This window comes from Halichoerus grypus, chromosome 7 (genome assembly GCF_964656455.1).
Source record: "Halichoerus grypus chromosome 7, mHalGry1.hap1.1, whole genome shotgun sequence".
Lineage (NCBI taxonomy): Eukaryota > Metazoa > Chordata > Mammalia > Carnivora > Phocidae > Halichoerus > Halichoerus grypus.
The window spans coordinates 7,837,177-7,979,851 of NC_135718.1; the positions used below are offsets into that span (position 1 = coordinate 7,837,177).

General features: G+C 49.2%; 4 long non-coding RNA genes and 1 pseudogene across 14 annotated transcripts; 4 read left to right on the top strand and 1 right to left on the bottom strand.

Annotated features, from left to right (window-relative positions):
* The first annotated feature begins 11,158 nt into the window (after positions 1–11,158).
* On the top strand, positions 11,159–16,585 carry LOC118519602 (protein argonaute-2 pseudogene; annotated as a pseudogene). The gene is made up of 2 exons (XR_013449426.1): positions 11,159–11,296; positions 15,099–16,585. The product of XR_013449426.1 is annotated as a protein argonaute-2 pseudogene (transcript).
* Positions 16,586–46,284: 29,699 nt separating this feature from the next.
* LOC144382528 (uncharacterized) lies at positions 46,285–76,560 on the top strand. Its single transcript, XR_013449575.1, has 4 exons — positions 46,285–46,392; positions 51,977–52,329; positions 74,615–74,908; positions 75,957–76,560. It is a non-coding gene; the product is annotated as an uncharacterized LOC144382528 (long non-coding RNA).
* Positions 56,694–68,251, top strand: LOC118519604 (uncharacterized). 7 transcript variants are annotated; one of them, XR_013449574.1, is made up of 5 exons: positions 56,694–58,326; positions 58,414–58,988; positions 59,620–59,820; positions 60,115–60,229; positions 66,259–68,251. It is a non-coding gene; the product is annotated as an uncharacterized LOC118519604 (long non-coding RNA). The 7 variants fall into 7 exon arrangements; XR_013449572.1 differs by having other exon boundaries at positions 56,695–57,368; positions 58,180–58,988; XR_013449573.1 differs by having other exon boundaries at positions 56,695–57,291; positions 58,180–58,988.
* Positions 76,561–76,609: 49 nt separating the features above from the next.
* On the bottom strand, positions 76,610–83,618 carry LOC118519605 (uncharacterized). 2 transcript variants are annotated; one of them, XR_013449568.1, is made up of 4 exons: positions 81,693–83,613; positions 81,271–81,520; positions 78,349–80,302; positions 76,610–76,896 (listed from the first exon to the last, which is right to left on the bottom strand). It is a non-coding gene; the product is annotated as an uncharacterized LOC118519605 (long non-coding RNA). The 2 variants fall into 2 exon arrangements; XR_013449567.1 differs by lacking the exon at positions 76,610–76,896 and having other exon boundaries at positions 78,662–80,302; positions 81,693–83,618.
* Positions 83,619–96,373: 12,755 nt separating this feature from the next.
* On the top strand, positions 96,374–103,041 carry LOC118519600 (uncharacterized). 3 transcript variants are annotated; one of them, XR_004909237.2, is made up of 4 exons: positions 96,374–96,650; positions 97,157–97,279; positions 97,680–97,845; positions 101,506–103,041. It is a non-coding gene; the product is annotated as an uncharacterized LOC118519600 (long non-coding RNA). The 3 variants fall into 3 exon arrangements; XR_004909235.2 differs by having other exon boundaries at positions 97,680–103,041; XR_004909236.2 differs by having other exon boundaries at positions 96,374–96,612; positions 97,680–103,041.
* The last annotated feature ends 39,634 nt before the right edge of the window (positions 103,042–142,675 follow it).

Below are 142,675 nucleotides of genomic sequence, written 5' to 3' on the forward strand. Positions count from 1 at the left end.
GGCATCAAATGGTCGAGGAAGCCGATTTCTTTACAACCAAACAACCAAAAAATAACATTTAGGAGCCATTTTTCTCAGGCACTCTGCTGAATTCTTTACATTCATTGTGTCAACAGGATCGTTCCTTTCCTCTTCTAAAGAATAACCTTTAACTTATTACAAAATAATGCATGTTTTTTTTGGATATTCCTTAGAAAACACAGTTCAACAAATTCAGCCATGTTTTTACTCCTGGAGGCTTCCATTCCTAGTGCTCAGTCTGGGGGCCTTTGGAAGCTGCAGCCTCTAGCCTGGTGGATGGTATGCCATGGGCAATTTTTCCGAAAGTTTCCCTTTTCCTTACAAAGACCCCCAAAAGGTGGGGGAGGTGGTTTGCTTGGAGAGAATCTTTTATACTTCCCCCTTGCCTAAGAGCTTGAGTAAAGTATAGGACTTAGAAATGGCCCAATTTAAAAAGTCATATTTCATGAAAAATCCCCTAAAGCGTGGTCAGTTCAGATGCAGTTGTGGGAAAGAGAAATGATCTTTCCCTAACTCCGAGCAGCATGAGTTTAGGCCTCTGCTTGCACACCGCACATGCTCAGGAGCTGATGATCAACCACCGGAAAGATAATTGGAAAAAAGGATCCCCGAACGCAGTTTCCCCTGATTGACGTTTCATCAATGCTGTCAACCCTGACAGAGCACCAGCCACATGCCAGGCCCTGGGAGGAAGCTGGTGGGGATGGGGTGTGTGTGTGTGTGTGTGTGTGTGTGTGTGTGTGTGAGTGCATGTGTGGTAATGTGTGGGTGTGTGCTGTGGATGTGTATGACCCTGAGGGAGCCAGGGTGTACGATCTGTGTATTGAGTGTGTATGTGTATGTGATGGTGTATGTGTGAATACATGTGTGCTTACATGTGTGTGAACACGTGTGCATTGCCTGAGATTGTGACTGTGTATGAGGATGTGTGCCTGTGTGTGGGTTGTGTCTATGTGTGTGTGGTGTGTGTGGGTGTGTGTGTGTGGTGTGGTGTGTGTATGTGGTGTGGTGTGTGTATCTGTGTGTATATGTGGGGAGTGTGTGTTGTATTGTGTGTGTGTATGTGTGTGTGTTGTGTGTGTTGTGTTGTGTGTGTCTATGTATGTATGTGGTATATGTGTGTGTGTTGTGGTATGTGGTGTATGTGTGTGGTGTGGTGTGTGAGTCTATGTGTGTGTGTGTTGTGTGTCTATGTATGTATGTGGTGTATGTGTGTGGTGTCTGTGTGTGTCTGTGTGTGTGGTGTCTGTGTGCGGTGTGGTGTGTGTGTATTTGTGTGCAGTGTGGTGTGTGAGTCTATGTGTGTGTGTTGTGTGTCTATGTATGTATGTGGTATATGTGTGTGTGTTTTGGTATGTGGTGTCTGTGTGTGGTGTGGTGTGTGTGTATTTGTGTGTGTGTGCGCACATGTGTATGCGTGCGTGTGGTAGGAGAGGGGAGCATGCAGAGTGAATAGGGCGCTGTGTCCTGCCCCCCAGCCCTTGGCCTTGTCAGGGAGGGAATACAAGATCTGCACACAGCATGGTCCTCCTTTGCTGTCCAGTGACCCCTTTCCCTCCCTCCTCCCTCCCTCCTCCCTCCCTCCCTCCTCCCTCCCCCCCTCCCCCTCTACTGCCTTCAGCTCCTGCCGCCCTGGGCTGCTGGGCTTCCTCCCGCCAGCTCCCAGCTCCCCATCCGCGATGTTTTTGCTTTGCTGGGCCCTTCGTCCAGAACACCTTCTCCATTTCGCACGTCTCAGCCCTGCCTGTCAGGCGGTGGGTGGGAGGCAACAGTCCTGAAATTGGCTCAGGCTCCGTGCTTTCTACCTCCTGTCACTTCACAGCGACTTTGGAATGAGTGCACCCGGTAGGCAGCCGTGTGCTGTGAGTGTGGGGTGTGGTGTGGACACGATGAGGGAGGAGCGTGTCGTATGCCAGCGTCTAAGATGATAGAGAAGCGTGCTTTCTAAAACCGCTAAGTATAAATCAGAGGTACATCAGGTGGTGGAGGAAAAAAGAATCTGGACAACAAATGAAAACCGTCTGCTGAGTCAGGGTTCAGAGTATGGAAGCTGAGTGGGGACACACCACCGTGAGGTGGGACCCCACAGCCCGGGGGCGGGGTGCACAGCTGGGGACCTTGGTTAGACTCCTGGTTATGGCTTCATGCAGTAGAGGGGAGAGAGCCTCAAGTTTGCCACCTTGAGATGAATCAGCCCACTGGACAACTTCTACTTTGGAATTTGGTGAGGAGACACCTGGCCTGCTGCTCCTCTTCTGAGGAACCCAGCGAGGTGTGTGGACAAGCCTGCTGTTTGTGGGGGCCTTGATCTTTTGGTCATCCCGGGCAGCCTGACACACAGTCTAGTGTGTTCTCTGGCTGGTCTTGGAAGGAAAAACTGTCTTTCCAAAGCTGGTTATTTCTACTCTCAGTCTAGGTCCCTCCCTCCTGTTTGGAGCAAATCGGTTGTGGAGGGCAGCCTCCAAGATGGCAGCCTTCTGATATTCGTGCTTCGTGTAGTCTCCTCCTTTGCTGGACTTACTGATTCTCTTCGAGCAGGAAAGATGAGCTGTGACTGCTGAGATTAAATTATAAAGGATGGTAGCTTCTGCCTTGGTGTTTGGGATCTCTTTTTTTTCTCTCTCTCTCCCCCTAATCTTGAATCGCAAGCTGCCATGTCATGAGGACACTCAGATGGAGAGACCCAGATGTAGACTGAAGTGCATCTTCCCAAAACTCGTATGTCGAAGTCAAAATACCCCCGACCTCAGAATGTGACTGTATTTGGAGATCAAGTGTTTTAAAGGGGTAATTAAATTAAAGCAAGGCCATGGGGTGGCCCCTAATCCAATATGACTGGTGTCTTTATAAGAAGAGGAGATTATGACACAGACATACACAAAGGGATGATCATGTGAGGACACGGGGGAAAGTGGCCATTTGCAAGCCAAGCAGAGAGGCTCTAGGAGAACAATCTGCCGACAACTTGATCTCAGACTTCCGGCCTCCAGAATTGTAAGGAAATAAACGTCTGTTGTTTAAGTGTTCAGTCTATACTACTTGTTACGGCAGCCCGAGCTGACTAATACAGGCCTATAACCATGTCAGGGAACCTGGAGGCACATTACCTGAAGCTTGCTGACAGCCACCTGAGTGGGCTTAGAAGTGGACTTCTCAGCCCCAGGTAAGACTTAGATTAAACTGTAGCCCTTTACTACTGCCTCATGGGAGACCCTGACCCAGAGGCTAAGCCACATCTGGATTCTTGAGCTACATGGTATCTCGTCTACATTGTACAATAATAACTGTTGGCTGTTTTAAGCTGTTAAGTTTTGGGATAATTTATTATACAGCAATGTAGACTAATATGCCTCCTCATCCATCATGGCTGGAGCGACAATATATTTCTTCTTTCTTTTTCTTTTTTAAAAGATTTTATTTTTAAGCAATCTCTACACCCAATATGGGGCTCAAACTCACAACCCCGAAATCAAGAGTCACATGCTCCACTGACTGAGCCAGCCGGGCACCCCTAGAATGACCTTATATTTTGTTGATGACTCCAAGTCACTTTTGAGAGTAAACAAAGATTCTAAAACAATTACAATTTTGTGTATTTTGAAAATGTTTATTTCTTGACTGACAGATTGGTTTTATTATACTGGCACTATAAACGGTTCTGTTAGAAACAAGTTTCAATAATAACATTCTTTCTAAAGCAAAAAATTAACCTATATTCATGTACAATAAAGTAAAATTTAAAAACACTGTTTATATTGATTATCTGAATATAAAAAATAACAAAAACAGAATAGTGTACTTGAATCAGTATCTTAAGCCATGTCTGTCTTTTTTTTGAAATTGAATTTAAAAAAATTTTTTTATTGTTATGTTAATCACCATACATTACATCATTAGTTTTTGATGTAGTGTTCCATGATTCATTGTTTGTGCATAACACCCAGTGCTCCATGCAGAACGTGCCCTCTTTAATACCCATCACCAGGCTAACACATCCTCCCATCCCCCTCCCCTCTAGAACCCTCAGTTTGTTTTTCAGAGTCCATCGTCTCTCATGGTTCGTCTCCCCCTCCGATTTCCCCCCCTTCATTCTTCCCCTCCTGCTATCTTCTTTTTTTTTTCTTAACATATATGCGTTATTTGTTTCAGAGGTACAGATCTGTGATTCAACAGTCTTGCACAATTCACAGCGCTCATCATAGCACATACCCTCCCCAGTGTCTATCACCCAGCCACCCCATCCCTCCCACCCCCACCACTCCAACAACCCTCCGTTTGTTTCCTGAGATTAAGAATTCCTCATATCAGTGAGGTCATATGATACATGTCTTTCTCTGATTGACTTATTTCGCTCAGCATAACACCCTCCAGTTCCATCCACGTCGTTGCAAATGGCAAGATCTCATTCCTTTTGATGGCTGCATAATATTCCATTGTATATATATACTACATCTTCTTTATCCATTCATCTGTTGATGGACATCTTGGCTCTTTCCACAGTTTGGCTATTGTGGACATTGCTGCTATAAACATCGGGGTGCACGTACCCCTTTGGATCCCTACATTTGTATCTTTGGGGTAAGTACCCAGTAGCACAATTGCTGGATTGTTTGAGATTGAATTTTTAATTTTAATTCTAGTATAGTTAAAATAAGTGTTACATTAGTTTCAGGTGTACAATATAGTGAATCAACAATTCTATGTAATTCTCAGTGCTCATCATGATAAGTGTACTCTTGATCCCCATCACCTATCCCACCCATCCCCCCACCCACCCCTTCTCTGGCAATCATCAGTTTGTTCTCTATAGTTAAGAGTTTGTTTCTTGGGCGCCTGGGTGGCTCAGTTGGTTAGGCGACTGCCTTCGGCTCAGGTCATGATCCTGGAGTCCCAGGATCGAGTCCCGCATCGGGCTCCCTGCTCGGCAGGGAGTCTGCTTCTCCCTCTGACCCTCCCCCCTCTCATGCTCTCTCTCTCATTCTCTCTCTCAAATAAATAAATAAAATCTTTAAAAAAAAAAAAGAGTTTGTTTCTTGGTTTGTCTCTTTTTTCCCCCTTTGTTCATTTGTTTGTTTTTTAAATTCTACATATGAGTGAAATCATATGGTATTTGTCTTTCTGTGATGGACTTATTTCACTTAGCATTGTACTCTCTAGCTCCATCCATGTTGTTGCAAATGGCAGGATTTTATTCTTTTTTATGGCTGAGTAATATTCCTGTGTGTATATGTGTGTGTGTGTGTACATACACACACCACCTCTCTTTATCCATTCATCAGTTGATAGACATTTGGGCTGCTTCCATAATTTGGCTATTGTAAGACATGTCTGTCTTTATTATGTCAATGGGATGGATTGTTTTTTCCTTCAATATGGTATCTCAGCATTTTATTTTTTCACAAAATTTCCTATAATCTTCAAAGTAACATTTTGTGGTTAGTAAATTTGAAATTATTGACACCTTCAATCTACTCTTCATTGTAGGCCATAATATTTTTAATTGGGAAAATATCCTGTCTACAGGTGTTGAGCTACCTAGTCAGCTCAGGACAAATGAGGGATACTCTCAATGCTGATTTTTTGGTATTAAAATATGAAAATCTTACAGCCCCCAAATTTTACCAGGGACTTCCTTTTTGCCTCCTTTCAGAGTAACTTTTTCAATAAATATTTTCATAAAACTAAAATCATCAAGTAAATTGTCTTTATGATTCTTTTGAATGCTTCACTAAACTTAGATGCTGCAAAATTATAGGCTTTTCCAGTTTCCTGCTCTTCTGGGACACAATGTAATTTTTTCTAATTAAAAATAGGGACTCCATCAAAAGAGTCTTTTTACAAGTCAAGATATTCTGAAGTACCCTTACAGAATTTCAATATTGAGCTCTCATTGATTAATGTGTTCCATTTCTCTCTTATTTTTTAAGGATAAATTCCAATGTGTTTTCACTTGCAAACTTGGTTTTCAATTAATGTAGTTCTTTCAAAGCCTCCACAACTGAAAGTTTATATGTTGAATAATTTGATCAAGGTGCTCCTATTTTTGAACAACATGCATCTAAAATTAAGAGGACTCATCTATGAAAAGATCAATATCATTGTAGAGCACTTAGATTGACTTCAAAAGGTCCAAGTATTCTAAAATCTGATAGATGGCAGGCAGCAAAGAGAGAAAGCACAGCAAGCCATGCTGAAGCATGTTTTTTTGTTTTTTGTTTTTCATTTTTATCAGCTTTGTCACAAAATGTTGACAACTATAGCTTCTACTTAAATTGGTAGAAAATCACACCTTATTTGGATCCAATTATGAATTATATATGCATCATTACCAATTCCAAGTAAATTTCTGCTTCATAGGTTTCTTAAATTAGTAAGAATGTTGTTTTTGCCATGACACTGCGTTCCACCAAAAAATATATTTGATTATCATTGTAAAGACAAGCAGCTTCAATGTCATCACAAAAGTGTCCATAATAGTCTCAGATGATGCACAATTAATAAGGAAAACTTCCAAGAGCTTTATTCTGAGTCTATGACTTGGATGAAAAAAATGGACACATTATTGTAATTAACTGATGCTCTATTTGAAGAATCTGATGACACCAAAATAAAACCTGCATTATATTACAATTTGTATAGTTTTTCTGATGGAGACAACATATAAACAGTGATTGCCTCACATGAATGAGTCTCACTCTTAATTAGGTTGTAGAAAATGGTAAAAGACTGCTTCTTTTGAGGAAACACTAAGAAAACACTGGATAAAAAATTATATATTTAAAAAAAAAAAGCTATTGAAGAGCTATGGGTGCAGAGAAGTTTATATACCAGGGAGAGAGACCAATCGTTTCTAGAGGAGCACCGACTGATGGCTGATTTTACACCTGGGAGATGTTAGCTAGACAGCATATGGGTGGGCAGAGGAGTCAGTTTGCCATAGATAAAGATATTTTCCTGGAATAAAATAAGCCAAACTTTTAATTACTGTGTGGGCTGGCATGAAGGATTGGAATTTTTAAGAGTCTCAAATGCAAAACTAATTTTTGTCTGCTTATAAGCTGAGTAAGCTATGGCTAAGGGCGTGGCCATGAGAGAGATCTCATGGTAGCATGATGCCTGGTCCCAAAGATGTGCTGGAAGCGGAGGCCCGATTTCAGCCACAAACGTTTTGGAGCCAGAGGTAAACCGAAATGAATTCAACTTGCAATCTGGCTCCAACCAATCTCAATTCCTAATGGATCAAAGTGATCAACTTTTTAGCTTAGCTGCTTGATAGAGGAAAGGATGTAAATTACCCACCCTCGTCTCTAATTTTCTTTAATACAGGATGTCTAGATTTCAATTTAAGAAAGATAGGACATGTAAAGAAGCAGGAAAATGAGCCTCATAATCAAGAGAGAAAATAGTAAAGAGAAACAGTCCCACGAATTATCCAGATGTTGAAATGAACAGACAAGATAATATAAATTTGTTTTAAAAATTAGGGGAAAAAATAGGCAATATGGTTGGACAGATGGAGAATTTTAGTACAGAAGTGGAAACTCTAAAGTAAAATCAAATGGAGATTTTAGAATTAAAAAAAAAAAACCCAATGTGAAATGAAGAATTAATTGGTTGGGCTTAATAGACTAAACTGAGCAGAATAAAGGATTAATGTGCTCAAGGACAGTCAGTAGAAATTATTCTAACCGAAGCACAGAGAGTAAAAAGAAAAAATGAAAGAGAGCAGGGTTTTAGAAGCTATGTTATTTGGTGCACATATTTCACATATATTTTACTTATTATCTCTCATGTAACCCACTGACCCCACTGACTGGGTGGCCTGCCTGGCAGCTTTGTGTCTCTCACAGGCTAAAGCACAGGTCACAAATGGCCAGAAAGAGTAGCAGACTAAGAAACTTCTTCTACCACCTGATGTGGAAGGCTATTCCTAGCTGCTCATGTAAATATTTTTATACCTGCAGCTGCTTAATTTTGTCCTTATATCAATTTAATAGTTTTTCAAAAGAAAACATAGAATTGTAAGTTTAGAATTTTATATCTTTAATGAGAACTTTGGAGCATTGCTCTATTGTTTTCTAGTTTTCAGTGTTGCTGGTGAGAAGTCACATGTCAATGTGATTGCAATTCCTTTGCAGATTATCTTTTTTTTTTCTTTCCCCGTCTAGAACCTTTTACAATCTTCTCCTTACACTTAGAATTCCAGTTTTCAGGAGAATGTGTTTGGGGGTGGGTCTTTTTTCACTCATTCTATTTTACTTTTTTCTAGGATTCTTAGTAAATGGATATAAGACTTCTTAGATTAATCATGTATGTCTCATGTTTTCCTTCATATTTTCTTCTGTCTTCTTGATATACATTCTGAGAGATTTCCTGAGCTTTAACTTTTTTTCCATGGAATTTTTATTTTAGCATTAACACTTATAAGAACTCATTCTTGTTCTCTAATTGCTCCATTTTAAACATAGCTTGTTCTCTTTTAAGGAACACATACCTTCTTGAATTCCACTCAAGACACTAATTCTTTAATAATTCCTTTCTGTTCTTTGAATTTTGTTAGTTTGTTCATCCTGGTTCTTACCTTTTGTGCTATTGGTGTTCTTCAGTGCCTTGTTTGGTAGTCCGTATTTATTTATTTAAGACTGATTTATTTGAGAGAAAGAGAGAGAGGGAGGGAGCGAGAAAGTGGGGGGGGAGGGGCAAAGGGAGAGGGAGAGAAGCAGACTCCCCATGAACATGGTGCCCACTGCGGGGCTTGATCTCACAACCCTGAGATCATGACCTGAGCAAGAGTCTGACGCTCAACCGACTGAACCACCCAGATGCTCCAGTGGTCCATATTTATGAAGGAAGATGAGAGTGATGCACATTTGCAGTTAGTGAGATTCATTAAGACAGCTTCATTTTGCTGGGATTTCTGCTTGAACAGTTGGTTCCACTAACCTGAATATGTATATATTCCTTTAGAACTTGGGAATGCGAGTTTATTTTTCATATAATTTATACATTTTCTTCATATATATATATATATATATATATTTTTTTTTTTTTTTCTAGAATTTCCAGTAAATGCTGGCATTTCTGTCAGAGATTTCTCCTCAGAGTGGGAGTGTTCCTGAGAGCTCCCAGCATGTTGACTGGTTGCTTTTACATTGGTGTGAATAGGCTAGGAGTGGTCAGGCCAGGGGGCCCCAGCATGCCAAGCACTCATACACACCCCACCACCCTCTGATATAGGGAGGGGCAACATCATCAGATGAGGGGCTGGGGCATAATGCCTGCGCTGGAATTAAGACCCTTGTGATTCTGAAGCCCAGGCTACAACATTGTGAGCAACAAGAACATGGAGGCTTGAGAATGTGGGGATGGGAGGATGGACAAGACTTGTGGGCTGGAGGGAGAGGGAGGCATAAAGTTGGCAGAATGGTCCTCACAGAAATGGAGACATGCGTGCTGGGGTCGGGGAGAGCTGAGCTGGGGTTGGGGGATGTCTCCTGCATGTGTGGAGGCTGACGTGAGGCATGGCGAGTACACAGGGAACAACCAGCCTCCAGAAAGAAGGGAGGAGTGAGGAGTGGAGTCTGAGCACTGCCCTCTTGGGGGCTGGGAAGGAAGAGGGAGAGCACAGGAGTGTGGGTCTTTGCTTGTTCGTTCATTCATTCATTTATCACGCTGACTGAATGTCTCTGATGTCTCAGTCTGGGCTGGGCTCTGAGGGGCACTGGAGGTGGACAGGCTGAACTCTCACCTAACACTGCCCCTTTCTTCATAACAATGGCCCATGAGACACCCTCTGTGTTTAAACGAACGGTAGTCACCCACATTGTCCTGCAGTAAAGGTTACGATGCCCTGTCACATGTGTGAGCTCATTTGTTCCTGGCATTTACGTCTGAGTTGGAGCGTGGACTTAGGTGTTGCCCAGACTTGGGCATGACCTCAGCTCCGCTGAGTGACCTCAAGCCAGTTTCCTCATGTATAAAGTTGGGACAGTAATGATTTTGTTACATAATTTTTCTAAGCCTCAGGTGCACCCACATGAAGTAGGATCGGGCCACCCCCTCTTGAGGTAGCTGTGAGGATTTGTGCAGTGCCCTGTGGCCACTGTCAGTCCCGCTTACAGTTGAGGAAATGTACAAGGGTTACGTGGCTTCCCTCCGTGTCACTGACAGACCCAGGTCCCATGGCTCTGGGTGGAGAAACTGGGACCTCCTGGATCTCAGTCTGGTGCTCCTTCCGTCTTGCCGGGTGAGCTGACAGAGCCCCACAGAACAGCCCAGACTCCCTGTGCCGTGTGACCTGAGTCCCTCCCTGTTCCTGTGCCCACAGGGCCCGCCTGCTTCCTGGTCGGAAGAGAAGGGAGTGTGAAATCACCTTCTGAGGCAGGAGTGTGACCAATGCCAGAACCTTCAGCAGACCCGGGGAAAGGCTTTCTGCTGCGTCCTCACACCACGGCTGAGCCCTGATCGGTGGGGATGGGCTTGTTCAAGGGAAATGGGTGACCGAGGAAAGAACAGCTGAGTAGAAAAGCTGTCACCCGAGACATCCATCGTCGACTTCCAGTTCCAAGATCTGCAGCCACGGGACGGCCGGTGGTCCCAGCACACTTGGCCAAACCCACCTTCCATGGGCAGAAGCTCTGAGCAGCCCAGCTGGCCTTGACCTCCCCACCCCACGGAGCTGGACTGCAGACACAGGCGTCCAGTCTACAGCCTCCCAGCTCCCCAGAGGAACGCGTGACACGGAGCTTGCTGGCTTATCGAGCATAGTTCTGAGCCTGAACAGAAATGGATTTTGTGTCGCTCAGGCTCATCTGGAATCAGATCAGCTCCCTGCTGTCCCAGCCCTGCTGGCTGTTCTTTCAGCACCTGCTGGACTCAGGGCGCAGGCCTGCTCTCTCCTGGGAGCTGTGGCTCACGAGCATTTCCAGCACCTTGCTTGCACGTGGTGTGCCCCCCGCGCCCCCCCAAGCCCCTAGGTAGGCAAGCCAAGGGCACGTTGTGTTCATTTTACAGTAGAGCCAGGGCTCAGAAGGGCGGGAGCTTGACTTAATGCTCTTCTGCTGCCATCTTGAAATTTTAATAATCCTGTCTTTGAACTTGTGTTTTGCAAGTGAAATCTGATGGGATTGTGGAGCCTGCGCAGGAGCGGAGGAGGTCCGTCAACGCACGTGTCAGTTATTCCTTGCTGTCCTACCTGCCTACAGCGTTCTCGAAGCCCCGTGAGCACAGAACTCCAGGGGGTCCCCCGAGGCACAGGAGCTCTGTGAGACTCAAAGTGAGTACAAGACACGTGTGTTACACCAAGGACGGGGTGAGCAAGGGCATTGACACCCCGAAAGGCCACACTTTGCAATCAAACCAGAACTTGCTTGGAATGCAGAAAGAAGGCAGTGGGGTTCTAGGGAGCGTGAGTGACCAAGGAACCCTGTCTCTTATTCTTACTCAGGTTATTTCCCTGTGTCAGCCAATTGCTTACAGGGAAAGTGAGGGCACAGAAGGAAGTGGAGACACAGGGCACCCACGGTTCCCTTTCCTCCCGTCCTCCTCACTCAGAAGGAGGGCAAAGGCACAGTGTGTGGGTGGAATGTCAAGGAGCGACATAAAAACTGTTGAGTTTAGTGCAGTGTTTCTACTGTTCTGGAAAGGACGAAAATACTTTTGCGTACAAACTGCAAAATATGAAGAGTGTGATTTCGATGATTCCATATACGAGTTAAATGGCCTTATATTTGCATTTAAAACTGCCACTGCACAATACGATGTTGAATGGTGTAGTTAGAATGGCATTAAATAGCAAATAAAAACACCATGACAAGTGGAGACGGAGGGTATCGTGGAAGAAAGAAGCAAGTTTGGTATTTTAGCAATTTTTTTTTTAAGATTTTATTTATTTATTTGACAGAGAGAGACATAGCAACAGAGGGAATACAAGCAGGGGGAGTGGGGGAGGGAGAAGCAGGCTTCCTGCTGAGCAGGGTGCCCGATGCGGGGCTCGATCCCAGGACCCCGGGATCATGACCTGAGCCGAAGGCAGACACCCAACGACTGAGCCACCCAGGCGCCCTGGTATTTTAGCAAATTTAATGGCACTTGCCTCCTGGTTTTTGCACAAACATCCCACATTTTCATGTTGAACAAGGGGCCTTGCAATCACGAAGACAGTCCTGGGTGGGGGGTGAGGAAGGGAGACAGAGAGGATGAGAAGCCCATTGAGATCTCAGAGTTATTTAGGGGCGACCCAGGACGCTGGTCTCTGATGGAGTCTGGGGACAGGATCCACCATGATGATGATGATGATGGTGAGAAGCCCACCGTATTGCACCACGCACGAGGCACACAGTGGCCCACTCATCTCCATGGCAACCTGGAGGCAGGGACAATTACTTTCTACCCTGCAGAGGAAGAAACCAAAGCTCTGAGGGCCTTTGCAGCCTGCCCGCATCCCTAGCTGGCAAACGGCTCAGCCAGGAACCTGCGCCGTCAAACCTTGGTCACCAATATCTCCGTTCTCCCACCTGCCGGGGAGAGCACACCTGATCCCTTGGCCTCTGTCTGATGACCTCAGGCTCTTCTTGGTAAGAAACAGGGTCATTCATTTTATTTCTTTATAAAAATTGAATGAGAGTAATACATGATGACTAATAAACCATTTGAAGTACACAAAAGTATTTTCAAAGTACTGATAGAGAAAACCCAGCAGCCCCTCCCTGGCCCCACTCCTGTTCAGTGAATATCCTTCTAGAACTTTCTCCATGCAAGCTGGCGTTTGTTAACAGCTTTCGGGGTGCAGGGCCCAGAGTAGAAGATGCTGGATAGAGAGAACAAAGAACCCAGGCATGTGTTTTGAAAGCCAGGAAGTCAGGAGCTGTGGGGCTATGTCCCACAGTGGTGGGCTTCTAAAAGTAGACCATGAACCAGCCTGGGTCAGGGTTTGTAAATAGCGGTCCCCCTTCCCACACATCTCCCGGAGTAGCCATGGAAGGGCATGGCTGTCTGGGGGCCCCACAGAGCTGGATCACGCATGTCCAGGGGCCCCCTGCTCAGGCGTGGCATGGAGACAGCAGACTTGCCCACCTTCACACAACCACAGGGGCTGGATGCCCAGGCCCCAGGGAGGGCTGCTGGGGCCTGAAAACCCGAAACCCCCTCTGTGAATTTCCCAGAGCTCTTGTTTGACCACCCAACACAATAGCATTGGATTGCTTCCCCTCCTCTTGGGTGAGGGTTCCAAGACAGGTTTGTGTTGATTTAGGACAAATTAACAAACATGACATCTTAACGTCCAAGTGAAATAGTGATATTGAGCTGAATGACCCTGAGGTCCCAGCCAACCCTGGCTTCTTGGCAGGCCACATCTGGGGTCAGCTCTTGCCCTGGGGACCCAAAGGTGCCTCCTTCTCATGGCCCCATGTGTGCTCTCTGCCTAAGGCCCTACCCCGATGGGAGGGGGGCTGGCCCCACTGCTCATGAGGATGCACATGGCTGTCTCATTGGGATTCCACAAGGGGAGGAGGGAGATCTGCTAGCAGGTTCTTAGAGACATGTGATTCCCTCTTGTCCCAGAGAAGACCCCCCTCTTTGGTAACAAGTGGGCTACCTGCAGCTCTCTGAGGTGCTTACTTGGTGGTGGCTATGGGATCCAATCCAGGGAGCTGGTAATTTCCCAGAGCTCTGCCCAGAGACCCCAATGGCCAAGCCAATGGCTCCATGCTGGGCTCTGAACCCAGGCTCATCTGGCTCCTGGATCTAAGCTCTTGAGAGACAGGAGACAGGTGTATGCAGGCAGATATTCTGGGAAACTGGGCCCTCTGGGACTTCTTCTGGCAGCCCAGAAGGGAGCTTTTGCCACCACTGTGGTGGGCCAGCTTTGCTCTTAGGGTGCATTTGGGCCTGGGACGTGGGCGGGCGAGCACTCCTCACAACCTGAGGCCAGCCCCCCCTTTCTTGTAACTTCATACAAGACCAGCCCCTCTTGGGCTCCCAGCTACACTGTGACTCAGACTTAATGGGATCACCACGGGGTGGCAGAAATGGCTTGGTTCTGGCTGACCTCAGTTTCTTTTTTTTTGGAGAATGGTAGCTAGACTTGATTGTCCCCCGACTCTATGTCCAGATGACTCTCACAAAGCTCTTTCCCCCAGGCCAAGCCGAGAGGCCTGGTTTCCATGTTAATCCGGGGAAGAAGTCATTCAGAGAGTTTCACCAAAACACATCCCAGATCCACTTGGGCTGGGAGGGGCCACTGTACTTGCCTGCTGGGAGGCATGTTGAAATTTTTCACCTCTCGTGGCTGGAAGCAGCCTTCACTGGCAGCACCGAGGGGCTGACTCCCTGGTCAACTTTCTCGAGCATCGATTTACCAGATGCATCAATCTCCCAGATGGTAACTAATTCAAAACAACATTTTATTAAAATAAACTAAGATATTATGAATTAAATATAAAGTCTGCAGGAACCCTGAAGATCAAACAAGAGATACTGCAAAAATTTCACATTTGTAGAGAGTTGCTCTGAGTTACTGCTCCCAGGAGCCCAGATTGAAGTTTACCCTCCTCTGCCTGGGATGCCCTGAGAACCAGAGAGAGGGCTGGGAATGATGACTAGCTCCTGCCCAGCACTCCAGAGTTTGCAGAGTGAGGGCACATTTTGATCTCCCTGTACCCGAAGTACCCAGGGTGGTGAATAAGCAATATGAATGACCTTTATCCACTTTCCACAGGCAAAAGAGGGTAAGCCCAGGGTCACAGCTGGCCATGCTCATGCCTCTCGACACGCTACCAACCTTTCTCCTCCACTTTCTCCTTTCTGGGTCTATACTCTGGGATGCTACAGGGCTGCCTGGGGGACAGGGATGGTTGGTCCTGACTTCTTGAGGAAAGTTGTGATTTGCTGGACGGCTGCATCCCTGGCTGGGGATGAAGGCTGATTTTTGTCCCTACAGCAGAATGGGAGAAGATGGTCAGCTGACCTTTCTTCAAGGACATTGCTGCCTGAGTGCATATGGGGTGGTAGAGGATGCCACAGTGCTTCTCTTTGCCAAAGGAATGTTCTGACTTCCTTTCTCTTATCTGTACCAGGGCTCATGTGTGCATTTGGGAAGGAGTCTTGGGAACAGCCAGGTCGAGCCTTTGTCCCTCTGACCCAGCATCTTGTTCCTGTCCCATGTTCCCACCTGCTCCACACGTTGCTCCAGGGGTATGGAGGAGAAGGCAGTGGCTGGGATGGTTCTAGAAGAAGGCCACCTGTGGACTCTTGCTTTTCTTCTGGGGGTCAGGGCAAGGAGGTGTTTGGTTGGTGTTTGGTCGGCTCAGGTTATATGTGGGTGCTGGGGATGGCCACGCAGTGTGTGCAGATGAAGAATGTGCAGAGGACCACGCCACAGACCCTGTCCAACCTCTGCTTGAAGATCAATGTCAAACTGGGAGGCATGAACAACATCCTACTGCCCCAGGGGAGGCCGCCCGTGTTCCAGCAACCCATCATCTTTCTGGGGGCCGAAGTCACTCACCCACCCGCTGGGGACAGGAAGGAGCCTTCCATCGCTGCCGTCATGGGCAGCATGGATGCACACCCCAACCGCTACTGTGCCACCGTGTGGGTTCAGCAGCACCGGCAGGAGATCATCCAGGACCTGGCCACCATGGTCCATGAGCTCCTCATCCAGCTCTACAAGTCCACGCGCTTCAAGCCCACGTGCATCATCTTCTACCATGACGGCGTCTCCGAGGGCCAGTTCCAGCGGGTTCTCCACCATGAGTTGCTGGCCTTCCGCGAGGCATGTATCAAGTTAGAAAAGGACTACCAGCCAGGGATCACTTTCATAGTGGTACAGAAAAGGCACCACACGCGGCTCTTCTGCACCGACAAGAATGAGAGGGTTGGGAAAAGTGGAAACAGTCCAGCAGGCACAACTGTGGACATGAACATCACCCACCCGACCGAGTTTGACTTCTACCTGTGTAGTCACGCTGGCATCCAGGGAACAAGCAGGCCTTCCCACTATCACATGCTTTGGGATGACAATCGTTTCTCTTCCAACGAGCTGCAGATTCTCACCTACTAGCTGTGTCACACCTACGTGCGCCGCATGCGATCTGTGTCCATCCCAGTGCCAGCATACTATGCCCACCTGGTGGCTTTCCGGGCGGGGTACCACCTGGTGGACAAAGAACATGACAGTGCTGAAGGAAGCCATACCTCCAGGCAGAGTAATGGATGAGACCACCAAGCGTTGGCAAAGGCAGTCCAGGTTCATCAGGACACCTGGGCACCATGTACGTTGCTTGACATGTTTTAGTGTTTACGATTGTGTACCGAGTTGGATTCACATGAGACCAGTTACACTCAGACCAACAGATGCCCAGCCCTTCCGTGACAGCCAGCATCGAACATGAGATGTCATTGATTTTAGTAGATTCTCCATTTTCCAGAATGCCTTCCGTCCCAGATTTCAAACTTGGATTTTGAACTGCAGACCTGTATGAGACCCCATTGTCGTAGGAAATATGGTTTGCCAAAATCTCTAAGCTGCTTATTAAAATAGAGTCCCATGTTTCCTAAAAAAAAAAAAAAAAAAAAAAAGGTTATATGTGGGAAAATGGCCCTTCATTCCACATGGGGACCTGAATTTGTTCTTCCCTCCAGCCTTGGTAGCAGCAGGTCGAGGGGATGGGCAGCTCCCCTCTCTGTCCTGTCTCATGCTTTTCTATCCATTAGAACACAGTTGCAGCAGACTTCTGGTGGGGCCTGTGGTGGTGGGAGGAGAGCTTTCCAAGCCTCTGGGAAGTTGTCGGCACACAAACCATGAGCACACCCTTGCTGGGAGAAGCATCAGCTCCTTATCCTTATAAGTGGCAGCTATTAAAAACCATGATCTTAGAAAGGTGAAATTAATGCTGGCAGCTAATAGGGAGGGCCCAGTGTAAGCCAGTCATGATGGCTGGCCCTTCTCAGCATTGGTACATCGCAATGGTTTTATGATGAGTTGTAATCAGTCCCATTTTACCGGTGCAAAAACCAAGGCTTACCAAGGCCTCTGCACTGTCACCTGTCAAACTCTGAGCCCTTTTCCATGAAGCTCTGCAGGCATCATTCCATTTTCATCTCCTAATGACCTTCCGGGCAAGTACTACAGTAATGTCATCCTATAGGTGGGGACACTGGGGCTCAGAGAGGCTCAGTGGTTTGCCCTAGTTATACAGCCAGGTGGTGGATCAGGCCCTAGAACTCTGCTCTGTCTGACCCCAGAGCCATTGCTCTTTACCACTGGGCGGGTGGGGTGCTCTGGGGAAAGAATATTCTTGCAATCAAGGGGCCAAAGCAGCTGAGATCACAAGACAGGGGTGATGCACAGGCCATGATTCCATCGTGCACCCTCTACTGGTCATGGAGTAGAGGTCATATCCCCACTGCTTAGGAAAGGCTGAGCCACCACATTGTGGTGGGCAGCGCATGAAGCAGTGCTGGGCACTTGATCAGCCTGTCCATGCATGGCCAGGGGCTGGCTGTGAGCCTGTGGCTTCCTGTTGAATTGAAAAGCCATGTCTAGGCTTCTCCCCAGGCCTCCAAAGAAGCACAATAACCTAGGCAAGGTGATTTTTCTATCATTAAATTGCTACATTGTCATCTTTTCAATAAAAATGACATACTAGCATTTCTCTGTTCTCTTAGAAATTCATCACACACCTAGGAAATACAGAGATAGCCAAGAGCATTCAGAGCCCTTTTGCTTTGCGTGTCAATTCATTGCTTCATTCACCAAATGTCCTTGCTTGGGGGCTGGGGTCCTCAGGCCTGTCCTCAGGGAACTCACAGTCTACCGGGGAGATGTAGAAGTATCTTGGGCAGCTCTAAAACTACACCTGTATTGATTGATTGACTTATTAACTGGTTCAATGAATATTTATTGAGGATCTATTATGTGTAGGAAATTGATTTTTAAATTATTCATATTTTGCATTCCTTTATTGGTTTTAGAATTGTAAAGTGCCTTGTGATATGTTCTATAAAAACCCAACAGACTTGTGACCTTGTTCACTTCTAGAATAAAGATCATCTTCTACAAATTGAAATTTAGACTGAGGGTTTGAGCATGCTCTATATGTCATGTTTTGAGTGTAAGCGAGAAGTATCCTGGTGTTTCTCCATCCTGGCTGTGAATTAGAATCATCTGGGGTGGGAGGTTTATAAAGGGTCCATGCCGTTGTCTGGGCCTTACACCTATCGCTTCTGATTTCATAGGTCTGAGGTGGGGCTCTGGGAGAAAGCTGTCTTGTAAGACTCCCCAGGTGACTTTCCTGTGCAGCCATACCGTGAACCATTGGTCTATGCCAGTAGTTCTTAACCTTAGCTGCACATTAGAATCTCCTGGAGAGTATTGAAAGGTCCCATGCCAAGGCTGCACCCAGTCTGCTAAATCAGAACATCTGGGGGGTGGCACCCCACCACCAATGTATGTTAAAGCTCCCCAGATGATTCCAATGTGCAGCCAAGATTGAGAGGCTTTGGTCTGCTCCAATTTTATTTTTTAAAAATTTATTTATTTATTTATTTTATTTATTTGAGAGAGGGAGAGTGAGTGAGACAGAGGGGGCGGGGAGAGAATCTGAAACAGACTCTGCACTGCGCACAGAGCCCGATGTGGAACTTGATCTCCCAACTGCAAGATCATGACCTGAGCTGAAACCAAGAGTTGGATGCTCAACTGCTTGAGCCACCCAGGTGCCCCAGTCTGCTCCTATTTTCTGTTCACAAACGAGTTGAGGATGGCATCACAGAGGCTGTGAGATTGGAGCTGGGTTTTGAAGGATGAATAGGAGTTTGCTAGGATACTCTAGAAGAAGATGGGGCATTTGCGGGTGGAGAAACCAGCGTGTGCAAAGGCAGCAGAACAGGAAGGAGAGAGGAGGATTTGAGATGCAATGTGACTAGAGCAGCATCAGGGAGGCTACACAGGCAGGAGGAAAGCAAGCTGCAAGCCAGACTCGTGACCCCATGGCTCTGGCTCTGCCTGAGGAGTCCAGGTAGGAAGTGACTGGACCTGTTTGTGTTATGAACATCCTTGTTGGTGATGGAAGGCCTGGAGGGAAGGCTGGAGGTGGGGAGACCAAAAAAGAATTTGTTTCAAAAGCCTCAATGGGAGTTAGAGAGGCCCCAGACCAAGGTGGTGGCCAGGGGGTGAAGGAGAACATGCATTCTGGAGACACTTCCAAGGGGCTGGGTGGGTTTGAAATGTGTCTGCAAATTCTATAATATGCTTCCCATGGAGAGGTAGCATTGATATCCCCTCCCCCTTGAAGTGGGAGGACAATATTTTAATGAGGATTTGCTGCAAAATGTCAAGGGGGCATGCAGAGCTCTTTGATGAAGGGGCAGAGGTGCACTTGTCTAACTTGATGATTTGGGGAGGGACATGGATATTGGCCACCATGGAGCTCCCATACCCTTTGGACACCTCCAGCCAGTGACCCATAGGCACCTCTGATCCCACAGGTCTGAAGTGAGCTAGAAGCATGGGGTTATCTCTCACTCCCCCTTCCTCAGCCCTATATCTGGCTGGTCACCAAGTCCCAGGGTCCATCTCTTCCAGTGACCATAGCGATAGTCATTTAATTTCATCCATGGATTAGATTCTGTAAGACAGGAGTCCAGGTGAGACAGCTTGTCTCTGCTCCACAGCATCTGGGGCCCCAGCTGTGGAGACTCAAGGCTGAAGTGTAGAACCATCTAGAAGGCATCTTCAATTACATGTCTGGTAAGTGATGCTAAAGTCATCTGGGACCTCAACTACATCTGTTGGATGGAGCATGTTTGTATACATGGCCTCTTCCGTGGCCTGCGCTTTTTTCCGGCATGGCAGCCTCAGGGTGGTCAGATTTTTCTCAGTGGATATTCAGGGCTCCAGAGGTGAGTGTCCTAAGAGAACCAGGACCTAGCTTCAGAAGTAATGCACTGTCACATCCACTGCATTCTGGTACCTAGGAGTTTGGCCTGAATTCACATAAAGTGAGGCAGCAGATCCTATGTGGCTGGGTCCCGTGGTTCCCATGATCCTTGTGGTTCCTTTGGTCCCCGTGGCCTCTGTAGTCCCTGAGGTCCCCATGGTTCCCATGGTCCCTGTGCTTCCTGTGGTTCCCATGGTCTCTGTGGTCTTATGGTTCCTGTGGTCTCTCTGGTCTCCATAGTTCCTAGGGTTCCCATGGTCCTTGCGGTTCCTATGGTTCCCATGGCTTCCATTGTCCCTGTGGTTCCTGTGGTGCCATGGTTCCCATGGTCCCCATGGTTCCCGTGGTCTCTGTGTGCCATGGTTCCCGTGGTCTCTGTGGTTCCTGTGACTGAGGCCCAACCAGACCCAGGGTGGGAAGGGCTTCTGGTTGCTGGTTGTGTTTAAGGGCCAGCCATAGAGCTTTGGGGAAACTTTCCAGGTAGGTTCAGCTCAGAGCAGGGAGGGGCCTGGTGCGGCTAGATGCTGGGAAGGAGACCAGGCCCAGGACCAGACCCTTAGCCTCTCCATCCAACTTTGTGGCCCAAGGGCATTTTGAAGAGGCCTAAAAACCAAGCCCTTAAATCACTCAACTTTCTTTTTATTACCAAGTATGATGAAAGGTAAAATCCTCACCTGACCCGATGGCTTACCTTGGGGTGGTGTCTGGGCACAGAGTGGGGGTCAAAGAGGGGGCCGGCGTCCGTGTGGACTGGTGGCCACAGAGCTGGATGCAGTGGCTCACTGGCCACATCCAACCAGCCTATCCAAGCCTTGCTTTGCCTATCAGGGGTGTGCTGTGTGTGGGTCTGTGTGACGGGATGTGTGTGTACGTATGTATGTGTGTCCGTGTGTGTATATGTTTATGTGAATGTCTGTGTGTCCTTGTGTCTGTGTGTGTGTATCTGAATCGATGGGTCAGTGTATTGTGTCTGCATGTGGGTGTAGGACATGTGTGTGCATGTGTGTCCGATTCTGAGTGTGTGTGTGTGTGTGGGTGTCAGCGTGTATACATGTGTGTGCGTGCATGTGTGTAGTTGCTCTGAACTCCCCCAGGCGTCCTGACTAGTGGGAAGAGGCGTTCTCTCCCTGCTGGGCCGAGCGGACCGCCGTGCGTGGTGATGGCTGACAGGTGCTGTATCATCCTCCTGGCAGCTTCGGTGTGCATACCTGTCTCATCCCCCCTGCCCGGGTGGGCCCGCGGGGGTCCAGAGGAGCTCAGGAGCTCCCCCGCTTTCCTGAACGCTGAGGGGCTGATCTGGGCTGTTTGACTCCAGAGCCCGATGCTCGGCCGTGCTAACTCATAGAGCCAGGCGTATCCTGCTACCCAGGAAGGAAGCCTGGACAGCTGCTCCAGGCCAGAGAGCAGGACCTTTGATCACATTCCAGTGCTGGAGTCCCGCCTCGGCTGGCATCTCTGCCCGAAGCCTCCCTGTGCCCCTACAGGACCCTCCACACAGACCCACAAACTCAACACCGCGAGGGCCTCCTTGGGCGCCCAGCAACCGCCGAGGAGCTGAGTAAGGCAAAGCCCCCCGCCGGCCTCGTGCGGGGGAGATTGACTGCCCGCCGCACCGGGGGTTTAAGCGGTGGGTGGTAGATGGTCCTTCTGCTTGCAGAGTCTGGCAGCCTGGCCCTGGGCCAGGCCTCGGTGTCCCTTCACGGTGGACACACCTGGGTCAATAGAGCGAGATGGAGAGGACAGCCGATTCCAAGATGTCACTTTGCTGCTGAAATATGCTGATTTAAAAGAATCAAAGAGAGTGGTTTATTTATTGCCCAAGTCATTTGAAATGGAATTAGGTACCTAAATCAAATTTGCTATGGCTTCTTTTTTAGCGGCCTCCAGAACACGGAGTTTGCATTAACTCTGTGTACACGCAGAAACCTAAGCTCGTAGAGGAAGCTAGGTCCAGACGGGCCTCCGAGTCAAGCAAGGAATTCAACCTGTTCATTTATTACTATCAAATGGCCTGAATATATCATAATACAGTAGGACTTGATAGCACCTCACCTTTACCGGAGAACTTCTAATTGTAACGTGGGGGTTGATCCTCCCAGTGGTTCTGGGATCAGGAAGGGCAGGTTCCTCAGCCCCAAGCTGCAGGGAAGGAAGCGGGGGCTCAGACATTAGGGGACCTGGCTGGTTTGCGCAGTCGAGGATGGGGGCTGCCATCCCCCCAGGTCAGCCTGCCCCATATCCAGGACACCTTCTCCAATCGGATGATACTATTCATGATCATGCAGATCATTCTAGGTGGTTATATTCGGTCACCAGGATCAAGAGTGGGAGGGGCTGTGAGTTTGGGAACCAAACCCCACCCTGAACTCCCCCGACCCCCCAGTACTATTGCGAGTATTGGGGGATGAGGGGTAGGGTTGCTAGAGAGAAGAGGGGACAACCAGCTTAAAGCTGCATTTCAGATGAACTGGGAAATATTGCATGCACCATAAATAAAAATTTATTTGTTGTTTATCTAAAATGAAAATTTCACTAGGCATCTTGTGTTTGCTCATGTTTGCTGACTCCAGCACCCTGAGGTGGGGAGGAGTCCCCTCTTGCTACTCATTCCCTCTCAATCTCTGGAACCTTTTTCTGTCCTGGCCACTGGGCCCCATTTTCCAGGTCAGCTCTCGAAGGGGAGGCGTGGATCCCCCCTTCTCAAGGAGGATGACTTGATCACAGAGGGGAAGTTGGGGGGCTCTGCAGATGGACATGGATTCAGCTCTTGTGGCCACGGCTGGCCGACCCCCTCTTTGCCACCCGTCGGCAGCCCAACCCCTCTGGAGAGAAGTCAGGTAAGGCCTGGCTTAGTTTGGGCAGGTCCCTTCACTTCTCCGTGTCTGGTTTCCTCATCTGCAAGAGGGGTGATGACGGCACCTGCCCTCCCAGGGTTGTGCTGGGGAACAGATGTGCCCGTATTAGAAACGCTCTTGGCAGGTGCCTGGAAAGCTTGTTAAGTAGCACGAACCACATGGGACCAGGCCGGATGCCCTGACTGTGGAGCTGGGAGAGGAGCGGAACCCGGGGAACAGAACCCAGAGTCCCAGCCAGCCCAGGGGAGGGGTGACAGATGACAGATGATGCAGGATTACTGGGAATGCATACTTGTCTTTGCTCCGGAGACGTTGTTTATATGTATTTTAAAAGAACTGCGATACTGGCCGTTCACCTGCTTCCTGGAATTCTGGGTTTGGAGGGGTCTCCTTAGGGCTGGTGGCAGTCTCTCCACTGAGGAAGCACTTGCTGGGTAGGAACAGACTTAAAGCCTCTGAGATGCTGACCATCATTCCAGCCCCGGTACCTGTCCCAACATCTGGCACCCAGTAGGGTGTGAGCCTCTGGGGCAGGGGACAGGTCGAAGTCGCCCCAGGGCCCTGCGTGGTGTCTGGCTGCCCTGTGAACCCCCCGACGTTTGCTGGCAGAGTGGAGGGAAAATGGGTGGTCTGAATGGACTCTGCATGGCTTGGAATAAAGTCCAGGACAAAGAGCTCTCCTGGAGGGAGTGGGGGAGGCAAGTGTCCTCCGTGGCGGCCCCCTCGTGGCATGACTGTCCCCACTAGCTCCGCGTCGCTTTCCCTGACAGCCTGAGATGCCACACAACCAACTCCCTGGCCGGGGATTACTGGCCCTCAGCCACAGGTACTTTTTTTCCTTTAAGTAGAAGGGCTGTCAGCAGAGACGACGGAGGTGAGATGAGACAGTGGCTTTATGATAACAAACCAGGCACAAAAAATGGCACTTTCTCACCATTTAGTGTATAATTCCTCATCGAATCCCCACAACAGTATTGCAAGGTTGGTTTTATTATTATCTTTTTTAATTAAAAAAATTTTTTTTGAGAGAGAGCGAGAGCGTGAGCGGGAGGGGCAGAGGGAGAGGGAGAGAGAGAATCTCAAGCAGGCCGTATGCTCGGCACGGAGCCCGACATGGGGCTCGATCTCACGACCTTGAGCTCATGACCTGAGCCAAAATCAAGAGTCGGAGGCCTCACTGACTGAGCCACCCAGGCGCCCCAGTTCGGTTTTATTATTATTCCCTGTTCCACGTCAGAGAGGGTAAGTGACTTCTTCAAGGTCATAGTCAGCACGTGGTGGAAATAAAACTCGAAGTCAGGCCATCTTGCTCTAAGGAGGGAGCCCACCCATAAGCCACAAATATCAACCTTCTGGTTTTGCACCAGGGGCCTCCTAAGGACAGATCCTTCCAATCCCAAACCAATAATTATTCCAGTCAACAGCCTTCTCTGGGCATCTCCTCCGTACCGGGTTCTGGGATGGGCATAGGAGAGAGAGAGACAGAATTCAGATTCGGATCCTGCCTGTAAGTTAGGAGGGAGACAGAGAGGTATGAGCAGAGCGGTGGGTGGTGGGCACCATGGGCACCCAGGGGGTGAGTGGCCCCGGTCACAGATGCCCTCCCGCCCCCAGCCAGACTAGCAAGGGGACATTACCACCTGCCCCTGGTCTAATGTCCACCCCCGCTTTCCAGGCCTCTCCTTAGCCCCGAACACCAGGGCAGACTCGCTCACCCCCGTCTCCGGTCCCGCTCACGCCCCAGCAGCTGCCCCGAGCAGCCCCATCCGGGGTGGGCAGCTGTGCCCCCTGGTGGCACATGAACTTTTGCTTTCTGACACCCAAATCACCCAGGAGCCTGTCCTCCAGGGACACCAACCTTAAGTGTGTGGTGTGTGTCCTTCCTCCTTCTTTCTCTGTTCATGTCTGTCTCTCGGCCAAGGCCGTTAGATGATTTTGAATAAGATGTTTAATCCCTGGCCCAGAAGCCCACACCCACAGTAGCAGAACCGTCAATAATCATGAGGTTTATTGCATCACTTCTGGGGCTACGGGAAAGAATGATCGGCTCCTGGGGAAGCCCGAGCCCCAGGTGAGCAGCTCAAGCTCCACGGGCCCAGACGACAGAAGCCTCCGCCTCCCGTCCTGACCTCCTCCCTGGGGGCTGGCGGGGCCATCGGGTCGCCTGACGTACTTTTGAATGTCTTAGGAGCTCCTCTCCTTCTGGCTGTCAGAATTCGACATGTTCCATCTTGAAGCTGAAGTCTGCAATCGTGTAAGTTCTCTGGAGCCAGACACGATGGGGAATTTGGGGGAACATATTTCTATTTCAAGATGGATTCTGAGCATGCAAATACTGGGAGAGCTTCATTTTGTCTTTTAACATGGATTAGGGAGGAGAGCCGGTTACCATGGAGTATTTCGCTCAGTCACAAACAGCCACTTGCCGTGTGTTTATTCAGCGGTGGTTTGCTGAACACCTACTATGTGCCAGGCTCCGGGCCAGGCCACGGAGACTGAGACAGGCTGATATCAGTGCCTCCCCGGAGGGCCTGTCCCCGGGAGGCCCACGCAGCCAGCGCCAGCCGGGCCCTTCCTGGGGCTCTAACGCAGCACGCAGTGGGGTCAGCGGGAGGAAATGATTCAGCAGCAGCATCAGAGGACAGCTCACAGCCCACATGCTGAGCATCTTCTTTTTCCCCCAGGAAGAGGTTAAGAGAGGTCAAGAGCCTGGATTCAAACCCCTTCCCTTGCCACTTCCTGGCAGGGTGGCCCTGGACCTGTTGCTTAACATCAGCTTCTTGAGGAAAGCAGGGCTAACTGTCACACATGCCAGCGGGCGTCCCGTGACATGATGCTGTCCTTTCCTGGAGCTGGGACGCGGGCACCGGCCCTGGGTGCAGCAGGGAGTGATGAGCGGGGCAGTGAGGGGCCGCGATGCCTTGCGGGCTGAGGCTGGAGGAAGGGGAGCTGCTCCCGCTTGCCTGGGCTTTACCAGCTCCGTGGCCCAGGGCCGGGAGACGCAGGACCGAGGCCCTGGGTGGGCAAGCCATGCAGGGGGCACAGAGCTGGTGTCTCAGTCTGCTGGCCTGTTTGTTGATTTAAAAGAGCAATGACTCATGTGTGCAGGGCGCTCTCGGTGCATGTTTCCGGTTTGCAACACTCCCTGGGCAGAAAGGCTGACCCTGAGCTCTAAGCTTCATCCTATTGGGCTCTGCTTTTTTTTTTTTTTTAAGATTTTATTTATTTATTTGAGAGAGAGAACGAGAGAGAGAGAGAGAGCACGAGAGGGGAGAGGGTCAGAGGGAGAAGCAGGCTCCCTGCCGAGCAGGGAGCCCGATGCGGCACTTGATCCCAGGACTCCAGGATCATGACCTGAGCCGAAGGCAGTTGCTTAACCAACTGAGCCACCCAGGGCTCTGCTTGTGGTCATTTTCCAAATGGGCGGCCTTTACTCTGCTGCCTGGGGCTGCATTTTCCTGCTGGCTACGCTGAGTGGGGCTGAAGTCTGGGGGGACAGAGACTGAGGTGTCCTTGAGATCATGGTTAGGGGCAGCAGGATGGATGAATATGCAGTTGGGAACCTCAGGACCCTCCTCTTCATTACCCAGACTGGGGTAACTCACTGGCCAACCTCCCCCCCCCCCCCAGCTCCAGGATGCCCTGCTCAGACCACAGCAGGGTCCGTGTGGCCAGTGCTGCTCCGGCCAGAGAAGAGAGATGCCCAGGGAAGAGAGCTTTGCCATCTAATGAAATCCCTTGTGTGGAGAGTCACATTGTCCAAACATAATACTCCAAAGGCTCCTAAGAAGTCCTGCAGGAAAGAAACTTGTTTGACTTGATTTAAACCAGGGATCAGCAAATTTTTTCTGTAAAGGACCAGATAGTGAATACTGGAGGCTTTGCAGGCCACGGCCCCTTTTATGGTTGTGTCAAAGCAGCTGCAGCTAATACCTAAATCGATGTTCCAGTAGAGCTTTATTCACAGGCAGGAGGGGGGCTGGATTTGGCCTGTGGGTTGTAATTAGCTGGTCCCTGATTGAAGCCAGCATCTCCCTTCGCCCTCCCATCCCCCAGTGTTTCATGGGGTGCTGGTTACGTGCTGAGAGCCCGTCTGAGCACGGCTGCCTGTTTTCACATCAGGGTGGTTGTGTTTCACACATAGGACCCATTCTTTAAGCTCCTGTGACATCCACGACGTGAATAATTCAAGACCGATTTCCCGCAGCACGGACAAAGGGCAGGGTATGATTATTCACCAGCTACGGTGGCACAGAAAGCCCAGTTTACAACGCCTTCAGCTGGTGGGTTTGCGATTATACAATTCTAGACACATTTGAATACTTGAAAGGGGAGATTTGCATTATTTTAAATTTTGCACAAAGGGAGGCTTTCTTAACAGTTTGCTGCCGCATTTTCTCCAGAGTTCAAATCACCTGGAATGTACCACACAGTTGTCAGCTCCCTAAGGGCTGCGGGTCCCATGGTGCCCTCTTTGGAAACCACTGGTGTGGCATTTCCCAGTGATAAGGCGGTTCGGCAGTCGCCGCTGAGTTGGACCCCTGCTCCCGGGAGCTCCCAGCTGAGCTCGGCTGGAGCACTGAGTCCAGAGTTGGAGGAGAACCTCATGCTGGTTTTGCGAGCAGCTTTCTCTGTCCTGCTCTTCTCCTGACTGGAGCCCTGACATCCCAGAGTAGCCTCAGCATCACCCTGGAGCAGGAGCACCTCCCGGACTCTGGGGCCCTAGGATCCTCCAGCTAATCTTTGTTATTGATTGGCCTGGCGGGACGGGCTCTCCTCGAATTTTCACCATTGCTGAGTCAAGTGGCTTGGAAGGATCTAAGAAAGTCCCAGTATTGGCTTTTATTTAATTTCTTTTCGTTAACGTCTGCCAACAGCTGAAGCAAAGAGAAATTGCTTTCTTGAAAGTCCTCTCGCCTACAGTTCAGATGCCCGAGGGGGTTTCTGGGAGCACAGGCACCAGCCAGCAGGTGGTCTCTTAAAAATGATTGACTGAGCCCCTGGCGTGTGCAAGGCTGGTGCCAGGCATTCAGGTCGTCTTCTCTTTCAACCCCTACTGCAATCTCACAAGCCAGGTTTGTTGTACCCATTTCCCAGATGAGGGAACCAAGGGCAAGCATAGTTAGATCACATTCCCGAAGTCACATGGCCAGGGAGTGCCAGAGCCAGGGCCCCGGAGCCACGCTTCTTCCTGGTTCCTTCTGAGACCAGCGAGAGTGTGTGGTGATGTTGGACCAAACAGTGATGTCCTGCCAACCCCTCTGTGGAACTGGGTCCCTCAGCCTGGCTTTGTAGCAGGTGCATTGCACACGGCGGTCTCCTACACTGATCATTTCTCTGTCTGAGCCTGCCTGGCAGAATTCTAAGCACTTCCACACTGGAGGGGGACCGCTGATGTTTCTGCCTGGCCAGTAGCTATTATCCGTTCTTCAGGAGTAGCCCCTCAATTCTTCTTTGGGGAACCCCAAACTCTCAATCCCAAGCCTCCCTCAAATCACAGGGATTGGTCCAGGAATGGGGATGTGGCTCAAGCCTGACCAGTGAGACTCAATCTTGGAAGCTTTGCTGGAAACAGTCACTCGCTTGGTGGGGGTTGCCAGACTGGGAGAGTCTAAGCTGAAAGTTCTGGGACCACCTTTGCCACCTGCTGGAGACAATCCGATTGAGAGTAGAGCTTACCTAGGGGAAAGCAGAGTGAGAGGCGGAGAGAGGCCAAGCCCACACATCTCTTGAACATCTGGAGCCAGCTGTGCCTGAAGCTCAACCCTGGATTTTTTCATTTCATTAGTCAATATATTTCTTTTTAAGCTGGAGCTTGTTTGTTTGGGTTTCTCTCACTTGTCTCATATGGGCACATCTAGATCTGCCTCATGGTTCATCTTAGTTTCCGTGTATGGGTGTGTGTGTTAAGAACCTTTAAAAAATTGTGGCAAAACCCACATAACACAAAAATTACCATCTTAACCGTTTTTAAGGGTCCAGTTCCGTGGCATTCAGTACGCTCGCACTCATGTGCAACCCTTACCGCCCTCCAGCTCCAGAACTTTTTCTTTTTTTTTTTTTTTAAAGATTTTATTTATTTATTTGAGACAGAGAGAATGAGAGAGAGAGAGCACATGAGATGGGGGAGGGTCAGAGGGAGAAGCAGGCTCCCTGCCGAGCAGGGAGCCCGATGCGGGACTCGATCCAGGGACTCCAGGATCATGACCTGAGCCGAAGGCAGTCGCCCAACCAACTGAGCCACCCAGGCGCCCTCCAGAACTTTTTCATCACTCTATCCATTAAACAACCCTCCCGTTCCTTCTTCCCGGGCACCCACCATTCCACTTTGTGTCTCTATGCATCTGACCACTCTGGGTATCTCATATAAACAGAGTCATATGATGTTTGTCTCTTGGCAACTGGCTTCCATCGCTGAGCATAATGTCCTCAAGGTTCCTTCACATTGTAGCAGGTGTCAGAATGTCCTTGCTTTGGAGGCTGGACAATATTTCACTGTAGGTATACACCACATTGAGTTGGACCCCTCATCTGTAGATGGACACTTGGGTGGCTTCCACGTTTTAGTTATGGTGAATAACACTGCCCTGAACACGGCATACAGATGTCTCTTTGAGAACTTGCTTTCAAATCTTCCGGATATTTCGCAGAAGTGGGATTGCCGTATCATCCAGTAATTCCACTTTAAATTTTTTGAGGAAACTCCGTACTGCTTCTCACAGTGGCTGTACCATTTTTCGTGCCTGCCAGCAGCGTGCAAGGGTTTGGATTTTCCCACCTTCTTGCCAACACTTGATATTTTCTGTTTTTAAAAAAGTGTTTTTTAATAGTAGCCCTCCCGATGTGTGAGGTGGTATCTCATTGGGGTTTTGATTTGCATTTCCCTGATGATTAATGATGTTCCATGTGTTTGAAAATGTATAATTGTGAATATTTTCAAACATACTCCAAAGTCGAGAAAATTGTACTATGAGCCCGAATAGTCATCACTCAGAGTCAATAATTAGTCAGATTTTTGCCCTATTTGCTTTCTCTGTCTCCTGAAGGATTTCACAGCAAGTCCCTGACACTGTGTTTTAATATTTCTACATAATCCAGTGGGCATTTCTCCAAACCTGGACATTCCCTTTTTTTTTTTTTTTAAAGATTTTATTTATTTATTTGACAGAGAGAGACACAGCGAAAGAAGGAACACAAGCAGGGGGAGTGGGAGAGGGAGAAGCAGGCTTCCCATGAGCAGGGAGCCCGATGTGGGGCTCGATCCCAGGACCCTGGGATCATGACCTGAGCCGAAGGCAGACGCTTAACGACTGAGCCACCCAGGCGCCCCTGGACATTCCCTTTTACAACCATGTCGATAGCATCTTAAACTTTTCCTTGGTATTGCCTAGCACCCAGTCCATCATCAAATCTCCTTGATTGTTTAAAAAACACGTTGGTTCATTTTTCCCAGGGGCCTTCTAGGGGCTCTATGTCTGAGCCCAGAGACTCCTAACTGCACTTCTCTCCAGAAAGAGTGTAGGGTTAGGAGCAGGTGCATCAGAGGTAGACCAGGTTGAAAGCTCGGTGTGCTCTTGAGTAGCCAGGAGGTCTTAGATACTCATCCTTGCTGGGCCTTGGTTTGCTCATCTGTACAATGGAGATGCATTGCGGGGCATTAAACGAGATGCTGCGTGGGCAACACTGAACGCTGTGTGGGGCACATAGTGAGTGCTCAAGACACGAGAGCTGCCCCTGCTGTTGCTGTATCAGTCGTAATTTCCAGAAAGACTCACTCTGATAGTGGGTGTCAAGCATCGAGGAGGACAGGTAGGAAGCAAAGTTGGGGGCTCTGTACTTGTGTCCCATCATCCTGGGGGCACCCTGGGTCAGGGCCCCAGTACGCTCTATCTCCAGCAGAAAAGCAAGCTCCTGTCCACATGCCTGGCTGCACTGGACTTAAATAAAAAACGGTAAAATTGGCCAGTGGGAAGGGATGAAATTTTATCTGCAGCTCAAATATATTTTGTTAGGATTGGTTTTTTGCCATTTCCCTTCTCCTGATTTGATGGGCTTCTCCTTGGTAATTCAGTGAGTGGCTCCTTCAGATGATCACAGGCAATGGGGGGTGGAGGCGGGAGGACCGAGCCGGTGGGACGAGCATCGTCTGAGACTGATTGATCTGAGTCGGGTTCAGAGCCAACAACCTTTCAGACTGAAGGGGAATTGTGGCGTGTTAAAGCTCAAGGCTGCAGCAATATCTAGTTTGATCTGCACGACTGACAGACAGGGCAATGGAGGCGGGGAGAGAGACCGAGAGAGGGAGAAAGAGGCTGCCCTGAGGTCCTGTAGGTTCGCGGACAGGGGTGGGCCATGTCCCAACCAGCTGTGTGATGCTGGACACTCGGGACTCAGCTCCCCCCCGGGTCAGGAGATGGGACAGAGAGGATCCAGGCGGCTGAGAACACCCTCTGTTTCCCTGCAGTGAGACGAGTTGCTGATAGGACCTTTTCCCTGCAAATCGCCACCTTAACCACTAAGCCACGGTGTGCCAGCTCGGAGCTTCCCGGGGCCCTTGCTGGCAGTTTTGGGGTCCTCCGCCAGGTAGAGAACGAGCATCCAGAAATGGGATATCGCGTTCGTTTCCAGGTCGGTGTTGTCGGTATTCTTGAGCCCTCATCCCACTCTTTCTTTTTTAATCCCCCCAGACCTTCTTCCAGAGGGAACACAGTCCTGGGGCCAGCTGGCTGGGGGATGCAGGGCAAGCCAGTGGCTTTCGAAGCTTCTAGGGTATAGCAGGGACCCCAGCACAGGCCCTAAGTCCACAGCCCCTGACTGCCGGGGGCCCAGTCGCGGACAACTGAGTTCCTTGGGCAAGTTACTCCACCCCTATGCCTTGGTTTCCTCATTTATAAAACAGGAATCATAATAGCACCTACCTCATACGGTTGCTGTGGGATTTACGGCCACCCTGCTACACAAGCCCAGCACCAGCGTGTGGTGAGCGCCCCGAGGGAAGGACTGCTTTTCTTGGAGAGCAGAAGCCTGATCTTCACTGCGGCTTACGGGCAGAAATCCCCGAGCCCCACGTGCCACCACAGCGCCCTTCCCAGCTCACCGAGAGGGGCCACGCAGATGTGGCTCACGTGGACTGTTCTTGCCTTCCGTTAGCAAGTCAGATTTCATCAAATACGGCTCCCGTCTCTTTAACTGCTCTCACCAAGTCCTCAGAGATACAAAATTACCGTAATTGGCACCCAACAGTTGCTTAAAAAAGGGACTTGAGGTTGCCTTTCAAAATCTTGAAGGTGTGAGAATTATCAACAGTAGCCAAATTATGGAAAGAGCCCAAGTGTCCGTCGACTGATGAATGGATAAAGAAGATGTGGTGTATGTATACAATGGGATATTACTCAGCCATCAAAAAGAATGAAATCTTGCCATTTGTGACGACGTGATGGAACTGGAGAGTATAATGCTAAGTGAAATAAGCCAGTCAGAGAAAGACAAATACCATATGATCTCACTCATATGCGGAATTTAGGAAACAAAACAGATGAACAGATAGGAAGGGGAAAAAGAAGAGAGGGAAGCAAACCATAAGAGACTCTTAACAACAGAGAACAAACAGAGCTGTTGGAGGGACGTGGGTGGGGGATGGGCTAGATGGGCAAAGGGTATTAAGGAGGGCACTTGTTATGATGAGCACTGGGTGTTATGTGTAAGTGATGAATCCCTAAATTCGACACCTGAAGCCAATATTACACTATATGTAAACTAACTAGAATTTAAATAAAAATTTGTAAGAAGAAAGAGAGAGAAAAAAAATCTTGAGGGCATGAGAGCACGCAGGGGTTGGCAGGAGTGGCCGTCCAGGGTCTGTGCAGAGGTGCTGGGCACCCTTTGGCTGAGGGCATGGGATGCTGCAGGGGCTGGCCTAACTCAGACTCTGGCCTTCTTTCCGCAACTGTAAAATGGGCTTAAAGCAATTGCCTTTCTCCTGCGCTCGGCACCCTATAAGCTGAGTCCCTGGAAGGGCTGCCCCTGCGGGTCTCTTCAGGGTCAGCTACAGGAGACAGGAGCTGAGAAAGGGGACTTGGGGGTGCTCGGACAGGTAGGGCAGTGAGGATGGGGTTGCATATTTCAAGGGCAAGTTCAGCTTAGCTTCTTTGAGGATCCTCCCTGAGGGAATTTGGAAACCGCCCTTTGGCCTGGGCTGGGGGCGACAAGTTTGCAGGGAACAGAGCATGCCCCTCACAGACCGGTATGGAAGCCCAGTTCTCACTGGCCATGTGACCCCTGGCAAGCTGCTTCCTGTCTGCAAGCTGCAGTCCCCTGTTCTAGAAACTGGGAAGAAGCTTCATGCCTACTTTCCAGTGGGAAGGTAAATGGGATAATGTAAACACACACACCGCACACGGTATGGACTTAAAAAATCTGCTCCTTTCTTCTCCCATGCCGCCCTCTTTATCTTCCTCAGAACAGCCAGGCTGTGTGCGGGGGGCATCTGCTGAGCCCCGAGGGGGCCGGCCGGCCAAGATGGTGCCCCGTGGGAGGCAGTCCCTAAGGCTGCCACGTGGTGGAAGCTGCCCCTCTTCTCTCCGTGCTGGAGCGTCAGGCGTTGTTTGTCGCCCTGAAACGGGGGGCCCTGCCTCCTGCATGCAGCCCCTGCGCACGCCTGCCAGCCTGCGGGCTGCCTGCCAGGAGGGGAGGGATGAGGCCCTCTGTTCAGCTGCCCGGGCCTGTGCCCCAGGGGGTTGGGAAGCCTCCCGTGACCAGGGCAAGGCTGGGGTAGCCCCGCGGGTGGCCTGGTCATACCCGGGCTGCTCTGGGTCCCCAGAGCCACACCCTCTGTGGACGTGACCTTTCCCGTGTCCCTTCCCTAAGAATCCACAGAGGGCTCTGTGTGGCAGTTTCCTGCGGCTGTGGCAGGATCAGCCTCAGGTCTCTGCGCCCCGTTGGTCAGGCTAGTCCCCGGACTCTCCCTGGAAACTCAGCCAGCGGGGACTTTCCATCTCCCAGGCTTGCTTTTGAACCATGACGTGTCCTTAACGAGGCCACTGTATGGGTTTCTGACACACAGCTGTGTTTTTCTGCTTCTTCTCCTCCCTGTGGGACACACATGAAGAGGCATCGTGGACAAACACGAATGAGGTTTGGGTCCCAGCCCTGTCCTTCCCTTAACGGCCGTGTCACCTCTGAAGTCATGGTCATTCCCGAGCCTCAGGTGTCTCGTTGGCGAGTCAGGGCTGATAATGTCTGCTGAGGCTGGAAGCCTCACGCTGCCCCTGGGCACAGAGCAAATCCTCAGGACACGTGAGCCCCTTCTCTGAACGGTTCACAGGCCTGCCCGTTTGCGTCTCGTCCTCCTCCTCGGATGGAGGAGGTCAGAGGTAGGAGAGGAAGTTGGGGCCAGGGGCGGAGTCAGAGGGCCCTGCTGACAGGGACGTGGCTGTGCCCGTGAGGCCCCAGGTGGGCACGTGGACCGGGAGGAGGAAATCGGGATTGTCTGGAAAATGAGTCCAGTTCAGAGGGGAGAGAACACTGGAGCAGGACGTGAGAAACTGGTCTTCCAGGGCTGGCTCCTCTCCTTCCTTTCTCCCTGGCCTCACAGAAGGGGCAGTCACTTAACCGGTGCGCCCTTGTCTGTGAAGGGGTGACACTTCTAAGAGCTGCCCTCGGGGTGGGAGCAGGGCAAGGGGAGCCGTGAGAAGGTGCTGTGTGAGCTTGCAGGGCCAGATGTGGGGCTTTGGCTCAGCTGAGCCTCACAGTCAGGGTCTGAGGCCTTTCTAGCTTGGGGTCTCTCAGAGGTAGGTGAGGACCCCCAGGGCAGGAACAAGGGTCTGGGCTGAGCAGGGACGTAGGGCTGAAATCCAGCCCACTCTCCAGGCCATGCTGTGCATCCTGCTTTGGGGCTGTTGTCTGTTCAGAGGTGTGGGCACCTTTTTCTAAATTCCCCCAAGGCACGTCTGCTCGCCCAGCTGTGCATGCATGGGGCTGTGTCTTCCCAGAGGGGGGCTTTTTCCACGAGCACAGAGGCAGACATGGGTTACCAGTGCCAGAGGCCTGATCCTCCTCTCCCCCAGTGTCCTGCTCTGTCATTTCTTCTTCTGTCGTGGAGGTCTGCAGAGGACAGCAGATGTGGGACGTGTGACTGTTCCCAGGCAGTGAATGTAAATCTTACAAAAGCGTTCTCTTTTCAGATGATCAAACTACAGTGGATCCTTGAACAATGCAGGGGTTGGGAGTGCTGATCCCTTGCATAGTTGGAAATCCACATACAGCTTTTGACTCTGCCAAAACTTAACTAGCCCACTTTACAATAGCCCACTGTTGACTGGAAGCCTTACTGATAATTTGAACAGTTGGTTGAAATGTATTTTGTATGTTATATCTATTATATACTGTATTTTTATAATAAAATAAGCTAGAGAAGAGAAAATGTTACTGAGAAAATCATAAGAAAGAAAACATTTATAGTACTGCACTATATCAAAAAAATCCACATATGATTGGACCCACGCAGTTCAAACCTGTGTTGTATCAACTATAATATATATTGTAGAAAATCATGAAAACACAGGAAGTAATAAAGAAGGAAGTGAAAATGATGCATAGTCCTGTCCTCACCCAGAATACTCCAAAATGTTCAAAAGTGGTTTCTTTTAATTTTTTCCCTACATATTTGAATATTGGAATCATATTGCATATGGTTTTCTGTTCTACTTTTTAAAGAATTTCACTTATTTATTTGAGAGAGAGAGTGTGCGTGCACGTGTAAGCATGGGGGAGGGGTAGAGGGAGGAAGAGGAAGCAGACTCCCTGCTGAGCAGTAAGCCTGGTGTGGGGCTTGATCCTGGGATTCTGGGATCATGACCTGAGCCCAAGGCAGACGCTTCACTGACTGAGCCACCCAGGTGCCTTTGTGTTCTGCTTTTTTTTAAGTTAATATTTCATCACAAACGTTTTCTCATGTACATAAATATTCTTCTATGTCATGTTTTAGTGATTGCATAGTATTCTGTCATATGAATGTGTTGAAATCAAATCAGCTGGACCAGATGGGTTCCAATTGTACACTGTTTTATTTTATTTTAATTTTTAAGATTTTATTTATTTATGTATTTATGTATTTATTTATTTATTTAGAGAAAGGTGGAGGGGCAGAGGGAGAGGGAGGGAGAGCCTCTCCTGCAGACTCCGTGCTGAGCAAGGAGCTCAGCTGACATGGGGCTCTATCTCATGACCCTGAGATCATGACATGAGCCGAAATCAAGAGTTGGATGCTTAACCAACTGAGCCACTCAGGGACCCCCTCATTTGTACACTGTTTTATTTCATTATTTTATTTCTTTTTTTAAAAAGATTTTATTTGTCATAGAGAGAGAGCGAGCACAAGCAGGGGAGCTGCAGGAGAAGCAGACTCCTTGCTGAGCAGGGAGCCCAATGTGGGACTCGATCCCAGGACCCTGGGATCATGACCTGAGCCGAAGGCAGATGCTTAACCGACTGAGCCACCCAGGTGTCCCAACTGTACACCATTTTATTTTATTTTATTTTTTAAAGATTTTATTTATTTTTGACAGAGAGAGAGCGAGCACGAGCAGGGGAAGCAGCAGGCAGAGAGAGGGGGAGAAGCTGATGTGGGGCTCGATCCCAGGACCCTGGGATCGTGACCTGAGCCCAAGGCAGACGCTTAACCATTTGAGCCACCCAGGCGCCCCTGTGCACCATTTTAAACAGCAGTGTTGGCTGTACAACTTCGTACTTGTTTGATTATTAATTTAAGGATAACTTCCAGTAAGTGGAGTTATAGGGCTCAAAGGTATGTAGGCAACCTGTAAATTGGCCCTCAATAAATCCCACTCCCGACATTCCTATGCTTGAATAACACCCTTCCCTTGAGTGTGGACTGAGATTAGGGACTTGGTTCTAATGAATAGAATACAGTGAAAGTAAGGAGACGTTGTTTTCAAGATTCACGTACAGAAAGACTGTGATCCGTCTTACCCATGCACCTTGTTTGTTTGCTTTGGGCAAAGCAGGCTGCCCTGTGGTGAGGCCTCACCCTGTGGTGAGGCCCATGTGGTAAGGAACTGAAGGCCAAAGAGCCAGTGAGGAACTGAGACCCTTAGCCCCATGTCTGGTGAGGAAATGAATCCTTCCCACCACCAGGCAAGTGAGCTTGGAAGAGGATTCTCCTGCAGCTGAGCTTTCAGATGAGACTGGGTCTTGGCTGACACCTTCCCTGCAGCCTTGTGGGAGACCCTGGGGCACAGGCGCCTCTCCAAGCCGTGGCTGGACTCCTGACCGCGGGAGCTGTGAGATAATGTTTGCTGTTTGAGCCTGCTAAGTCTCAGGATGATTTGTTACAGAGCAGTAGATAACTAATACAAAGGGTATGCACATCCCTTTTGATGCGTATTTCCATCGTGCCTTCCAGGAAAATTACTTCAATTCCCACCTACCACCCTAGCAGAAAGGAGTGCTAACAAATCAACTTTCAGCAGGGGACACCACTGATGGCCAAGGCCACTGACTGTACCCATTGTTCTGAATAGCATCTGTCTCTAGAGAAGCCAGTCCAGGGAGTGTGGACAGTTTCCTGACAGCCAGCCTACTCTCAGGGAACCATGTCAACTCATGTGTCCTGACATCTTACCAGAGATTCTGGCAGGCTTGGTAAAGGTAAGGAGGTCAAGTGGGGCACCTTTTCACTCTAATGGACTTCCAGGGCATCTGTGCACATCCCACCAAGCCATTTATTTGTCTCCATGGTACATGGCTTTTATTTTAATTGCGAGAGAAGACAGATTGTTTCTTCAGACTGAATTGATGTGTCCACATTTTGAATTCCTCTCAGAGCCCAGTGTATTTCTTACAGGCTCAATAATTTTGAAATTTAATGGACATTAAGGAAATTCCATGACCTTCCAGAAACAAACTGTCCCCTTTGGTGAAGACCAGAAAGAATGTGTACCCTAGTTGGGTGCCTCTTTCCCTTCCTCACTCCCCTTCCTCTGCTGTGACATCCTATGGGGACACAAGCAGCCCCTGGCTCCCACCCCATGCGTCCGGGAAGGGGAGACCACTGGGGGCCAGACTGCTCTGAAGGGAACAAATGGTTGTCTCCAGGCTCAGTCCCTTCCTCGGAGGAACCCGGTGTCCTTCTCACTGGCCGGGCTGTGGGGAGGATTAATGGTACTCTGCAAGGCTCTAATGGATCCATAATCAGTTTGCTTCATTAAGGTCCGCTGCCTGCGGAAGTTAATTGTGCACTTAGAGATGCGATAAATGTAACTGTGCTGTGGGGCTCAGAAATCGGGAGATCTCTTGTGTAGACATCTAGGCTGTCCTGAGAGCCTGACCCATCCTTATAAGCCAGAAACTTGGCCATGGGAAGCAAATTAATATTATGTTCTTCATTCATCAGCATGTCTGAAGGCTTTAAGGAAATGGCTCCTAATCTTTTCTGAGTCATGGAACCCACTGAGACTTTAAAAGCTGCACATATCTCCACTTGCACACTGTTTTTTATGGGAGGGGGAAGGGTGGGTATTGTAGGATGTTCATGGATTGACTCCCCCCCGCCTGACCCCCACGGGACATCTTTAAGTTGAACCTTCTGTTTATTCACTCATTTATTGATTCTCTAATTTATTTAATATATTTTTTATTGAGCACCTACTATGTGCCAGGGAGATTATTTTTCTTTTGCCAAGATTTGAGTCAGCCCTAAAGCAAGAATAAATGAGAAACATCTTTTGAGGATACAGCAACTATAACTGTATGTTTGTTTTCTCTTCGTCTCTAGGTAAAGCCAGGGAGTGAAGGATGGGGGTAGATGTTAGTGAACATTTTTATCCCTTCAAACCATTGTACCTTGGTCGCAGGAGAGGAGTCATTACTAGGGGCATGAGTTCACTCTGAGGCCAAGAGACATGGAGACATCACAGGGCATTTGAAGTTATCTTCCTTCTATTATGAAGCAATATATACTTATTTCAATCTAAATTCTATGTCTCCAAATTCCACCAGCCTACAAGAATGTTAGAATAGCTCCCTGATGCTACCCTGGCAGAAAGGGTCACCTCCTTTCTCCACTTGGACCAAAGGATTAAAACAGAACAAGTTCTGATGGTTCTTCCAGGTTCAGTCTTTTCAGGATGAAGAGTCCTGTTCTGCTATGAACTTGCTCTTATAAAATCTCAATCTGCCATGTCCTAGGAGCCTGCCCATCATCATCTTACATCACCACTATGGTACTTCAAGGCAGACCTTAGCAAATATGAAGGCTGTGGAGTTGGAGGTGAATGTCTATTAGAGCAATGATGGATAAAAGTAAATACACTGGGGACTTCCATTTCTGGTCAAAATGGAGTAACCCACAACCAATAATTACATCAAATAAATTCTACCAAATATTTAAGGAAAAATTTATACCAATTCTACACAAGCTCTCTCAGGAAATTGAAGAGGAGGACATAATTTTCAACTCTTTCTATGATGCCAGTATTACCCTCATACCAAACCAAACAAAGATATTGGAAGAAAAGAAAACCATAGACCAATCCTCCTCATACATACAAAATCTGTTAGCAACATTTTGTTGAATTAATTCCAACGATGTATTAAAAAGATAATATACCATGACCTAAAGTAGTTTATCCCAGAAATGCAAGGTTTTTAAAAATTGAAAATCTACAATCATAATTCATTCTTTTTTTTAAAGATCTATCCGTTTATTTTAGAGAGAGAGAGAGAGAGAGAGTGGGGGAGGGGCTGAGGGAAAGGGTGAGAGAGAATGCCAAGCAGACTCCCCACTGAGCATAGAACCCAATGTGGAGCTCAATCTCATGACCCTGAGATCACGACCTAAGCTGAGATCAAGAGCTGGATGCTCAATCAATTGAGCCCCCCAGGTGCCCCTGCAATTCATCCTATTAATAGATTAAATGGATTAAGAAAAAACATAATCCAAGATCCTGTATTCCTGATTAAAACTCTCAGAAATCTAGGAAAAAAGGAAATTTCCTCACCCAATAAGGCCACCTATGGTAAATCCACTGCTGACATCATATTCAATGGTGAAGGAGAAAATGTTGCCTTCTAATTTCTAGAACAAAACAAGGATTTCCACTCTCACCACTTCCATTTCACACTGCAGCCAGTAAGTAGTTAGTTCTAGCCAGTGCAATAAAGCAAGATAAAGAATAAATGGCATCCTGATCGGAAAGGAAGCTAAATGGTGTTCTTTCTTACACAGCATCCTTGTGTCTGTGCAAAGTCTTATGGAGTGTACAAAAAAAGCTACTGGAACTAACAGTTGTGGTTAGTAAGGTTACAGGATATAAGATCAATACATATAAATCTTTTATTTCTATGTACTAGAAATAAACAAATGGAAATTGAACTTTAAAAGTTTCCATTTACAATACAATTAAAATATGAAACATTTAGGGGCTGTATTAGCTTCGTATTGCTGGTGTAACAAATTACCACAAGCTAACTTAGTGCTTTAACACAAGACAAATTTGTTATCTTACAGTTATATAGCTTAGAAGTTCAAAATTTGCCTCAGTGGGCTAAAATCAGGATATCACTGGGGCTGCATTCTTTCTGGAGGCTCTAGAGAAGAATCCATTTCCTTGTCTTTCCAGCTTGTAGAGGTGGCTCAATTCCTTGGCTATTGGCCTACTGTATACTGACCTCTGCTCCTATCTTCACATCTCCGTATTACCTCTTAGAAGGATCCCTGTGATCACACTGGGCCCATGTGAATAATACAGGATATCTCCCCATCACAACATCCTTAACTAAAATCACAGTTGGAGAATCCCATTTACCATGTAAGGTAAAATATTCACAGGTTTCAAAGATTAGGACATGGGCATCTTTGGTGGCCATTATTTTGCCTTCCACAATCTGCTCTTTGACCCCCAAAGATTCACATTCCAACCTCTGGGCTTCAAGCTCTGTTCAGAGTCATTCTTCCTTTTTCATGAAGGACAGCATGTGTTTGAAGCTGGGTACAGGTTTCTCCCATTATACTGTTAGAAAGTTTGTGTTGCGCCATTTTGTGTTTATGAAAGACCACATCAGTACCTGTTTTGCTAACCAAAAGAAATCTGAAGAGGACTTTCCTTTTTATGAAATGGTAATTGCTTCTTTGCTTTGTCTTCGGCTTATGAAAGGTGTCATAGGAACACCCCACTTTCAGATAGTGGGGGAGACCTGGAGGGATTAGCACCCCCAGGAGAATCACATCCAGTGTCTAGCCCCACCTTCCCTTCTACTTCCAAAGGCAGTTGTTACCCCCTGTTTGGGAATCTTTTGAGGGTTCTGAGGTGTAAAATTGGTTCTTCGTGTCTTTTTTCCTCGTGAGCATAGGATTCAGACCTTTGGATCTGCTAAGTTACTTACTATTCATCCATTTGCTTTCTGGCTTCTAAAATTTGTGGCTGTTTTCTCTTCTCCCTTTAAAGAGTGAGAACAAGTAAATATGTGTATTTCATTTGCTGCCTCATCTCTGATATGTCTCTACTCCCTTCTGAGCAATTATCCCTCCAGTGTTTGGAAAGAGCTCTTGACTGTAAATAGTCAGAGGCAGGAGGACAGGAAGGAGAGGAGAGGGGAGGGGTGGTGGAGGGTCTTGCAAACCTTGGGAGAGAGGCAAGCAGTAGATGAGCCCACTGGTTCATGTGGTGAGGAGAGCTGAGGGTCCGCCATATTCTAATGTGGCTCTCCCAGGGATCAGTAAGCACAGCTGGGCTGGGCTGAGAGGTGAAGTTACTGGAGTTTCTTCCCTCACAGATCTCCAGTTTACTCTAGGTCTCCAGCACTGGAGTGACCCTGGGAGAGGGAGTTAGTCCTGCTTTCCCCCACAACAGAGTCTTCTCTGGAGGGGACAGTCCTGGGTCCTTCAGCTACCACTGGTCCTCTTGCCATCATCTTGCTGTCTCAACCCAACCACATTCAGAATGGCGTTTCCAGGCCAGGCTCAGGCTTCTCTCACTGCTTGTATACCCACAGCAGACATGTAAGGTGCAGCCTCCTCATTCCACCTGATGTATTGTGCGTGCCCACGTGGGGCCCACCATGCATCTACTCTGGCCTCAAAGCTTTTCAAGGTCCAGGAACCACCCGTTACATTTGCAGCTGTCCTGACACCCAGTCTTAGCTCCCTTAGGATTCCCTACCTCCAACAGAGAGGATGGAAAATCTTCATCTACTTTCCCAGCTTCCCTTGCTGCTTGGGCTGGCGTGCTGCTCCCTTTCCTCTTGCTTTGGGTATGCCATTGGTTTCCGGGCCTACAAGAGCCATCTTGTAACTATGAGCAGGAGGCTAAGAAGCCATGATGGTTGAGCCACTGAACCAGTGTCAGGGGCCACCTCCCTTCAGATTTCTTGTTAGCGTGAGGAAGTAAATCCTTGTGTCTTTAAGCCGCTATCAGTCAGACTTTCTGTTATTTGCAGCTAGACCATTCCTAACAGGTAGACTGCCTTGTAGATGTGGGTCTTAACTAGCAATCCCTGGATGATCCCCTTCCCCAAGATGAAACCCACTTGTTCTTCTAGGCTCCCGGGGATGCTCTGACCAGCATGGTTCCTGTGTCAACCTGCTCTCACAACCCGCAGGGACTCCTGGGCCTGCCCTAGTGGGAACGGTGTAGACATGTTTGATCCCTATCCCCAGGAGCGACCTGGCAGGGGCAGGTTAGCTAGCCAGTCATTCAAGGACAAGGCAGGGAGTTGCACTTGCTCACCATCATCCATGCTCATAGCCTGAGTTTCCAGAAACAAATAGAAGGCTCTTGTGCGCCACAAACGAGCCCCCTGGCCAGGAGGAGACATAGGCCACAGTGGGTCAGAGGTGGGAGGTCTGCATGATTGTGGGCAGGTAGGGTTTTGGCATTCCTGCTTGTAGCTCCCAGGCAGGCTGGGGCTCTCACTGGTCTGAGATAGAAGGGGCAGGAATACCAGTCTGCAGCACATTTCCTGGAAATCATAGACTCCTCTGTGCTTCCGGGGCTGACTGTGGGGCCGCCTTGGAAAGGGCCCTGGGAGACCAGGGGGCTCACGCCCCGCCTTGCTTGTGCCCAGCTCCTGGTGGGGCAGCCTCCCAGGCAGGGGTCCCCCTGGGTGAGGCTGCTAGTGGAGCACACCCCCGGGAGCAGGTGACGTGTCATGAGCGGGGGGTGTTTAAGACGCCCTGGGCCCTCTGGGCTGTGGGGAAGCTGGGCTGGAGCATTGCTTAGTGACAGCCTGTCCTGCAGCCCGTCCCTGTGCGGGGGGTGGAATATTGTCCTTCGTGGGGAGACCCCAGCCCTGGCGTCTCTTTGTGCCTCAGCAGAGAAGGTGTGCTGGGGCATGTTTGGGCAGAGGTTCGGGGGGCCCCGGCAGTGCATTCAAGGCTTCTGTGTCTTAATTTCTCCTGTTAGGCAGGTGGTGGGGGGCCTCAAAGATGAAATATTGCATAGGGAATGTGGGGGGACGATTCTCATGCTGCTGGATAGGTAGAACCAACAGGCCTGCAGACTGGGCGTGGTAACGTGAAGGGTGGTGGGGGGCGGGGTAGGAGAACGCTGTCTGTATTTCTGTCTGTGCAGCTGGGGAGATGGTGGTGGCCTTCCCTGAGCTGGGGACACCTGAGGAGGAGCGGGTTTGAATAAACAAGATTTATTCTGGACATGTTGGATTCGACATCTATCTCTATCCCTCTATCCTCCTGGGGTCACAGGTTGGGGAAGAAATCGCAGAGCTGGGCTGGCTCCTGGAGGTCTTCTCTGGGCCCCGGATTTTCATCCTTGGACAAAGGGAGGCCAGGACTTGCCTCTCTGACTTGCCTTTCTCCCGAAATGATTTGCTGTCCGAGCACCAGCCAGCTGGAGGCGCCCGTTACCTCCACCTCTGGCCACCCTCAGGTCAGTAACAAATGCAGACAAATAGCCTTTCAAGGGATCAGGTGTTTCCTTTCTTTGTTCCTTTGAGTACTGTTCTGGATGCGACATCTGGAGGTACCTGGCTTTCTGTGCCAGGGCCTTTGTTATCAGAGTGAAACTTCTGACCTGATTCTGTCCCAAGAAGACAGAATCCTTAGAGGAACCTTGATAACAGCCAATCAAATGCCTGGATCATCGGCAGGAAATACGTGTTTTAGAACTAGCAGATGTCCTTAGGAAACAGTTTCTCGTGATCACGTAAGTCAGGGAAACTCTGGGCTCCACATGATGGACAGGACTCTGCCCTGCAGGACTCCTCAGGGCCTTTAGTAAGTGCCAAGCCAGTCCCCCACGAGGGGGCTCCCGTGTGCCAGGCTTCCCAAGGGTCCTGGACCAACGAACATCTCCGTGGGACATCTATCCCCGTCTTCCAGACCTGCTGCTCTGGGGTCATGGTTCAGGGAACTATGGTCAGAGCTGGGCTGCCTCTGGGGTCCTCGCCGAACCCCTCAGGTTTTCACTGGACACACTGAGGCCTGGAGAGAGCAGGGAATCGCTCGGCACAGCCAGCAGGGGACTCTGGCCTCTGGCCCCCTGGCCAGGATCTCTTCCCTTGTGCGGGCCTCCTGCTTCCTGCCCAGGGACACAAGACTTCCAGTTTCCTGGGTCCCCGCAGGGGCCTACTGTTTCTTTCCAATAGAGCCTTCTGGAAGGGGTTTGGGAGGGTGACTGCAAGTTGATTGCCCCCATCGGTGTCCAGGCATCTCATGTGGACGTGTGTGAACATGCCCTTCCCTCCCCCGGCGTCAGAGAGAGCCGTGTCTGAGCATGGAGTTGGACTCTGGGTAAAAAAGCAATTACAACTCTGAGACTCGGGTGAAGCGGGAATGTCTGGCTGGGGGGTGACAGCAGGAAGAGCAGTTCTGTGGGCCCAGAGACAGGGCCAGCTTTGGCTTCTCTGATCCTCCCAGTGGGCTCTGCAGACAGGACCATGGAGGGCTGCCCGTGCTGTGGGCACCGCGGGTGCCAGGGGCCCTGGGCGGCTGTGCTTGGCTAAGGTGCAGCTCGGGACAGGCAGGGAGGGGCCCAGGTGTCAGGAAACCCAGTTTATATCGTAGTTTCACCGTGTGACCCTTCTGGAAGGGACTTCATGTCTCCGTGCACAAAACAGGTGCTTCCTTAATTCATCCTGCAGACATTTATCAGGGGTCTACTCCATACCAAGCCTCGCGTGGGCCCCTGGGTGTGGGAGAAGGATGGTGCATTAGCTTGTGTTCTCAGCATGCAAGAGCCGAGATGGGGGCCTGGTGGAGCTGACCCCAGGAAGCAGGAATGAGGGGCGGGGGGAGGGGGAGAACAGAACAGGAGGAAGCACTAACACAAAGATCCTGGAGGACACTGAATCCGCTGGGCCTCCAGCCATAAGGAGGACTGTCCATAGGAAAGATGGAGGCAGGCCCAGTCCACCCACTGGTTCAGCCCCCACGGCCTGAGCTTTGACCTGGGGATTAACCCCTGCACTCCCAGCTGTGTGTGCTGGCCCAGGCAGGCCCCCAGGTGCTTGGAGACGGGCACAGAGCAGGTGTGAGGCAGGTGTTGTTGGGGCCAAGTGAGTGTGAGTTCCCCCGACACCTGTCCCAAAGGCACAGCAGAGTCAGAGATGGGTCCAGGGATGCCATGGGGGGCAGGAGGGGTATCTGCTGCCTGCTGCCTGTCTGCGGGGCATGGTAAGTTTAGATGGTTTCAGGTGGGGGGACAAGAGAAGAGAGTGATCCCTGACCGTCCTGTCCTATGGTCTTGCTCCACGTGGCTTTCTCTGCAGGCTGGTCCTTGCCATCTAACAACTGGCCTCCCAGCACTCTACCTCTGAAGAAAGAGCCGTAAGGTGGCCACTTTTGGAAAATGTGGTCGGGGGTGCCTAGATCCCTGCCATCTCCCTTCCTGAGCAGGGAGCCTGCCACACTACCAGAACATTCCTAAGAAGGGCCCGAGTAATGATTTACTCGCTGCCTTCAGATTCAGGAAGTCTTATCTGGTTTCTTCAGAAACCACAAGTGAGAAAATCAAGTTGGATTTTTTTCCCCCGTAGAAACTGAATTAGTAATGCAATTTTTAAAAACGTGGTCATGAGAATGCAAATCTGCACCTCAAGATGAGCCCTGCCAAGGCTGCTGAGATGGCTCTTAAAATCTGGGGGCTGCCCAGGTTAGTGGGAGGATTTTCTCCCTATTCGGTGTATCTGGATTGTGCGTTCGTGGGATGCTCCCCATCTTCGGGAAGCTGTGTTGCAGACAATGTGTGTCCTCAGAATCAGCAAATTCCCTGTGTCCCCATGGCCAGCCACACATCCTTGATGAGAGGTTCCTGTCAGAGCGGCACTAATTCTCAGCCTGTCACACAGGGCTGCTTCCTGGCTGAAGAAGCCCAGGCTGCCTGCTCAGCAGTGTTTGGCGTCAAAATAATTCAAGTGGAAATGTGTGTCCTTTCTGCCACATAGGGAAAAACTTCTTCTGGAGCTTCCTGCCACAGGCTGGGTGGGCTTGGGCCAGGAGCCTCCCTGTTCCTGCAGTTGAAGGATGGGTGTTGCAGGACATGCAAGAATGGAGTTGATGGCCTGGATTGGACAGCCATGAAGAGCATCTTCACCCGCAGGTAGGACCTGGTCCCAGGGAAAGGACAGCCTCCAGCCATAACCATGACCACATAAAGAACATCTTCATGGTGGTACAGCACCTAGTCCCACCCAGGGCAGGGATAGCCCCCAAGCCATGATCTTGAAGATGACCATGACCAGTGACTAGGACCAGAGAAGATATCTTCTTCATCTGAAGGGCAATACCCGGTCCCAGGGCAGAGACAACCCAAGCCATGACTTGTGAACATGAGCATAGTATAGCATCTGATGGGCTCTGGGACTTGTGGAATAGACAGGTGAGGCCTCTGGTCCATAGACCTTTGGGAAGGATGAGGAGCTCGTCCCAGGGGCAAGCTTGAGAAACCACAGCTGGATACGATGCCATTGGATGTCTGTATTTGCTGGCTCTTCTCCTGCTGGGGGGCATCTGTGGCTGAGGGGATCTGGAGGGGTGGTGGTGGGGGCTGTTCTGTGGGAGCAGAGCAGAGCCAGTGAGTCTGCTGTGAGGAGAGAGATGTGTCTCAGGGACACAGGCAGATGCAGTGGGAATGAAACTTGGGGAATAAACAGAGATATTAACATGGGATTTTGAAGAAGTTTTGCATTGAGAGCTCAGCGTCATCTCCTCCTTTACCTCTCCATGAAAATTTCAGTAAAATCTGCGAGACTTGACAATGCATTTGAGGTTGGGCTGCTCAAACTCCTTGGTCCGGTGAGCAGTGTTCCCTTAGGGCCGCCTTGCCGTCAACCTCCGCGTGCCCCACTCCCTTCCCAGACAGCTCAGGGCTGAGCCCCTTCATCAAGGCTGGCCCCAGAATGGTGCCTCCAGAGCAGATGGCCCCCTGCCTCCTGTCTGCTCTTTGGAGATAAAGAAGGGAAACAGGCCATCTGAGAAGCCGGGTTAAAGTCACTGTGGTGTCTCCCCAGGGAGACAGGTTCGAACCCCCAGGGAGCTTTCCAGGGATGGCAGATGCAGACAACAGCCCAGGAGGGAGCAGGAAGAGAGTGCCATGGAAATTCTTGCCTGGTGTCCTTCCCAGAAAGTGACTTGGGCAGAATTTCTCTGTGGAATCAGCCTATTTACTTAAGCTTGGCGAAGTAGATGGGGCTGTAGCCATGTCTGGGGCAGCTGCGATGGGCCGCTTTTCGTAATTATCCGTTAGTAATTATCTATTAATAATTATCCGTTAGCAATTATCTGCTAAGACTTTGATAAACAGCAGCCTGTTTAGCCACCCCTGAAGGATTAAATCAGTACGTTTATTGCTCTATTCACTGCTATTAACCTCCTAAGAGGCTTTTGCACCCTGGACCTGGCGTTTTCATCTGATGAACTCCAAGGAGAACATCTGTGGTGGAAGGCAGTGGGGGCGGGGTGAAGCTCATCAGGGCGGCTGCTGGGGGGACGTTTGTTGACTGCCACTCTCCATCAGGGCATCTGCGGCGGGCGTCCTCTTGTGCCTGGCATCCCTGACAATGTGCATGCTCTGCAGGAATGCAGAAGCTTCTCTTAGGGAGTGTATCTCAAGAAGCAAAGGGCCCAGCCTGGCAGGGCCTGGAGAGTTCTGGAGAGAGACGTGGGCAGACAGGCGGGCTGGGCCTTTCCTGGGAGGGATGGGTGGATGCGGCTGGCACGCTTTGGGGTCACGGTCTGTAGGGTCAGGTAGAGGTCTTTGTCTCTCTTGAAGTGCGCAGTGAGCTTGGCTGATTGGATGAAGGTCAGATTAAGATGAAGAACATATTTTCAGCAAGGATCTGCCCTGACTTTCCCTTTGGGTTAAGGTTGCCTTTTCCTTTCTGGGCATTTCAGGGACAGCCCCAAGCCACGACCGTGAAGATGAACCCACTGCAGAATGGATGGGCCTCCAACTGGTGGGTGAAGCCTCTGGTCCAAAGGCGCTTGGCAGGGATGGGATGCTCCTCCCAGGGGCAAGCTTGAGAAACCATAGCTAGTCATGACATCTTTGGCCACGACGTATTTGCTGGCCATTGTCCTGCTGGCTGACATCTGTGAGCTGAGATCTGGAGCGAATGATGGTGGGGATGTTCTGTGCTCTGAGCCGCCTCAAGGGGCATGGTGGGACCGTGTTCTTGGGGGGTAGAGGGCATGGCACAGCTGGGACACAGGGCAGCTCCCAGGGCTTACTGTCGGGAGGCCCGGGCTACTACTGACTAGCTTTTTCCTCTGAGGGCCTCATGCCTCGGCAGGTGTGAGACACTGCCGGGCCCACGGTGGGCAGGCAGCAGGTGTCTAGGAGGCCCCGGGCAGGGGCCAAGCAGAGTTGCATAATGCTAAGGAAACCTAGACTCGGCCCTTGCTCTTGTGCAGATGCTGGTCTAGAGCAGAAACCGTAAGAGCTCTTCAGCCATGACCGAGACCAGCCAGGACGCCGGACACAGCCAGGCCTCCGGGCTCAGGCTGTTGGATCTAATAGGAGATCGGATGTTCAGGCCTAATTCTTTAGCTTGTCCCTTAGACTCCAAAGCCATTAAACATGAGGAAAAATGAGAGGAAACGAATGAATAGGATCAATGTAAATCCATTTTGGAAGAGGCCATTCTAATGGTTCGTTTTGGAAATCCTTTCGAAGCCGGCTTTCTCCATCTTTTTTTTTTTAATTTAATTTTATTTATTTATTTGACAGAGAGAGAGACAGCGAGAGAGGGAACACAAGCAGGGGGAGTGGGAGAGGGAGAAGCAGGCTTCCCACGGAGCAGGGAGCCTGAGGCGGGGCTCAATCCCAGGACCCTGGGATCATGACCTGAGCTGAAGGCAGATGCTTAACAACTGAGCCACCCAGGCGCCCCTTCCATCTTCTTTTCAATAATCAAGAAACCCTTGGTGTAGAGTGAGGAGATGTTGCAAAACCCCAAACTGGATGACAGGATTAGTCAACAGATTTTTATTTTTATTTTTATTTTTTTTTAAGATTTTATTTATTTATTTGAGAGAGAGAATGAGATAGAGAGAGAGAGAGAGAGCATGAGACAGGGGAGGGTCAGAGGGAGAAGCAGACTCCCCGCCGAGCAGGGAGCCCGATGTGGGACTCGATCCTGGGACTCCAGGATCATGACCTGAGCCGAAGGCAGTCACTTAACCAACTGAGCCACCCAGGCGCCCCAGATTTTTATTTTTTTATTTTTATTTTTTAAAGATTTTATTTATTTAGTTGAAAGAGACAGAGATAGCGAGAGCAGGAACACAAGCAGGGGGAGTGGGAGAGGGAGAAGCAGGCTTCCCGCGGAGCAGGGAGCCTGAGGCGGGGCTCGATCCCAGGACCCTGGGATCATGACCTGAGCCGAAGGCAGACACTTAACAACTGAGCCACCCAGGCGCCCGGTCAACAGTTTTTAATATGTAAATTAATTTACATCAAGGACTGAATAGGTAGAACAACAGAACGATCCCCATTTTAGTATAAATGGTCCTCATTGCTAAGTTTAGGGTGTAGAGATTGTATCAGAAGATCGGGGTTGGACAGTTGCTTTACTTTCTGAGTCAGGGCTTTCAAAACCGGTTTGCATCGAAATGACTGGCAAGGGTTTATTTTTATTTTTATTTTTTAAAAAGTTTTTTTTTTTATTCATTTGAGAGAGAGCACCAGCAGGGGGAGCGGCAGGCAGAGGGAGAAGCAGATTCCCAGCTGAGCAGGGAGCCCCATGTGGGGCTCGATCCCAGGACCCTGAGATCATGACCTGAGCCAAAGGCAGACGCTTAATGACTGAGCCACCCAGGTGCCCCATGGCAAGGGTTTAAAACAAAAATGACATTCGGCCAAATCTCAGGTCTCTGGGGCTGAGGACCCCAAATCAGGCACACCGCCAAGGTGTTTCATGGGGAAACCGAAAACGCCAACGCCATGAAAGAACCACTGGCAGAAAACAGACCAGAACCTGCTGCTTGCTGACCATAGCGGGCTGCCTTTGGGAGTCCCTTGGGTCCAGCCCAGACCCTCTTTCCCTTTCAGCCCGCAGCTCCTCCCCATCCTGTTCTGGCTCCATCTTGCCTGTCCCTTGGGCTACCCCGTGTCCCAGCCTGGGACGTATTGGTTCTCTGGGGGGAGCACCCTCCAGACAAGCCCTTGGAGATGGGCTCCAGTTTAACTGCTGTGTTATTGGGCCGAAGGCCTCCTGTCCATCAGGTGAAGAAGGGGAGGAGGGGAGGACAGCAGGGGCCCAAGCCTCCTGCCCCGTCCTGGTTACGGAGCTGCTCAGGTGATGGATGCCCACCCAGGTGCATCGCACCCTTCAGCGCACCTGTGCGGTCCGTAGGCTGTGGCCTCCCTGAGGGGGCGGGTAGCCCTCTCCCCCGGGCAGCAGGAAGGCTTCCGTCCGTCACGCAGTCAGGCCTGTCTTGCACCTCTCACCTGTCCCTGTGAGGACCTTCCACTGGGTCAGGGCCTGTGCTGAGCTTCAGTGGAGTGTTGGTGGCAAAGTTTACGAGGGACCCAGCAGCGGGGAGAGAGGCTGCTGGGGATCAGGCGCCGTGCATTGAATCTGTGGATGAAGAGCGGGGTGGAACCGTTCTACCTCCCGGAGCTGGGATGGCAGCCCCGGGCTATCTCCAGCAGTGGGTGAGGGATGTTTCCAGGTGTCCTGTGGGAGGGTCTCCACAGGATGGGGCCTGAGGGAGGGCTCTGGGAAGGCGCTCACCTCTGGGCATGTGTGTAAAAGTCCTTACTGCTAACTGTAGGAAAGGGCCGAGGGGGCAGGGGACAATAGAGGGGTGTAAGAAGCTGTGTGGGGGCCCACAGAGGGAGACAGTCATGTTGTGGGTGTGGTGGGTGAGGGGAGCAGGGCCAAGAATAAAGAAGACTTCGTGGAGGAGGTAACATCTGAATTGGGCTTTGGAGGTTGAGTAGGAGCTCCCAGCGGGAGAAGAGCATGACAAGGAGGGGGAGGGTCACAAAGGCATGGGCCCAAAAGGGCCAGTCACATTCAGGGGTGCTACGGAGTGTGATGTGCCTGGGCTGTGGGTTCAGTGTTCCCCTCAGCGCGGCTCCACTGCTGAGATTCCATCCTATGGCAGGCTTGCCTAGTTGGTGTGGTGGTTGACCCAAGATGGTGCCCAGAGAATCTTGCATCCTGGTATTCTTGCCTTGGACACTGAGCAGGGTTGACCTATGTGGCTGGGAGAATACTGCTGAAGCAACGCTCTGTGGCTTCCGAGGCTGGGCTGTAAAAGCATTCTGCAGCTTCTGCGTGGTCTCCTGGATTTACACCATCGGCAAGCCAGCCGCCATACTGTGAGGACTCTCAGACAGCCCCCATGGAGGCCCACGTGGGGAGGAACTGATGAGCCCACCAACCGCTGGCACCAACTTACTTGCCAGCCACATGGGTTGGCTATGTGGAAGTAGATCCTCCTGCCCCAGTTAGGCTTTGAGAGGACTGTGGCCCTTGCTGCCGTCCACCTGCAGTCCCCTGAGAAACCCCAAGACAGAACTGCCCAGCCATGCTGCTCCTGCATTCCTGACAATTCCTCATAGAAACTGTGAGAAATAGGAAGTGATTATTGCTCTTTTAAGCCGCTAAGCTTCAGGGTAATTTGTTACGCAACACTAAATGACTAATACAGTTGATTACTGTGGTTCTCCTAAGTTTCTAAGATGGCTGCCCAGGATCCCGGCCGCCAGCTTATTCATGCCTCATGTGATGCGCTCCCCTTGAGTGTGGACTGGACACAGTGACTTGCCTCTAATGAAAGAACAAGACACACCTGATGGGGTGTCACTTTGAGCTTATATTTCCAAAAGACCCTGGCTTCCATTATGTTTGCCTCTCTTGCTCTCTCACTGGCTCTGAGGAAAGCAAGCTGCCATGTTGCGAGCTGCCCTGTGGAGAAGCCCACATCGCCAAGAACTGAGGGACGTCTCCAGCCAACAGCCGGTGAGGAACCCAGACCAAGGGTCCAGCAGCTTGTGAGGAGCAGAATCTCGCCAGCAACCATGTGGGTGAGTTGAACCCCAGCAGATGCCTTGGTTCCAGACTTGGGAGAGACTCTGAACCCCAGGGCTCAGTAGCTGCCCCCAAAGTCCTACTGCACAGAAACTGTGGGGTAGTTAATGCTTGTTGTTTGGAGCTGCTGAGTATGGGGGTCAACACAGTTCTGATGATTGGTGTCGACCTCCCCTACCCTGTCCCCAGGAGAGCTGCGTGGCTGTGGTCTACACTTGGGTCTCAGCCTGCCATCCTAACCTTGGTCATAGAAGGTGGGGGGGGGGCCGTTGAGGGCATGAGAATAGGAGGGGGCACAACTTATTACCTGCCACTTTCTGCAACACCAAGTTAGCCTCCGTAGGAGCAGAGGAGGTGAATAAGCAGGTGGGTGAGACGTACGTTCAAGGCCGGGCTCTGCCACCTTGTACCCGTGTGGCCTTTAACAGAGGTGCAAGAACTCCCCAGGCTCCAGTTCCCAAGAAGCCCTCCTGGCAGAGAGGGGAGCCGCAGAGTGATCAGACTGCCCAGGCAGCACCAGCCAGAGAGCCGACACGCAGACTGAGCAAGAGGATCTTGGGTGCTGGCACATGGCGGGTGCTTGATGCAACCTTAACCCTGGAGCTGTCGGGATTCTCAGCCTCATCGGCTTCATGGCAGCCACTGTTGTAACGATGTCCTCACAGCACCTCCGGGTGCCCTGACCTGGGAGGACCTCGGGAGGATGCCCGCTCTTCAGAGACCTCGAAGCCTCAGTTTGTGCAATCACCCCTGCTTTGCTGGGGGCTTCCCGAAGGAATGTTCCCTGGATCTGGTCACCCCTCGTCCAGTGAGTCTGAGCCTGAGCTCTGCACGGCATCCTGCCCAGAATAGCAACGGCTCGCTCAACTTTCTGGAAGTCTCCCGCTCTCCTCCTGCGTGCTGAGGGTCTCTGCCTTGCTTGGGTGTTTATTTCTTGCTCTACAAAGCGATGATTTAATTCTTGCCTGGGATATCATTCAGCCCAAGTTCATGCTGAAGTGAAACATATTTCAGCACCCACCAATTTCCATATAGATAAAAAAAGAAAAAAACAAGAAAGAAGGGAAACAGCCTCCACCAGCATCTTCACAAAACTATGCATTTGAAACCTGTTTCTTGAAGATGGATTGCTCCATCAGGCTGCTAAGAGGTTTTTCTTGACTTGTCAACAGTTTTATACCCCCACAAACATTCATGGCTATAAATTATTCATTGCCCAGTTAGTGGTTAAAAAAAAAAGGATGCCTGGGGCCGAGGTACATTCTTAATTCTCCCTCTGCTTTTCAGATCCAAGTTGTTTTTTTCCTTCCTGCTGCTGGAAAAATAGAAATAACTGCAAGTCTCTTGACTCAGAGGTTCATGGCTATGGCCTAACGAGAAGGTCCTACCGAGCCCAATATGAGCTTGGCTGGGAGGGTGGGGGTAGTCAGTCATCTATGGGTCACCTGAGTTCTCAAATACATGTGGAGGTGGGAAATAGGTGTGTTGGGGGCTTTCTTCTTCTTCTTCTTTTTTTCTCCTGTTGGCAGGAACTCCAGGGTTTTCAAAAAAGCAGAGAGGAGACTTGATTCTATTCTAGGCCCAACCATTTCAGAGACCATGGCTGGAGAGGGTCTGAGACTTCCTCTGCTCACCGGCTTCCACCCTCCCTGGACCTCTCCCAGGGCGGGGATCCTATCAGGAGATAGCACGTCCCTTGTCTTTCTCCTTTTGCCTACCCTCTCTTGTCCAGCACACCCTTGGACGTCCCCCTGAACCCAACTGGCCTCCTCTTCCAGCAGGGCTTTTTAAGTCTACCGCCACCTGTGGGATGTGGTTAGAGGTAGTGGGGGAGCGAGGTTTCAGAGCTTGGGGCCTGTATGGGCCATGACAAAGCTGCCCAAACTGGGCGGCTTAAAACAACAGAAATCCATTCTCTACAGTCCTGGAGGTTAGGAGTCAGGAATGAAGATGTCTGCAGGGCTATGCTCGCCCCAGCCTCTGCCGCCAGGTAGAACCTTCCTCGCCTCTCCCTAGTTCCTGGGGATGGCCCTCCATCCCTGGCCTGCAGCTGGAGTTTCTACTTCATCGTCATATGGTATCCTCCCTGTGTGTCTCTGTGTCCCCCTCTCTTCTTCTAGGGACACCAATCACATGGGATGATGGGCCTACCCTACTCTTCATCTTAATGTCCCCTGTTATATCTGCAAAGACCCTATTTCCAAGTAAGGCCACATTCACAGAGACCAAGAGTTGGGATTTCAACATATCTTTTTGAGGAACACAACTCAGCCCATGACAGGGTCACAGGAGGGAGGCATCTCCAGCGATCGGGCCCGGAGCAGAGATCAGAAGCTTCAGAAGGTCAAAGAGTTGGCACCTACTGAGAGTTCGCCTTCCCTCACAACACTCTGGCATGTTATTACCCCGAACGAGTGTCTGTTGCCCCAGCCCTGAGGCACAGTACCAAAGGCCTCTTCTCCGACTGGCTGCGGATGGGCCAGGCTCTGGTGTGGGCCTGAACACCTGTCCTTTTCACATGGGCTTAGAGAAAAAATTGGGTTGACGGTAGGACTGACCCATCTCGAATGGGAACTGGATGTCCCTGGAGAGTAGCTGCCTTGGACCTTGTCCAGTGGCCTGGTTTGAGAACCCAGTGTCCACCTGCCACAGCAGGACATGTGGCCTCTTGTGTGGCCCCTTACTCCACCTTGACCCCCAGTTCCTCCCCCCTCCTCATGTTGTCCCCAGGCATTGGGGGCTTTGCTGGGCAGCATCTCTGGGTGGGCTCTGGGAAGGCCTCTGGGGTCCCCTGTTCAATCTGGAGAGAATTGGCTGGTGGCAGCTCAGCAGTCTCATGCCTGTGCCCTGCTGAGTTAGGCGGTGTCGTGTGGGGAGTGACAATGGGACTGGACATGGGGTTGTTTTCCCCCAACCCTATTCCCTAATGTGGGGAAAAGGATTAATCATTTCATTTCCAAATATTTTGTATGTGGAATGCTGAGGAAGAGAAGTGGCCGAGAGTTTGGGCTTCCAGAGAAGACTTCCAGATGCTGCATTTGAAAACACCAGGGGACATTAGGTTTTGTCAAGGACATCTGGTGCCCAACTTCTGTCACCTTTCACCAGCCCAGCTATGGGGAAGGGGAAAGCAATGGGGAAAGGGACAGCAGACCAAAGAGGCAGGGGCCCAATGGTCCTGACTCAACTCATTGGATGTGGTTGTTACTTTCTGGGTTACCCACCTTTGATTCAATTTAAGTTTAAGTCAGATCAAGAACCGCTGGAGCTCCTCTGAGACAGGCCACCCCTAGGTATGGCAGTGAGGCAGTTTGGAGCGTAGGCAGCTGAGGGAATGAAGAGGAGCTCGGTGGGAGCCCTTGGCCCATGACGGTTGAGGGAGACAGAAACGAAATGCCAAGCACCCCACATATGATATTTTATGTACTCCTTATACCCCCATTGCACAGGTGAGGTGACCTTGGCTCTGAGAGACCAAGTGATCTACTCAGGTCACCTGGCTAGTAAGTGGCAGAGCCTCACAGGCCCAAAGTTCCTGAATGGGAGGACTTCTTCTTCAGGCCAGTAGTTTACCCGTCCCTCTGGTCACATAGTAGTGGGTGGTGGCTGAGTCCAAATGATCTTTGGGCAAATGAGATTCCTTCCCAAGGCTGAGGATCTGAGTAGAAGCTTTTGGATCGGAGTGCTGCCCCCTCCCTGGTTGTCTGGGGAGCTGCACGTGTGATGCATCTAGGTGCTAGCCATATTGATGGAGGAACTGCAAACCCCAGGATGGGCAGCCCACCATTGGGGCACCTGCTGGGGAATTACTCAGAGGAAGAAGCCATAGCAGGGGATTGAGGGAACGCGCTCTCCTGGGAGCAGCGGGTGAAAATTCTCTTTTCATTCAAAGGCCAAAGAGTCAAATAAAAGGAGATCTTCTGAAATGGGGCTTTTTCAGGGAGTACTTGGAAGCATTTTGCAGAAATCCAGCCTGCTGTAAAGAGAAACAAGAGTAGCAAGATGTCCCCAAAATAAATGTATTAATTAATTCCATCATCTTTTCTATCATCCAGGTCATTTAGTTTCTTTTTTTATTATTATTATTATTTCTTTCTTAAGACTGGATTCTTTGAAGTAATCTGGAAATGACTATGTAGGTCATTTGTTTTCTGTATCTTTTAAAAATTTATTTTATTAAAAAATTTTAAAATTCAAGTATAATTAAGATACAGTGTTATATTCATTTCAGGTGTACAACATAATGATTCAACAATTCTATACATTTTTTGGTGCTCATCACAATAAGTGTACTCTCTTTTTTTTATTAATAATTTTGTTGAGATGTAATTCACCTATCACATAGTTCATTCATTCAAAGTGTACAACTCAGTGGTTTTTAGTATATTCATCAAGCTCTGCATCCACCACCATGATAAATTTTGGAACATTCTTTATCCTCCAAGAGTACAGCCTTGGGCAGAGCTCCACCAGCCTGGGATGGCAGTGGTCTCAGGAGGGCCCTCTTTGTCTGTTTTTGATCTCTTTGTTGTCTACTTCATTTGGTAATAGACCCAGTCCCTTTCCACTAATCACTGGCTGATTGCTCAATTGTTTTCAAAAATGCCCTGGCATATAAATTGTTCTCTGGTCTGATCCAATTAAGTTCAGGCAGCCTAGGAAGTTGGTTGGGAGCCCAGGAGGACTCTTCTTGGCTGTCTCTTTCCCTGGTTCTCTCTGGTGAACCAGCTGGCTTTTCGTTTAGCTGGTTGCTCTAAATTAAGAGGAGCTGTTGTTTTCAGGAGTGCCCTTAGGCTTGAACTTCCCCACATTCTGTTTTACATACAGTCACTTCCTTCCTTCAGGGGTGCTTGGGAGCTCTTTCCCACACACTGCCTTCTCCCCTGGGCATGCTCTCTGAGCTCTAGCCCTGTGTGCCTCCCATCTTCTCAGCTTGCCTCCCCCATGGAAACTGTGCGGTAGGAGACAGCTTGCAGGGGGAAGCTGGGGGTCCGGTCTTCTTGGCCTGCCCTGCCTAGGGGCAGCTGGAAGGAAGGTAGTCCCGACCTCTCCACCACACTCCCCAGGAATTCAGCCTTTTTAACTTGGAGTTGGAGGGCATGAGGAATGCTGGTGGCCTGTCCCTCCACGAGGGAGAGAAATGTGCTTGTGGCTGAAATGCCACAGACTCTGGCTGTTCCTACTGCATTTTAGTAGATTTTCTTGAATAGATGATTCTTCATTTGTCATATGCTCTTAGGACAGTTCCCAGAGACTTTAAATGGGATTTTGTTTGTTTGTTTGTTTTGTTTTTTTAGTAGTTTTGCCAGCTTTGCTTGTTTCATTAGGGAATGGTCCATGGAGTTATTCATGCTTCATCCCAGAAGTGGAAACTATTGTTTTACCTTAATAATGAAGGCATCTTTATATTAATGAATTTATCTCCAAATAGAGCTTTTATGGGATGTGATGAGTTTCAACAAGTCATATTCTGATTTTCTGTTGTATTTATTATTTTCTAAACTCAATAGGAAGAATATTTTAGTTTTCAAATGTGTTATTGTCTATCTATCTATCATCTATCTATCTATCTATCTACCCATCATCTATCAGTCTATCTATTTTTGGTTTTCAGGCTTTCATTGTTCCAGTGTAGCTTTTGTTGGATTTTCTGGTTTGGAAAATGGCTTGTATAATTTCTGCCTTTTGTAACTTAAAAAGTTTATCGTTTTGGACAAGTAAGTATGTGATAAGTTTTTGTAAATGCTCCATCACCACCAACTTGAGAAAAAGGTATATTCTCTACTTGTGGGGCACAAAACTCAATGTCTATCTATTTAATGTTATTAATCTATGTTGTCCCCTAGGTATATAACAGGCAATACTCCAACAGATGGAGATGGGGTAGGAGGAGCAGAGCAATTGTGAAGCAAACTTGTAAAGCGATCTTGGCTAGTTCATGATGATTTCATGGGAAATGCTACTTGACTCATCTTCCCCAGATGCTTATCCAGGTAGAATAGGGCACAGATTCATAAGACTTTTGGATTAGAAGGGCCCTTGGAGATTTTATAGCTCCTCTTCCTGGTTTTACAAACAAGGACAATGACTTGCCCAGGGTCACATGGCTGGCAAACTCTGAAGCTGGGAATGGAATGCAGGTCCTTGGATTCTGGTAAGGGCATGGAGTCTCTGTTTCTGCCCGGCTTCTGGTGTGCTGTATCCTGTTTCAGACTTTATTGTTGTCCCTGGGACAGTTAGTGCCTTAAGAATGGGTGAGCTACATCTCATGAAAAAAAAAAAGCCTTCTATATTTATTTGTAGGTATTTTATAATTTGCTGAGCGCACTTTTATATGCCTCACCTAATTTAGTCTTCATAGTCCAGTGACGTTTAAGGCAGCGCTGATACCTCAGTCCTGTGGGTGAAGAAATCAAGGCTCAGAGACTCTAAGTCCACATCAGCCCCAGGGTCTTCTGCCCACCCCCACCCCCCTGAGGTCATGCATTCAATCACAGGACCCTGGAGTCCAGTCCCATCTTGGCCCAGAACCAATATTCAGACTTTCATTTCTCAAGTGGTTCTTTTGGGGTAAAATTGTAACATCCTGTACGATTTTTCTGTCCTCTATTGGAACAGTACCCTAGGGAGCTGGCGGAGGTTCATGAACACAGTGGTAAGTCTGGGAAATTATTATTTTAAAAATATCACTCTCTGCACCTGCTGTTCATAGGTTATAATCGACTGGGTGTATACTTGAAGCATTTCTCTGCTTATCTCCTGGGACACCCTTAGTCCATTCACTGCCTTCTGCTCCTTCTCGTGCAGGGGCATTAGGTAGCTAAGTTTCAGTTGTACCCGCCCCCCGCCCCGCCTCAAGGCTGCCGCTGAGCAGCCTGTCTTGTTCTCATCTGGGACTTTGGAAACACCTAAATTGGCTGTGATCAGAGGCTCCTGATTGTCTCTTCTCAAGTAAATGGCCCCAAACAATAGTTGCTATGTAGGGCTGCATTGATTATCTGTTCCTGTGTAACAAGTTACCCCCAAATCTCATAGTTTAGAACAGCAATACACACCTACTGACTCAGTGTCTGTGGGTCAGGAATTTGGGAGTGGCTGGGTTGGGTGCTTCTGGCTTGAGATCTCTCATCAGGGTGCAGTCAGATGTCACACAGGGCTGCTGTCATTTGAAGGTTGGTTTGGGGCTGGAGGATAAACTTCCAAGGTGGCTCCACACACGTGGCTGGAAGGCTAGTGCTGGCTGTTGGCAGGAGGCCTCACTTCCTTCCATGTTGACCTCTCCACAGGGCTACCTGAGTGTCCTCACAACATGGCTTCCCTCAGAGCCTGTGCCCCAGGAAAGAGAAGTCAGAAGCTCCATGTATCTTATGACCTGGACTTGGAAGTTATACCAACCATTTCTGCAGCAGTCCACTGGTTCCATCACTGCAATATCTCTATTCAGTGGTGGGGGCGAAGGACTGCACAGGCTGTGAATCAGCCAGGAGGTGGGAATCACTCCGGGCCATCTGGAGGCTGCCTGCCATAGGGTGCACCAAGCCCCAGAACCTGTGCTAGCTGCTTTATATATATTATATATATATATAATATATATATATATATTTCTCCTCTCCACAGCTCTGTGAGGCAAGCCTTATTCACCCTACTTACAGAAAGGAAACAGAGATGAAGTGATTTGCCTCTTGACACACCACATAGATTTGAACTCCACTCCAAAGTTTGTGCATTAACCCCTTGCCCTGTACTGACTCCTGCTGTCTTCTATGCCTTCTGTCTTCCAGCTAGCATTGTGTTCTGCTCAGCTGCTCTGTGAGAGACTCAGAAGCGCCATGTGGGGATGGCTGGGCTCTTGGACTGGAACACAGGACCAAGGCAGCAGTGAAGAGTGGCCTTCATGTGAGTTCAGGCTGGATTAACAGAAATATGATGTCTAGAATCTAGGAGGTGAGAGTCCCTGGTCTGGGCAGATTATAGGATTGGGGATGCCACTGTGAAAAGTCTGCAGATGCTGGAATCTATTTAGGAGGGACAATCCTAGGGCAAGTGGAGAGTTGAGGAAGTGGGAATGCTTAATTTAGGTAAAAACAACCAAAAAACTTCGAGATAGAAGATGGGGCTGTGGTGACATTTACACACTTCTGTGTTCAGCCCATGGCGTGGAAGGCCCCATCAGATGACTGCCAAATCTCCAGACTGATTTCACCAAGAATCTGACGTCACCTCTTGCAGCCTATGCCCCTGAAAGCAGTCAGAGAAGCTTATTTTCATGTGCAGATGTCACATGTCACCCACCTGCTCAGCTACCTTAGGCTTCACACCAAGACTGTGATGGTGAACTCGGCCATCAAAGCTCAGTCTCATCTCACACTGCAGGTCTTGCTCTCTGTGCTTCCCCCAGACTGGCCGTTCTTTTCCTTCTGCAAACAGTCCCTGCTCACCCACACGGATGGACACATATGCATACATAAACACGTTCACACAGGAACACGTCCATACCCACATACATGGACACACATGCACAAAACATACAGACACACACAGGAACATGTCCACACATTCATGCACATATAAACACACTCAGACACAGGCATACACAGACACACACACAAACACACTCACCCATAGGAACATGTTGTCCACATCCCCCCACATGTATACACGTGGAACACAATCATACACAAATGTGCTCACACATGTGTATCCACAAACTCATATTCACATGTACGCAAACATATTCACATACAAGAACATGTTGTCTATGCTCACACTCACATGAACACACATGGACACATATATACGCACTCACATATTCATAGTCACATGCTCACACACATTTACATGTAGTCATACACTTTACATACACAGTCATGTGCACATCCATATGTTCACATGAAAACACACTTATACATACTCACCCATGCTTGTTCATACACGTACACATGCACACATTCACCCACATGGGCTTCTACCCACTCTTGCATGCACACACTTGCTCACTCTCACACATTCATACTCACATGCTCACCCCCACACATGTGCACACACGCCCTCCCCTCCACTCACACACACAGGTCCTACATTTGTCTAAGTAACACTGCTCATTCCTCAACTTAGCCATATTCTCAGGGGAGCTTTACCTGACTCTCCACATAAAGTCAGACCTTCCTATTTGGATGCTCCTAATAGCTGTTGTCATTTGCAGTTTCTTGTTTGGTAGCCGTCCCCCCACTAGACAGTGGACTCCGGCTGGATTTGCTACCTCCATATCTAGGGCAGTGGGCATTCATGGTTGGTGGAAAGAAGTAGTGTGTGCTCTGTTCTGCAGGTGGCACTTGCGGAAGGTGATGTGGGGGTGGGGGACGGATGACCCTTTGGGTCTCTCTAAGTCCCAAGAGTCTCTGAGTTTACCATAAACTCCTTGTTTCCTGGGATGCAAAGTCCTGTTTCAGGAATTAACTTGTGAATTTATCTTAGTTTGTAGCCCTCAGAATCACTTCTTTGATGGCTGAGTAATATTCCATTGTATACACACCACATCTTTTTTATCCATTCATCTGTTAATGGACATCTGGGCTCTTTCCACAGTTTGGCTATTGTAGACATTGCTGCTATAAACATTGGGGTGCAGGTGCCCCTTTGGATCACTACATTTGTATCTTCGGGGTAAATCCCTAGTAGTGCAATTGTTGGTTGTAGGGTAGCTTTATTTTCAACTTTTTGAGGAACCTCCATACTGTTTTCCAGTGTGGCCGCACCAGCCTGTATTCCCACCAACAGTGTAAGAGGGTTCCCCCTTCTCCGGACCCTTGCCAACATCTGTCATTTCCTGACTTGTTAATTTTAGCCATTCTGACTGGTGTGAGGCGGTATCTCATTGTGGTTTTTGTTTGTATTTCCCTGATGCGGAGTGATGTTGAGCATTTTTTCATGTGTCTCTTGGCCATTTGTATGTCTTCTTTGCAGAAATGTCTGTTCATGTCTTCTGCCTATTTCTTGATTGGATTATTTGTTCTTTGGGTGTTGAGTTTGATAAGTTCTTCATAGATTTTAGATACTAGCCCTTTATCTGATAAGACATTTGCAAATATCTTCTCCCATTCTGTCGGTTGTCTTTTGGTTTTGTCGACTGTTTCCTTTGCTGTGCAAAAGCTTTTTATCTTGATGAAATCCCAATAGTTCATTTTTGCCTTTGTTTTCCTTGCCTTAGGAGGCGTGTGTAGCAAGAAGTTGCTGCGATCGAGGTCACAGAGGTTGCTGCCTGTGTTCTCCTCTAGGATTTTGATGGATTCCTGTCTCACATTTAGGTCTTTCATCCATTTTGAGTCTATTTTTGTGTATGGTGTAAGGAAATGGTCCAGTTTCATTCTTCTGCATATGGCTGTCCAATTTTCCCAACACCATTTGTGGAAGAGACTGTCTTTTTTCCATTGGATATTCTTTCCTGCATTGTTGAAGATTAGTTGACCATAGAGTTGAGGGTCCATTTCTGGATTCTCTATTCTGTTCCATTGATCTATGTATCTGTTTTTGTGCTGTACTATACTGTCTTGATGATGACAGCTTTGTAATAGAGCTTAAGTCCAGAATTGTGATGCCATCAGCTTTGGTTTTCTTTTTCAACATTCCTTTGGCTATTTGGGGTCTTTTCTGGTTCCATACAAATTTTAGGATCATTTATTCCAGCTCTGTGAATAAAGTTGATGGTATTTTGATAGGGATTGCACTGAATGTATAGATTGCTCTAGGTAGCATAGACATTTTAATAATATTTGTTCATCCAATCCATGAGCATGGAATGTTTTTCCATTTCTTTGTGTCTTCCTCAATTTCTTTCATGAGTGTTCTATAGTTTTCTGAGTATGGATCCTTCGTCTCTTTGGTTAGGTTTATTCCTAGGTATCTTACAATGTTTGGTGCAATTGTAAATGGGATCGACTCCTTAATTTCTCTTTCTTCTGTCTCATTGTTAGTGTATAGAAATGCAACTGATTTCCGTGCATTGATTTTATATCCTGACACTTTTTTGAATTCCTGTATGAGTTCTGGCAATTTTGGGGTGGAGTCTTTTGGGGTTTCCACATAGAGTATTATGTCATCTGCAAAGAGTGAGAGTTTGACTTCTTCTTTGCCAATTCAGATGTCTTTTATTTCTTTTTGTTGCCTGATTGCTGTGGCTAGGACTTCTAGTACTGTGTTGAACAGCAGTGGTGATAGTGGACATCCTGCTGTGTTCCTGACCTTAGGGGAACAGCTCTCAGTTTTTCCCCATTGAGAATGGTATTTGCTGTGGGCTTTTCATATATGGCTTTTATGATATTGAGGTATGTTCCCTCTATCCCTACACTGTGAAGAGTTTGAATCAAGAAAGGATGCTGTACTTTGTCAAATGCTTTTTCTGTATCTATTGAGAGGATCATATGGTTCTTTTTTTTTTTTGGTGGGCAGCAAAGCAAGATTTATTGAGTGATAGCAAAGTGATAGTACAAAGCTCCCAAGGAGGTAGGGGACCTGGGAGGGTTGCCCAAGAGGATCATATGGTTCTTATGCTTTCTTTTATTAATGTAGTATATCACATTGATTTGTACATGTTGAACCATGCTTGCACCCAAGGAATAAATCCCACTTGGTCGTGGTGAATAATCCTTTTAACATATTGTTGGATCCTATTGGCTAATATCTTGGTGAGAATTTTTGCATCCATGTTCATCAGGAATATTGGTCTGTAATTCTCCTTTTTGGTGGGGTCATTGTCTGGTTTTGGGATCAAGGTAATGCTGGTCTTATAGAATGAGTTTGGAAGTTTTCCTTCTGTTTCTATTTTTTGAGATAGCTTCAGAAGAATAGGTATTAATTCTTCTTTAAATGTTTGGTAGAATTCCCCTGGGAAGCCATCCAGCCCTGGACTATTGTTTGTTGGGAGATTTTTTATTACTGCTTCAATTTCTTTGCTGGTTATGGGTCTGTTCAGGTTTTCTATTTCTTCCTGTTTTAGTTTTGGTAGTTTATACATCCATTTCTTCCAGATTGCCTAATTTGTTGGCATATAGCTGCTCATAAATGTTCTTATAATTGTTTGTATTTCTTCGGTATTGGTCATGATCTCTCCTCTTTCATTCATGATTTTATTTATTTGGGTTCTTTCTCTTTTCTTTTTGATAAGTCTGGCTAGGGGTTCATCAATCTTATTATTTCTTTCAAAGGATCAGCTCCTAGTTTCGTTGATCTGTTCTACTGTTTTTTTGGTTTCTATTTCATTGATTTCTGCTCTAATCTTTATTAGTTCTCTTCTCCTGCTGGGTTTAGGCTTTATTTGCTGTTCTTTCTCTAACTCTTTTAGGTGTAAGGTTAGGTTGTGTATTTGGGAAAGGCTTGTATTGCTACACACTTCCCTCTTAGGCCTGCCTTTGTTGCATCCCAAAGGTTTTGAACAGTTGTGTTTTCATTTTCATTTGTTTCCATGAATTTTTAAAATTCTTCTTTAATTTCCTGGTTGACCCATTCATTCTTTAGTAGGATGCTCTTTAGCCTCCATGTGTTTGAGTTCTTTCCAAATTTCTTCTTGTGATTAAGTTCCAGTTTCAAAGTGTTGTGGTCCAAAAATATGAAGGGAATGATCCCTATCTTTTGGTATTGGTTGAGACCTGATCTGTGACCCAGTATGTGATCTATTCTGGAGAATGTTCCATGTGCACTCAAGAAGAATTTGTATTCTATTGCTTTAGGATGGAATGCTCTGAATATATCTATGAAATCTCCATCTGCACTCTGTGCTCACCCAGCCTGTGACCAAGCATTTCTATCTCTGGCACGTGACTCCATTTCAAGTCTCCAAACCCTGCAGACTCCTGAGGTGTGCACCCGTGCTGCTCCTCCCTGGGGAGAAAGTGGGGGTGGGGGCTGTCTTGCCATGGTTTTGCTGTGGGCTGTGGGCCTCTGCTTGGAGAATGGCCACCCGACTTCTCCTCAGTTTGCAGTATATGGCAACCCTGAGCTGATAGCAGCTGTCTTCCCTGTTCTGATGCTTCCCTGTTCTCTGCTGCACTCAGACACCCCCGGTCTTCCTGTGACCCCAAGGATCCTGAGACCACACTGTCTCACCTAGGAGTCTGCCCTGCTTTGCCACCTGAACACCTTTCAGGCAGGGCCTATCCCTCACGTGAGCAGACTTCTAAAATTTCTGATTTTGTGTTCCTCTGCTATATCACTTTCTGGTGCTGGCTTATGGAGGCTCCCTCCCCTCATGGTTTATCTTCCCATATATTACCTCGGATTCACTTCTCTGCACCTCCTACCTTATAGAAAGTGGTCACTTTTCTATTTGTAGAGTTGCAGCTATTTTCTTAGATCTCCGGTTGAGTTCACAGGTGTTCAGAATGATTTGATAGCTATCTAGCTAAATTCCTGGGACCGGATGAAATTAAGGTCTCCTACTCCTCCGCCATCTTGAACTATGCTGCAGTCCTCTGTGTTCTTGATCACCCCAGGGAACCAGTCATGCTGCTTTTGTCACCAGGACAGCCGCTGGGGGCAAACTCAGACTGAGAACCACGATTTATTGTGAATAGATGGGAACATGTTTGGCCCCTAGGGGTGGGATGGTGAGGAAGAGGCAGATGCAGACCCCACCAGGTCCCTAGTGCTTGAACCCCCTGCTCTCTGGAAGGGCCCTGTGCCAGATCCGTGTTACTCAGTATGTGGCCCGAGGACCCTGCTGGGTGTGGGCTGTTAATGATCTAGTAAGTACAGAAATTTAGAGCAGGCATTTAGACATATGACAGCCATTTGAATGAGTAATGATCTGTTGAATATAATAATATAATATATAATATTATAATGAAATATGATAATAAGAAAGTTGGCTTGCATCTTGTATCTTTTTTTCCATGTCATTTTTCTAGAAATTTATTTTTTATCGTATTTTACAGAAGTCTCAATCCGTGATGGATTGGAAATTGAGAAACAAAATCCCCACTAGTTCATCAGCATAGAGGATTTAAGTGCTGGGACCAGCTGCTCCCTGGAATTCCCCTCGTGCTGAGATGCCAGGATGCTTTGAGGCGGATGTGCCTTCGCCTGCAGCGACCTTGGGCCCCAACACCTGGGATTAATTGCCATGACAGAAAGACACAAGGCTGGCTTTTTGGGCCCTGGCCTGCTCACTTTGCCTGGGAAGTAGAGCCTTTAGGTACCTCTTGTTGTACCTAGAGGAGCCTGTTCTTATTTAAAATTTTGATACTTTGTTCATCATGTTTGTTTTGCATTCATTTGGATTATTTAGAATATTACATTAAAATATTATTTTTCTTGATTAGAGTTTTTGGTGCCCTTTAAATTTTGCACCCCAGGCCTATACCCTGACTAGAACCCAAGGGCTCTGGGGTCCCCCAGTGGGAGGCCCCAGTGCCAGAGGGGAGTTGATAACCAGAGCAAACCAGTAAAGACTTTCAGAGGCTCATGAAGAGCTGTTTACTGGGTCCAAGGGGGGCTTATTGTATGTGCTGGGGGTAGGCCTGGGCAGTTAGGAGACAAGTAAATAGTGAAAAGTCTCTGGCTGAATTAATATTCCCCTAGTCCTTCCACAGGCTTATGTTCTGAGAAGCCCATTGGAGTTGATAAAATCTTAAAAACTGGTTGGGTCTTGCTGAGAAGTCAGTTAGGTATGTCATGGATAGAATGTTCTATTAACTCACCTACCCTAACCTTCCTGTTCCCCTCCCCTTCACATTCTCCTGTCAGGACTGGTTTTGTGGGGGAGATACCCGCTGGCGTTCACACAAGAATAAGGGATGCCCCCCTCCCCTGCCCAACACAGAAGGAGCTTCTGGAAAGTTCTCTCAGGAGTGGGGAAGGTTGTTCACCCATGGATGATTTTCTGATGTGGTTCCTTAGAGGCCTGATCATAAGGTGACCTCACAGATAGCAGTGCTTTTTGAAAAGGAAAATGTTAAATACCCCATAATATTTTCTACCCAGGCCACCATGACAAGGGGCCACATCCAGGGGCTTGAATGACAGATACTTGTTTCTCACAGTTCTTGGAGGCTGGACTTCCAAACTCAGAGTGCCAGCATGTTTGCCTCCTGGCAAATGCTCTCTTCCTGGCTTCTAGCTCTGTCTTCACATAGAGGAGAGAGCGCTTTGGTGTCTCTTCTTATGAGAACACTCGTCCCATCATGAGGGTCCCACCCTCATGATCTCCTCTAACCTTAATTATCTCCTCCAGGCCCCACCTTCAACATGGATTTGGGGGGGAAACATTCAGTCCATGGCAACCTACAATCTTCCACTTTAGAAGGGAGTGTTTGTCCCATAGAATTTTTGTTTATATTTTAGCTTGTGAGGCTCGTGCTGGAGTTGTGGCCATGGTCATTTAGGATAGTCCCTTAATGGTTCCCTTGGCCAGTGTTTCAGTTTGGGGGCAAACCAGGTTCAAACAGTGAAGCTCAGAGCCCGACTGACAGTAGTCTCTTCACCACAGCTCTTTCCGCCAGACCTGCACACCAATTCTTGGCAGGTAGCTGGGTGAGCATGACCCACAGCAGAGGGTGCCCAACAGCCAAGCTGCAGAAGGAGCTAGAGGCCCCACCACCCCACAGTCTCTTACCTCTGTAAGCTGGCCTGTGGCTCACATGTTTTATTTTCTAAGCATGAAGGGACCTTGGCATTCGGATTTCTGGGGCTCTCAAGCTGGCCATGTTGACTTGTCTGTGGATTTGGACTTAAACAGTGCACAGTGAAGTTGCACCATAACTTCTACTGACCGTGGATTTACTCGGGGAGTGGTTAATCATAGCTGGGTCCCAGAATCTTTGCACTGGTTGAGCTCCTTCTGTTGTATTGTCTTAAATGTTCCCATTTGTTCTTCAAGAAAATGTCCCTAGAACAACAAGACAAAAATAAATAAATACTAGAAATTCATTGCTTCCTAATTATTTTACTACAGTTTTTACAATTACCCACGTTCTTGAGGTTATTTACATCTTCGTATCTGTGGTGGGAAAACTACATGATGGTGTGCTGCTCTGCATCTCTTCCCAACTCAGTGTCCAGTGACGTGACATTTGTAGCTACAAATGAATAATGATGGTAGTATTTACACAAGAAGTTGGACCTTCCCCTACTGCCCACCCTTCAGAGCTGAGAACCCACTGTTACACAATTACCAGCACCCCAGTGGAAAGAGGATTAAAAAATGAGCTCAAGGTTTTTGGTCTCAGAAACTGGAAGAGTTGCGTTGCTATTTACCAAGTTCAGTAAAATGCAGAAAAAGGAGTTCTGAGGTGGATATCAATGGTGTGGTTCTGAACATTTTATCTTTGACATGAAAATCATGCATATGATACAAGTCTGGGGTTCAGGGAAAAGATCTCAGGTGAAGATAAATATTTGAGAGTCATCAGCATTTGTCTGACAGCGCCAAGAGGCAAGATGAGGTCAAGGCAGTGAGTTAGATGGAGGAACACGGTCCTGGAGTAATAGCTGGGGTCCTCCAATATTTACAGATCAGAGTGAAGACCAACCACCAGCAGAGGAGACCAAGAAGAATGGCCAAGGGGGGCAGAAGAGAACCAGTAGGGTGCGATGTGTTGAAGAAGCCAAGTAAACAAAGGACTTCTAAAAGGAGGAAGTGATCAACTATGTCAAATGCTAATAATGACAGAATTGATCATTGCATTTGGCAATGTAGAACTATTGGTGATCTTGAGAAGAGTCAAGGGGGTGGTGGAGAAAAAGCCTGATTGGCATGGGCCCAAGAGAGGATGGGAGGGAAAGAGTTAAGAACAGTAAGTAGAGATGACTCTTTTCAGAATATTGAAAGAGAAGCAGAGGATTGAAGTAGTTGCTGGAAAGGCATGTGAGTGCACGTGAATGAAGATTCCCTTTTCTTAATTTAAGATGAGGTATATTTAGGCACACTTGTATAATGATGGAAATAATCCAGTGCAGAGAGATAAATTGATGATACAGAAGAGAAGTGACAATTGCTAGAACAATGCCCTTGGGTAGCTGAGAAAGAACGGAACCCAGAGCCTAAGTGGAAAGCTTGGCTTTAGGTGGGAGTGTAGACCAGAAAAAAAAAAAAAAACAAGGAAAAGAAAATGTCCCTAGAATCGCAAAAGCCCCCTGGATGCTGCAGTTGGGACAAACTCCCCGCATTTGAGTGAGAAGGAAGTCTGCAAGCTTCCAGGAGTGACAGGGCTTCTGTTGGCCATGGCTGCCACCTGGCTGGCCCCCTCCTTGTGTCCAGCTCAGGTTTGATTTGATTCTGGTGGGTGACTCATGGCTGTGTCATACTCCAGGATGCAGAGCTGAACATCAGTCCTTATAGTCCTGGGGGAGATTTCATTCTGCAGCCAGGCCAGCCTGCCCTGATGGGAGGCTCATCGCATGACACGGGGCAGGCTGGGGGCTGTGGGACAAGTGCTCAGGTGACTCTCATTAGGGATGTTTTGGGAAACACCAGCAATTCACCTGGTGAGCTGCCCACCCGGGTCAAGGGGGTCCTGCCCCTGGTCCTACCCCAGGCCAAGAGAATCAGAATCACACAGACCTGGGCTGAGGAAAACTATTTTTTAAAACTGTGCCAGATGATTAAAATAATACTAATACTAATAGTAATAATAGTTTTGTTCCTTTTGTAAAGGATACATTTTAATTATAAAGCATTTAAATCACACAGAAAATGCAAGAAAGCCTAAACTCTACCATCTAGGAGCAGCACTGTTAACTTTATGCAGGCAGAACCCCAATGTTTCTTTTTTTTCTTTTTTAATTTCTTTTATCTATGAGAGGGAGAGAGAGACAGAATGCACAAGCAGGAGGAGGGGCAGATGGAGAGGGAGAAGCAGACTACCCACTGAGCAGGGAGCCTGATGCGGGGCTCAATCCCAGGACTACTCTGGGGTCATGACCTGAGCTGAAGGCAGATGCTTAACTGACTGAGCCACCCAAGCACCCCACCCCAACGTTTCTTTAAGCATCAACACTGATAGAAGAAGGCTAGATGGACTGGCACACCTGGCCACACATTCTGAGGCAGGTGGGCCCATGTTAGGTCCCCATAGCTCAAGGGACTCTACTCTCTGCGGGATCCGCAGTAGCTTCACTGAGCGTAGCTGTTGGTGGTTGGTGTGGGCCCTGTTTGGGGAGTTCCTCCTGGAGGCCCAGGGCCACCACCATCTTTGTACCCATGTCATGCTTTCACACATTGCTGGCACCTCATAGCACTCTGATCCAGCTGTCCCCTCAGATGAAAGTGGGGCACAGTGCCATTTTCTCCAAACCATCACCTTAAACAAATGGGAGCAATCAACCATTAACAATGTGAGACAACACGTTAATGTTGTGGCCCACCAAAACCATGGGACCATGGTTACTGCTGACCCCAGTGCCTCTGAGCCAGAGCTTCCCAACAGAGGTTTATGGCGTTTGACCTCTCAGTCCAAGGTGAGGCTAGGGTGAGGGTGCACAGGCAGAAAAGCCCCCAGGCCAGAAGCATCCAGCAAAGGAGCCTCAGTGAACCACAGAATGTTGCAGATAGAGTAGCTTTTTCTACATAAGCTGGAGTATTAGTGTCCTAGGGTTGCTGCAACAGAATACCAAAAACTTGGTGACTTAAAACAACGGAAATTTATTTTTTATAGTTCTGGAAGCCAGAAGTCCAAAATGTAGATGTCAGCAGGGTTGAGCTCCATCTGGAGACTCTAGGGGAGGATCTTTTGCCTCTTCCAGCTCCTGGTTGCTGCTGGCGTCCCTTGGCTTGTGGCCACATCGCTCCCATCACTGCCTCTTCCTCACATGGCCTTCTCCTCTGTGAGTCTCCTCTTCTGTGTCTTATAAGGACACTTGTCATTGGATTTCGGGCCTGCTCTAATGGAAGATAATCTCATCCTGAGATCCTTGAATTGTATCTTTGAAGACCCTTTTTCCAAATAAGGTCATTGACAGGTTCTGGGAAATGGACTTTTTGAGGTCACCATTCAACTCACTACAGCTGTGCTGTGAAAAGCTGGAAGCATGTCCAGCAGCCTGGAATATAGCAGCAAGACGCTGCCCGGCCTTGCGGAGGTGTGATGGTCTGGGTGTGTGTCCCCCCAAACTCATGAGTTGAAATCCTAACTCCCTGGGGTGATGGTATTAGGAGGTGGAGCCTTTGGGAGGTGATTATGTCCTGGGAGAAGAACCCTCAGGAATGGTATTTTTGCCCTTATAACAGAGACCCCACAGAGCTACCTCAACCCTGGGTGGGGACATAGCAAGGAGTCCATGACCCAGAGGAGGGCCTCACTTGACCATGTTGGTGCCCTGATCTCAGATGTCCAGCCTCCAGAACTGTGAGAAAGACATTTCTGTTGTTTATAAGCCACCCAGTCTATGGTGTTTTGTTATAGCGACCTGAGCAGTCTAAGACATGAAGTTTCCCCAACCAAGGCTCTACCACTTTGTATGCCTTGAACAAACTGCCTGAGCCTAGTATGGGCTTCAGAGAGCTTCTGGTAGCTGGATACCTGGAGGTGCTAGGAGGGTGGCATGCATGGGGAGGGTGTGGACGCCCTGTGCTCCATTCTCCACACCATGTCCTATGCACCTCTTCCCTCCTGGATGTTCATCTGTATCCTTTATCATATCCTTCGCTGTGTAATACATTGCTGAGTGTAAGTGTTTCCTTGAGGTCTATGAGCTGTTCTAGCAAACGATGGAGCCTGGGGAGGGACTGGCAGGAACCCTGGTGCAGAGCTGGTCGGTCAGACGTACAGGTGGCGCCCTGAAGTGGAGGCGGTCTTGTGGGACTGAGCCCTGCACCTGCGGCATCTGGGCCAACCCCAGTTAGTGTGGGAATTGAATCGAATCATGGGACGCCCAGCTGGTGTCACAGAGAAGTGTTGGATGGGTGGGAAACTCACATCCGGTGTCAGAAGTGTTGTGTGTGGGAATAACGAAGTGTTTTTTCCGATGCAGTTCCCCACGAGGCCACCGGGAAAGGGGGCACACGTCCTGTGTCCACAAACATAGGAAGGCATGGCGCTCAGCCCAAGGATGTCCGGTTTGGCCTGGAAACCTCCTCTCTGCAGCTCAGGGGGCTTCCTCGGCAGCAAACTTCAGGTGCACGTCACAGGGTGGTGGGGGGGTCCCTGGGGCAGACGTCTGTCTGGGAAGCTGGGTTGAGGGGGAAACAGACAAGCCTGACCCCTGCCTGGTCATCCATCCAACCACACTTTCAAGGCACCTACTCAGTGCCTGGAGGTGTGCAAGGCTCAGGGATCCAGATGGGGGTGGGTCAGCCCTGCCTCCTGGAGGCCCTGGTCCGGTGGGGGTCAGCTGGAGGGACAGCTTTGGGAAATGGGCGCTGGTCCCAGGCCCCCTCAGTCAAGTCAAATGGATGATGGCTGCGTGAGGAGGAAGGCTCACTCCACCGAGGAAGGGGTCCTTGGGGGACCAGAGGAGTGTGAAGGCCGAGCTAGAGGGGCCTGGGAGCCAAGGCATGTTGGGGGGGCTTTGGTTGGCTGAGGAGGGAGCACAGGAGACGCCCCCAGCTCCGGGTCTGCTGGGCGCCAGAGGCGGGTGCAAATTCTCGGCCAGGGCCGGGGTCAGGAATGGAGCAGCAGGGACGACAGCCGTCCCTGCTCCGAGTCTCGAACTTTCGGTGTACCCGGTCAGAGTGCTGGCCTCCCTGCCCTGGGCCGCTCTGGGGATGCCTCTGTCACTCTCTGGCCTGGGCTCTCCCGGGGCTGGGCTGCGTCTGGCTCTCTGCAGAAGGGCAGGTCCCCGTAGGTGCTCACACGGTCAGTACGAGATGCTCCAACAAGTCACCGCGCACAGTGCCTTCAGGAGACCGCGGGAGACTCCATTTCCTGGCTTTTCCAGCTGCTGTAGAGGCGTCCCTGTTCCTTGGCTCGTGGCCCAGTGCCACCCTGACCTCAGCTACCATCTCTCCTCGGGAGCCCCCCTGCCTCCCTCGAGTGAGGACCCTTGTGATCACTCGGGGTCCACGGACCATCCAACCCCACCTCCCCATGGCTAGATCATTAAAGTAATCACACTGGTCCAAGGCAACATAGTCTCAGATTCTGGGGACCAGGACGGGGACATCTTTGGGGCCAGGGTTCTGTCTACCAGGCACTGTGAGAGCCACAGCCCTAACCTAATGTAATTCTTACAGCCATGCTGTGAGGTATTGCAATGTCCATTTTACAGATGAAGGACTGAGGCCCAGACAGGTTAGGCAATTTGGCTGGGAGCCACACCGCCCGGCCCTAGAGCCCTAACCCCTGCACTTCGCATGCTTCCCTGGCCTGAGATGAGGGGAGGGCGTGAAGGCCAGGTCCTGGGAGGAGCGGAGAGGCGGGACTTGGGTGCACAGGACCCAGTGCGGCCCTCCCTGCCCACCGCACCAGCCACCTGGCCGCACCGCTCTCCTGGGCTCTGTGCTCGCAGCATCTGGGCGTGAGTCCCAGCCGGACGCTGAGCAGCCGTGGACAGGCCGCCTGATGTCTCTGAGCTTCAGTCTCTTCACCTGTGAAATGGGAAGAACTCTTACTCCTTCCTCGGAGTTACTATGGAGCTTCAGCACGATGATGCAGGTCGAGTGCTTTAGAACAAGCCTGGGCAGTGGGAAGTGTCCGCAAATCCTGAGGAGTAGTCACGACCGACGATGTCCTCTCACCGAAGTGAGGCTGCTGCGGATCTGAAGTGAAGAGGGTCCTGGGCTCTGGGCTCAGTGATGGAAGGAGCCCCTCTGGGTCTCAGTGTGGCCGAGGAAGCCAGCTTGCTGTGGGGCCTTGGGCAAGTCTCTTCCCCCTCTGTCTTCCCACCTGTAAGATGGCAGCGTTGACCTGCGTGAGGCCTCCCAGCCCTGCTCTCCTGGGGGCTGTGTGGGGGCGTGGCCGAGGGGGCAGGCGGAGGCGACCGGGGGGTCAGAGGGGGAAGAAACCTGTTTTCCGGGAGGGCTCGGGGGGACATGCTGGCTGGCACTTTGGGAGCACGCTGGTTTGTGCTTAGGGCACCTGTTGGGCTGGCCCTTGGGGGTCATGCTGGGTAAATACCCAGAAATGGAATTACTGGATCGTATGGTTTCTGTTGCTAATATTTGAGGAGGGTCCACACCGTTGTCCAGAGCGGCTGTACCAGCTTGCTTTCCCAGCAGCAGTGCACTCGGGGTCCCCTTTCTCCACACCCTGGCTAACACCTGCTGTTTGCACATCGCCTTCTAGATTGTCTTCCTCTCCGTAAGGTAATTTCAGGACAGGAACTGTCCTTACATAAACTTTCTATTATTTTAAGCGTGGAGTTGTCCACCAATTGTAACATTGCCCCCAGCTTCCCTTTCTGACGGAGGCACCGGGGAGGCAGACAGAGATCCTTCCTGCATGCCCTCTGCGAAGGATGGAAAAGTGATGAACATCCTCTAGAGAGAGTCTGAGCAAACAGCAGGCCTGGACCGGTGCTTCCCTGCCATGGCCAGAGAGGACCCCTGGCCCCCCGACCCCCCATCTGCTGGCCAGCCTCAGGACGGCCTTGTCTCCACGCGTCCTTCCTGCTGTGGCTGCACTTTTATTTCCAAGTTCAGCGTCCATGGTAAACAGGAGACACCAGATTTCTTTCCGTCCTCCATCCCCGCCCGTGTCAACCCACCAGACAGATGTTTTCCACTCATCCTGCCTCCTCCCAGGCAAGGCAAGGTTTTGAATCGAGAAAGGGAAAATATAATTGCAGTGAGGAGTCAAACATCTTTACCCTTGAAAGAGAAAAGTCGTTCGTGTGCTCAGTGGGTACTTTCTGAGTGTGGCCCTGGGATGTGATGGGGTCACAGGCTCCAACCCTCAAGGCACTCAGAGTCTGGGAGAGGGGATGAGAGAGATCCCAGTTGGGGAGCGAAGGTGGGGTGGGGGCACTGAAGTAAAGGGAGCCAGGGACCAGGGTGGAAGGCCTGGGGAGGGGTCTTGGAGGGAACTGAGAGCTCTCCAGGGGAAGGAAGGCGTCCCCTGCGGGGAAAGCATCTGCCACGCGACAGTGAGCGAGGAAGGGGGTGAGTTGGGGAGAGGGTGGGACTGGACTCTGGGTGTGGGTGACAGGGAGAGGCCCGATGGAGCTGGCGCCAGATGAAGGCCTTGAGTGCCAGTCAAGGCTCTAGGGCTGCATTGCAGAGGGAGAGGGGGAGCCTCTGGGGAATCTGAGCAAGGCGTGATGTGGGCATGCCTCGGAGGGCAGGCTGGAGACAGCAGGTGGAGACAATGGTCCAGGGGGGCCCGGCCAGGGAGGGGACAGGGCTTGAGAAATGCTGGAGAGATCAGAGCAATTCATCCCGGGGAGCCTGGGGGTTGAGGAATGAAGGAGGAGCTGGGTACATCCCAGGAGGTGGGAGGAGGAAGGCGTCAGCACCTCAGACCCCCCTGGGCTCCAGGTTCAAGTCAGCTGGCTGGAGCAGGTTATGTTCTGGCCAGGAGGAGCAGGGTGCTAGGCAGGTATGAGGGTGAGGACCTGGGAATTTGTGCGCACACACACACACACACACACACACACTCGGGTGGCGGTTGGGGGTGGATAATAACAGACATTTTTTGAGCGCTTACTCTGAGTAAACACTTTACACGTGCCATCTTACGAACTTCTCCCCATTTTACAGATGAGAACACTGAGCGTTGGAGAGAGCACACAGGTCACACTCCAGGCGCGGCCGGTGATGCCAGAGCTGGATCCTAACCCAGGCAGTCTGAGTGCAGAACTGCTTTGCTCCCTGAGGCTCAGACAGCAGACACTCGCCTTGGGTGACACGTGTGCCTATGCCTGGGTTGGCGTTGGGTCTGAAAGCTCCCCAAGCATTCCCCACGCTGCTCGTTGGACAAAGCTGTTCCTCTTTCTCTTAAGCCAGTGTGAATGCCTTTCAGATCCTTTCCCTCCTGTTGCTTAACGGGCCCCAGGTGTAGAGAGCTGGACTGCACGTCGTCTTTGTTTATGACACTCTCTGAGCTCTCCACGCAAGACCCTCTTCCTCCTGCCTGCCTCCCTCCCCGGTCCTCCCTCCCTCTCTTCCTTCCTGCATTTTAATCTAATAAACACCCGTTAATCAACGTCCAACAAGAAAGCTGGAACCCTGACAACAACTGCCCTGTTGTGCTCCCCCATCCAGAGCCCTCCTCCCCCAACCCCAGGGAACAGACTTCCATAAGTCTTCTGTTTATCATTCCCCTGGTTTCATTTGATCACATCTAAATAAAGCCTCAAAACTATTTTTTAATTTTAGTCATTTTTAGCTTTAAAAAGGGTATTCTGCTGTATAATTAAAAAAAAAACTAAGTTTTAGAACAGTCGTGGATTCACAGAAAATTTGAGAAGATAATACAGAGAGTTTGTATAATCTTTTTGGACTTACTCTTTTTCTCTCAAAATTATATTGCTCTCAAATATATATTTCTCTCGAAAATATATTGGAAAGCGTTTTGGCGTTGTCTCATGAAGCTGAGCCTTTACATAGCTTGCATACCAGCTATTCTTCTCCTAGGTATTACCAGAATGTTCATGGCAGCACCATTGCTGGTATTAAAACGTTGGAAACAGCCCAAATCCTGGCAACAGAAACAGATAAATAGATACATGTATTATGGTCTGTTTAGACATTGGGATGTTCTAGAGCAGTAAAACTGAACAGCAGCAGGAACACAAATATGAATGAATCCCAGAATCTAATTTGAATGGATATTCAAACAATAATGGATATTCAAATAGAATAAATTCAAATAATAATGGATATTGAAATAAAATAAAAGGAAGTCTGAGATTGTTTTTCCTACTTGGTATATAGGGGATTCCAAAAAGTTGTCCAGCATTTAGGGGCAATCTTGGCCAAAGCTACCACTGTGTGAGCACAGGGTGAGCAAACATCAAGGGCGAGGTTCCGTCTACAGGAGGACCACCCCCAAGGTTGGTTTGGAGCTTGAGGCGTGGCCAAGTTGAGTCAAGGTGACCAGAACTGAAGGTACCTGTAGAAAGTTCTAACGCACCGCAGCTGAAGCCTGAGAGCCAGTGTGGGAGGGGCCTCTGCCAGGACTGGAGAGGGAGAGAAGGCTGCTCCCAAGGAGGGGTGGGGAGTAGAAAGACCCTGAAACTGGCCGAACCAGTATTGCGGTCACCAGAGAGAGGCCCAGAGCGGGGCAGGACAACTTCTCCAAATGCTGTCCCAGCTGAACAAACTGTCCCTTAGCCCCATCCAATTTCCATGCTCACTTAGCAACCCTCATATTTTTCTAAAATAATTTTTATTATAAAACAGTGCATCCTTATAAAAGAAAAACTTTAAATGCATAAAATAGAAAGAAGGAACAGAAATCATCCATGCTTTCAACACTCGTGGTTACATTTTGGAGTATTTTATTTCAGCCTTTTCCACATACTAATAATTATATCACACCCATTATTTTAACTTATGTCTTTTATCCAAGCACATTTTTTGCATTGTAGACCTTTTGGGGTATCATCTTTAATGAATGTATATAGTTCATTGGGTGGAATCTATGTATCTATCCATCCATCTATTCATCCTATTGACCATTGATCTGTCTTATCATCGATCTATCCCTCCATCCATTTATCTGTCCCACCTCCACTTCATAGAATATATTCCATATAGAATGTATATTTTTATTCCAGTGGTTGTCCTCCAATGGCTGGTTATTTTGGCTGTTTCTAGGTTTTCACTATTATAAGTAATCCTGCCAGGAATATCTCGGTGCAAAAAGCTTTTTCAGTATTCAAATTATTTCCTTAGGAGAGATTCCCAGAAGTGGAATTATTAGATCAAAGGGTTTGAATATATTTAAGACTCATGATATTTGCTGCCAGATTGCTTTCCAAGGGTATGGCAACAATTCACCCTCCTACAGGCATCCTGTGATCAAGTTCATTTCACTGCACCTTCATGAGCACTGAACATCTAATTTTTAAATAGCTCTGTTAATTTCTGACGACCAGTCTATGGAAATCAGTGGTATCCTAGAAAAGACAAGAGCTGTCCTAGATACCTCTGTCCTCCAGTGTGAGATGCCTTTGTCTGGTTGACTACTAGCTTGCCATCATTTGACTCCATGTGAACCAGTCTTCTGGGCAAGATGACCAAATGGTCAGCTGAGCTGAGGCCCAAACCCATGGATCTGAAGGCCGAAGGATCCAGCCAGGCATCTCTTTGGTCGCTCATAACTGCAACTGCTTCTGGAGAAAGAATGCACTGGAAGGAAAGAAAAATATGAGGGTGCCAGCCATTGGGGAAGGCTATTGTTGACCACCCAACATCTATTTCACTCCTACTGATGCGAAATGAACAAACCTTTTAAAAAATTTTAAAAAGAAAGGAAAAGAGTTTTATTCAAGCCCAAGTTAGAACAGCTGCCCAGGATACATAATCTTCACAAAGAAGAGAGTGCTCTGGGGAAGGAACATTTGGTTCAGGGTGATATGTCTTTTACATAAAGAGCTACAAATCATCATGACCAAGGACATTCCAGAAAGTTGCAGACCTTATCTTATGTTTTTAATATGTGCAAGACTGTATGACTTTAATCTTTTGGGAGCCAGGGAGGCTTTTTTGTTGTTGTTGTTTTGTTTTTCTTATCTTTATGTTTGGAATACTCGTTTTTGGTTATTTTTTTTTTATATATATAATAAAGCAGACGTACAACGTGTGCTCGGGGCAGAACTAGGGCCCGTGCTTTGAGGTTTTGCCGAATCATTTTGGACATCGGTAAATGTTAAAGGAGAGCTTCCCTGGGAGCCCATGAACAGGGCCCCCAAATGTGAAAAGTTGAAAATTTCCTTTATCCACTCCTGTGTTCTTCCCACCAGTAAATCTGCAGTTTGTTCAGGCAGTCCGTAGATTCCCTGATCTCAGGAATGGGGAGCCCGGACCCCAGCTCCAGGAGGCGAATCACAACTATATGAAGGCCAGTGTAATAATATCATTCCTACTGGCTAATCGTTGGTTCAGGTGGGCATGTGATGCCATTTTGGTCCGTAAAATGTAAGTAGAAGTTGGCAAGAGTAGAAGTAGAGTAGAAGTAAAAGCTGGGACAGATCTGACTGGCAGAACCCTTCAGCCCTTTACCCTATGCTCTTCTTGCTGCCTGGGATGCACATGGAATGTCAGAGGCACTGCAGCCCTTTTGTGACTCTGAGTTGACAAGCATGAGGACAAAGGCCAACACACCAAGAATGGCTAAGCAGAAAGACCGATGAGCCGGTGTCCTTGAGGAGCTGGTCCACTCTTGAATTGCCTATTCCAAGACTTACTTCCTGCCATGCAGAAAAACATGTTATGCCACTTTGACTGGCTTCTCAGTTACTTGCATCTGAATGCATTCCTACCAAGAGGTATGCTGGCATTCTGTGTGAGCCAGGAAAAATAACATTAGCTTCTGTAACAATGTCTCAATGGCTAAACACCATGCAGTTTGTTTCTCATTCATGCCAGTCTGATGTGTGTTGGGCAATGCTCCTCCAAGCCATGACTCAGGGATCTAGGCTCCTTCCATCCTGTGACATTATCTTTTTCAACACATGGTCTCCGGGGTTGCCTTGGAAGGGGAGGGGAGCACCATGTCCATGATCTTATGGCCAATCCCGTAAGCGGCATGGATTGCTTTTGCTGACATCTCCTTGGCCAGGACCCAGTCATAGGGCCTCAGTCTAACTGCTAGAGAGGCTGGGATGGAGTCTTTCTGTGTGCCCAGGAGGAAGAAATGGAGTTAGTGAGCAAGCAGCCAGTCTCTGCTCCACACTCACTGAAAGGGAAACATCCCAAAGATGAACACTTTGGCATCATGGTTTGCCAAAGACCCATATGGGAATGTGCATTCTGGATCTGGAAAGTGAGCCTGCTCTAATGTGCAGTGGCCGACCTGTGCCTGAAGATTGGCAGTCTGTCATCGGCATCCAAGGGCAGACTTGCCAAGTGTCTGATTTCTGTTTTCGTTGTTTTTAGTCCTGCAAAAAAATGATATTGACATTTTTCAGAAGTGTGATTTAAAAAATAATAAGACCCTCCCTCCCACTCTCTTTCTACCTTCCTTCCTTCCCCCTCTTCCCTTCCTCCCTCCCTCCTTCTTCCTTTCTTCTTTCTTTTCTTCCTTTTTCCTTCCTTCCTTCCTTCCCCCCTCTTTCTTTCTTTCTTTCTTTTTCTTTCTTTCTTTCTTTCTTTCTTTCTTTCTTTCTTTCTTTCTTTCTTTCTTTCTTTCTTTCTTTTCTTTCTTTCTTTCTTTCTTTCTTTCTTTCTTTCTTTCTTTCCTTCTTTCGTTTGTATATTCTGAAGAGATGGGTGACTTGTGGCTTGGTTTGGAATGTACTAATCAGGATCTAAATCACCTTGGTCAGAATGTCTTCTCTTAGATGCTGTTTTCACGAATTCACTTATTAACAGTCATGGGTACTGACTCTGTGCAAAACTCTGGGCCACCCTTGGGGCCCAGATACACACATTGGGGTTCTTGCCCTCAAGGAACCTGCCATTTTGTCAGCATATAGATCCACAATAAGGAGGGAAGGACAGGAGGGAGGCCAAAATGGGGGCCATGGCCAAGAGCCCAAGGATTATTGAACCACACTGGGTCACACAGGGGAAGCTCACTGGTCAGGGCCTCTAAGAAATCTTGGTGCTGTCATTCATTCATTTAATCCGGCAGTATATGCAAAATGCTGAGGACCCTGTCTGGCACATGACACACTATTTCCATTCATTCATTCATTCATCCAACTGCGAAGAAACACTTGTTATGTCCCAGGCCCTGGGCTGACGCTGAGGACAGGTAGAGAGGGCTCTGGAGGGTTGTAAATCTGGCGATCCAATTCTGCAGCTTTGTCCAGCTGAGAAGCAGCTGGTCAGACAAGCAGACAATTAGAGCACAGTGATGCGTGGTGTGCTGTTTATCGTGGGAGCACACGGGTGGGACACTTACATCTTGCGGAGGTAGGGAGGGCTTCCTGGAGGCGGTGATGCCTAAACAGAAAGACGAGTAGGCAGGAGCTGGCCAGCAGAGATGGTTATATAATTCACAGGGCTCAAGGCAAAACAAAAATGCAGGGCCTTTTGTTCAAAAAGCAAGGACGAGTGCCATTTAAAGGCACTAAAATGTAAAGCTTTCTCTTTTCTTCCATATTACCTCTCTTGTCTTATCATAGCGTTTTTATTTGCTATTTAATGATATTCTAAATAAGAGAAATTAAAAATTAAAATCATTAGCACACATTTTACCACTCATCTTTATACCGTGTCATCCCAGTTTTAAATGGAAACACAAGCCTTTAGCCTGTAAGCAGAATCACTGAAATGACGCGGCCGAGCTCAGAGGTCTTGCTCGCACATGAACTTCATTCTTACCACAAACGTGGGAACGCTCCACTATTTTTCCTTTGCTTCTTGATGAAATCACCTTCTGCCCACACGCTACGCCTCCGCCTTCCTGCTGAGTGAGGAAGGGCGACGAAAAGGGAACTCTGGGGGCCCCGTCTCTCCCCTTCCTTTCGTGCCTTCAACGTCAGCAGAAGTGATTGGCTAATGCGGGGACGGGACACAACTAAGAGAGGGTGTCACAGCGCCTCGGGCCTTCTCGTTTCTCAGAACGAGCAAGGCGCGCGCGTGTGCGTGTGCTCTGGAGAAGTTCTGATCCAAACGGAAGGCTGGCCTCTTGGAGTTGCCGGCAGCCTCACTGGGTCGCAGACCTAACATGCTTACCTTGTACTCACTTGAGTCCGGCTGAATTGCACGCATCCGTGGGCCCACCGGAATGGCACGTGTACAGCGCAGCGGGGAACCGCACCCCCCCCCCCCCAACGTGCATGCCTCGCTGTCCCAGTGCATCTCATTTACAAAACACAACTGCAAAGATGGAATCACTAATAGTTTTAAGATAGTGGGGGCGCCTGGGTGGCTCAGATTGGTTGAGCGTCTGCCTTCGGTTCAGGTCGTGACCCTGGGGTGCCGGGATTGAGTCCCTGCATCGGGCTCCCTGCTCCGCGGGAAGCCTGCTTCTCCCTCTCCCTCTGCTTGCTGCTCCCCCTGCTTGTCAAATAAATAAATAAATAAATAAATAAATAAATAAATAAATATCTTTTAAAAAATTTAAGATAGCGCCAGCGGAGTATTAAACCAAGTGAGGAACCCTTCTCGGCGTGGGGCCAGGCGTACCAGGTCCGCGTGTGACAGAGGCTGCGTGGTGAGCAGGGCAGTGGTGTAGGAGCAGGAGAAAGCAGGGAGGGGTGCAGACGGGCACGTTGTGCCTACTTCCTCCGCTCACATGCAGGCTCCATGTCCCATCCCACGGCGTTTACAAAATAACAAGAGTTCAAAGAGAACATTAAGAATTTCAAGACGCAACAAGAGAACGTCAGGTACCCTGTCCTTGTGAGCACCAGGCCCTTCTGAGTGTGGAGCCCCGTGTGCCCGCCGGGGTCACAAGCTCAGGAAGCTGCCCCAGGGGCCAGGTGAAGGGAGGCTGAGCCGACCACAGCTTCCAGGTTCAGGGAAGATACTGCGGGAGGCACCGATGCCTGCCTAGGCTCTGTGTTTCCCTTCTGTGATTTACGGGGGGGCTCTCTGTACCCCAACTTCTATCCGTTCTCCATCCTGTTGCCTCCACCCATATCATCGTGTTCCACAACGCCAGGGATCCCCAGGAACAAATGCTTGCCTCTGGGCATGCTGGACCCCTTGCTCCATAGCAGGCGGGACCTCAGGAAGGCAGGGCAGACACAGGGCTTCTGGAAAGTGAGACCCTGGAGTGGGGGTCTCTTCCTGGACTGACTCCAAGGCTGCGCAGACAGGGGGAGCCCAGCACAGCCCCACCAGTCCACACTCAGCCCCCACTGGCCTCTCCTCTCCACGTGCCTTAGCATCACCTCCACCCTGCAGAAGGCAGCATTTGGAAATCGCCCATTTGCCAGCATCCAAACCTTGACCTGCCAGTTTGGGCCATCCATCATCCTCGGCTAGGGGGCCGGCGTCTCCGCGGTCAGTCCCCTGCCCGCCTCACGTCCGCCTGCCCTGGTCTCTCCCCATCCGCTTGGCCAGGGCAAGCCGCTACGGAAGGAGCATAGGGACGTTGGCTGCCAGGGGTGGGCAGGCCCCGGAGGGCGAGGAGGTTTGAATGGACTGTGCAAAAGCACGATTGCTCAAGGACTCTGACTTCCAGTTCTGCTAAGTCGGCTGAGGCTGGCAAGGCTCGAGCAAATCTGGTAAAGGAGACGCAAAGCAACAGGAAGTCTGGAGGTAAAACAGGATGGGGAGGAAGTGGAGGACAGAACCTCCCTCCTGGCTGGCCGCCTCCTCTGCCCGTCATCTGAGCTGCCCATAATTAGCTGCCTTTAGTTCTCCATGGGGTGAGCTGAGCTGCCTGAAGTTCCAGGAGGCCCCGAGCATTTCTGGCCACTTCCGGGCCAAGTGGATCTATTTCAGGCAGTTTAATTTTGGATGCTCTGCTCCCAGCGTGGGAAGGAAGACAGGAAGGGCACTTAGGTAGCTGGGCCAGAGGGGAACGATAGCTGTGTGACTTTTCAAACTGTGTCCTGTGAGGAACAGGCTGCTCTTGGCGGCTGAGTTGCACCACCCACGCCTACTTCCAGGTTGGGGGACCAGGAAGGAAGGGGGCCTGGCTTAGCAGAGGCCAGCTACAGCTGGGAGGCTCTTCTTACACTGAAGGAACCGGGGAGTGTTTGCAGAAGAACCAACACATAGTGAGGAACTCGGGCCTCCCCGTGAGGATGGGGATGGACTCGGAGTCGGCCAGGCCCCAGTCATGACCTCAGGATGATGTGAGGATTCATGGAAATAACAACACGTCTGGGGCCAGCTCAAGGCCTGGCACCCAGCACACGATCCATCAGCAACCGTCCGCATCCTGCCCTGTCTCTCCCTTCCCTAATAAAAGCATCTCAGTGGGGAGAAGGCTGACCAGGACTGGAGAGTTCGTCTTCGGGGACTCCAGCCAGTGTGGAAACCCACAGGCCTGAGGGTGGAGACCAGCAGGAAAGAATTTGGGTGGGGATGGTCTTTAAAAACTGGTCACAACAGGAGTGGTGACTGACGAATCTCCTGATACTTCAGAAAGAGAAAGGATAGGTTTCTAAATCTGAGGCTGATGGGTTGTAGTTTTGATTGAGCTCATCCTTGGCATGAATTCCGGGACACATTATAAAACAGAAAGGAAAGCGGGGGTCACAAAGAAGTCTGGTTTGTTTGTTATTACTTTTATTTACTTGTTTACTTACAGGGCTGAGCAGAGGGCTGGTGCTCAATCCGTGCACTTGAAAATGAACTGTCAGCAAGCCAGAGTGATGCCATTTCCCTTGGCCATGGGGTGACTGTGGGTGTCCCAGGAAAATGCCCTGCACGTAGGCTATTTTGAAATTTGGCAGGGCATTGGAGAGTCCCTCCCGAAATCTTCATGAACCGCACAGGGAAATAGGAACTGAATGTTGGCCAGTTAAGGTAGGATTGAATTTGGTTGTTCAACCAGCTGTGAATCTGGTGAAGCTGTGCAATTGCCAATATTTGACTGTTTTGACCTACAAACACAGCCATGTTGCATGGTTCACCTGCTATTTATTGGACTAGGGAACTGCGTAAATCCCTTCCAACACAAGGCCTCTGTATTGCTAGGAGACTCTGCTTGCCCGGAGAAACTGGAACTTCAGCCACTGCACGGAGGTGAAGACACAGATTCTGGGGTCAGAAGGCTCTTGGCTCAAATTCTGGCCTCACCACTCCCAGGGGTCATGGAGGAGCACGCATGGCGTCCCCAGCATGGTGCCTGCCCGTGCAGGGCTCCTGTCCCCCCCACCCTCCTCGGCTGAGGGTCTTTGCTCTGTCACCTGGCCTCTGCTATAGCTGGTGTGAGAGGCGAAGCTGGAACGAGGCCAGGAAGAGTACCACTACCCCCTAGGGAGATGCTATGAGCATCAAGGCCAGCGTTGCCAAAATGTAGACACAACTGGGGCTGAAGACAGAAGCAGGGCGCTCACGTATCTAGTCTGTTAGTTATTGTCTCAAAATGCTGCAAAACCAACCCCCAGCCCCCAACTTGGTGGCCTCCAGCGGCAAGTCTTCATTCTCAAGATCAAGGGTCTGTAGGATGAATCCCGGGCCTGGATGGGTGGCTGTTTCAGGCAGTGGGTTAGATTTTGTGCTGGGGTCTAGGATGAAGAGATGGAGCCTGGCTAGGGCATGTTTTCCTCAAGGGGTGAGTGGAAACATGCCATGTCCCTTAAGGCCTGTCACTTCTACCCAAATCCCATTGGCCAAAGCAAGCCGTATGGCCAAGCCCAGCGTGAACGGGGCAGGAAAGTGCAGAAACCCCATGGAGGCCGGGGCGGGGGATGAATGATCGCCAACAGTCTCTAGTCCTAAAAACAGCCCCTCCTATCGTGCTCCTGCAATGGCTGCATATATTCTTGCCAATCCTCAAATCCGCCCTGCCAGGTGGTGTTATCATCCCATTTTCTGTTTGAGGAAACCGAGTCTTCCGGAGGTCAGATGTGTCCTGGCCAATAAGGCATTTCAAGGCAGAACCAGGATTCCAAGGCAGATGTGGGTGCCCTAAGATCTGTATGCTTTACCTTGTGCCGAACTCGAGGGCCTGTGACCCAAAGTGCAGGGGATTCTGGCTCCCAACAGGCTGCAGAGGCGTTTGGGGGCAGAGAGGGCTCCGTGTGGTCCCACACATAAAACAGAGTTCCATGCCCATCTGGCTGCTTTGAGGAGCCGGCCGTAGTGACTTTCCTTTCATGAGATTGGATGAAGCTTATCCTTAGCCACCTTTACGGGGTGTGGTACAGACTGGCAGGGGGGTAAATCTGGGCTCCTTGCGGTGAAATGTGTCACGCCGAAGACATCACATTGGTCCCCTAAGAGGTAGGAGATGATGAAGTCATCACTGCTCATCAAGCTCATCCGCCCTGAGCACAGCTCTGCCTCTGGCCACCCTGGCCGTGGATGATGCTCAGTAAGGTGACAGACTCTTAATTCCATGCCTGTTACTCTGGATGCCTTTGCAAGGGCTGCTCGTGTTCTCAGTCATTGATCCTGCCGAGACAGATGGCCCCACGCTCCTGCCAAGCGTTCCCATACACCCCGAGTCTGAGCTTTGGGTGGCCTGGCATGCAGGTCACCCCTGGAAATGACCTTGGGAAACCATATGTTGGGACCTTGGAGCAGGGACATTTGTATTCATGAGAAAATTGATGATCCCATACCTCTGGGCTATAAAAGGGCCTTGGTGCGAGGCTAATAAAACTCTGAAATCAATATTCTAAGAGGTCCTAAGTGTTGTGGAATGAGGCGCTGTTTGCTTCAGGTTTGCCTCTGAAATTAGATAAATTAACGTAATGAATTCTCACAACTCATTTGCATACATTGCCAATTTGATTTTTGAGGGAAGCATTGGAAAAGACGGTGTGGATGCGCGCGTCGGGTTTGACCTATTTTCTGAGCTGTTTGTGTCTGCAAAGTGTGCACATTCTCTTCAAATGAAGCTGTGGTGCTGTGTTTTAGAATGAACGAGAGGCCCTCAGCTGGCACGGAAATGAGCCAATGTCCCAGGAAAGAGTACGGGGTGGCTTGTGAACTTCGGGGACACTCTGTTCTTCTAGAGGCCTCTGGCTCAGCCAGTGACATTGGGAAGGTGTCTCGACCTCCTAGAAATTCCATCTGTGGGCGTGAGGCTGGAATTCTGGGGGGCCAGCCCCCAGCCTGCGTGGGCGCTGGGAGGAGGCCCTACGGGGCAGCGAGTCCTCTGTCTGTGCTCAGTCCCTTCTCTCCTCCATGCAGCTCCCACCAGCTCCAGAGTCTGGGGGATACAGGCCGGGAGAGGTGACCCCACACCCTGCCATCTACACACGGTTAAATCGGAGCCTGAGCCCAGCCACACGATGTGGCGAGGAGCACTTTGCTGCTTCGACAGCATGCCATGCCCATGGGGAGTGAGGTGCCCACTGCAGTGTGGAAAGAGCCAGAGCTGGGACTGACCCCGGGGCACACCCCACCCCTGTCCCCAGGTGGTCTTCGGCACATTTTGCTTTCATGGATGAGCCCCGGGAGCGCCGGCTCCTTGCTGGGCCCCTAGGAGAGGTGGGTCCATTCCCCCCATACCGGACGGTGTCCAGGCCCCAGCCCCGGGAAGTGGGGCTTTCCCATGAAAAGTATTCATTTCTCCCGATGTGTGGAAAGCGGGCTCTAGAAGCCCAGAGTGTGAGTGTGAAAAACTGGCAAAGGGGGAGGTGAAAGCTATGTGATCAGGAAGTCAAGGTTTCTCAGCCGTGAGAAAGAGGCAGGTGAGATTGTAAACCCCCTGCCAGGAGTGTTGAGACCAGCAGCTGACTCGTGTGGCCCTGCTGACAGCAGTCACACGGACCCCTCACTGCTCCGGGGACCAGGCCTCACATCCCACCTCCAAGCCTCTGTTCACAGAGGAGCGCAGGAAGGCCTGGGGGTGCCCTCGCCGAATCCGCTGACCCGGGAGCCTGGCTCCCCACAACCTCTTGGGGCCGAGGGCCACACTGTCGACAGTGCTGTCTCCATCACGTCTGCCCCTCACCCACCCTTGTCTCGTGCTTCCATTCTGGAACATTCTGGGCTAGCTTTAGCCAAACCCGAGTATAAGGCCATGCACGATGTAAGGGTGTTCTTGTTTGTCACGGAACAATGGCAATGGGCAGAAATGCGTCATCAGTTTTGCCAACGGCAAAACCCCCCAAGTCAAGTGGCAAATGTCCCCGATGAAGGAAAGGCAGGAGGAAAGTTCTGCCCAAAGTCTAGGCGTCCTCAAAGCAAGGAGGCCGGGCAAGGCAGTGTGGGATTTGATGATGCCTGGCATGGGTGCCCTCGCTCAGTGCCTCCCCCTGCCCTCCAGCACCTCCCCCGCCCCGGGGAGGATGGGCCAAGGGGTTGGCAATGAGCCCTGGACTCGGCTGCCTGGGTTGGAATCCTGGCTCAGCCTCAGCTCCCTTCCCCAGGCGTCGGCTCCGTGGAATGTGACGGGGTGACGCACTACCCTTCTCTGTTCTGGGATTATGATCGAAGCTCAGGATGAGCCCTGACGGCGAACCACAGTCTCAACAAGGGGCTCCCCCGTACCTGACGTGGGTGTGGGGTCCAGGGCTGCGGCTGTCAAATGTCTGACTGAGGGTCCAGGCTGCTGGCTCAGATGTGGAGAGTGGATGGGGCAAAGCCACTCCCCAAGGAGGGGGGTCTGCAGGGAAGTGGTGAGCCCACCTGCCCTGAACCGGCAGCATATGCTCAGTACCCGGCACAGAAGAAAGCCAGGCCTGCGTGCCTGTGTGCGAAACCTCCCAGTTTTTAAAAAATTTTAATTCCAGTTTATTAACATCTGGTGTTATATTAGATTCAGGTGTACATTATAGTGATTCAACACTTCATACATCACCTGGTGCTCATCAAGTAAGTGCACTCCTTAATCCCCATCCCCTATTTCACCCCCCAAGCCTCCCACCCACCTCCCCTCTGGTGACCATCAGGTTGTTCTCTATGGTTAATAGTCTGTTTTTTTGGTTTCTCTCTCTCTCTTTTTTCCCTTTGTTCATTTGTTTTGTTTATTAAATTCCACAAGTGAAATCATCTGGTATTTGTCTTTCTCTGACTTATTTCACTTAGCATGATGCTCTCTAGCTCCATCCACGTTGTTGCAAATGGCAAGATTTCATTCTTTTTTTGGCTCAGTAATATTACATTGTATATATATATATATACACCACCTCTTCTTTATCCATTCATCAGTCAATGGACACTTGGGCTGCTTGCATACCTTGGCTACTGTAAGTAATGCTGCTATAAACAAAGGTGTTCATATCTCTTTCCAAATTAGTGTTTCAGGTCTCACATTTAGGTCCTTAATCCATTTTGAGTTTATTTTTGTATATGATGTAAGAAAGTGGTCCAGTCTCATTCTTTGGCATGTGGCTGTCCACTTTTCCCAGCACCATTTGTTGAAGAGATTGTCCTTTTCCCCATTGCATATTCTTGTCTTCTTTTTTGAAGATGAGTTGACCATATAATTGTGGATTTATTTCTGGGATTTCTATTCCATTTCATTGATCTGTGGATGTATTTTTTGTGCCAGTACCATACTGTTCTGATGACTACAGATTTGTAATATACCTTGAAGTCTGGAATTGTGACCCCTCCAGCTTTGTTTTTCTTTTTCAAGATTGCTTTGGCTATTTGGGGTCTTTTGTGGTCCCACACAAATTTCAGGATTGTTTGTTGTAGCTCTGTGAAAAAGGCTGTGGGTATTTTGATAGGGATTGCATTAAATCTGTAGATTGCTTTGGGTGGTATAGACATTTTAACAATATTTTTTCTTCCAATCCACGAGAATGGAATGTCTTTCCATTTCTTTGTGTCCTCTTCGATTTCTTTCATCAATGTTTTATAGTTTTCAGAGTACACGTCTTTCACCTCTTTGGTTAAGTTTATTCTCAGATATTTTATTACTTTTGGTGCAGTTATAAATGGGATTGTTTTCTTAATTACTCTTCCTGCTGTTTCATTATTAGTGTGGAGAAATGTTACAGATTTCTGTACATTGATTTTGTATCCTGCTACTTTACTGAATTCATTGATCAGTTCTAGTAGTTTTTTGGTGGAGCCTTCAGGGTTTTCTATATATAGCATCATGTCATCTGCAAATAGTGTAAGTTTGACTTCTTCCTTACCAATTTGGAGGCTTTGTATTTCTTTTTGTTGTCTGATTGCTAGGACTTCCAGTACTGTGTTGAATTAAAGTGCTGAGAGCAGATATCCTTGTCTTGCTCCTGACCTTAGGGGAAAAGCTCTCCACTTTTCCCCATTGAGTATGATGTTAGCTGTGGGTTTTTCATATAAGACCTATGTTGAGGTATGTTCCCTTTAAACCTACTTTGTTGAGGGCTTTTATCATGAATGGATGATGTACTTTGTCAAATGCTTTTTCCGCATCTATTGAACAATCAGACGGTTTTTATCCTTTCTCTTGTAGATGTGACGTATCACATTGATTGATTTGTGAGAAATCTCCCAATTTTTAAGCGATAGAACCACTTCAGATTTCTGTAAGACGGCATGAAGAGCTAAGCAAGGTGCGGTGGTGGACCAGATGGGCGCATGGCAGACAGAGAGACAGGAGGTCACCCCCCTCCCATCCTTCCCCCTGCTGGCTGGCTGGTGCGTATCCTGTAGGGAGGTGGGGGTGGCCTCCCCGCCCCTCCCCCCAGCTGCTCCTCTCCAGGACACATCACATCTTCCCTTCCGCCTCTGCCATGTCTGCCTTCTTGTCCCTTCCCTGAATGTCACTCTGCTGTCCCTTTGGCCCCTTCCAGGTCTAGCTTTGGATCTTGCCTGGTCTGCCTCTCCAGCCTTCCCTGCCATGTTGCTCGTGGGATGACTGGTTAGGCAGCAATAATGAGCTGATGCACAGGTTTTTTGCTCTGCTCCCGGTTGCATTTGCAGGGGAAAGATAGAAAGGGTGGGGGAGGGGACATCAGCAGGCACTTTCTGAGGCTAGCTGGGGTGTGGCCAGCCTGAAGAGCAATGCACCCAGTACTTCCAGGAGGAGGCCGGGAACAGAAGGGCGGCTGGGGGAACAGGAAGTGTTGTTCCTCCCCAGCACATTCTCCAAAGGACACACCTCGGAGTCTGTGGTTTTTGATGAAGACTGTTGGCGAGCTGCTGGGGCTAGCAGAGTGCAGGACAGGCCAGGAGAGCGAGGCGGTGGTGGGTGCACCTCTCTCACACGCTTCTTTTCCACCAGCCCCTGGCCTGCTCCTCTGGGTTAGAGCCAGGCTGAGCCTTGGCCCTCGAGGGCCTGGAACATCAGTCGCAAGGCCGTGGTCGTTTCCAATGGTGCCTCTGCACAAATGTGAGCCCCCCAGTGCTCCTCGCTCAAGGAAGATGTTTTGAAGCTAGTCCAACGCGGCACAATCTGAGGAGCTGGGGGACGGGGGCACTCTGGAACCCGGGCAGGCAGCGGCTTTGGGTGCACATAAGTGTGCGCGTGCAAGTGCACGCACACCTGCCTTCCTCCCCATTTACACAGCTTCTGGGCCTGGAGCATTTGTATCTGGGTTAGTCTGAAGAAGTACAAATCGGGCCTCAGACAGCAACAGGGGGTGGGAGAGGCAACGTGGGGATGTCCACAGTGAGTGAGTGTGAGGGTGCCTGCCCCTCTGCCCGTGTATACTGCGGTGTGCGTTGATGTAGACGGGATCTCCCCCTTCCCCTTCTCCTCAGTCTCCCAGACTGGCCAGGGTGTCTAGAACGCTATGCCCTCCCGTGCATTCTGGGCCCCATGTCTACAATGTGAGTGAAGCCCCCACAGATAAGGCACCCATGTGCAGTGTGCAACCTGAACACCCATACAAGGCCATCCTGGGTTATAAGTATTAGGTTTGGATAATAGACTCCTGGGCTTGAATCTGGGCTCTGCTAATTGTTAGCTTGAAACAGTGCTTTGCATAAATTAACCACTCAGCGTGTTTAGCTATTACTATCACGGAGCTACAAAACGGGCAAATCCTGGCTACCCGGGGCCCTGAGTACTGTCGGGGTTACAGCTCTCAGCTGACAAGACAGGCCCGAGGGCACCTGAATGTGGAGTTCAGGGCTGAAAGGGAGGGCAACCCTGAATCTTTTCAAAAGGTATCCTGGGTCATTCTGGCAAACACACCCGGAGCCCACTGCCGCCAGACAAGCTAAACTGCCCAAAGTTCTCCAAACCTCTAGCTCTTCCAAGAATTCTGCCCTTGCTTCTGCTGTCCCCTGCCTGGGCCATTCAGACCAGGTGAGCTGACGTTGTCCCTCCAGGTTCCGCGTGAATACCCTGATCCCTGCATAGAAGGAATCTCTTAGTCCTCTGTTCTCTGAGCTGCCTGGCCCTGTGCTTGGTCTCCTAGGACTGGACTGTGGGCAGCCTGAGGGCCGCTGGGGCTGGGCAGACTCACCCTTGAGCCTCAGCATGGCACCCAGCATCCAGGCCCCCGGCAAATATGGGTGAAGGGCCATGGGGTGTCACCGTGCGGGTCCACGTGTCCCCTGGGCTGTGAGCCCCCGAGGGGCAGACATTGGCTTCTCTGTAGCTTGGAATCTCCCAGTCTCTGACAGGAGGCAGGGGCTGAGAGGTGCTGGGGAAAACGGGCTCAGAAAGCCCATGTGGGAATTCGAGAAGCTGCTGAAAGATGGGTTGCCTCCTCAGCAAGAGAACAGAGGGGAGGAATTATCCAGCTTCTGGGCTGCTCAACAGGATGTGCGTTAACTCCTCCAGAAACCACATCACCAGGGGCTTTGGGGCTGAAATTCCTGCAGGACACCAGAGATTGTTCTATAAAAATATCCTTTTAAAAATAGCAGCTGGTTTTGTTTTGTTTCCTAAAGGCAGTGGAGTGTGGCTTCCTGATTTGGGAAGACAAGTGTCGGAGCAGCATGGGGAAGATCAGGGTCTGACCAGGAGTTCAGGGTCCCCTCCGTACTCTCCCGGGAGTCCTGGGGGCCACGTGTGGGCGCCTCACCCCGTAGCCCGACCAGTGAGCAGTGACCAGGGACACGTGGAGGCTTTTTGTGTTTTATCCTTTATTAACACTTCCTCCCCCCTTTCTCTGCTCCCTTCCCTCCCCATCCTCTTCCCCACCTCTCCATTCTCCCTCCTTCTCCCCTCCCCTCCCCTCCTCTCCCTCCCCTCTCCCCTCTCCCTCCCCTTTCCCTTCCCTCTCTTCTCCCTCCCCTCTCCTCTTCTTCCCTGCTCCATGCATAACCATGAGGTTCCAAGAGCTCCAGAGACTGGTGCACTGAGGCCTGAGTCCAGTTCTATCACTTCCCAGCTCTGAGATCTTGGTCAAATAACTGTACCTCTCTGGCCTCCTTTCCTCCATCTATAAAATGGGAATAACAAGAGTCCTAACCTGATAGGGCACGTGTCGGGATGACAGAAGCCTAGGCATGGAAGTCACTGATTTCCCCTCACAGCCACCCTGTGGGACTCCTCAGAAGGTGAAGGTGGAGAAGAATTGGGAGCCCCTGATCTGAGGGCGCAGCAGGGGCCCCTCTGGGGCTGGGAGACCCAGGCGTCCTGGTGCGGTGGGTGGGAGTGATGTGTCTCCCTTTCGCTTTTCCATTTCCCAAAAGTTCTGCCTTTTGCTACACTGTATTTGTGGTCAGAAAGACAAAAACAATAAGTGTCATTTAGAAAAAATAGCATCTGTGGAAACCTTCTGCTTTCTAACCTCAGCTGGAATGCAGGGGCCCGGGAGGGAGGACTTCTGTGGGGCTTCAGGCCTCCAGGGGTAGGTGGGAGCCGCCAGGCGGCCGGGTGGGGGCGGGGCCGGCAGGGGGCCACAGGCCTGCTGTCCCCAGGCCAGGTCTCGGCAGGGACCTGAGCTGACTACCCTGGACTCGGTGGCTGCCAACCAGAGGACATTCCAGCCCCAGCAGGGGCCTGTAGGGGATCTGTATGGGGTGTGTCTGCTCCTGTGTCCCCCACTCGCTCCCTCCACAGTGTTTGTCCAGATGGATTCACGCCCCCTGCCACTCTCTCTTGGGGGGCGCTGCGTCCCCCCATGTTGCCTGTCCTTTGGGGCTGCTGACAAAACTCCAACCCCTTGGTCAGGGCTTGGGATATTCTGACCCAATGTTCTGTTCCTGTGGACATTTTGACCTCAAGACATTTTGAATGCAAGCATTTTAATCAGAATTAGTCAACAGTGATGAGTTTTCCTCTGGAAAGTACCAGAATTCCATAGGGAACTCCATTAAGCCAATTCAATGCCTTTATCAATTTTCCGTACAGCAGAGTTAAACCATTTCCGATGTTTCCGTTTCCATTTTGCTGAAATTATCTTCATAGAGATCAATTCTTTTGCATTTAGATTTTTGCAGTGGAGGTTTGCTCCATAAATCAGTTTTTCTCCATCTCATACTTTACTAATTGCAGGACGGTGTTCCCGGGTTATGTTATAGTTTGCGTTTCTCTGAGTTAATCCAGGAGGACACGGTGAGCAGTTTTATGAGACGGGGGCACCAGTGGGGCAGGGAGCATGGGGGAGGGGAGGAGGAACAGAGGGAGACACAGAGAGGGAGACAGAGGGGCCTCTGCGCAGAAACCGCCACAGCTGGCCTGGTGGCCGGGGTGGGAGGGGCCAGAGGTCAGAGTGTCCCCTTGGCCACAGCGTCATCCCGCGGCACAGTCCTGGTGGAAGACCATCGTCGTCCCTCTCTGCCAATCTGAAGGCTTTTCCAGGAGCATTCGCGCTGCTATTGATGGAGGAGGCATGCGGCCACTTGGCACACGGGCTGGAAGGTGGGACTGAGGGGCTGCCGGGGGCCATGTTCGGCTGCATGAACAGAGCTTAAGTAGGAGGGTTAGGGAGCACAGAAGAATAGTGGGCCAAGAGACAGCCAAGAAGGGAAGTCCAAGGGCCTTAATCACTTCAGATCCTGGATCCAGCTATGCCGGACAGTAGCTCCCCAAGCTGCTCTGTTATATCAGCCAATTACCTTCTCCAATTTTCTTTCTTTCTTTTTCTTTCTTTCTTTTTCTTTCTTTCTTTCTTTCTTTGCTTAAGGTAATTGATTTGAGGTTCTTTTACTTGCAACCAAACATATTCTCCCAAACACCGTCCAGCTCTATGCTCACGAGTCTATGATGTCTGCCCCAGCTTGTGTCACTTGATGTTCCTGAATGCCTTGCAGGAACCCCCTTGTCCTCTCCTCACTGCCCCCTCTGCTCAGTGTTGACATATCAGGAGTCCATTTACTATTTCTTCTTCAGATGCCTATTGAGTGCCCAGCATGTTCTAAATGGCATGCTGCGGACTGAGAATGGGTGGGGAGCATCGGGACAAACGTCTTACTCAATCTCACTTCTCTGTTGCCTTCTCCATGAAATAGGTAAATCACAAGAACCGCACGCGGCTCTGTGGCTAGCAGGGCTATCCAGGTCATAGAAGACACTGGAAGTTACTCACTACTTGAATGTTGACAGAAAGAACACCCCTGGGCCTGGGGAAAGAGCCTCAGATGGCTTCTATGGTTTCACTGCTCTTAGAGGGCAGGGACTGAGTGAACTGTGACCCACCGTCGTGAAGGGAAACCTCTAGATGGAGAGGCCAAGAAGGGTCAGAGTTCCCCGAGGGACAGGCTGAGTGCCCAGCACGCGCCCACAGCAGTGAGTGGGGCTGCAGGTGGCCAGCCCTGGGAAGTGGGCGCCCCTGGCTCCCCGGAGCCCTGGTTTGGTGCTTGGATATTAGTCCACATGCTGTGTCTGCATTTTTGGATGCGTGGTGGAAGCCGAATCCTCAGAAATGAGCTGGAACCCTCCTTTCTCTTGGCGCCTCTAAACACATCAGTCTCGGTTGTTTACCAGAGTCCAGAACGGCGCTTTCTATGGCATCTTAGACCCTGGTTCTGGCCAAGATGTTTATTGGAAACAGGGTGGGAGCCTCAGCAGGGCTCCCTGACAGTGCGGCCGTCCATGTAGCATTAAGCATCTGTGGGCTGCTCCCCTCCATTCTGGGGGGGTCTGCTCAGGGGTGGCGAGTTAACCTCTGCTTGCATGTTGAAATCGGTGGGGGAGTGGGAGGGAAGCTGTGACAGGTATTTTTTGGAGCAGCATACTCAATACTCAAACATGATTTTGTATTTTAAAAACTAAAAAGCAAAACCAAACAGCTACTGTTTTGATAAAACAAAGAAAGTAAAGCTGGAAAAATTTGCCCTGGCTGCAGAGAGACCTGGATGAGAGGGTATCCTCACAGGTCGGGGGGCGGGGGCGGGAGCATGTGGCAGAGGCACAGCTGGGGTGGGGATGCGCCACCAGGGAAAGCTGTCTCCCTGCCCTGCTCCAGTCCGCCTCGCCTGGATTAGCCCGGACCTGACGCAGGATCAGCTGTCCCCACATCCTCAGGCAGCAGGGTTGAAACGTGTCGGAAATGTCCTTCCTTACCACAAAGAACACGTATCGTGTTACAGAGGACGGGGATGATAAGGGTTGTGTAACCCGCATGTATTTTCCCTCAAAGAATGCCAGGGAGGGGTGGCGCTTGAGCCTCTGCTCTGGAGCAGGGTGGAGGCCAGCGAGGGGCGGAGGAATCCACCATGGGTGTCCCGGGAAGGTCTGTCCTCCTTCCTTGAGTCCTGGCTGCGCCCTTGGACCTCAGGGGACCCTCTCAGGGAAGGCCAGGAGCCCTGGACTGTGGCCCCCAACTCAGTCCTTGGAGACCATGAAAGACAGGAGACAGATCAGAGGACCCGGTCTGAGCTGCAGGTGTGGCACTCCTGGATTGTTCCCGGCTTGTTCCTGGGGTAATGCATTTAAGAAACGCGACCCTTGCAGAGTTTATGCATAGGATTCCTGGCTCAGGCACCAGGCTACGGGGGGCGGGGGAGACTGAATGACCAGAGGCATGAAGTCCGAGTGAATCCTAGCACTGCTACTTATCTTTATGGGGACTTCAGTGGGTCACCTCAGCTCTCTGAGCCTTGGTTTTCATCTGTAGAACGGGAATCATTAGCTACGTGACCTTGGGCAACTCACTTAACCTTGGTTTCCATCTCTAGAAGCTGGGGCGCCGGCTCCTCCCCTGTTCCTCTGGTTAGCACCCAGACAACCTCCATTCTCCCTCCCCTGGAAGATTGTAGGGAGCAACTGTATCTCAAGGATCCTCGACTCTACTGACCAACCTCTGTGGAGAGCACCTGTGTGCCGGGCATCACTCTAATGCTTTTGCCTGGGCTGAGTCAACAAATCCTCCCCACAACCTCGTGCGGCCGGCGCTATTCCTATTCTTTTTTTTTTTTTTTTTTTATAGATGGGGCGACCCAGGCAGAGAGCTGAGAGAGGAGGCCCCAGTGTTTGAATGTGGGCGGCCTGGCCCCGAGTCGGAGCTGCTGGGCGCCGTTTCACCCCGTCTCCAAGTCCCACCGGTCGGTAGGTGAGTGACAGCAACACCCTGGTGGCCTCCGCCGGGTGCAGAGGGAGAGGACACCCCCTGATCTTCCGAAATCTAGGAGCTTTCTGTGGGCATAGAATCACCAATGTTTCTCTCTCCACCTGCTTCTCCTCTTCGGCTTTCTTCAAACTTCCACGATGGCTTTTTGATCTATTTGTGTTTTGTTCCGTGGAGGGCAAGCTCCCAGCTGAGGAAGGTGGGGCACAGAGGGGTGACTTGTCCCAGGTCATGGGGCACACTGCTGGCAAGAGGAGCCTTCTGGCTGCACGTTGTGTGGCTTTGTGGCCCGGCCAAAGTAATTTTTAAGCTATAGTATTGACAAATGGAATGGGGAGGGAAAGAGAGACAGAGAGAGAAGGGGCTCCTTGTTTTTCTGTTTCAGACTGAGATCCCGCACTTTGGGAAATCTGCCTACTGCGCAGGCTGCCTCTTATGACGAATACCAGATCAAGAGCACAAAGGTGAAGTCTGTCTGCAGGCTCAGGAACAGAGCTTAGCTAGGGACCGGAGGAGGGCAGTCTGGCCTCACACTCCCTTCCCTCTAACAGGTGACAGACATGGCACCTGGCGGAACCCTGCTTGGCCTGGGGGTGGCAGGGGATAGTCGAAGGGGCTTTGTTCCTGAGGCATGGGGACGCACACCCGAGCTGCTGAGATCACTGCTGCCCACGGCTGGGTAGCTAGCACGTGGGATTTGGGGCCAGGCTTGGAACCCTGGCTCAGCCACTCATGGGCTGTGAGAACTTGCGCAAGTCCCTTATCCCCTCTGTGTCCCGGTTTCGTCTGGTGCAAAGTAGTGATTAGAAGAGTAAACACCTCAGAGGGCTGTTGTTGGGGTAAATGTGTGTGCAATCAATAAATGTTAGCTATTATCAGGATTCATATTATCATTAGCCTTAATTATAGCTGTCAGCGACACACCTGGATTGTTCCCGGCTTGTTCCTGGGGTAATGCATTTAAGAAATGTGACGTTCAAAAACCCTTGCAGAGTTTATGCATAGGATTCCTGGCTCAGGCACCAGGCTACGGGGGGCGGGGGAGACTGAATGACCAGAAACATGAAGTCCGAGTGAATCCTAGCACTGCTACTTATCTTTATGGGGACTTCAGTGGGTCACCTCAGCTCTCTGAGCCTTGGTTTTCTTATCTGTAGAACGGGAATCTATTGGTTCAAAGTGATTTTCACTGGGGGTAACAGAATGCTCAATTAACCCTGGTATAGATGAAGAGGGATTATTTTTTAAACTGGCCTCACCAGAAGTTTGGCGTAGATGGTCCAGAGTCATTGCAATGGCTCCCAACAGGGGCCCAAATTCTCCTCTCGGCCCCCCGCCTTAGAATATTGGCTCTGTCCTTATGCTTGCTGCCTCATGGACTCAAAATAGTTGCTCCAAATCCAGCCTCTCGTTTGTGTTCTGGTCAGAAAGAAGAACAAGGCATTCTGTGTTCAGAAGGGGAGCCTGCCTTTGGCGGATGTCTTGTTGGCTAGAATTACAGTGAATGATCACCCCTAACTTCAACGGGGTCTGGGAAATAAACTATTTTAGCACCCTAGACTCGTCAGCAAGGGGAAGGCAATTGTGGGTGCCCTTAGGTAGCAAATCCGCAGGGCCCAGCATGGGGCCTCGGAGAGGATGTATGTAAAATGCTAACTCCAGTGCTTGAAATAGATTAAGTGCCCAAGGAGGGAACACTTTATCCTTATTAGCTAAATTCGCTAAGGAATGAATTTTAAAAAGGAGAAGGATTAATACCTTACAGTGCAAATTGGGCCTTAGTAAATGGATTTCCTTCTAGTTCTTCTCTTGGCTTCCACGGGCTTTGCTTGGGGTTGCTCTCGTGCCGCCCATCTCAGACAAAGCTTCCACTGAAATCACCAGCATGGGGGGCCATTCTGAGCCCCCCACCCCTCTTCCTGGGCTCTCTGCAGACTGGAGGCTTTGTGCTGGCTGGAGAGACTTGGCTTTGCCCACCAGTTACAAAACAACTGGAGAGTGTGTTGGGCCAGGGGAAGGCTGGATTGCCTTCAGACCTATCAGTGAGAAACCAGGGTCACCAGCACATTCGCGCCCCACCCTGATTCAATTGGTGATTTCACCGTGGAGACCCTGAGAGGTTCCTCTCAGCCTCCTGACTTCTCCAGAAAGCTACCGTCCGTTCTGCATGGTTTTGTTTTTAAGTGTATTTTCAAAAATGTGTTCATCCAGATAGAACTCAGAATTCATGATAAATTCAAGATAACACCATGGGTGTTTACTGCCTTAGTGTTTTCTTTGGGCTCCTGATTGTTTACTGCCTGGGGTAGATTATGCATGCAGGAGGTTAAGGAAGGAAATTCATTAATTTCACAGCCAACCACAGGTCTCACCCTGTAGCTGGCACCTCACCTCCAACCTGTCTCTGCAGCTGATGAACGTGAACCTCAGACTGGGCGGTCATTCCTCTGGAACTTTAATGGAGGCAGATCCCCATTGGTTTGGGAGCCAGAGGTGGGGGGATGGGTTGTGATCGGGAACTACCCCGAAGTCTAATCAAACTGACCTGCTGATTCCCAGGTGCCAATGACCGCTGGACAGAGGTGAGGTGTTGATCTTCTCCCGGAGGTGGGTCTTCTCCCGGAGCAGAGGCTGATGAGGGCAGCTTGTGATTCACTCTAGGACTGAAGGGGGGTTGAGTTAAATAACAACCCCTTGGAAAGTGGGAATTAACCAGATCTTTCTGCCTCGCCTCCCCTGCTTTATGGGCCTTGCTCACAAATCACGGGCTCAGGTGCCAGGCCATTAACACCCCTGAAGGAGATGGGATGCCGGGTTTTGATGGCTGTCTTGGACCGAGGGAATCATTAATCTTGAAACTTTCGGAAAGCTGTGTGGATTTTGTTGGGGGAGGAGACTAGCTATATTTGTGGGTTAGGAAGGCTTATAAATTAGAAGCATGTTCCTGGTAGTACTTTTGAAGTTCTCCGCAGCATTTTATATCTACGCTTATATAACATCCAACATTTACTTGAGTACCTCCCGCGCTCCACTGTGCAGAGATCTTCCGTGGATGAGCCTCCTGTTATTAATCCTCACTACGACTCTCTGAGGGGGGAACAATTCTTTTTTTTTTAAGTTTTTTAAAGATTTTATTTATTTATTAGAGAGAGAGAGAGCAAGAGAGAGAGAGAGCACGAGCGGGGGGCAGGGGCAGAGGGAGAGGGAGAAGCAGACTCCCCGCTGACCAGGGAGCCCTACGTGGGGCTCGATCCCAGGACCGCAGGATCATGACCTGAGCCAAAGGCAGATGCTTAACCGACTGAGCCACCCAGGCGCCCCCCAAGGTGAGCGTGCTTAGCAGTTGTGATGCACAGAACACGGGGGGTCATCTGGCCACCCACAGTGGTGCTCTTTTGCTATCAGGTGGGCAAATGATCCAATTCTAGAATCAGAGTTTGCTTCCTACAACCACTTCTTAAACCATCTTGGCTTGGTCTCCCCCAGAAGCAGACCCTCGTAAGTAGTTTATTTAGGAGGTGATCTCAGGGAGAGATGTAGATGAGAGAGGAAGGGTACAACAGCCGAGGGACGGTGTACTATCAAGCCAGCTTCTAGCTGTGGGCAGCTGGAGCTCTTTCCCACTGGAGAACTGTGTGGCGGTACGAACAGAGCTCAGCGTTACCGCGCGGAAGGCCGTGGCAGCTGGGGTACTTACCCTCCAAACTGTGTCAGTTATGGCTTGAGGGCTGCTTCTGGAGGCTTTTTATTCTGCAGTGCTTCTGGAGGCTTTTTATTCTGCAGCTCTTCTGGCACATACAGCCCTCAGGCTAAGCCTGCCTCTATAGCAGAAAGAAGCCCTCAGGCAGCGTTATGGGTTTTGCAGTAAGCAGCCTTTCGCACCTGGAGTAAAGTGTCGAGGGGATCTGTGTAGGTTGCTGACCGCACCTGCCCGGGGGGCCCCCTGCTCCCAAGCAGCCTATTCTGATCTTGGAGTCCAGGTTGCTGGAAAGCCGTTTCTCCAGATCCAAAATCAATCCGTGGTAGTCTGAAAATGCCCGCCTCCCCCCCCCCCAGGATATCAAGTCCCAGTGCCTAGAACCTGTAAATCCTGCCTTATTGGGGAAAAGGTTCTTTGCAGATGTGAGCAAATCAAAGATCTTGTGATGAAAGATTATTCAGGGTTTTGGGGGTCGATCCTAATTGTTATCACAAGTGTCCTTGTGAGACAGACATGGGGATCTGAGGACAGAACAGGAGAAGGCAAGGTGACCACAGGATGGAGACTGGAACGAAGCCGCCATAAGCCAAGGAACGCAGCAGCACCAGAAGCTGGAAGAGGCGAGGGAAGAATTCTCCCCTGGAGCCTCTGGAGGGATGCAGTCCTGCCCACACCTTGATTTTGGGTCAGGGATACTAATTTTGACATTTTGGCCTCCAGAACTGGGAGAAAATAAATTTCTGTTGTTTTAAGCTACCGAGCTTGTGGTAATTTGTTCCAGAAAGCCCAGGAAATTCATATAGCCTTTCTAGATTTCGTCTCACGGCTTCGAGCTCCTCAGCTCTGCCAGAACAGTTCTTTCAACATCCTTAGAAGGGCCCGTGAGCCCTGGATCTTTTTTCCTGCAGGCAAAGCAGAATACCTTAGTGTCCTCTGCTGGTCTTCCCACGGACAGGCTCCCTCGTCTTCATTCCTTTACATGGGTAAAGAAAGAAGGTATTGCAGCGGACAACAGCCAGACCAGCCCTGGACCTTCTCCCAGAGTCTGGAAGCTGAACCCAAGGACTGATGCCAGCCCCAACCAAGCCCGAGTTGCCAGGCCTAACACGTGTGGAAGATTGTGCCTCTGTGTCCACCTTCACGGCTGCCTCAGCCGGCAGCATCGTCTCTCTACCGCCTCCCAGTCCTTGCCTAAGCTCCCAGAATGCCTAGTGGCCGAGCCCAAAAATTATGACCACAACTCGTCACTAACTTCCAGAGTGACGGACTAAGAAATCATAGGTCACTGGTCCTCTGCAGGTCTCAGAGTCCTGACTGAATCCCGCAAAGTTTCCTGCCTTAGTCAACCAGGACCCCAAGGCTAGAGCCTTCCTACAAATCATCCGGAGATCTTGTTACAATGCAGGTTCTGATTTGGCAGATCTCGGGTGGGGCCCCGATCTTGGATTTCTAAGAAGCTTCTAGGTGGTGCTGATGCCGCTGGGCTGTGGACCACGCCTTGAGTAGGATTGGCGCGAGCCAAGCTACTCATGCTGTTTGACAAGGTCCAAGTATGGGGGACGATCCTGAAAACAGGAGCCTCCACAGCTGGCTCGTGCTATTCTCTTTCATTTTGTTTATGGCAATCTTTATAATTGTGGGAATATTTCTGGGCTGGCTCCTGCTATTCTTTTTCATTTTATTTATGGCAAACTTTATAATTGTGGGAATATTTCTGGGGTTTCATGATAAAGTGACTACTCATCTTAGTTACGCCTATCTAAGCAATCATAATGAAACTAATTCCACGAAGAATTAGTTTCTATAGAACAAAATAACAAGACGGTCACGCTCTGTCTAGCACCTTTCTCTTTGCGTACTGTTTTTTAGTTTTAGCGAAAGCCAATAAGCAGAAATCAATAAAGGTCATGTTAATCATTACAAGGAAAAATGAAAGAAGGCTATGGCTGTAATCCAGAAAATGATCTAAGATTTGGAAAAACTAAAATATCCTAACATATAAATAAAGTTCCTCCGAGGCTGTCAGGAGGAGATGCTTGCACCCTGACCCTGTGTCTGTGTCTCCTCATTCGCCGACGCCGTCCTTTCCTACGAGAGACCCACCCCGGCTGGAGCTGGACTCCGGCATAGGATGAATCTGGAGACACCAAGTTCACTGGCTGAGTATTTACCATGCTTCAAATGCAGGACATTTTCTGCAAAGCTTTAGCAAATCTCAAACATAAATCTGTATTTTTCCATTGTGTAGAATGCTGTTTTCATGGTTTTGTTGCTAAGATTATTGCACTTATAATTCTATTAGGTAACAATTTTTTTTTCTGATGTTCAATAGAGTGGTGATCACATAATCTCTCTTCTCCTCAATTTTAAAAAGCAAGGGTTGGGGAAAAGGGGGAAAAAAACTCATCTGAGTTTTCTCCAAAAGACAGAATCCGGCCTTGGCCCTCATTCCCTGTTGGGCTCTAGATTCCGAGTGGATTAACAATGTGTCCTTCTGCAGACTCTCTAGGACTTCTCTCCTAGAATGAATGTCAAAATGATCCTGACTCCACATTCAAGTGGAAGGCACCAGAGAATGGATAAGACAATGGCACTTCCCTGGGCTTGGGCGTGTGCCAAAGCAAGGGATTCTGAATAGTGCTCACTGCCTTTCCACCCAAACCCACACCCTCTACACGTTGCCTTGGTGGGGAGCACCACTGTGCTCCCAGCCTCCCACTGCTGAAGCCTGCCTCCCTCCCTGGCCTCTGGTGTCTCTGGGACGGCGGGAATCGTGCTGGCCCATCTCTGTGGCTCTGGTATCTGGCTCATTAGGGGCCAAGATAAATGTGTGCATTAAATGTATACCTCTCCAAAGTCTTTTACTTTATCTCCCTGCCTGAGAGCCTCCACAGCCAGTGAGAGGGAAGGCAGATTCCTCATGGCTTTCCTGAACCAGCCTATAAACTCATGCAGAAGGAGACCTCATCCAGCCTAATGAGTTGATAAACTGAGGCCAGGGAGGGCCAAGGGCTTGGCCAGGACTCTACAGTAAGTCAGAGAATAGCTGGGCCTGGATTCTGGCTGTCCTGACGTAGGTTTCTGCCCACACCTCCTTTGGGATTCTATTTGTTTCCACTAAAAAAAATCAAGAGGAAAGATGATGAAGAAAATCTTCCAAGCTCTATAAAGAGAGGAGGGGGCTGAGCCCGTGAGTCTTGTTGTCTTCTGGGCTTGGGTTCCCCACCTGAGGCCCTGCGTCAGTTTACTACCTGAGATTTAGAGAGTGCTGACGCCATCTCTCTCAGCAGGAATGGCGAGACCCTGTGATTTTGTTTGTTTGTTTGAGGGTGCAGTATAATGCATTAGAAAGAACAAGGGCCAGATTTTAGAAAATGTCTACCTTTTACCTAGCAATTCCATTTCTAGGAATCTCTTTTACAGAAATTCTTATATAAATGCACCAAGGTTTACGTATAAGGATACTGGTTGCAGTTGTGTTGGAAACAAAAGTCTACCCCTCTGAATATTCTGAAGTCAGTGGAAAGAAAGGGTGGGGGAAGCTTCTTTTATGTACCAACATGGGGAGATCCAAGATATACTATTAAATGAAAAAAGCAAATCACAGAAAAGTATGTATGGGGTACCCTGTTCATTATTTAATACATTTATGTATGTGTATATAAATATATAGGAAAGTCCTCAAGGTACTCAAAACTGTGGTCCCTCTTGGGCGGAAGTATATGATAAGGTGTGAGGGAAGGGTGAAGAGGAGCTTCTGATTTTAATTTTATATATATATTTTTGAATTCTAAAAAAAGAATTAAACAAAAAAAAATCCCTTCCGTGAGTAAAAAAAAAACACACAGAGGGCAGCAAACGATGGCTTTGGCATTGTTCCAACATATGCTTGATCCTTGTGTTTGTTATCTGTGCCCCAAACCCAGGGGCATGATTATTTATTACCTCACGGTTTCTCTGGGTCAAGAATCTGGGCATGGCTAAGTCAGGTCCTGTGGCTCATGGTCTCTCAGAAAATGTCAGCTGGGGCTCTTGTCTCATCTGAGGGCTCCCACCAGCGGAAGGTGCTCTTCCGAAGCTTCATTCACGTGGCTGTTGGCAGGTTTCAGGTCCCCATGGGCTGTTGGCCGGAGACCACCCTCAGGTCTTTGCCTCTCTAAGGGCAGCTCACAACATGGCGGCTGGCTTACCTCAGAGTGAGTGAGCAAGTGAGAGAGTGGGGGAAAGCGAGCTAGGCGAAGCCAGAGTCTTTTTGTAACCGAATCTCTGCAGTGACCTCCCCTCACCTTTGCCATATTCTACTCAGAGCACAGCATCCCTAGGTCCTACCCGCACTCATGGAGAGGGGATTATACTAGGAGGTGGAGGCCATTGAGAGCCAACCTAGAAGTTGAGTACCATACTCCCAGTCTCTTCTCTTCAGTGTTCGTAAGTTTGTGAGATATTGGGCAAGTCACTTCAAACCTCTGGAATCCATTTCCTTATCTGTAAAATGGGTTTCTAGCAACTGTCGCTCGAGGCCGTTGTGAGGATGACATTCGTTGGCGTTGTGTGTGTGTGTGTGTGTGTGTGTGAAATAACCAAACACAGTGCTTTCGCGGGGCAAGGCCGCATCTCCTTCTCTCCCCTGGCTGTAGAAAGACCATGGATTCAACATTTTTCATGATTGTTTCTACAAGTTAGAAATCTATCCATGCAGACTCTGCTTCTCCAGAAACTCACTTTCAGGGGACTCTCTAGATAAAATTATGTTTATGTCAAGGAGCCTGGAATAAAGAGCTCTCTATTGAAAGGCTGCCAACACGGTGAGGAGGCAGGATGGAGTGCAATGTTAATAATTGCTATGTGGGCATGAACGTGCCATAGATTATAGAATGCTTGGAGAAAACGGGTCCTTTTGCTGTGGGTCTCAGTCATTAGCAAAATTTCGCATTCAAAATTAGTCAGAAAAGGTAATCAGTGTCAAGGAGTGATTGCAGCTGTATCGTTAACATGACGGATGGTGGTGCAGGCTCACGCTAATGACTTATGGAATTTTCATTCGGGAGACAATCGGAGCAATTTGGTGGTCAGCAGACAGTCTGGGAATCAATCACCATGATAGTCAATAATTTATCATTTCTATTTAAAGTCTGGGATCTGTAACAGCTTAAACAGAAGTGAGCACCGATGAAGGAAGGTTAGCATCCAGCAAAATCCTGGGTCCTGGGTCCATCTATGTAAGAGGCATCCATTTCTTCCCAGAGCAGAGGAAACAGAGCGTTGTTTGAAGGATCTGCTTCCGACTCCATATTGGGGTGGACACTGTCATATGCTTTGGGCATCCTGAAGTCAGGATTTAGATGTTAAACTAGATTTAGCTCCACAAGTTCATCTCTGGTGATCGGAAAAATAGCTCCTGCCATTCAGTGATCCCCTAATGATGTCATCAGTAACTATGAGGTGGGGAGGGGTCAGCTCCCCCCAACAGGGAGGACACGGACTCAGAGACCTCAGCCCTGACCTTGGTTATGTCCTTTCAGCACGAACATGGTTGATAATGACAATAATAGTAGCAACACCAGCTAATAGTTCTTGGGAGCTTACCGTGGGCCAGGTGTTTGCCGAGCATTTTGCACGTTATTTCGATGTGATCTTTACAGATGGAAGCTTAGAGAGGTTGAGGAAGCTGCTCAAGGTCACACAGCAGGCAATTTTGGGGTGAATCTTGATACCGAGATCCTGGTCTCCTAAGTACCGTGTTATATTGGGCCGCTGGATACAAGAAATTGAAGCTAAATTCTTATCACCTCAGCCATCTCATCTATAAAATATGAATAATAATAATGGGCTCCATGCACAATTTCAGGAATATATTGCCTGGCGAGCTGTTGTGCGGGGCATCTAAAGCCCGAAGGTCAGTGTGATCTGCTAATTGGAACACGTGGTCACACAGCAGCCTGTCAGTTTGGATCGCCCATCTCCACCCCCTCCCTTCTCACATCCCTGGGGCCCCCGAGTCCTGCCCCGTCGTTGCCCACAGTCTCCTGTGTCCACACCACTTTGCACTCATATCGCGTGTGGTCTATAGATGTTGCCAGGTTAATTTTCTACTACTGTATGTCTCTGAGTCCCCTCTCCTAAAGCTTCCGGTGGTGCCCCATTTCCTTTAGGATTAAATGCAGCCTCCTCAGAGGAGCATTCTAGGTGCCCCATCTCCTTGCATAATCTGGCTCCAACCTGTGTCCAGAATACTCTCTTCTGCAGGTGTCCACTGCCTGCTCAAGTCTCAAGTCCTTCCTCTTCCTCCTTCACCTCCTCTCTCGCCTCTCCATCATCATCATCACAGTTATCATCCTCTTCATGACAATGACAGCAGGCCTTCAGTTCCTCATGACCCCCACCAACATCCCCAGCCCATCACGTTCCCAGGAAAGGGTACCTGTCCCTGTCCCCAAGCAAGGACCCGTGTTCTTTGTCCAGTTCTCCAGACTGGGGCTGCTCTGATATATTCTGGCACCACCTCCAGGCCCAGGAAACCCTGGAGAGACAGCTGGGGCTGGAGACAGAATCTGGACTGGAGAGAGGGTGAGCTTGCAGCATGCACATGGATCGATCCTCCCAGCCCCATGCAGTGACGCAGTGACCACGTGGTCCAAATTTAAAGTATTTCCTTTGTCTTCCTCTCTGTTTTTCATATCACCTGTCCGGCTACAAATTCACATTTTTGGTTCGAAAGTGATGGCTACCAAACTTCCATTCTGGGATATCAAGCTTTCAGAACAAGAGAAACCCCTGAAATCACATACAAATTTAAGGCAAAAGCTCCTAGCTTCCACAATTACTCCCAGAAGCCCATGACCCAGTAAGACTTCCCCTAGGAGACTTGAGGTTCTGGGGGCAAGTCCCATGCGATCCCCAGGGTTCTGAGACTGGGGACTGGAAGGGGCACACAGTAGAGGCGTAAGCAGGTCTTGACTGTACTACAAAGAATTACAAATCTGCAATCACAGCAGATTTTAACATGCTTCTCTCAGCAACTGTTAGATCAGGCAAACATAAAAGTAACAAGGTTGTGGAAAAGTTGAACCACACATTGATCCAACGACAAATAAAAGAGCCCCAATACCCACCAATTAGAGAATGTATATTTTTCCAAGCACATGATTATATTTACCAAAACTGATCATATTAAGCCATAGAATTCATCTTGACAGATGCCGAATCATCATATCCTAGAGAAATGATGTTCTCTGCTCACATGTAATAAAGTTAGAGATCAAAACCTTCTATATGCTTGGGAATAAAAAAAATTAGTATATAATTCATATATCAAAGAACAAATTATAATGGAAATTTTATAATATTTAAAACTGAACAATAACAGAACACTGTATGTATCAGCCAGGACAGGCGAGGTTATCCTAGGATAACATACAGCTTCCAAGTCTTCGTGGCTTACACACCGAAGGCTTGTTTCTTCTTTCCATTACATGTCTGTTGTTGGCCAGGAAGATATTCTGCTTCACACCTTCTTCACTCAGAGGAAGGGCTGAAGGAGCCTCAACCATCTGGAATGTCACCAATCCCTGTGGCTTGGGGACGAGAACCCTGGAAAATCTGGAAAAGAAACTGGAAAAGAGGAGAGCTTGGGGAGTGGAAGCATCTGGAAAATGCTTCCACCCAAGAGCAGCACTTGCCAGTTCCACTTGCATTTCTGCACAGCCAGGTCGAGCTTGAAGGGGGTGTAGAAATAGTCCTCTCGTGGGCAGGAAGGAACCAACCACCAGCGGGTGGTAGTAATGGCAGCCACCACCCATGAAACCATGTGGGATTCAACTCAAGCAATGGTTTGAGGGAAACAGACGGCCTTACGTGTAAAAATTAGAAAAGAAGAAAGTCTGAGAATGAATGGGCTAGGAGTTCAACTTAAGAGAATAGAAGGATCATGGAGGAGAGAAACCCCAAAGAAAGCAGAAGAAAATGATGAAATGATGGGCAGAAATGAGTGAAACATAAAATAAAGGGATAATTGAAAGGATCAAAACCTAAAACCAATTCATAAAAAAAAAAAAAAACTGGCAAAATAGAGAAATGTATGGCAAGATGGAGTAATTAAAAGAGAGAAAAAACCCACCAATCAACAGTATTGGGCATTTCTTGTGAAAATGTCAGAAGGTGTCAGCTTCGATGGCAGTGGCAGGCAAGAGTCTGTTCCCTATAAGCAGGGAGGAGCACGAGAGGTTTTTGTGACATGGGGGAGGTGGGGGGCAGAACCAGGCTTGCTGCCGAAAACCAGGGAATGAGGTGGGTCTCTCAGCTTCTGAGGAGGGCTGAGGGGAAGAACTCTGCAGCCAACTTGCTACCTGGGCTTCGGTTTTGTGAGAAGTTGTGGGCCTTGGCAAGTGAGAGTTAACATTAACTGAGGTTCTAGAATGTTCTAGGCACTGATCTAAGCATTTCATATGCAGAAACTCATTTATTCCTCCTCACAACCCCAGGACTAGGTGCTGGTGTTATCCCTTGATTGTAGACAACGAAACTGAGGTCCAGGGAGTTGAAACATTTTCCCTAAGGTCACATGGCTGGTAAGTGGTTGAGCCAGATTCAAACACAGGTACCTGGACGCCCAGGACCCACATGCTCAGCTAGGTCACTTCTGTGGCCTCCAGTCTAGAAAGCGAGTCCAACTGCCTATCAACCCAGGATGATCCAGGCTTACCTGGAGACAGGAGCCCTCCGCCCTGATGTCATCTGTCTGTACTTACAGATGTTGAGTTTGCCGTGAGCAAGAGTTTAATTTTAACGTCAAACTCAATAGTCTGTTCCCTATTGCTTCTGGTTAAGTGTGTTCCATTCCCAGGTTATACAGGCCTTCCCCTATGTTTTCTTGTAGTACCTACAGGGTTTCAGCTTTTATATTTAAATGTCTGATCCGTTTTGGATTTTGCCCCAGCGTGTGGTGTGAGCTCCAGGTCTGACTTTTTCCATATGGCTATCCAATTATCTTAACACCACTTAAAAAAAAATCATCTCTCCACACAGACTTGTGAAGCCGCCATTCTCATATAATAACTTTGCAGATGCTGTTGGATCTATTTCTGGATTTTCTTTTGGTCCCACTGGTCTGTTTCTTCATGTGCCAATACCAAACTCCTAATTACAGGCTTTACAGTATGTGTTAATGGCGGGTAGCCCTGCCCCCATATGGCTCTTCTTTTTCCGGGTTCTTCTGGCTAGCTTTGCTGTTTTATTCTTCAGGATAAACTTTTTAACCAACTCGCCTAGCTCCAGAAAAAAAAAACCTGGTGATTTTTTTTTTTTTTTTTTTTTAAATTGGAAGTGCATTCAATCTGTAAATTAACTTAGGCAGAAGTGACATCTTTATGATGATGAGTCTCTTTAGTCAAAAGCATCATATGTCTCTCCATCCAAAATAAGATTTTGAGGGGAAAAATAAGCTTTCAGGGGACGCATAAAGAAGAATTCCTACTTAGGTGAACTTTAAGAAACATACAAAACAACAGTCTATAGAGTTTACGGATTCATACAAAAATTAGCATGTGAGTGATTCACACCATTTCAGGGCAGGAGTTATTTCCGGGGAAGGGGAGAAAATGAAATGTGCGGCTTTAACTGATTTTAAGTGATTTCAGAGGGAGAGAGAGAGAGAGAAATCTGAAGCAATTATGGCAGATGTTTGATCTTGGTGGAGGATAGTCTGTTATATTATTTCTTTATACTTTTCTATATGTTTGAAATGTTTCACACATTAAAAACAAAACAAAAGGGAAATATAGCTGTTCCCATGGCTTACAGGGACTCTCCAGAAAATAGCGCAGTCCAGTTTCTTTTTATGTGGTTGTGTAGTCACGTCTGCCGGTTAGGGCTCTGTCGGGGGAAGCCCGTAGTTCTTTCTGTGGAAAGGGATTTTATTAAAGACTTTGCAGCCGGCTCAGCAGCTGGAGTGGGAATATTTCCTTCCTCTAAATGGGCATCCTTAGCAGTTCCAAAGCAGACATGAGATGGTGTGAAATTTGGAGTTTAATGAAATCTTCCTGCAGCCGCCTGAATTTGTCGTCAGAAGGGTCTCACAGTATTAAAAACCTGTTTCTCAGTATGTTGTAAACATCTCATTTTCTTCTACATCCAGCCACAAGACTTAAAAATCCCTAGAAAAAAACCCCAACAACTTCCAAATGGAAGAAGGAGCCGGGTCTCCTCCCGACTCTACAATGGTCTTAAAAGAACCTTATTAAAACAGCTGACAGGAAATTGTATTTTCATAAACTGACTTATTGTGCCGTCCTAATACCTCCCGTTTCAATAAGACTTAAGAAAACAGTTTCAAAATTGAGTTACTGAGGCGGGTCATTCGGAACAATTTTCCTCTATGAGGAAAAGTTTTCATTACTGAAAGTGGCCCAAATCAAGGCAATCGTGTTTTTTCTGAATTCACCGCCTCCCAGGAACGCCCTTCAGGGGGACTAGGTGGCCTTGCCTCGACTTTCCGAGCTGTGTTTGTTTTCTGAAGCGTGTGAGCTTAGTGTGAGCCCAGCCGTTGGACACAATTCCTTCAATTTCTATTCTCAGCTGTGGGCTTACATATATTACAATCGCCTCCTCGGGCCCACACAAGACCGGGCCCACACGAGATTTCCAGAGAAATGAGCATTGCATTAGACACCCCGTTTTATGTGAGGAGAAACAGTGATGGGTAATTGGGCCAGAAGCAAGGCCCCCACGGAGCCAACTCTGCCTCAAGGAATCCCTCTCCCGCTCCCATTCTTCCTTGAGGAAAGTCCCCACCAGCATCCTTTAAAAAAAAAAAGAACTTAAATTGCTGGCGAGATAGTTAATTCCGAGAAAGAACTGCTAATAAACGTGAGACAACCCTTTGCGAAACATGCTAAGTCAAGCCGGCATTCCCAAGAAAGGTTTGAGAGAGTCTTTAGCGTCTCAAGGAAGAGAAAATCTTGAGGTAAGCTGACACATGTTGTTTTTCCAACCTGGAAACAGAGAATGGAGGAGGGCTCTTAATGCAAGAATTTACCCCAGAAATTTCCTGAAGAAAATATTTGACCTTGACTGAGTTTTTAATTGAAATCATGAACATCAAGAAAGAGATGGGAAAGGAAACGACACTGGTTTCCCGTTTAATTGTTGGTCTTTCCATTGGATTGGATGCGGAAAGGTTCAGTTTCGCCCTGTGTGAGGGAATCGAGGCAGAACAGGGGCCCCACCTGTTTGGAGAGTGATGGGGAATGGGCCCCACAAGGGAGACGTGAGCTGTGATTCAAGAGGTCCACGTCATGGCTCTTCATCTTTGTCCTTACACCTTCTCACCCAGCTGTTTCCTGAGGCTATTCGCCAACCCGCCGGACTCCCAGGCTCCCAGGCTGCAAACGTGCGGATATTTCTAGCTCCTCCAATTTCTTGGCCACCCACAGTCATCAGTGGTCAAATCGTGTGATTTTACCTCCAAATGCCTCTTTCATCTGCCCCTCATAGACCTCTGGCCTTGGATGGCGTAACCCTCTAGGGAAACTTCCCAACTTCCAGTCTGATCTTCTTGGCCTCTTTAAACATCCCTGGATTGAGCTTTCCAAAGTACAGCTGGTATTTTGTTACTCCCCTGCTCAAGAACCTTCAAATGCTCCCCATTGTCGGCAGCATGAAGTCCATGAACACTCAGGCTTCCCTTCCCAGCTCTGACTCGCCTCCAGTGGTGTCTCAGGTCCCTCTGGATTGCCCGGCTCCAGCCATCCCAGCCTCTCTTTGGTTCCTGAGTTCTGTAAGATCTTTCCAAACTCAGGACATTTACATATGCTGTTTTCTTTACCTGGGACCCAGCACCCCCTTTTGTCCTGGTTGGCTCTTTGTCCTTCAGATCTTGGCTTCAATCTCACCCTCTCGGTGGAGATTTTGTGAATATCTATTAGCAATTCGGTTATGATACCGCATTAACACAACATCCATCTTAGCAGTGATAATTCATATTTATTTACTGGCTTGTTTACTTGCTTATTATCTGTTTCATCATGCAATTGTAAACTCCGCTTGTTTGCTATGTGTTTAACATTAAATTGTAAACTCCCACGGGGCAAGAAATATGTCTTTTTTACTCACCCATGAATATTTAGTATCTAGCACAGCAAATGGCAGGTAGCAGACAATCAAAAATGATTTATGGAAGACACGAATGAATATTTAGATAAATTGTTAGAAGTAGAATTATTGTATCAAATGGACTGTGCACATTTTGGGGGTTTTTGATGCATGTTTCCAAACTGCTTTCCAGAGAAGTGTGTAGATTTGCACTCTACTAGTGGTGTATGCTATTGACCATCTCTCTCCATGTCTTCTAGCACTGTGTATTATTTTAAAAACACTTGCCTTTTTTCCATTGCATATTTTTTCCTGCTTTGTAGAAGATTATTTGACCATAGAGTTGAGGGTCCATATCTGGGCTCTCTATTCTGTTCCATTGGTCTATATGTCTGTTTTTGTGCCAGTACCATGCTGTCTTGGTGATCACTGCTTTGTACTATAGCTTGAAATTGGGCAATGTGACACCCTCAGCTTTGTTTTTCTTTTTCAACATTTCCTTGGCGATTCGGGGTCTTTTCTGATTCCATACAAATTTTAGGATTGTTTGTTCCAGCACTTTGAAAAATGTCATTGGAATTTTGATCGGGATGGCATTGAAGGTATAGATTGCTCTTGGTAGCATAGACATTTTAACAATGTTTATTCTTCCAGTCCATGAGCATGGAATGTTTTTCCATCTTTTTGTGTCTTCTTCAATTTCTTTCATGAGTGTTCTGTAGTTCCTAGAGTATAGATCCTTTACCTCTTTGGTTAGGTTTATTCCTAGGTATCTTATGGTTTTTGGTGCTATTGTAAATGGAATTGTTTAAATATGCAATGGAAAAAAGACAGTCTCTTAAATAAATGGTGCTGGGAAAATTGGACAGCGACATGCAGAAGAATGAAACTCGACCCTTCTCTAACACCATACAAAAAGATAAACTCAAAATGGATGAAAGACCTCAATGTGAGACAGGAATCCATCAAAATCCTAGAGGAGAACATAGGCAGTAACCTCTTTGACATCGGCCACAGCAACTTCTTTCAAGATACATCTCCAAAGGCTAGTGAAACAAAAGCAAAAATGAACTTTTGGGACTTCATCAAGATAAAAAGCTTCTGCACAGCAAAGGAAACAGTCAACAAAACAAGGAGGCATCCCACAGAATGGGAGAAGATATTTGCAAATGACACTACAGATAAAGGGCTGGTATCCAAGATCTATAAAGAACTTCTCAAACTCAACACCCAAAACACAAATAATCAGGTCAAAAAATGGGCAGAAGACATGAACAGACACTTCTCTGAAGAAGACATACAAATGGCTAACAGACACATGAAAAAATGTTCATCATCATTAGCCATCAGGGAAATTCAAATCAAAACCACACTGTGATACCACCTTATACCAGTTAGAATGGCAAAAATTGACAAGGCAAGAAACAACAAATGTTGGAGAGGTTGTGGGGAAAGGGGAACCCTCTTACAGTGTTGGTGGGAATGCAAGTTGGTACAGCCACTTTGGAAAACAGTGTGGAGGTGTCTCAGAAAATTAAAAATAGAGCTACCCTATGACCCAGCATGTACACTACTGCGTATTTACCCCAAAGACACAGATGCAGTGAAAAGAAGGGCCATATGCACCCCAATGTTCATAGCAGCAATGTCCGCAATAGCCAAACTATGGAAAGAGCCGAGATACTCTTCAATAGACGAATGGATAAAGAAGATGTGGTCCATGTATACAATGGAGTATTACTCAGCCATCAGAAAGGATGAATACCCAACTTTTACATCAACATGGATGGGACTGGAGGAGATTATGCTAAGTGAAATAAGTCAAGCAGAGAAAGCCAATTATCATATGGTTTCACTTGTTTGTGGAACATAAGGAATAGCATGGAGGACATTAGGAGAAGGAAGGGAAAAATGAAGGGGGGGAAATCGGAGGGAGAGATGAACCATGAACTTTGGCGCTTGTGCCAAAGTTAACATGAGAGACTATGGACTCTGAGAAACAAACTGAGGGTTTTAGAGGGGAGGGGGGTGGGGGGATGGGTTGGCCCGGTGATGGGTATTAAGGAGGGCACGTACTGCAGGGAGCACTGGGTGTTATACGAAAACAATGAATCGTGGATCACTACATCAAAAACTAATGATGTATTGTATGGTGACTAACATAACATAATAAAATAAAATTATTTTATTTTAAAATTTTAAAAAAACATTTGCTAGTGTGAAGGTGAAAACAGTTTATGTGATAACTAATGGAGTTCAATGGTTTTTCATATTTTCCATTTTCCATGAATTTTATTTATTTTCTTTATTCCTCTTCCTTTGGGGGCTTTTGGGGAGCTATTCATACATGTTTCTGTGAGAATCACTCACTTGACTGTTGGTGTGCTGGAGGACGGTAGCTTTTGATTACCCTGGCAAAACAACACGCACACTTTTCACAGACACTTAGCAAGGGATCCTCTTCTCTGTTTTCAAATGTGGTTTGTATTTAAGACTCTTCAGACGTCATCCATTGTCTATGTCTCCATGACCTCTAAACCAGTATGGCAAAAACAAAAACCCTCAGACCAGTGGGTTGACATGATTGATTGTGTTTTGTGTGTCTCCTCTGGAGCTTCGGGTGTTGTGTACACATACACTCTGGCTCCCTGGGGAAAGTTAAAGAGCTCTAAAAACAGTTGCCTTTTCTGTGTTTGTTTTATTTTCCTCAGAAGAATGTCCGGCATTTTTTTTTTTTTTTAATGTGGCCGACGAGATGGGTGGGTCCTTAAGAGTCAGGGAATGCGCTTGTGCCAAAGCAGATATTACATGGGCGCTATGTCTTTGCACACCACTCTGGACAGAGGGTACTGAGATGCCTCAGGGATGGCCCCAGCTTGGGCCATAGGCATGCAAATGTTTTCATAGTGGTTTCCTAGCAAGGGGCACCTGCGTGAACGTGACCTTGACTATGGGCAAGGGTCAGAGTCTATACTTGGCTCCTTCCTTCATTCAGCAAGTATTTAGGAGATGGCATTTCAGAGCAGGACCAGAAAGGGGAGGCCTCTGCCCTCACGGACTCTGTCTTTTGGTGGAAGAGACAGATAATTAAGAAGTCAGCAAATAAATAGGGTGCCGGGGTAGAGAATCCTGGTAGGATATGCTTCCGATGAAGTGTTTGGAAAGAGAACACTGGGTCTTTCAGGCAACCACCATGAGCTGCAAAGAGATGCATCAGGCAGGTGTGTCTGTTGACTGGAGACTTGTGAGGCCTCTGCCAGGCCCTGGGAAAGAAATTGTTCGTTGCCCACTGATACCCATTTTCTCCTTTCCTAATATTGGAACCCCTGAGTTTTATCTGGGCATGAGACTGCCATGAAAAAAACTGGCCCTATGACTAAGTTCTGGCCAATGGGATATAAGCAGAAAGGGGGTGTGCAATGTCTGCCAACTGTCTTTGATGCAAAAGGGTGTGCCTTCCCTTTTTCCTTCCTTCTTCCTTTTGGGATAAAGGGGATGTAATGGTTGGTGCTCACGAAGCTTTCTTGGACTAGGCTCAGGCTAATGATGAAAAGGTAACAAGATAGAAGGAGCCTGGGTCACTGACCTGGTGGAGTGCCATCATAGATCTAGATTGTCCACCTCTGACCTTGATTACTTAAGAGACACAAAAGTCTATCTTGTTTAAGTTACTGTTACTGTGTGACCAATAACAGTATCGTACACACAGCCAAAATGACTCCTAACTGACGTAGGCCCTGTGGTAACATCATCTTGAGAGCAGGGATCATGCTTTAACTTATTTTATATCCCCTCTCCCGAAAGCTTCATGTGGTGTAGGACAGTGAATGGGTGCTGGGAGGGGGGGGTTGGTATCTTCGAGGGAGCTCACTCCTACTGTTGGCAGGAGGCATTAATTCTTCACCATGTGGTTGTTTCCACAGGACTGAGTGAATGTCCCCATGACCTGGAGGCTGGCTCCTCCCTGAGAGAGTGGTTCAAGATACAGCAAGACAGAAGCACTATGCCTTTCATGACTCAGTCTCCAAAGGCCTCTCCTACTGTTCCATGATGTCCATTTCCACCCTATTCAGTGTGGGAGGAACAAGGCACTGTGTCACCACCAGGAGGCTGGAGTCATTGGAGGCCATCTTGGATCCTGTCCCCTTTTCATCCGTAAGACTCTTCCCCATCTTACAGGAGGGTACCTCATGGTTCTCTTTTTGCCCCCCAGCAAAGAGAGTCTTAGCTGGAGGTGCCACACAGAGGCCTCATGGGCCCTTGGGTCAGTGGGATGGAGCCAATATTTGACAAAGGGCCACCTTGGAGATGATCAGAAGGAAGAGGAGGTTGTGTACGCTTTAAAGACGACAGGTTAGCGTCCAAATCTCCCTTCCTGTGGAGCTGGACATAGAGTTCGGGGACCAGAGCTCATCTTCGGAAGGAGCAAAAAAATGTGATAGCATTTGGGCTCAGCATCTGCTCAGGCTGATTGATGAGAAAGGGAAGTACCTGCCAATGATCGGTCCTTCCAGGCCAGCGTCTGTTTGCAGCCGAGCCCGCGAGCCGGGGCCATGGCTCTTCCTCAGGTATGTCCACACTGGTAAAAGTGACGTGTAACTTTCAGCTGAGGGAGAAGTGGCGTGCTGAAGCCAGCCGGAAATACCTCATAACTGCAGATTTGGGAATGTTGAGAGCTGGTTGTTTTTATTTATTTATTTATTTTTATTTTATTTTTTGTTTATTTTTTTGAAGATTTTATTTATTTGAGAGTGAGCGAGAGAGAGAGCATGAGCAGGGGGAGAGGTAGATGGAGAGGGAGAGGCAGACTCCCCGCTGAGCAGGGAGCCTGATGCGGGCGGGACTCGATCCCAGGACCCTGAGATCATGACCTGAGCCGAAGGCAGATGCTTCACCGACTGAGCCACCCAGGCGCTCCGAGAGCTGGTTGTTAAACACAGCCATTATTAAAAATTAAATTACATAAACTCATAATTAACTTCTATTAAAAACAGAAAGTGATAAATGCTCAAAACACATCACTTGCTAATTCTTTTACTATGATGCACATTGTTGAGGTTATTTGTGTCTCTTGTATCTGTATGGTGAAGATATTGTGTAAGGCTGAGCATCTGTCCCAGCCCTGCACCAGGGACCTCACACTGGTAGCCCGAAGTTGGCCTTGGTGGGACTATTTACTCCACCAAAGTTGGCAAACACTACCAGTCAATGACACTTCCACCCCCAGAGTCTGTTGTTAAACATTTTGCCAGCACACCATTGTGAGGGACACGGCAAGGAAGGATCACCTGGCTCGGTGGGTGCTGTCACCCAGGGAAGAAGCACTCAGGTGCCAATAACATCTCTCAGGCTCTCGTCCCTGACCCACCTTGACCTTGACTGAACAGGTGCCTTCTTCCCTCTGGACCTTAGGGGGAGCTGGCAGTCTCTGGGTGTAGACAGAGACCCTTCTGGCCCTCGAGTGTAGACAGGAGCTATTAATTTTAAGAGAGCTATTAATTTTAAAGAGTGCCCCTTTAAAATACCCCAGATGTCAGCCACCAGGGATTTCCTGTCTCATGGAGGGTTATTAATTCTGGGTCTGGGTGGCACTGAGGGTGTGAGGGTGAAATCCTGGTAGACTTTGAAGGAATCCACAAAAGAAAGATGGGCTGGATCTGATCCGAAGGTTACGTCCTTCCTGCATATTGACAGATGCAGCAGAAAGAAGGAGAGTCCCAGAAGCTTTCGGGTAAACCAGTTGCTAACTTCAGAACCGTGCTGTCTTGACAACCTGGTGTGCTGTGCCCCAATTCGTTTCCCTGGAAGATCAGAAGAGACCAGAAAAAAAGGAGTTAATCCGTTGCCACCACAGGAATGATCCCTCCTTCTGCCTTTGGTGCTCCAGACCATTAAAATGTAATATGACGTGTATCACGGTCCATTTCCTGTACGTGTGGAGTGTGGCAGTGGGTCTGGGACTGCAGCATTTTGCGTGCTACGCTCGGATTCCCCAGAGCCATAGATCACACTGGGATGGGGAGGGGAGAAGCTTGGGCGCGAGGGTCAGCTTGCTGGGGTTTGGAGCAATTTGGCTCTCCCTCAGAGTTCCCCCCCACTGCCTTGGAAATCTTGCTGGCACCCACTCAGGAACGGGGATGCATTTTGTGAGTCATTTTGCTTTCCCTTAGGTGAGAATTGTGGGGTTATTCACACTGGAAGGGACCCTGGAGAGCCCATTTTTCAGATGACGAAGCTGAGGGGCAGCAGGCTCAGACCAGAGCCCCGCCGCGGGGTAGAGGCAAGGCAAGAGTTATGGGCTCCTGGTCTGGGGGGAGAGGCATCTGGTCTGCTGTGCAGGAAACAAGGCTGAAAATCTGTTAGTTACTAGGCTTGGATCACCTCCTCCACCTCCAAAGGGTTCCAGGATGCAAAGTCAACAGCACCCCAGAGCTGTTTGTGCGCCATCGCTCCTAAGTGCAGATCTGGAATCCTCTCAGTTACAACTGCCAGCTCCAATCAGGGATGACTGGGAAGCAATGTGGGATTGGGAACCGGGAGAGACCCCTGTCACCCTCACTGTCACGGCCATCCAGGGCGGCTCCAGCCCTCCGTCAGGGAGGGGCTGTGTCTGGGTGGGCTTCGCAGCCCTCCTGGGAAGAGCAGGTGGAAAGCGGAGGGTGAGCGCTGTCTGCTCCTGAGGCTGGGGCCTGTCTGTGCAGCAGTGAGTAGCCTTGCTCTTCGTGGCAGCAACTGGCAAGCCAGACTCCATCACCCCCATGCCTGAGTCTAGCCTGCTTCTCTTCCTTGCTGCATGTCACTCGGTGCCGTCCCTGCTTCCCCCTGCCCCCCAAGGCCATTGCCTGAGTGCCCGCACCCCCATCTTCTTTTTTTTAAATTAATTTATTTATTTGTTGGGGGTTGGGGAGAGGTGAGAGAGAGGTGGGGGAGGAGCAGAGGGAGAGGGACAAGCAGACTCCCTGCTGAGCGCGGAGCCTGATGCAGGGCTCCACTTCACAACCCGGAGATCACGACCTGAGCTGAAATCAAGAGTCCAATGCTCAACCGACGGAGGCACTTAGGCACCCCTGCACCCCCACCTTCTGTCTGGACCTGGGCAAAGGCTCACCACCCACCTCCTCTCCAGGTTGCCACGGTTGCTCCTTATGCTCCCTCCTCCTGGCACTCGGATGGATCAGGTCACTAATCCCCGACAGTCCTCAACGGGCTCCTGGGGCCCACCTCGAAGTCTAGCAACTTACCAGGCTGGCTTGTCCAGGGAAGATCCTGCCCTACATATCTCTCCCGGGCCCTCACGGTCCGCTCAGCTGGAAATCCTCTCCCATCCTTGGGCGTACCAGGCTTCCTTGCTCCTGGGCCATTTCTTCCTGCCATTCCCTCTGCTTAGAATATTCTTCCTCATCTCTTTATTTGACCAATGAACTAACTAATCCACCAAGGCCCAGTCTTCCGTTTCTGTAGCCTCAGAGCTCCCATGTTATGGTCTCTCATCACAGCATGTGGCGTTTTGGTTTGCTCTGGGCTGCTTTCCAACCTAGACTGGACAACATGACAGCAAAGACCGCATCTATCCTGGTGGCTGTTATGGATAAATACCCAGCACAGGGCTTGGCACAGAGCAGCCACTCAGCTGAACTAACTTCGGCCAAGGGACACAAGCTACCGGGGGCAGAACTTTCTAGAACTTTTCACAGATGCTGCACACTACCCTGTAAGGTAGTGAGTTTTCTGGCGCTGGAGATATACTAGTAGAAGCTAGACAGTCCCTGTCAAGTCTATGCATTGTAGTGGGGATAAGGTTGGATGGCTAATTAAGATTCTAGAGTTTCCCTCATGTACCAATGCGGAGGTTGAAGAAAGGGAATGTGTGGCTGCATAGGCCAGAGTTGGGAGGGAGGAGGTTGGCATCACAGAGGAGAGAGAGTTTGGATGGTGGCTTCTCTTCACCTGGACGTGCCCGATGGCTCCATTTACTGATGTGCTTTTTGCTCAGGGCTTTACACGTATGTGCTCAGTTAAGTCCTGACTGTGGCCCTATGAGAAAAGTTCCATTATTATACTCCTTTTATGGAGAAAGAATGAGGCCCAAGTCATCCAGCAGATAGTGGAGGCGAGATGTGATGGGGGCTGTCTGTGTCCAGAACCTGGGTTCTTAGCTAAGATACTGTATCACTTCCCCGACTACAAAAAATGCCTCCATTTCTTTGTCCCCTCCAGGCTTTAACTGCTCTGCCCAGACCTCCCTTCCTGCAGGCTCCTGCCCTCACTCAGCTATGCTGTTTCATGAACCTTCCCTGTCTAGTCCTGTCCCTGGACCTCACCTTCAGGTGCAGGAGTTTATTCTTTTTTTTTTTTTTTTTTAAAGATTTTATTTATTTATTTGGCAGAGAGATAGAGAGCACAAGTAGGCAGAGAGGCAGGCAGAGGGAGAGGGAGAAACAGGCTCCCCGCTGAGCAGGGAGCCTGACGTGGGGCTCGATCCCAGGACCCTGGGATCATGACCTGAGCCGAAGGCAGACGCTTCACCGACTGAACCACCCAGGCGCCCCGAGTTCATTCTCTCTTATTGGCACTTGTTATTCTTGTTACTGATTGCACGAACTTCACAAGTATCTCTGCTCAGAGGCTTCCCCAGAGATGGCTGTAGTCAGCTTTCCTCCAACACTTCCTGTGTGATGCCCACCACCAGGCAATACCCTCCCTTCCTATGTGAACCCTACACAATGGCAATGAGTGGTAGGAGGATAGAGGTCGGGTTCAGGGGCTGATCCCCCTTTGACCCAAAGAGTAACTTCCTAATTGGAGTTGAAGAAGGAAAAGAATGTTCTCCCCCAAGCCCTGCTCAAAAACTGCTCTTCGTAAGAGTATTAACAATTATAATGAGCACATTGACATAATCACTCTGGGCATGGGCCATGCTAAGCACTTTGTATGTATCATCTCATCTAATCCTCTTATTATCCCATGAGGTGAGAGCCCCTTCTCTTTACTTTATAATCTCATTTTACAGATAATAAACTGAGGCCAAAGAGGTAAGGTCCCCACAGTGCTACACTTGAGTGTCAGAGCTGGGATGCAAACCGGGGTCCATTTGATTCCCAAACTCGAATGCTTAATTTCCTTGGTCAGCTGCCTTCTGGAAGAAGGCTGTTAACGACTAAAGTGGACCTTGCTGGGAGAGATTGGAATTGGACGATGATAGAACTCAGGGCTGGACAGGCACCCACTTGGACCCCCCAAAACGCCCCAGTCCTCTGTAATATAACACGCTGGAGGTGGTCACTTGGGAAATTGAAAAACGATGAAGGCCCAAGCGAGGTGATCATTTTGATATCAGTCAATGGTTTTATGTTGTGGGAGAGCTTGGGCAAAAGCAGAAAGGCCTTATGTCAAAGTTGTCTGCAGGGAGATGAAATGAGCCATAAGATAGAGCGAGGGCCAAGAAGAAGGGGCTGGAGCTTGGCCATTTATCCCCTGTGGGAACCCACTTAGTGGACAGCCTCTCCAACCCTCTCTTGGGGCTCCCTCCTGACACAGCAGCTTTGGTGGGGGTTCCCAGCCCTGCTCTCTCCCTGGGAGCCCAGACCATACCAGGAAGGGAGGCATTTGCCCTTTAACTGAGAGCTCCCCTTTCTCAAAGATCTGGCTGCATGGGTTTTATTTTTAGTGAGAGTACAAGCTGATTGAATTGACAAAATGGGCCTTAAAGAGCAGCGGGAGGAGTGGAGGGAGATTTGGGAGGATTCTTGGAAGACAAAGATGCAGCCTGGGTTGGCAGGCTCTGAGCAGGAATGGCCATCTGTGCAAGTGCTTTGGTCCTGGCGGTCTCAGGGCCACCCCGAGCCCAGGATTCCAGAATCCCAGCTGGCAAGGGGCCTGAGGGAGCCCAGGGGCCTGGCCTTGACCTACGCAGCCCACGCCCACCCCAGCTTCTGAGACAGGCTGGTGTTTGTCAGCTTTTAGTTCCACCATATTGCCCTGAAACAAAAACTCAAATGAAAGATGAGGTAGTGGGCATTCCCTCAGAAGGGAAGCTCTGTTTATTGAGTGTCTGCTGGCGCCAGGAAATGTGCTAGGTACTTTATAATTTCATTCAATCCTCATTGCATTCCTTTGAGACACGTATTAAAGGAAACAGGAATGTGAACTGTTGGGTCTCTGCCCTGGACCAAAGCACTGTCACACATGTTATTTATTTCCCCATCACAACGGCCCCCTGTGGTTAGGAGCACAAACTCAGACTCAGGGAGGTCAAGTCACTTGCCAAGTCCCCGGAGCTCGTACCTGGCAGAGCAGGGACTAGCCTGTTGCTGCTTCCAAAGCCCATGTTGTCAGTCCTCGGGGCTGCCTTGTTCCTCCCCAACGCTATTGCAACAGGCCCTATGTTAGGAGTGAAGCCCCTGGGGTTGGGGCCCAGGGAAGGAGAATGAGTAAATCCAGTGCCACAGGAGAAAGTTGGGATCAGACAGGACAGCTACGTTCTGGGAGTGAAGGAGAGGAGGCAGAAACAACACGCTCATGGCTACGAGCTCCCGTGCCTACTGGGTTCATGGGATAGAGGCTGACTTGCATAAGTGGCAGAGTCACGGTCGACTGGGGGCAATGGGTCCTGACCCAGGTTGGAGGCTGCATGGAGAACGTGGAGGGTACAGAACAGCAATGCCCTGAAGGTCAAGGCTGAGAGTGCTTCCATGTGCTTGGAAGATTCCCGTGGCCCATGCTGTTTACTTAATTGTCCTCAATGTCAGCGTGGGGCCCCAAAGGAGATGTGTTTCCTTTGGCCCGGAATGGATTTGGTTAGACACAAGGATAGTATTGTCAGCCCTTAAAGCAAGGGACTGACTTCGAGAAACCTGCAGTGCTGAGTCTACAACCATGCAACCCCACGTATCATATAGTGCAGGTGATGTGCATCCAAGCCAGGTTCAAATCCCAGCTACAATGGTGAGCAGCTGTGTGAGCTCCAGCAATGTGGGTAACCTCTCTAAGTTCCACTAAGCCTCAGTTCCCTTGAGTGCTCCTCAAAAGGCAGGCTAATACACCTTCCAGAGTTATCTCTTAGTGCCCTTAGCATAGTGCCTGGCCTAGAGCATACAAGGTATGGAAGCCACTGGCACTATCGTCGAGGTGGAAAGTGGGAACCTGGTGATAAGTCATAGGTGAGGAGAGAAAGCCCTGGAGGGGCTTTGGCAAAGTGTTTCCCATCTGAAAATTGGGGTGGGTTGGTGGGCTTGACTAGCATATGGGCCCTTTATGCCCCTCCCGACTACTCTAGTCTCAGATTCTGGGATTTACAAGATGTGAGTCAGTAAGTCATGGGAAGATCATCTCTACGTGATGGAAAGATTGTGATGAGAATCCCGCATTGGCTAGTTGGCTAATTGCTCAGAGACCCAAGAGTTGAGCCTTTGGTTAGGTGTGTGTCTCCTCCCGTAGCAGCACTGATGGTTGGCGTTTCCACTTCCCCACCCCCCAGAGGGAGCCCTCTGATAGGCAGAACCCACTCCCCTCATCAGAGAGCTTTCAAGCTGTCTGCATCGATAGGGGAGTCACAAATGGGAAAGTGATAAAATAGGGTCTGATTTCCTCTTGACTGCAGCCACCAGCACCTCTGTCCCCACCCTGCATGGCCCCTAATTGCTTTCTCTGGCCCAAGGCTATTGGGACTTAAAGTTTTGGAACCAGTCCCTGCTTCAACACCAGCCAATATCTGCTGTCTCTGTTGGAATAGGTCATCTTTGAGCAAGGACCAAAATAGCCCTAGAGTCTGGGGTGAAGGGTATAGGCCCTCAAGAAGGTTTCTTTCTAGTTCTTTCCAGTTATTTTCCCCCCAGGGAATGGAGAAGACAGAATATATTTAAAAACGAACCAGTCTCAAAATAAAAAAGGCCTTAGTTTAAGCTTGTTTATGGTTTGTTACCGATCCTCATGCACTACAGAAAAAGAATATTGTCACTTTTTCTTTAGTACTTTTATAGGGCTCTTAAGTGAATGTGGAATTCTATCATAATTTGTACTGCTTAGATTATGCAAAAATATCCTACCTTCGATTGAGGGACAATTTCTTTATTTTTTTTATTTTATTTTTTTTAAAGATTTTATTTATTCATTTGAGACACAGAGATACAGAGAGAGAGAGAGCATGAGCAGGGAGAGAGGCAGAGGGAGAGGGAGAAGCAGGCTCCCCACTGAGCCAGGAGCCTGATGCGGGACTCGATCCCAGGACCCTGGGATCATGACCTGAGCCGAAGGCAGATGCTTAACCATCTGAGTCACCTAGGCGCCCCGAGGGACAATTTCTTTAAACCTCTCCTCTCCTCAAAAGTCATCACTGGCTCCCCACTGCTAACAAAGAAAGTCTAGGCTTCTTTGTGCCCATAGACTGGATTCAACTACTTCACCAGGCTCTGGTCTTCTCAGCATCTTCTGTGGTTGGAGATGGAACGCTCACCTGTCTTTCCACCTGACAAAATCCATCCATTCTTCAAAGTTTCCCTCGATTGCTCCCCCACCCCAAAGCTCTTCCCGTACCCATGATATCCTGCTCCTTCCATCCTACAACACACTGCTAATACCTCCCCCTCCTTAGCCCTTGAGTCCTTCCCTGGGTGCTGTGGGTCTCTGAGCACATGTCTGTCTTTCTTCCCCAACTTCCTCCCACATTTGAAGTGATGGACAGCAGTGTCCATGGGGGAGTCACCCTCATTGTCCAGCATTTAGCAGAGAGGTGGCATTCAGCCTCTGAGTAAGAAGCCCCAGACAATTACTGAGAAGACCCTGATGGTTAGTTGGTCCAGTGAGGAAGATGAATGAAGAAACAGAACTATTCCCAAGTCTTAAAGCAGTGAGTCAATCAGGGGGTTGGCAAGCAGGAGAGGGAATCATTTAAAGCAGTGATCTAAGAGAGCTGAATGAAGGGTCCATTTACAAAATGTGGGCAGGATGGAAGGAACCTGACAACGGGTGGGATGGCATCCTGGAGCTGGACACAGGGAGAAGCCTTTGCCACCTCTAAGCTAGCAAGGTAGGAGGAGGAAGGGCTTCCTAGAAAGGGCTGTAGGAAAGCTTTAAGAAAAGAAATGCAGTGTCCCTCAGACTGTGGCCTGGCAGGCAAGAAACTGGATAAATAAATATCCTGGCCTTTCTCTGTTTTCACCCTCTGATCTCCAGCCTGTGCCTTCCATTGGCCAAAACCAAAGGCAAACAGGGCTCGGCTGATGCACGCCACAAGGACGAGCCTCCTGGGCCACAGAGCCGGTACAGAATGGGAGAAACACCTGGGAAATGTCCAGCCACATGGTTACTGGTTATCCTTGTGCCTAGCTTTACCCATTATACAAGGGATAGCTGGTTTACCCACTGTGGGTCTCCAAGGAAATCTGTCATCAGTACCACACTTACACCTGTTGAAACCACGCCCCTGCCCAGGTCCAGAGCTTTGGAGGGCCTTGCAAAAACATTTTAAAATCTGTCTTTAGTGCTTGGAAGAGCTGGGGTGGCAGAGCTGGCTGAGCAGGGAGCCCAAAGCTTTGACTGGGACCCAGGTGGGCCCTGGATCCCATTTCTTTCCTTTGAGGATCTCTCCAGCCCTTTACCCTCTGCTCCTCCCTGACCCTACATTTACTGGGTAGACCAGATGCTCCAAGGAGCTCTGGGACTCCCACCTAGGCAGTCATACTAGTGCCCTGGCACGGCACCCTGGTTCCAGGGCGGGGTGGGGAGTGGCTGCGTGAAGGGTTGTTTCCAGTAGTAGGTGTATTTATTTTTCAGCTTTAATGAGATAAAATTGACATATAGTGGAAGTTTAAGATATACAATGTGTTGATTTGATACACTTATATATTGCAAAATGATTACCACTGTAGTATTAGCTAATGCGTCCATCCTGTAACACAGTTACTGTGTGTATGTGTGTGTGTGTGTGTGTGTGGTGAGAACATTTGAGACCTACTCTTATCAACTTTCAAGCATATTATACAGTATTTTTAAATATAATCACCATGCTATACAATGGAACCCTGGGACTTATTCATCTGGTAACTGAAAGTTTGTACCCTTTGACCAGTATCTCCCCATTTCTCCCTCCCCCAGCCCCTAATTATCACCACTCTACTCTTTGTTTCTATGAATTTGGCTTTTTAGTTCTTTTTTAATTTTAATTTTTTATTTAAATTCAATTAATTGACATATAATGTATTATTAGTTTCAGAGGTAGAGGTCAGTGATTCATCAGTCTTATGTAATACCCAGTGCTCATTACATCACATGCCCTCCTTAATGTCCATCACCCTTTACCCCATCCCCGCACCCCCTCCTCTCCAGCAACCCTGATGTTGTTTCCTATGATTAAGAGTGTCTTATGATTTGTCTTTCTCTCTGATTTCGTCTTATTTCATTTTTCCCTCTCTGCCCCTATGATCCTCTGTTTTGTTTCTTAAATTCCACATATGAGTGAGATCATATGATAATCGTCTTTCTCTGATTGACTTATTTCACTTAGGATAATACCCTCTAGTTCCATCCACGTCATTGCAAATGGCAAGATTTCATTTTTGTGATGGCTGAGTAGTATTCCATTGTATATATATACACCACTTCCTCTTTATCCGTTCATCTATTGATGGACATCTTGGCTCTTTCCATAGTTTGGCTATTGTGGACGTTGCTGCTATAAACATTGGGGTGCACATGCCCCTTTGGATCACTACATTTGTATCTTTGGGGTAAATACCCAGTAGTGCAATAACTGGGTCATAGGGTAGCTCTATTTTCAACTTTTTGAGGACCCTCCATACTGTTTTCCAGACTGGCTGCACCAGCTTGCATTCCCACCAACAGTGGAGGAGGGTTCCCCTTTCTCTGCATCCCCGCCAACATCTGTCATTTCCTGACTTGTTAATTTTAGCCATTCTGACTGGTGTGAGGCGGTATCTCATTGTGGTTTTGGTTTGTATTTCCCTGATGCCGAGCGATGTTGAACATTTTTTCATGTGTCTGTGGCCATTTGGATGTCTTCTTTGGAGAAATGTTTGTTCATGTCTTCTGCCCATTTCTCGATTGGATTATTTGTTCTTTGGGTGTTGAGTTTGATAAGTTCTTTATAGATTTTAGATACTAGCCCTTTATCTGATAAGACATTTGCAAATATCTTCTCCCATTCGGTCGGTTGTCTTTTGGTTTTGTCGACTGTTTCCTTTGCTGTTCAAAAGCTTTTTATCTTGATGAAGTCCCAATCGTTCATTTTTGCCTGTTACCTTTGCTTTTGGAGACGTGTGTAGCAAGAAGTTGCTGCGATCGAGGTCACAGAGGTTGCTGCCTGTGTTCTCTAGGATTTTGATGGATTCCTGTCTCCCATTTAGGTCTTTCATCCATTTTGAGTCTATTTTTGTGTGTGGTGTAAGGAAATGGTCCAGTTTCATTCTTCTGCATGTGGCTGTCCAATTTTCCCAACCATTTATTGAGAGACTCTCTTTTCTGAGTTTAGCTTTTTTAAATTCCACACATAAGTGAGATCATACAGTATTTGTCTTTCTTTGTCTGACTTATCGTATTTAACATGATGTCTTCAGGTTTTATCTATATTGTCACAAATGGCAGGATGTCTTTCTTTCTCATGGCTGATAGCATTCCATTGTATATGTACATCATGTCTTCTTTATCCATTTATCCTTTGACAGACACTTAGGTTGTTTCCATGTCTTGACTATTGTGAATAATGCTGCAATGAACACGGAAGAGCAGATTCCTCTTGGAGACCTTGATTTCAATTCTTATGGCTATATGACCGGAAGTGGGATTGCTGGATCATATGGTAGTTCTATTTTTAATTTGTTGAAGAACCTCCATACCGTTTCCCATAATAACTATACCAAATTACATCCCCTGCAACAATGCATGAAGTTTCTATTTTCTCCACATCCTCAAAAGTATTTGTGATCTCTTGTCTTTTTGATGATGGCCTTTCTAACAGATACAAGGTAATATTGTGGTTTTGATTTGCATTTCTGGTGTGGGTTCATTTTTTTTTTTTTCAAGATCATGTGAGATTGGGCTGCTGATTTGGGGTGACTCAAATTGTTTATATAGACAGAAGCCTGAAAACAACATTTGCCCAGGGACGCACACCCCAGACACAGCAGTGTCATCTCTAAGTGTCCCTTTCTGGGGTTCTAAAGTTTGACCCCCTTACTCCCGGGCATAGCCTTGGCACATTGGCAGAGCTGGAACGGATTTCTGCTAGTTGAGTCCACAAATGTGACCAACATTATAGAAACCTGAGAAATCACCAGCAGGCCCCCCAGCTGGCACTGTCCCCCAAACCCAGCAACAGGTTCCTTCCAAGTGTGGCCAGGTCAGTGGGAGAAGCATTATCCTTCCTACACCTGACTTCCTCTGACCAGCATTTACTGGGACCCCTATCAAAATTCTGAGCTATTACAATATTCCAAGGGATGTTTTGATTTCACAAATGATTCACCCACAAGAAATTAATATATTCATTAACCTTCTAGGGCTCCTGGAGGGCAATTTTTTTTTTTTTTTAGGAGAGGAAATTGCCAAGAACACAGCTAATATTTCAATAGCTATCTTTCCTGATCTCATCGGCTGGTGGGAGGACAAGCCATTCTAATCTTTCTGGAGGGCAATTTGGCAACACTTACTAAAGCCTTTAAAATGTACTTACCCTGCAGTCCAAATGTTCTTCTAGGAATTTACCTGAAAGAGAGAATTCAGGATGCGCTCAGAGATGGGTCTCTGAGGATACTTCTCAAATGGTTTACAATAGTGAGACCTCAAAAAATATGTACATGGAAGCCCAACAATTCAGAGTGGGTTATCCAGAGCATACATGCAGTGGAGTCCTGTGCAGTCCCTGAGAATGTTGTTGCCAGAGAACAATTGTTCATATGGAAAGATATTTGTGATGCATTTTATGTGTCTGTAAAGTAACAAAACGGAACAGGCAGTGGGGTCTCAGTTTTGTTTTTAAAAAAACCTATGTCTGGTTGTTATACACAACTGATAAATTGTTGAATGCTACATCTGAGACTAACGATGTACTGTATGTTGGCTAGTTGAATTTAAATAACAAAAATCTATGTCTGGGTATGTATGGGGAAAAAAAGATGGGAAAACTATGTATCCAAATATAACAGTGGGGTGATGTTTCTTTTCCTTGATTGGAAAATTTCAGTAAGTATCCTACGTTATACATGCCATCTTTTTAAAGTAATGAGGAATTATGCTCTGGCTTCCTTCTGTGCTTCCCCAAAGGCAAGCCCATCTGAACCGCCTCCTTGGTGAAGCCGCTTTAAAAATCAGTGATTACTGGGTCTGCTGGACACGCGTGCTCCTGACGGGTGAAGCGAGTTGGTGGTTCCATGCTTGCCTTCAAGAAGCCTGAACTCTAGAAGGGGGGAAGGCTGGGTCTGTGTGTGGGGAGCAGGTTGGGAGGAGGCTCATGCAGAACTGGACACATCAGAGCCACTGCGTGTAACAATGCCCTGGACAGATGGGCAGGTGGGTCAAGGTCCCGGACTTGGAGGAGAGGCAGAGATTTGGGCTGTGGGAATGTGTCTTCCAAAGGCGTGGAGAGTGAGATGCTTTTAGCTCTGCAGTGGCTACCCCTATGTGTGGGTCCTCTCTTTAGTGTGACTCCGAGCCCACAGAGAGCTCAGCACATGGTAGGTGCTCCATCAAGGAGAGGTGGGTTTGGCAGAGCGTGCAGGGAGCCTGCTAGGAGTCCATGGCAGGTGGTCCCTCCCAGAGCAGGCGGGATCCCTCTGCTGGGCGCACCTGCCCTGTTGGCCATCCACGTGTCAGAGCGTCCCCCGCGGCGGCTAGCATGAAGCTTCCCGGCCTCTCACTCTCCCTTTTGGCCTAACAGTCCTGCACAGGGAGGACTGTTTCGGGGTTAGCGGGATCCCTCCTGCGTGCTCACTCCTGCGGGCTTAGCAGTGCAGACGCTGGGTGAGCCTCCCCTGAGCCTCACCTCCAGGGAGAATTGCATCTCACAGATAGGAATGAAAATGTAAGACCTGAGATTTATGTTTCCCGGGTCAAAAACAACATCCTGACCACAAGTTATCTGAAAGGATATTCTCTCGGTGACAGCATTTCTGTTTTACTTTCTTTGACAGCCACTGCAGAATAAGCCATTGACCGGAGGCCCGGTTCCTCCTCTCCCTGCCCTGAAAGCCCCTGATCAGCCTGAGAGTCAGTGGCCCTGAACCCCGCCCTGAAGGGAGCTGTGTCCTGCTGCTGCCCCGGACCCAAATGAGGTCCTGGTGCCGTCACCAAGGGCCCCCCTGCCAGGGGCCTGCCCACACCAGCGCACCTGTGGGCACGCCCACATGGGTCAGGCTGTCCCAGAGGCAGCAGACAGAAGCAAAACCAACCCTGCGGTTGGCATTCCAGGCCCATCCCTTACTAGCTGGTGGCTTATTGAGTGAATTTACCTTTCTAGGCCTCAGTTTCCTCATCTGAAAAATGGGGATCATAATAGCATCCAGCTCAGAGGATTGGCGTGTGATGGCAGGTGCTTGCAAGAGGACCGATGCTGTGACTAGATGTGTGCATGCTGGCGTGAGTGAGGCCCGGAGGGATGTGGGCCTGACAGCGCCCATGTGCACAGGAAGCCGGCACTGAAGATGGGTCATGGGTGTCCCTGGGGGGAGGGTGTGGGGGCTGGGGAGCACTCTAGCTGTGTGGAGACTAAGAGGAAAAGGCAGGAGCAAGCCAGGAGAATGGATAGGCTGAGCAGACCCCGTGGATAAGCATGGTGGGGTGGGGGGCAGAGGAAGGCTTGGGGCAGGATGCCAGGCTGGGGGAGAGCGGGCTGCATGAAGGAGGCAGTGGCCTAAGTTGGGGGGCATTATCCATCAATAAGGCTTTGGTCCTGAGTCTGGGGGGGAGGGAAGGGGAGCCCCAGCTTCTTGGACCAGCCTGGAAGATGTCCTTGGTAGCATTCCCCAGTCCTGGGACCCCCTCCCATGGGAATGAGTCACCCGGGCCTCCCAGAACTCTCCCAGAAGACTTTTAGGTTGACTCAGGCCACGTGCAACAAAGACCTCACCTGGGGTGGAGCAGAGAGTGGAAGGAAAGCCCAGATCCCGGACATGGAGGAGAGGCGGAGACTTCGCCTGGCCTGGGGAAGGGCTCTGGGGTCCCCTGGGTGGTGGGCAGTAGCAGAGATATTCTCTGTTGTCAGATAGGGGCCAGCAGAAGGGCCCTCTCTGCTTCTCTGGGGCCAGATCGGCTTCCATAAGAGGAGGAAGCACAAGAGGAATTGGAAGGAAATGCAAAGTGATGGCTGCAAACCATAATGTCCTGGGTGGGGTTCCTTCCTGGGAGCATCTCACAGCTACTGTGCTCACGCCCTTCCAGCCTGGGCTGCACCAACCCCAACCCTCCCTCCCACCATGCACAGAGGACCCTGCAAACATGCCCGTGACAGATGCTGGCCTGCTTGACCGAAGGCCGAGGGCCTGGACACCCTGGCCCCATTCTCCCTTGGACCTTTAATGAGCCTCCAGCATGTATTTTTGGAAACAGTAATGAAGGCTTTCCAGGAAACGAGGAGCATGGTGAAATATATTGCTGCTGCCACAAATTTGTGGTTAGTTTGTTTTTATTTTTAAAATAATGATGCTATTGAATTCAATTATTTCCAACTAGGAAAGTGCCTGGATCCTGATGGGGTTGGAGTTTGTGGTCTGGAGCCAGGAGCAGGCATCGAGGTGAGGTTTGGGGGAGTGAGATGTTGGGGTCCAGACTAAGGGGGGCAGGGAAATGAGGAAGGAGAGGCAGATGGGTCAGAAGCGAAATAGCCCTTCGCAGGGACTTGTCAGATGTCCTATGCCCATTTTGCAGGTGGAGAAGCTGAGCCTGAAGGAGTTCTTGACTTGTCCCACTGAGGCTTCTGGACTGCCTGGCTCCCCTGACCCCTGCTTGATGGGGGGGTCTGGACGCCAAGCAGGGGCTGAGGATTCCTGGCTGTGGGGTCTGCACGGAGGGACCCTCGGGATCAGTGTTCAGGTTGGCTCCGCTGAAGACAGCAGATGCCTGAGGGCCAAAGCACCTGTGGGCTCTGCCCTGCCAGCCCACCCAGAAATTCCATGCACGCTTTCTTATTCATGCTCTCTGATCGCTCTGGGGGCACACCCCCAATCTCAGCCTTCTTCCCTGTGCCTTCCTAACTCTGCGTGGCTCGGGGTTAATGGCCCCTTCTCCTGCGACTATTGTCCTTCTTGACTGTGAATCCTCCTGGGGGCTAGAGGGCACTGGGGTGCCCCCGCTGGCTGGATACGCATCACCATTTCCCACAGTTGCCTGCCCATGACTGAGGAGGGGTGAGCAAGCCAGGCTCCCCCAGCACCAGCTCTGCCCTCCACCCACTGTTGCACCCCTGGGCAGGTGCTGGGCCTTCCTCAAGCCACAGTGTCCTGCTCAGCCCCATGGAACTCTGTCTGCTATCTGGGGGTGGACGTGGGTGGTCAGCAGATTAATATTTGGCAGTGGGCGGGCACGGTGAGATCTGGGAACACTTGCGCATGTGACGCTCGTCCCCTTGTGTGTACCACCGGGTTGAAGGTTTTTTGATGACTGCATGAGTGTCCTAAGGCCGCTGCAGCAAATGGCCACGAGCTTGGCTTCAAACAGCAGAATTGTATCTGTACAGTTCTGGAGCCCAGAGTCCCAAGTCAGGTGTCAGCGGGGCCCACACCCCTTTCCCTGGAAGCTCTAGAGGAAAAGTCTTCCTCGCCTCTTCCAGCTTCTGGTGGCCCCGGGCGTTCCCGGGCTTGTGGCCGCATGGCTCCGTCTCTGCCTCTGTGTTCATGCTCCCCGTGTCTCTTTTCTGTCTCTTCTGAGGACACTCATTGGATTTAGGGCCCACTCGAATGCAGGATGATCTCATCTCGAGATCCTTACCTTAACTATATCTGCAAAGACCCTTCTTCCAAATAAGGTCACCTTCCAAGGTTCTGGGTGAGCATGTTCACTGTTCAACCTGCTACAGCGATGTTCTCTTGCTCTTAGGGAGCATTCCCTACCCCTCACACAGGTCAGACTCCCTCCCTGCCCTGCCCCTGCTGGCCTCTCCCCAGTCTGGCCTCACCCTGCATGTCCCCTTCTCCTCCAAGCTCGTTCCAATTCATCGCCCAGCGCATGCTGCCCATTGCTCTGCATGGCTCCCAGGGGGCCTCCGGGCATCTGCTAGAATGTTCTGCGCTAGTTCCTTGCAGATGCTGCAGCCCTGGCACAGGAATCTTCATTGACCACCCCCCCCCCCAGGTGGGTGCACTGATAATTGTATAGCAATTTGTTTAACATCTGCTTTCCCCAGTGGAGGGAAAGCAGATGCTCTGTGCTGTTCGCTCCTTATAACCCCCAATGCCCAAGGCCCTGGCCGGCTCTGCAGCTCCAAAACTATTTGCTGGATGCAGGAGAAAGAAGCAGGCACCAAAGGGAAGTGGGCACCCGGGAGCTTGGGCTTTGGTCTAGTTCCCCCAGACAGGGGCCACGTGACTTGATAGGGCCTGGATGGAGGTTCTGGCCAAGGGAGGGGGGGGGGCGAAGCCAAGAGGCACCGAAGTTAACATTCTCAGGACGTGATATTCATGATGCCGAGGATGAAGGAGAGCGAGCACCGTGAGGAGGCTGAGCTAGCTTTCTAATTTAGCGATGGGCACCTGCTCGTCTTCATAGATGGAGAGCAAACCAAGGCAGGCTGAGGCAGGAGAGAAATTGGGCTTTGTTTCCTCTCTGCTGCCAAGGCTACCTTGTCAGGCCAGACCCTTGTCGTCTCTTCCCTCAACCTTTGTCCCTGCCCTTCCTGTCTCCTGGCCCATCTCTCTCTGATCCAGCTTCCATCCTGCAACTGGAGGATCCAATGAGAGGCAAGCCGTCCCTACCTCTCCTCTCATTAAAAATCTTTCCATGGCTCCCTTTTGCCAACCAGAAAGGTCCAAACCCATCAGTCCGGCTGCAGAGGAAGCTTAATGGTGCAGCCTCAGCTCACTGCCCGAGCCCCATTCCCACAACGTTCCCTAGTCACCCCGGGTCAAGTCGCCCTGAACTCCTTGCAGTTCCCCAAACACGTCATACTCTCACATATTTCATGCTGTTTACACAAGCCATTCCCTCTCCCTGGAACGCCTTTCCCATGATTCACCTGGAAACCTTTATTTATCCCTTAAGGCTCCAGTTAAAATCATCTCCCAGGGTGGCCCTCGCTGAACTTCCTGGGGTGGGGGTGGGGAGCACGGCCATGGCCTGTTTCTACGGGTGTCTCCCCTACCTGGGCCTGGCACAAATACTCCCAAGTGTACTAGCATGTGGCCCCCTGTGTAGACAGCCTCCAGTGCTCCCCAGCAGGGTGGGGCCTGAGAAGGGGTCTCTGTGAGGCCGGGGGTTCTTCCTCGGACCCCCCAAGGCTACCCAGCCCACCGCTGCTGCCTTGTGCCTGGACTGCAGCGTCGGGAAGTGGGGAAGCCTGCCCCCGAGCCAGGCCAGCCTGCAGAGGGCTCTGGGAAGGGAGGGGTGGGGCCCTTCCAGCCCTGACTTTCTTCTTCCACTGGCTGCGACCGGCTGAGAGCAGGGGCACCTGCTTCCCTCTGATAACAGAATGGATCAGTTTGCCGCTCATCACCCGAGCAGCCGTGATGACAGCGGGAAGAGCAGGCCCGTCAGGGGAGCAGCAGCAAGGAGACGGACGGTACACGTTCTGAGGATTCGTTTGCACACATCCCAGCTATAGTTTTTCCCCTTGAGAGAGCAGGATGTCACAAGTCTGACAGGCGTTCAACAACTGGGGTAGGAAGGGGGAAAAAAAATAGCAAGCTGCCACGGCTTCAAAAGCAACGTTTTCTTGGCAAAAAGGACGCGAGAACCACTTGACAAGGTAAAGGGTGACGAGTTCTGAGCTGCACGGCGATGGATGCTAAAGACACAACTGGCCTTGGGAAGACCAGGCCATGCCGATGGCGGCTCTGGAAGCATGGGAGAAAGAGGACCACAGGCTGGCAGCGGGGAGCATCCTATCTCCCGGGACGGTGACCGTTTATATTCACTGCAAAGGGGTGTGTGTGTGTGTGTGTGTGTGTGTTCCACAGACTTTGCATGAGCTTGGCTGTTGCATCAGTCAGCTATTAACCACGATAGTGCTGCTTAACAAGCCACTGCAAAATTCAGTAGCTTAAAACAACAATTACTCGTTATCACTCACTGGTCTTTGGATCACCTGCAACTCAGCTAGGCTGGGTTAGGCTTTTGGCTCCTGGCTCTGGGCTTTAGGGCCCGGGCTGCAGTCTGGGATCCCGTGTGCCCATATGTCACTCATCGCATTTGAACTGGCAGCCACCAGGTCACGTGGTCTGCTCCGACTGTCTCATTCTGGAACGTGGCTGAAGGGGCAGCAGCTCCTGGAGCACGCTCTCCTCATGATGATCCCCAGAATGAGACAGCAGACCCCACCGTACAGGCACATTTCAGGCTGTTTGCTGGACCTACAACAATATCCACGTGGCCAAGCCCAAAGGGAAGTATACTCTGCTCAGCATGAGGCCATTGTGGAGTGGGAACTGGACCACAAATCTCTCATTATGTGAGATTCTGAGCCACGTGAGCATCCTGAGGGTTTGCATGTATGTGTCACGTGTCTCAGTGTGTGCGGAACTGCTCTGCGTGTGCATTTATGTGTTTTGCTCAATGATCAAGACACTTCCAGAGAAGCGTCATAAGATTATTTTAGTGAGATGACCAATGGGGGTCACGTGAGAGAAATGCCGAGGGTCGCGGGGCTTTTGGCGCTGCTGGAAATTTAGTGCAAAGTGATACGATCTGGCCTCGGTCTCCACTACCGTCATAAACTGTGCGAAGCTGCCTGGTGTATCCGTCACCTTGAAGGTGTGTGATTTCTGGCCGCATCTCCAGCTCATGGGAAGAGAGGGGGCAGAGCCAAGGAGACTAACTTTCCAACCTATTCAAGTGAGCTCAGCCATCTATGATTTGGAGGCCACCGGGGAGAAGTTGGAATGAAAATTAGGCTTGAGGAGCTGCCCCCATGCCCATGGAGTTGAAAGCATCCCCGCAGGTAAAGAGAAAAGCCAGGCCTCTGCTGGGGCCTGTTCCCTGGGGCGGGGGGAGGGGGGCTGCGCGGGGGGGGGGGGGGGGGGCGGAAAGCAGGGTATTGATCGCAGAGTCTCAGGCAAAAGGCTCTAGCCGGCCGTGGGCTCGCGGCACGGAGGCGCAGCCGGCCGCTCTCGGGTCGTTCCTCATCAGCTCTCAGGCAACGGACCCAACCTCCCGGTTAGTTACACTTGCCTTTTATTTTTCATGAGATGAATTTTTAATTTTTATGGCAGTATTGGGAACATTCCAAAGTATCTCCACATGGCAGCCTCCAAATGTGCTGTGTATTTGGTCAAACAGTCAGGGCGTCCAGAAGGGTCGATCCAGCTCCAGACGCGGAAATGGGAGTGGGTTCCTCCAGCCCGCAGAAGCGGGTTCTCCGACTAGGTGTTGCCAGGGACCCTCGGGAAGGGGCCCTGCGTGGGAGCTTGCTGAGCACGGACGTAGTGTCGGGGGCTCTGCTGGGCTCTGGGGCAGGTGGGCTCTTGGTTCCTGGGGAGCTGACATGCTAGTGGGCAGCCAGACCTCAAAGAAAGACGCTGATAAGCTTAGTAACTGGGCCGTGAATGGACCCCCAAGGAGCAGAGATGGCGGAGAACAGCAGAGGCCTCTTTAGGCCTCGTCTGGGCTAACGGTGAGGGCTGAGGGAGCTGCCTGACCGCTTGAACCACACACCCCAGCTCCCAGGCTGTTAGCCCGGCTTTGCCCAGGATGGATGCCCGTCACAGATTCGGTCCCTCTCCCATCTCTGAAGCTGTGCACCCTGGCCCTGGCTGTTCGAGCCCCTCCAGAGCCAGGTGGCCACGATCACCACCTGCACACCGTACCCCACTCTCTTCCCTCTCTCTTCCCTCCTGCGGGCCAAGTCCACTTCTCCCCGCAAGCCCAAGTCTCAGCACATGGAAGAGATGGAAAGCCAGCCTCAGGAGCACTGCCTTCTCTTCCTGCACGTCCTCCTCCCTCCGTGCTTGCTGCCTGCATATTCCGGGCCATCCGAACCTGTGAATTACGGTCCCTGCTCAGGGCCCGCAGGCAGGAACTTGATAATGCAGGAAAGGGTCAGCTGCTGTAATGGAAGCCCGATCAGATCCCAGGAGCATAGAGGGCCTGAGCCGGAGGGCATTTCCTTACTCGCTCGGTGGCCTACCCAGCAGCATCCTTGGACCATGTGCAGGGTGCCCAGATTGGGCCAGGCAGGTGCAGGGCACCCCAGGCGCAGGCAGGCACAGCCCTCTCGCAGGAGGACCGGGCTGAGGTTGTGTCCTGGGCACCACGAGCTGTGTGCAGAGCCCAGAGGAGGTGGGAGGCGGAGCAGTGGCCCCACATCTTGCCTACGGTTGGGAGGGGTGGGGGTCAGAGGACATGAGGCTGAGGATGCAAAGTTAACCAGGTGGCGTGATGCTCATCTGAAATCCTTCTTTATCTGTCCTCCTGCCCTATTCAGATGGATGCAGAACCTCAGAGTCTGGGCCTCAGCAGGAGAGGAGGAATTTGGCCTGAGGTCCTGGCCTAATGACAGATTTTGATGATTACTTGCTGAGCTGGTTTTTCACCACCGCAGGGGAGGGGAACATTCTCCAGGCTGAGAGAGGGGAGGGGATTAGAGCTAGATACTGCTCTTTGTCTGAGATGCATCCTTCCCTGACCCAGATCCTGGGGAGAGAGCATAATGGGTTTGGAGATGGAAGAACACAGGGACCCCACCCCCACCCCCCCACCCCCTGCCCTTGCCCGCTACCATACCGAAGCACATCATCTACAATGTCCATTTACACTTGACTTTTAGGCAGAAAGAGAACTTCAATATTCTGCAGCAATGTGGCTCAGATGCCTTCTAGGTTTGTACCATGTTTTCCAGTCACTTATAGATGGCAACCTACCTCTCGTTTGATTGATAACCTTTATAGCAACTTGTCTTTATGTGGTCTCGCCCATGTATTCAACTTCGTTTTTGTAGAAACAGCAATTCTCTTTTACATTCATATTTCATTAGCTCGTATCACATTTAATAAAAATGACACCATTGCAATAACAAAACTGGTGCAAGCAGGTCTGGGACCATCACATCCCACTCTGGGCAAATTCACAATTGGATGGGTGGGAGCAGAGGTGGGATAGGTACTGGAAGGCAGCCCCTCCTGCCCAGCGCATTCATGTGTTGACAGCGTCAGGCAATCTTGTTCACAGAGGGAGAGCAGAGAGGGGTTACTCCAGACACTTCGTTAAGTGGAAGTTGGTTAAGAGAGTTTCCACTGTTTAAGAGAATGCTTGCATCTAAGACTAGGTTCCTCCAAAGCAGACCTTGAAGACAAGGATTTGAGAGCAAGTAAAGCTCGTATTTATCTGGGAGGTGATACTAAGAAGCACGGGTTGGGTGAGGGAAGCCAGGCGAGGTTGGGAAGAAAACCGGCTCAATCAAGGCTCCCTGACAGCAGGTTTCCACATGGGCAACTGGGGCTCATGCCCGCTGCAGACTTCGGCAAGAACACACAGAATGCCTCAGAGTGCTCCCACTCAAAGGCCAGGAAGCTGGGGCCACCTACCCCCCACCTACCACCCGCCCTTAGCTGGGGCTGCTCCTGGGAGGCACAGAGGACATCCTGTCTGCATCTGGGCACCGGCTGTGGCCCCAGAAAAGCCCTGGGCAGCATCGTCTGGTCCATCAACCTTCATAGATGCACACGACCCGAGATACTTCTGGGGCTCATGAAAATGTTTCCTCTTTTTTTTTTTAATTAGAAGGAAAAAAATGAACTTTATGGTTGAAGAAGATGTTTTAATATATAATATTAATATGTCTATCTTGATACCAATGCAGTCATAAAATAATTTTTAATATTTTCATATGGAATGTCTAAGTCTGGTTGGACTGTCATAACATGACATCACAGACGGGGTGGCTTCAACAACAGAACTCACAGTTTTGGAAGCTGAAGTCCAAGATCAAGATGCTGGCAGATTTGTTTGCAGTGAGAGCCCACTTCCTGTCTTGTACAAACCACCTTCTTGCTATGTGCTCCTATGGCCTTTCCTCAATATATGCACATGGAGACGGAATTCTCTCTTCCTCTTATAAGGCCCCAATCCTATCAGATTAGGATTTCACCCTTATGACCACAGTGATCCGTAATGAACTCCTAAAAGCCCTTTCTCCAAATGTACTCACAGTGAAGGTTGGAGTTCCAATGTATGAACTTGGGGAAGACACAATTCAGTCCATAGCACGGAGGAGGGGCCCACAAAGGTCAGACTGAGGCCCTGGTTGGAGGTGCTTGCAGTGAGAAGCGATGGGTGCGTGGAGGTGTGGGAGGGCCAAGGGGCTATGGTGTGGCGCTGGCAGCCTCTAGCAGACTGTAATGATTGTAGACTCGATCTGACATGAGCAAGGAGAGTGACTATGGGGGGACCACTCGGGTAGTGAGACAATGAAGGAGTCAGTGGTTTGGGGGTCTCTGCAGGGTCACAGAACAGTGAGAGTGGAATCATGTAAGCTAGCAGGCTGAAAAGATGGAAGGTGGGGTGAATTTGTGGTTTTGGAGGCCATGTAGTTTGAGGGTGGTGGCAAGAGTCAGTGGCTGAGATTCAGATCACCGCAGGCAAGAGGGTTCAGGAATCACGGGCCAGGGTCATCCAGAATGGACACTAAACAGTGTCATTTGGGTATGAGGTAGATGGGGCAGGTGGGGGGGGTCGTCTCTAGTGGCAGAGGGAGTGTGACCAACAGGGCAGATGAGCAGAACTCTTCCCAAGAGGGAAGGAGACCAACCTATCCCTGACCTGAGCAACATGCAGTGAGAGAGGAAAAAAACCCGGCTTCTGCTGCTTCTCTAAACAATTAATCCATCCAATCCCTCATTGTCAGGGTGGAGAAAGGAGAACTTGCTGGAATTCTTCCACTAGATAGAGGCCGAGTTGGAACTGGAACACAGCCCTTCAAACTGAATTACTCAAGCTAATTTTAAGATTTTATTTACTTATTTATTTATTTATTTATTTATTTGAGAGAGAGAGAGAGAAACAGCATGAGAGGGGATAGGGTCAGAGGGAGAAGCAGGCTCCCCGCTGAGCCGGGAGCCCGATGCCGGACTCGATCCCAGGACTCCGGGATCATGACCTGAGCCGAAGGCAGTTGCTTAACCAACTGAGCCACCCAGGCGCCCTACTCAAGCTAATTTTAAAAGGGAGTTTATGGGATGGACAGGTAAGCTATGCTCTTGGTTGGTAAGATAAAATATTGAATAGATGTCTATCTTCCCCCAAGCTAATGTATGGATTCAACACAATTCCAATCAAAATCCCCCAAAGATGTTTTAAAATCAATATGCTTTGAAGTCCCCTCTGAAAAATAGGAATAGGCAAGAATTTTAAAGAATGTTCTTGAAATTAAGAGCAACAAAGTGAGGGGTAGAGAGAGAGGAGGTGTGAGCTGAGGCCTCTGTGCCCAAGAGCATGTTATCAAGCAAAATTATTGAAACCTCAGAGCTGGCTCGGGCCCAGAGAAATAGAGTATGGAAAATGTTCGCATTGATAAAGTCCACTTTCCAAAATAAGTACTAAGGAAATAGTGTGTTTAAATCGTGTTGGATAATAGTATGGTCATTTGGAAAAAAAGATTAGTTTGGATCTGCAGAGTGCCATATACCTCATAAAGCCCAGGCAGTTTCAAGTATTAAATATGGAAAACTAAATTTTAGATAAACTAGCAGAATAGAAAATAGAGTATTTATCAGATCTATGGATGAATAGCTTGTCTCACAAGCAATAGAAACAACCACAATGATAGAGATTGGCTGAGTTCAATAGGGAAGGTCTACAAACTTCAGATTAATGACAATAACAGAAAAAAAATTTAAGGGATAAGGCACTGGGAGAATACTTAACACCAAACATGAAAGTAACATGATTTTCAAAATATGACTGATGAAGAATATAATATAATATGATATGATATAATAATATAATATAATATAATATATAATAATATCCACAGAGCTCACTCAAATTTATAAAAACAGCAAAACTCCCAAGAATATCCAAGCAAAGATTACCAAAATCATTCATGGGGTAAGAACAAATTGCTAACAACAAAAGAGATGAAACTGGGGACACCATTTGGACTTATTTAAGAATGTGTTATTTTGAACAGTTTTGGTTTAACACTGAGGCCGAGGTGATGCCTGCAGCATGATGGATCCGTGGGCGCAATATGTTCAGAAAACAAAATGGGGAAATGAAGCAAGAATCACAAAGACTTAGACAATGTGAGTACTTATTCCAACATCTGAAACTCTATGCAAATAAAACCATCAAATGAACAACAACCACATGCACAAAGATGCTTATTATCATGTACATTTAATAGGAAAGCAAAACAGAGAAACAGAAATGACTGTAATGTCCGAAAATAAGTTAAGAGCTTAGTTATATCGTGGCACATCTACTCAATGGAACGTATTTGGTCA